This window comes from Nelumbo nucifera, chromosome 1 (genome assembly GCF_055504915.1).
Source record: "Nelumbo nucifera cultivar China Antique chromosome 1, China Antique-T2T, whole genome shotgun sequence".
Taxonomy (NCBI): Eukaryota; Viridiplantae; Streptophyta; class Magnoliopsida; order Proteales; family Nelumbonaceae; genus Nelumbo; species Nelumbo nucifera.
This window is the reverse complement of record NC_142649.1, coordinates 135905718-136049896: the sequence shown is the minus strand read 5'-3', so window position 1 is coordinate 136049896 and position 144179 is coordinate 135905718. Positions and strand designations below refer to the sequence as shown.

The 144179-nt window shown below is 40.5% G+C and overlaps 2 protein-coding genes across 14 annotated transcripts; both read right to left on the bottom strand.

Annotated features, from left to right (window-relative positions):
• Positions 1 to 12398: 12398 nt before the first annotated feature.
• Positions 12399 to 34390, bottom strand: LOC104612581 (secretory carrier-associated membrane protein 1-like). The gene is made up of 14 exons (XM_088894403.1): positions 34358 to 34390; positions 34191 to 34261; positions 32673 to 32738; positions 31027 to 31143; positions 30861 to 30923; positions 17852 to 17885; positions 17574 to 17696; positions 15221 to 15283; positions 15040 to 15133; positions 14352 to 14397; positions 14191 to 14258; positions 13552 to 13600; positions 12938 to 13003; positions 12399 to 12834 (listed from the first exon to the last, which is right to left on the bottom strand). Exons 2-14 carry the CDS (start codon positions 34248 to 34250, stop codon positions 12748 to 12750), a joined length of 936 nt encoding a protein of 311 aa, XP_088750529.1. The 5' UTR covers positions 34251 to 34261; positions 34358 to 34390; the 3' UTR covers positions 12399 to 12747.
• An 8339-nt stretch (positions 34391 to 42729) lies between these two features.
• On the bottom strand, positions 42730 to 116431 carry LOC104612579 (uncharacterized). 13 transcript variants are annotated; one of them, XM_088894395.1, is made up of 15 exons: positions 115848 to 116431; positions 114485 to 114570; positions 112956 to 113063; positions 100459 to 100494; positions 91640 to 91750; positions 74101 to 74184; positions 73919 to 74037; positions 73412 to 73513; positions 67835 to 67951; positions 67673 to 67738; positions 67461 to 67527; positions 63578 to 63631; positions 62827 to 62916; positions 49609 to 49644; positions 42730 to 42904 (listed from the first exon to the last, which is right to left on the bottom strand). In XM_088894395.1, the coding sequence occupies exons 2-15, from the start codon at positions 114518 to 114520 to the stop codon at positions 42860 to 42862; spliced, it is 1071 nt and encodes a 356-aa protein (XP_088750521.1). In that variant the 5' UTR covers positions 114521 to 114570; positions 115848 to 116431; the 3' UTR covers positions 42730 to 42859. The 13 variants fall into 13 exon arrangements, 10 of the variants coding, with proteins under 10 accessions (XP_088750521.1, XP_088750522.1, XP_088750523.1 ...); XM_088894396.1 differs by lacking the exon at positions 115848 to 116431 and adding an exon at positions 115399 to 115764; XR_737830.3 differs by lacking the exon at positions 42730 to 42904 and adding an exon at positions 44721 to 45119 and having other exon boundaries at positions 49505 to 49644.
• Positions 116432 to 144179: the final 27748 nt, after the last annotated feature.

The window sequence follows — 144179 nt, the reverse complement described above, 5'->3', positions numbered from 1 at the left end:
GCCCGTGTGTCATCGTGCCAGACTGGTCCAAATTCGTACTGGACCATAAACAGTATGGCCCAATTTACACCTCTAATTTTAACTGATTAGTAAATGATCTAAATAGTAATACACAATCTCCAAGAAATCAATCATATGCCCTCAATCTTACATGTTTGGTCAACAAAAGGTGGGGTAGTATTTAATGGAAAAAAATAGTGCAAGAGTTCATATAAAAGATCACATAAAGCTATTAGATTTATTTGGAGTAAAAAATCAAAATCCAACTAAAATAGTACAATTTTTATGGAAATTTGAGAAGTGAAAACTGTGAGCTTTGATCACTTGAACATTATTTTTACACTAAATTAAATTGATCAACCAAAACAGAGCATGGACAACTATTTCAAGCAAAAAGAATGATCAACGAAAATAAAACAATGTCATACCTTGAACAATTAGTGTGCACTTCATGTATGTTCTCTTATAGCATATTATGAAATTAGAGAAATTAAATTACACTCGGCAAAATCATAAGCCTAGGAATGGCTTGAATCAACCTAAAAGTTGGACTTGGTCCATCAATGATAGATTTTGTTTCCTTGTAACATCTTGTAACCAATATTGTAAAACTTTTGTGGATTACCATTATTACTGAGCTTTAGGTTGAATCATATCTGAAGGAGTCCCACAAGATGTATGGGAAACTCCTAAAATAATCTTGCTTTCCTATAATAAAAAGGTAAGAGGAAAATTAGATGTTTCTTTTGCTTTTAACATAGATCCTCTTATAGCAACTGCTCTATGTATGTTAACACAGGAATGAGTTCCCAATCCACTCACAAATATCCATCATTTAGATATCCAAGTTGTGAGGGCACATACAAGCATTATAAAAAGAAATGCATAATCTGAGTATGCAAATACAAATAGGTTGTTTATAGTAAAGCTATAGATTACATTCTTTCAACAATAATTAAGCTTTTTAGATGTGGATGGGTCCTATGAGCCACTTACAGATTATGTTACTACAGATCTGATACCAATGCAGGGCAAGGAGCAACATTGAAGCTGAATGGTGGGCAGTTATAGGAGCCATGGAGTTGTTATGAAATAGATCAACCAACCGCAATTGGAAAGCCATTGGGCTGAGAAGATTCTTTTTTTTTTTTCTTGCCAAGTAAAGATGAATAACATTATTTCTGTTTTTGATGCATATAAAATCTTACTTGTCAGTAGGATAGACAATGGTATAGCTCACCATATTTTTACCTGTTTTTGCTTGTAATTATAAGATGGATCCATGTTTCGACATCCCTGAGCAGGGAATTCTTGTAAATGCATTGTCATCTTTACTGAAAAGGTTGATGTTTAAAAAAAAAAAAGAAAAAAGAATTGTTCCTTTAGATGGTGGGACTCTACTGGCGTCGATGCAGACTGCAAAGATATTAATGAGCCCAGAATCAGCTTGTGGAACAGATGCTGATTTCAACATTTGCATTTATCAAATACCACATGATTATTCTTCTTTTTGTTTGATGGAATCCTATGCTCTTATGTTTTAGTTTCTATTTCTCTTAGGCCTTTTGTTTGTTGAGTTTCATTTTTTTTTCATTTAATTTAGATTGCCTATTTGAGTAAATGCTTAAAATTTGTGAAAGATGTATTTGGTTGGATTCCAAACGAAAGCTAAACCATTCAAATGGCTACAAATAATTAATAAAGAGCTCGAAAAAATAAAGCTACTCCTAGGCATTTGGGCTGATTGATCAAATTGTTAATCAAGGTGTTCAATTGTTAACTGATTAATCCATCAAAATATTCAACTTAAATTTAATAGATGAAGGCAGAAAATTCTAAAACTCTAATTTATTTGGGCTCAAAGGATACATCCATTTTGGATTCTAGATAGTGAGAGCAAGTACAGTCATCTATTCCCATTAATCAATGTGTCCATTACTATTTACTAAACATGCTAGGGAAAGATATTTCCTCGTCCAAACATTGGCAACCGCACAATATTTGTTTTTTGAAAAATAAAATGGTTAACAATTCTAACAATAGAAAGTGGATCCTGTGGCAAAGCGGCTGCACACCATTTGCTAGGGAGCTTCCTCAGATAACTTTGTGGTTTTGGCTCTCGATCTCAGTCAGGGTCAAGTTTCCATTCTTTACAAACCTGCAAATCAAGATTAATTAGTCAGCCATATTTGAAACTCCAATCCAGCCAAACTACCTTAGGATCCTTCGTATGGAGCTGAATTAGTGATATTTGAAATTCTTGTCTCCCTGTTACAATTATCCCTGGTGTCAACTGGACACAAACTTAAGCCAAATCACTTGGAGAGAATTCCAAAAGAATTCCAAGTTGGAGAAAAGATCACTCATAAAATTAGTCTTTAGCTGTTAAAAATTCAAATGAAATTTACATACAATGACACAAGGAACCCATAAAACAAAAAATGCTTTGATACTGAATTATCTACGCCATATGTGGAAGACTTACTCTCTACAAGTAATATTTGCAAAAGAGGCTAACTGAGTTTGTGGTAACAATTTCCATTTGTTTTCTTGTTAGAAATTGAAATATCTTATCCTAAAACGAATTTGGATTCCCTTTTTACTGTTAGTAGATTTACATTATTTACAAAAAAAGAAATTAATGGATAGCATAACGATCAAAAAAATTGGATGAGAAGAGAAGAGATGAAAGACTGAATCAAATAAAACCTTAAGATATGTGCCTCATCACTATTTGACATATATCTAAAATCTAACCAAAACTAAAGGGCTTTTACAAAACCTAAAAGAAAAAAGAAGCACTAAACCATTCATTAAAAAAATAATAAAAAGAAGCACTAAACCATTCATAAAAAAAAGCACTAAACCAAAGGACAAATGATCCTAATAATGGAGACAAATTCACACAGTAGAACCTGATCTATTCAAGAGAAACAAAGAACAATTACCAATCATGATTGCCACCAGATATATCCCAATTTGCACTTGGATCTTAAAACCAGACATAAGTAAACTTACTGAAATACTACAATAGTAAATTCCAACTCGGGGATGGACAGGGAACTGAACGGGTTCTGCTCCTCACAAATGGGCGCTTTACATGCACATCCATCATGCATTGGGAACATCTCCCATGAATAATAATTAATAAGTATGGGAGATGTTCCTAATGCATGGTAGGATGTGCATGTGAGGCGCCAGGTGTGAGGAGCAGATACAGTCTCCAGGAACCACCAAAGAAATTAAAACCCTACTTGACATAGGAATAAAGTTTATGCAAATGAGGATATGGTAGAATTGTTACGGAAAAAAAATGATTGAAAAGAATCGATGATGAATCGAAAAGAAATTATTATTATTATTATTATTATTATTATTATTATTATTACCAGAGTCCTGGTCCACCGGAGAAGGAGAAGATGCTTACCAAAGGGTTTTTTACTTGTCGCTAGTTGAATGTTTCACCGCCAGAGGTTGGTGAATCACTGAAGTGTTCTTGAACTAGGGCTTGGGTGAAAATGGGGGGAGAGAGGGAGTTCAAACAAAGGGGAATACTATCAGGTCTCGATTGGTTTTGTTTTCTTCCTGCCCGGTTACTTAAAAATCGAGTGTTAATTCATAAATGTTCCATGTGTTGGTCTCTAACTATATCCGTATACCAACCAAATGCTTTAAGTATATATAGATAGATAGATAGATAGATAGATAGATAGATAGATAGATAGATAGATAGATAGATAGATAGATAGATACAGATATAGATATATATAAATACTTTTTTTTTTATCAAAAGCCCACTTGGGTAAATTACAAAGACCCCCCTTGTACTATGGGGTTAGTGACAAAGTCCCACTTGTACTTTTTTTGCGACAAAGACCCCCTTCTATTAACATTATGTCAGTTAACTTGAAAAAATCTTTATTCGGCTGTTTAAATTTTTTTAAATGTCTAAATTACCCTTTTTATATTGTTCATTGTCTTCTCGATTGAAACCGTTCTCACATTGTCCCAAACCCGACCATCGCTAGTCAATAGTGGTGAGGGCAAGACATTTCCCGCCATTTTGACTGATGCTTGGGAGTTGGGAGAAGATTAGACAGTATGAGAGTGCTCTTTAGTTGGGACAAGCACTCTCATCGGATGGACCTTTACAATCCGATGTGTTGGTTCCGAGAACTCTGCCAAGTCCAATGGATCAGGCATTCAACGATAACCATCCCATGACTCCTAGAGAAACAGAGTGCTTTCTTCGGTAAAGGTCCAAGCTCGGTTTCTCAAGCGCTGTCAGTGTGGAGCAAAAGTCGAAAGTGAACCAAGCAAGACCAACTATGGCGTATAGTTCAGTTAGCATTTCCGGTTCTCCGATCGCCAGCATGACAAAAGACATGCCTAGAGAACATAATAGTCTTCGGCGGTCCTGATGCGACCGGTTCTGGTCACGTACCATTTTTTTTTCCGTGATGTATCAATTTTTGGCTAAGTACTTCGTCATTTGACCTACTTCCAGGTGGCCTGTGACTCAGAGGATGATGGAGCTCCCTGGTGGCGAACTGCCTGGTGGTGAGCTAGTTGGTGACAAACTCCGTGGTGGTGAGCTACCTGGTGACGAGCTCCCTGGTAGTGAGCTACCTGGTGATGAGCTTGTTAGACAATTTTGTATGCCCTTAACTTCAATCAGAATGATGTACTTTATGAGTTTATTGTAAATGAATAAAAGTGCATATTTGATTCATGTTCCCATGGTATGTTTCTGTGCAATACCCTTAAACTGGACACTTAATGAGACTCGTATTAGTTTAGAATGTTCACAGCTAGTGGGTCGGTCTGGGGAGACCTATCCTGACAAGGCTGACACTGTGGTGCCACCAAGTCGGTTGGGGTGGCCTGTCTCAGCTGCCAAGGTGAGACCCTAGGCACATACAGTGTAGGATTAATTGAATCTATGAACTGGACCAGATTTCCAGTATTGCCCTGGACCTTGGAGATTGATGGGCAAAACTGGAAAGTTACACCCGACCCCTAGACTCGATTATGATACTACACTAGGTGTCGGATTGGGCTGTCTTTGATGTACCAATCAGTGAGATCCTTAGCGGGGGTCAAAACCTGGGTATGTTGGGACAGTCTGAGAATTCATCTGAGTGAGTGATTATAGTGACAGGATCAGCCCCTTTGTTGGACAAAGGTAATGATCGGGGATGCACTCACTGATGGAAACCAAGACTGTCGGCAGCCGATTTCAACCGTTGAGATTTGTTTTGCAAAATATATTTTATATGAAATATAAAAGTATATATACTATGGTTTCTAAAATGTTTGCAATAAGGTTTTAATTCCCGGGATCCATATAAGTAGAGAGTGCAATACTGTTCCTTGCAGCCGAGGGAGAGGTCCTCTCTTGTCGGGCAGTGTATGATCATTATGGGCTGAGAGGTTAAGTGTAAGACCATTGAGGATAATACCTGATGGGCTAATCTTGCATCTGCCCACAGTCCCTGGGTGTTACAAGGTGGCTTGGCCCAGGGACCACTTAGGGCAAGTGTTGGGCCCATAGAGCCCATAAGATGGGTTTCAGGGGGTGCACTGTCCATAACAGTGTATTCGGCCAGGCCTTGTAACAAAGGCTGGGCTGAACCCATGTGGTTGATGTGTAGATCAATGTTTGGGTCCCACGCCATACAAGGAAGCTCAACTGGGCAGCAGTTGGGAAGGTTAAGTGAGCACATAAGCTTAATGGGCTTAAAGCCCATTTCGAACAGGGCTATTTAATTAGTCAATTATGGGGTGAATTCTGAGATGGATTAGCAGATAGGATAGGGTCTTGACCCTATCCACTCAGAGAGTCCAGATCTGAATGTGATTCAGATCTAGAAACCTCCTAATGAGATTAGGAGAAAGTTGATCTAATCTTCAGATAAGATAAGGGTTTATCCTTATCACCTAAAGAAAAGGCTGATCCAAATATGATTTGGATAAGCAGCTCCTAATTGGATTAGGAGCTGATCTTTTTAGGTTAACAAAAGAAAGAAGGGGGCGGCAACTTTAAGTAGACACAGATTGAGATCCTCTTGAGTGTTGAAATCACAAGAAGAGAGAATTCTGCACCCTGCGAATACTCTCTTGCCGCCTCCTTACTGCCGTCACCATTACCTTCAGTTCGATCTCCAGTTCTTGGGAGAAATCAAGATCTGATCTTGATACCAATCTTTTGGGAAAAGATTGATTGGAGTTGTACTCACAAGCCATCCAGTTGATTCTTGCGAAGGGTCAAGTTCTTTTGGAAGAACATTGTTGATTCTGCTTCATCATGCACTGCGCCATCTTCAGTGGAAGCAGATTTTGGATCCTTCCTTGGGCGTAAACACCTCCATTGGGAGATACTGTTTCTCCGTATCAGGTACATCCTCCCTCCTACTCCTTTTGGTTCAGATCTGGTTTGGTTCATGGTTCAAGATTGATCCTTGAAAAATATGTTTTTCTAAATAGGGAATGCGATTCCCAGTTGAAGGGAGAGAAAAATTTTTGAAATTCGCCCCCTTATTCCACAAGATCTGGGCGTCCATACGATGGATCTCTCATCCCTTAAGACCCTAGTGGTAAGCTACTTGGTGACGAGCTCCCTGGTGGTGAGCTACCTGGTGACGAGCTCCCTGGTGTAGCGCAACCCGACTGCCCTCTGCATGAGGTGATCTTCTCCTCTTTGTAGACGACAGGAGCTAAGGAACCTGCGAGAACTGAATCAAAGGACCCGGGGGTGTTTACCCGGCGGGGACTCTCCGATGCTTAAGTTAGCACTCTGATTGTAGAGAGCTTGAAGATGATATTAGAGAAATGAGAGAGCTAAAGAGCAGGGGTTACCTCCATTTTTCCATCCCCCTTTCCCTTGGGGGGGGGGGGTGAGGTCTTTATATACTGGTGATCCGACATGTAACCGCCTCTGGTTCTCTGTCGCAGCCGTTATTTGCCAGGACTGAGATGGTGGGCGCAGGTAACCATAGTAGGGTACGGTCCTGTCAAGCAGTAAGCAACCACCAGAGCTGGCAGGTACGGTGCCGTCAAGCGAGAGGCGTGGGTACAGTCTTCTGGTACGGCTGTCAGACAGAATGCTTCTTGTGAAGCCCCGGACGAGCTCCTTGGTGATGAGCTCCGAGCTGCCTGGTGGTGAGCTCCTTGGTGATGAGCTTCGAGCTGCCTGGTGGTGAGCTCCTTGGAGAGTTGCCTAGCTCCTTGGTGGCGAGCTCCTTGGTGAGCTGCCGAGCTCCTTGGTGGCGAGCTCCTTGGTGAGCTCCTTGGAGAGCTGTCGAGCTCCTTGGTGGCGAGCTCCTCGGAGAGCTGCCGAGCTCCTTGGTGGCAAGCTCCTTGGTGAGCTCCTTGGAGAGCTGCCTACCTCCTAGGGCTGTTCATAAGAATGCCCAACCTGACCAAACCGACCAACCCAGACCGACCCAACCCGAGTCGGCCGGGTTTTCATCAGTACCGGTCGGTTTCGGGTTGGGCAAATATATAAACCAATATATCGGGTCGGTTTTGGTTTTCTTGTGTGAAAACCAAAACTAACCTGACCCAAACCGAACTAGTCTTCTACTAGTTCGGTAGTTCCTAGTTTGAGTAGTTTCCTACTTAACTATAACTAGTCTTCTACTAGAACTAGAAGGCCCATTAGGCAATTACAATTAAAATAGGCAATCTATCCTAGTTTCTAACTTTCTATAGTCTTTTACACCAAATAGGAAACCCATTAGGCAATTACAATTAGAATTCAATTAGGTGTCCTTTTGTATAGGAGCAAAACCGAAACCGACCCAACCCAACTCAACTCAAACCGACTAGGTCGGTTTGGCCTATCAGTGGGTCGGTTTCGGTTTCCACCTCAGGTAACCACCAGGTCGGGTTGGTTGGGAAAACCCCAATAAACCGACCCAACCCAACCCGTGAACACCCCTACTAGCTCCTTGGTGAGTTCCTTGGCTGTCATGAGGTGCCAGGTGTCATAATTCCATTGGAGGGCCAAATCTGCCCTCATCATCCATTCCAAAAAAGACCTATGCGACCCATTTGGTGTTCTTTGGGAGTGAACTAAGAGGCCCTGATATGGATGCATTGGCGGTGGGCCATGACTGGGTCTGGGTGTCCTGATGGTTGAAGCAAGTCCTGATGGGTGGGAAGAGGAAGCCTGCATATGAGTTGTTTCTTCCCAAAGTGATACAGAGATTTGGCTCTCAACACATCATTCATTGAGCTTCACCTTATGGGAACCGTTCCCTTGATGCCAAGTTTGCCATGCACGTCCTATTCCTTCATTGCCATTAATCTTGTTTCTAATCCCTTCTTCCTTGCTCACTCTCATTCTTGACATTTCTGGTGGTGCTCTCTGTTACAGACATACGAGCAAACTCATGAGATAGATAGATAGATAGATAGAGCTAGCTTTAATTCTACGTATGTACCTGGATCTTGTGATTCTTCAGAAGAAGATAGTCTAAAGCTAGATGTTTATGTCTGTGAACATAGTCAGCAATGATATCTCCATCTGGGCTTTGAACAAATGAATGAGAAAATGTTGGGACTTCAAAATAAGGTCTACCCAGGAGTCAATAAATCAGAATGAAGGATACCAAAGAACATGAAAGCAATGGAACAGTGATGATGAGAAAACTAACCTCTATGGTTTTAATGGCGGGCTTGTTGATCTTGTCCAAGTGTTTCTAAATTCTTGTGAGTCTTGAAGGTATGGGAGATCCATCGTATGGATAGCCGAACCATGCAGGGTAGTTGGGCAAAATTCAAAAATTTCTTTCTCCCATCCAATAATCCTATTCCCTGATTTAGAAAAATTGCACTTTTCAAGCTTCATTCCTAAAACAAAATGAAGGGATGAGAGATCCATCATATGGATGGCCGAACCCTGCAGGAAGGTAGGGCGAAATTTCAAAAATCTCTCTCTCCCACCTGGGAATCACATTCCCTGTTTTAGAAAAACTGCATTTTTCAATGATCAATCTTGAACTAAGAATCGAACCAGATCTGAACCAAAACAGTAGGAGAGGGATATACCTGATACGAAGAAATAGTATCCTCTAATGAAGGTGTTCATGCCCAAAGAAATCTCCAAAGACTGCTCCCACTGAAGATGACACAGTGTAGGGTGGAGCAGAATCGGTAGTGTTCTTCCCAAGAACCGAATCCTTCAGCAAGAATTCGATGGAGGCTGTGAGCACGACTTCAGATCATCCTTTCTCCAAAGGCTGATATCAATAACTATTCTTGATCACTCCTACAAAACTGGAGATCGAACTGGCAATAGGCGGGAACTGGAGGAGAACACAGGGAGAAGATGGCGTAGTCACACTGTTGCTGTCTTCTCTCTGTGTGATTTGAGATCTGATCTCTAGGATTTTGGGATGGATTAAATGGTTCACCCCCTCCTCCTTTTATAGACTTAAAGATATCAACTCCTAATCCCATTAGGTGTTTCCTTATTCAAATCCTTATTTGAATCTGAACTCTCTTTAAGTGATAAGGATAAATCCTTATCTTATCTACAGATTAGATCAGCTCTCTTCTAATCTCTTTAGGAGGCTTCCAGATCCAAATTCAAATCTGGACTCTCTGAGTGGATAGGGATAACTCCCTATCCTATCTGCTGATCCAATCCCAGTTCCGCCTCTCACTTTAATTAGTCCAACTAAACCAATTCGAAATGGGCTTTAGGCCCAATAAGTCTTATGTGCTCAGTGGCCTTCCAAACTACTGCCCAGTTGGGCTTCTTTGTATGGTGTGGGACCCAAACATTGATCTATACATCAGCCACATGGGTTCAACCCAGCCTCTTTTACAAGGCCTGTCCGAATTCACTGAAAAGACAGTGAACCCCCTGAATCCCATCACATGGGCTCTAAGTCAAACCAGATGTTCCAACTCCTAGAAGCTTACTTAAGTCCATATATGGATCTATTTAATTTACATACCATGTGTTCCTGACCCGCAGCTATGAAACCTTGCGGTTGCTGCATATAGATATCTTCAGTAAGATCTCCATTCAGGAACGCAGTTTTGACATCCATTTGCCAAATCTCATAGTCATGGTATGTTGCTACAGCTAGCAAGATCCTAATGGATTTAAGCATGGCCACAGGCGAAAATGTTTCCTCATAATCGATGCCCTCTTTCTGAGTATACTCTTTCGCCACCAGATGAGCCTTGTAGGTCTCAACCTTACCATCAGGGCCCTTCTTCCTCTTATACATCCATTTGCAACCAATTGCTTTTACCCCGGGGGGCAAATCCACTAGAGTTCAGACTCCATTGGTCTCCATTGAGTCCATCTCAACTCTCATGGCATCTACCAACTTCAAGGAATCTATATCTAACATAGCTTCTGCATAAGTCACGGGATCCTCCTCACTAGTCATAGCTTCCACCAGGTAACTATCCTAGTCATAGCCAAAACGGATTGGAGGCCTGGATACCTGAGTAGATCTTCTAGGTTGGTCAATACTTGGAACCTGTGGGACACCTCCCACTAACCCTGAGCTCTCCTCATCAAGAACAACTTCCTGACGATGATTGTTCAGGATATAGTCATCCTCTAAGAAATGGGCATTCCGACTACAGAACACCTTCTGTTCACCCGGGTCATAGAATAGGTAACCCATAGAGCCCTTGGAGTAGCCTACGAATAGGCAACGGTTGGTCTCGGATTATAATTTATCTGCACTCGTTCTTTTAACGTGCGTAGGACAACCCCAAATGTACAAGTGTCTGACACTTGGTTTCTTTCCAGTCCAAAGTTCATATGGAGTATTCGGAACCGATTTGGTTGGAACCCGATTTTACACGTATATGGCAGTCTCCAATGCGTAACCCCAAAATGATGTAGGTAACTCTGAGTGCACGAGAAGTGATCGAACCATATCCAATAAGGTCCTATTCCTCCTCTCTGAAACACCATTAGCTGTGGTGGAGCAGGAGGAGCTAACTGTAATAATATCCCGTTGACCTTCAAGTAGTCCATGAATTCGTCAGAGAGATATTCGCCACCTCGATCTGATCGAAGGGTCTTAATTTCTCTCCCTAACTGTTTCTCAACCTCTTGTCTGAACTCTTTGAACTTTTCAAATGATTCAGACTTGTCTCATTAGGTACATGTAACCATATCGAGAATAATCATCGATGAATGTAATGAAATACACGTACTGGTTATGAGTCCTAACACTCAGGGGACCACATACATCAATATGTATTAGGTCAAGCGTGCCTGTACATCTTTCAAGCTTATCGTGATTGGAGTTAAGGGTCGTTAAATGGCCGTTTCGTCATCTTACCCTGATTGGAGCTAACGGCATACACTGTCTAACATAAGTGGGCTAGGTTAGGTCGGTTGAAGTCGATCCTAACCCAATCCGAATTATTAAATCCCAACCCTAACCCTAATCTTAACTTCATTTTCAACCTAATTCTACTTTTTATTATATTTATATAATGAAAAATTAACCTCCCCTTGGCTGATAATAATTATTCATCCTCAATACAAAGACTGAAAGACATTCTTCATTATGTCATATTGATAAAAAGATACTAGAATGCACAAACTGAGTAAAGAAACTATATTTTTAGGTAAGAAAGGTCATAAATGTAAAACAAAATTTAAAATGAAATCATATTAAAATGAAAAAATAAATAAATACATGAAATGACTGAAAGAAATAAATTTATCAAAGAATGTATAAAGGAATAGTAAAATAAATTTAATTTGTTTATATACGCAAATTAAGTAGATGGATTATTTTATTGAGGTGAAAAACGTTATAACCATGAAACAAACTATAAAATAAAATTTAAAAACATAAGATTAATTTTAAAAATTCATACAAAAGTAAATATATTTTTTTATGAAATAAAAATAATTGAATTTTTAAATGCATAAAATATTATAAACAATTTTAGTATATATGTATAGCTTATTGAATTTAGAAAGATAATTGACAAACAGAAAACAAAATACAAGCAAAAAAATAAATACAAAATATAAAGTAAAAATTTAAAAACATAAGATTCATATTAAAAAGAATATTTTTGAGGCAAAGACCTTGACTGGACCTTCAGACTTATAAAAACTTTGCTTTCTTTAGCACATCCTGATAATTTACAGTTCAAAAAAAGTAATAAAATTTATTGTTATATACCTTATTTATAATCATTTGAAACTAAGATGCAATTTTATTGATGTATTTTTAGGATAGGTTTGATACATGTGCATCTTAACTTTTCCACCGAATCATGGTGTTTCCAAGGTATATTCCAGTTCACCTTAAAATTGCATTTCTGATGATTCTCTGCATTTCTTTCTGATGCCTTGAACCTCTGGCCTGTCTAAAAGAAAAAAGAGAAAATGGCGGTTGAAAATACAATGATCAGACGAAGATTTCTATAAACAACAAATACAAACCATACAAACATGTCAAGAATGACTGAAGCCGCAATCTGCACTTCCTCCAATATAAATTCAAAGTATACTCTGCTTCCATCAAGTTCCTATCAACCCCCCCGTTTACATCAAAGTCCTTTGATAATACCCTAAGAAACAACATAAAGAATAAAAAACAAAACAAGCTATGTAACATACGAAGAAAACGACCCAGCCAACACATGAAATTTTTCCATCTGCTCCCTTGCGGCTGAGGGCACATCCAATCCATCCATCTGCCATATCTATATCATGCTTTGTTCCAACTATCTCATGCCATGTCATATGGCTGCCCTCATGGCTCCCCTTGCAGCCTGACGCTTCATCTCTGCAGCTTTACCGCTACCTCGGAAATACATGTATACTTGCTGCACACAAGGAGAGAACAAAAAAGTTTGAAGAATTGGAATACAACTCATAAGTCTGTCGGTGTAGGTGGCATTTGGGGTGTAATGAAACAAGAAAGCTGACCTGAATGACCCAGATGCTGATCATCGATTCAACGCAGAACAGTCCAAATCCAATGAAGTAAAAGATCTATAAGCAAAGAAGAAACTACTAATTAGAGTCAAGGATTCAAGACCAGCAAGATTTTATAGATTTGACTCTTGACCGCGGTTCAAACTATAGGTACTTTCCAGAGTTTTCAACAATCAATACTCATTTTTTTTTCAGTTCGATAAATCCACAAATAGATATTTTAGGATGGGTATTAATGTTTAATCGTTTAAACCTATTAGAAGGCCCTAACTCTCAGTATTTAGCATTTCAGCAACCCTGAAAACTGATACGAATCGATAGTTTGACCACTCTTTAAGTTGGATGAAAAAATCTAAAGATTGAAAACAAAGATCATCAAATCATTCATAGTAAGACAATTCCGTTTTTTTCTGAAACACATGCCTATAAATGATAAGAAATAACCAGGATCTCAGAGATGAGAGATCATAAATGTAAGTAATTATTTTATGCATACACTTGAAGACATCAGTGCACCCGCATCATTCAGCTATATGCCATGAGCAGTGTCGGTCTTTCTGAAATAATAGACTACAGTTAAAAATAACACTAAAATTTTAACTTACCCCAACCAAAACATTGCCACTTATGAGATCAACTGCAGGCAGTATACCCCTGTTCCACAGGAATAGAAAAGAAAACCTATTAGTAGCATACAAAAGAAGATGCTGATGAAACATTTTTGTTGTGCACAAAGCAGGGAGAGAGAAGTCAGGATTGTAGACTGTCCTTGCTCTTTATGCCCCAACAACAACCATTATTGCAAGCAAATTTTTATGCTTTGGTTGCAACCATTACTACAAGTGCAGACTAATTGATCTACTTTTCATTGTTCCAGAAATAATGTGACAATAGTTATTACAGTCAATACAACAAAAATGAGACCATGAACTAAAGCCAGTTTATCTTCAAGGTTCTCCCGATTATTGTTTGCCTTGGAGAAATTAACATGTTGAAAATACGAACCCAAAACCAATGTTTTAATTACTCGGACTGTCCATTGACCCAGAAAACCAACAAGTGGAGCTTGGCAGTTTAACCAGGAAGTTAACTCACTGGCCTGGTCAAACCATCAAAAAACCCAGAATCTAGTCAGCTGTCCACATTGCCAGTTCAACCACCAGGTCAATGATGGTCTGAAAACATGGCCCAACACATTTATCTGAGCTAATATCACCCATCTATGTTTATAAGGATAAACTTACGTGAGAGATTTCCCTTTGAAAATAATAGGAGGTGCCACTGCAGCAAAGATGCAAAAACCAATGTGGAGCTGTGACAATCAAGAAATATGAGTTATAAAACCAGTATACATACCAGACATGGATCCAATTGATCTAGAGTAAACACATAAAAATAAATTTACCAAGTAAAACAGGAAGAACCACCCAAACTTCAAAGCACTTTCAGTCCTGAGAGGGACAAAAAGAAAGAGAGGGGTTGTTAGGTACAATGTTGTAATTATGTAAGAAATCATTGTTGAAGCATTTAACCAAAAAATGAATTCTTTTTTTTTTTTTGCGGGGGGGGAGACAAAGGAGAAATTTCATTAACCACAAACATGAGAAACAAAGGCAGAGTTCGACCATAAAATGATGAATAACATATACAACATGTAGGGCAAATCAGATGGGACCATAATGTAGCCAATGAAACAAATAAAAAAAATAAAACTTAGGACTCAAAGCAAAAAATAGGTGTCTGTGTGTGGCCTTTAAGGGCTCTCGTTACAAAGTGCAACATCCCAATTCTTATCTAAAATTGAGAAATGAAATCTTCTAACCTCATTTCCAATATTTTTCTGGACCATCTAAGCCATTTATGAAATTAAAGGTTTATGCAATCACCTAATTAGGTCCATTCTTAGCTAAGAAGATCTATATGGCATATGCCAGATAAATAAAGAATTGGGCTATACCTGCTACATAATTTTACAGCTAGACAGCTAGCCATCTTATGTAGCCTACAGGTTTCAGAATTTTCTTTTGGCATAATGGGCAAACAGGAAAGTAAGTCACCTTTATGTCTCAGTGAAGCATAGAAATGGTATGTACCTCATAGCACGATAAAGAGGGCGGTACCATAGCACATAGCCCCCTGGAACCCCTGATATGAAATAGATAATAGCTAGGAACCAGATTTTTACACCTACAACATCATAGATATACAACAAGGTCACACAATACAAATGAATAAATAAGATCGATAATCAAAAGATGAACACTTCAAACTAACCCTCTCCTTTAATCCAGGCCGTGGTAACTGCTACTATATTCCATAAAAGACAAGCAAACAACCCTGCACAATGTTGAAAGCTCAATCATACAAATTGCCATGTGTTTAGCAGCAAAATCTTTAGAATGATGAGTTAAGATTATGTTGAATATTGAAGGTAATTAGACAAAAGATACAAAGCATGATCTTTTGTTTTATAGGTGAAATTGAATTTTATTGAAGGAAAGCACAACAAAAAAAAGGGCTTCTTACAAAGAGAAAGGAAAATTTTGCGAAAAGGCCAAAATGTAAAACAAAATTAGTCCAGGAGAGAAGTTCCCTGAAATAAACCACTACTCAAACCCCATCAATGAAAAATTGGATATCAAATTGGCAATACTTAAGAACAATGAAATTGAATTTTATTGAAGGAAAGCACAACAAAAAAAAGGGTTTCTTACAAAGAGAAAGAAAGGGAAATTTTGCGAAAAGGCCAAAATGTAAAACAAAATTAGACCAGGAGAGAAGTCCCCTGAAATAAATCACTACTCAAACCCCATCACTGAAAAATTGGATATCAAATTGGCAATACTTACAATCCATCTTAAGAACAATGATAAGACGCACCTAGGAACATTTAAGGGTATGCCCCTCGCCTAGGTCGCAGCACTTTCAAAAGGTGTGCACCTGGTGCAGCTTGTGCTTCAGCCGAGGCACACGCCTTTTGAAAATTTGTGCATTGTTTCTGTTTTTTTATGCATAGCAGCTGGGCCAGGGGCTCTGCCCCCGGACCCCTGTCCAGAGCAGAGAGAACCCCATATTTTCTATTGTTGCTCATTCAATCATTTGGGCTTGCCTCAAGGGGCTTAGTACAAAGGCAGTTCGTAGAATCAGGAATGTATAATGTTTAACATCACATTAGTTATTTGAAGTAATGCAATTGGGAAAAAAAACAAGACTAAGAATTTACATGCTTGAATATGTTTTATTTTATTTTTTTCTTTTTGAGAAGGTAAAGTAAAATTTTATTGATGAGAGAAGATACAACACAACAGCAACCTAGTGGAAAAACACCAGGAGGACTACAATACAACAGCAACCTAGTTTACATGCTTGAATATGTTTAATATGTTATGTTTGATTTATTTTTAAATTTCATTTTAAATATGTTTTACATGTTATGTTTATGTATTTTAATTTGAGACAATAGGTTGTTTTAAGACATTTATTTTAAAATTTATGTTTATATTTTTAATTTATAGTGTTTAATATTTTTAATAGTTTGCAGTTTTTGAATTTTTTGAATTTTTTTTTAATTTTTTTGGCCCTTGTTTTATCATTTTTTGCATTTTGTGCCTTGCTTCAAAAAGGCACACACCTCAGCTGCAAACTGGCCCTTTTGTGTGTGTGTGTGTGTTTTGCGCCTTGTACTTTTAAAAAAACTGCTTAAGAAAAATGTTGAATCTGAAAGCAAAGGCCTTAAGGGTTGAGATTTTGGCTGTATTGGAAGATGTACAAAGGGAAAAGTTGATCATTGAAGGTGATTCCAAATTGGTGGTGGACTGGCTGCAAAAGGAAGAAAGTAGTTTTTCAAGATACAGCAATGAAAGGAAGAAGTTCAAGTGGATAACACAGGGCATGGAAGTAAGACTGCATTAGGTCAAAAGAAGCACTAATTCCTTTGCTAATGTATTAGCAAAACAAGGTGTGGATAGAGACAATCTATTTTGGGCTCAGTTGTAAACTGTAAGAAATGTTGGGAGGGAGTTAAGAGAGCTTATCTCCTCTTTTTTTTTGCATGTTTGTATTCTTGATAAAAAAGATATCTATGTGCATGTAAATAGGAAGCCTTACATTGATATATTTAATAAAGTAAAACTTGCTTAGAACAATGTAAAAGATTGTAAAGTGGGGAATATGTTGAGATATATTCTAGTAATGTTAATCTCAGTACCCGTGAAAATGAAAATATTTCGTGAAAATAATGGAAATATTAGACATTTTAAACCATGTTTATGCAAGGGACATGATTCCAATTCCTGAATAATCATGGTTAAACTCCTTTCTTGTATTTTGGTTTTTACATGGCTGTACTGACAAAGCTTGCAAGCTTGCAAGTTGCATCTTGATCATGACATAGTGGTTTCCAAGAGACTAACTCCTATGATATCCATACAAAGGCACCATATCATGTCAGATACTTAAATTTGTAGTGTAAGTTTCATATCTGATACCGTATCCAGCTGTCCCTTCCATATCTGGGTAAATTGACTAACTCCCATATACACAATTTTTGAAAGCAGATAACATTCTGGCACTATAAGAATGACATACAAAAGTACAAAACATCCACAAAATAAGGGAGTAATAATACCTAAAAGTGTTGTAAATGCAACATACTGCAGCCTTTGTAGATGGATTGGTATTTCATTTGCAATGTCATGATGAATAATGGGAAAGAATGGCGGCCAGTTTTTCTCCTCTATAACAATTCCAGCTGTCAAAGAAAACAGAAAACTCAAAATCTGTGGGTAATAAAAGCAACAAAAAGAAATCTTCTTGAATGCTATAAAAAATATCATTTTGATTATTTTAAGTGTTTTTTGATGAATGATTATTTTAAGTGTTACACATAGAAGAGATGATAAACACCTCGCGCAGCAGCTTCCTCCTTCCTTTTTAGTTCCTGCAAAGCATTTAGAAATTGATTAGAGATCAAAGTAAAGATGCAACACATTGACCAAATCCATTGAATATTATCCATATATTGCATCAAGGAACCAATTTTACATAACAATGAGATAGCATATGCAAGCATGAATGTTTCTTCATATGAATATATAATGTATAAAGAGATGATATATAGATGTGGCATGCCTCCAGCAAGAACAATGCTGAGAATGCTGTCCTCTAATCACCAGTATATTCCCAAAAATAAAACATGAATCAAGTAAGACTCACATGATTAACCAAAAAAGAAGGTAGCTCTCTCAGTCTACACTCAAGAAAACTGGAAAAGAATGTCCAGTATTCTCTTGAAGTGAAACCTTTAATTTTTTTTCTATAGATAACTTCACTTTTTTTTTTATGAATGAATGCATAACTTCACTATTTTATTAAAGCAATCAAAATAAGAGAAACAAAACAGATAAATAAGGGAGGACATGGAAGATTGATGAAGATATGGAAACAAAGAAAGAATTCATGGAGAAGTAGATTGGTTGTCCAATTCCTATACCAATTTCTGAATTTTTGAATGATAGGGATATTGGTATTTGTAGATAGATTGCGTCGAATGGGCCTTAGCCCATTACTATCTTATTGATTAGTTCTTTCTTGTTATTTGTTCTTAATGAGCCTTTTCTTTATAGGCCTTTAATTCTTTTTATGTTTTCTATGTATGCTGATGAGGTGGACACCCACTTAAGGGAAGACTTGTAATTTATGTAATCTTAGTAAGATTAATAAAATACTATAGTGGAGAAAGAGGAGATTATCGAACTCCTTTCTCCCTTCTTCTCCATTCTTCCTTCTTCTCTTCTTCTTCTGCTATAATCTGAAATATGTTTACTAATTTTTATTGGTCTGAATCACATCTTCGTATCATAACAGGTCTTCCTTCTCTTTTATTTTTCTTTTCTTTACCCATACACTCTTCTAATCAAAAGGTGTATAGAGATATAAGTTGCTGATTATTCAGAGAACTTGTATGTCTAGTTGGTAGAGGGTTTGGAGAGTCAGAATCTGGCCGTAGATTGCCAAGAAGTGGGGCTGCTGATTTTTTGCCCAAAGCCCTAGCCGACTAGAGAGTTTTCAGTTACAAGTTAAAGAGACTGTTTGGGGGTGGAACTCGAGGCTTGGAGGGTTTCCTTTTGATCTCCAAAAGTGAGCAGTTGTAGTTGGAAGAGGTTTGGGAAGCTCTGGTTGGAGCGGCTACTTCTTCTCTCTTTTTCCCCAGAGGCTAGGTATAGTGAAACCCTAGTTTTGGGATTTTTAAGTGTTGGACTGACCTCAGTTAGGTCTATAAAGGTTGAAAATCTTGTTTTTTGATTTTCGTTTGATCAATGGAGCAATTTGGAAGTGAGATGAAGCTGATCCCGGTGCCAATGGTTGGTCCCATAGATTCCATTTTGCCAGGAGTGACTACAATCAAACTTGATGGAACAAATCATTTAGCTTGGGCACAATCTATAAAGATTCATGTCTATAGTAGAGGTAAACTAGGGCTTCTCATAGGCAGTAAAGAGAAATCTGAAGAGACTGATCCTACATATGAGAAATGGATGCAGGACTACACAGTTATTGGATGGTTGGTAAATTCTATGCAGCCCCACATACGCCAACATTATCTTTGGATGACTTCAGCCAAGGAGATTTGGGATAATGTTACAGAAACATATTCTTAGAAATTGAATGTTGCAAGGGCCTACAAACTGAAGAATGATGTGAATAATCTGAAACTGGTGGAGAAGAGTGTAGTTGTACTACTACTCAATGTTGAAGTCACTATGACAGGAGATTGATGTTATGGAAGCAGTTGCATGGGAAAGCACCAAGGATGTAGAGACATTCAGGAAATTTGTGGAAAGAAACAGGGTGTTTTAGTTTCTTTTAGGACTTAACCTTGAATTTGATATTACAAGACATAATATTCTAGCCAATGATGAAGTAACACTTGCTCAGGCGTATTCTATGGTGAGCAGTGAAGAAAGCAGGCGACAGGTACAGTTACAGGGTCCACCACCTTTAGAACATTTTTGCACATGCTAAAACAAAACCAAAGAGGTCAACTAAGAAGAAAGAGGTGATAATGTGAATACTACAAGAAACCAAAACATGCTAAGGATACTTGTTGGAAACTTCATCCAGATCTTCTTCCAGATAGGTTTCGGGACAACAACAACAACTTTAAGAAAGATGGTCAATCTAGAAAGCCCAAGAATGCAAATGTTGCTACAGCATTTGAAGGTGGAAATAGAGAAAGTGAAGAAAAATCTGTTGTGGAGAAGCTGGCAATAGTGAAGGCAGAATTTGAGAGATATGGGAGGTTAATTAATCACTTGGAGACTACTGTTGCAACTTCCTCCTCAGGCAACACCTCTTCATCCGCATTTGTCCATTCAGGTATTCGTGCTTCTGCAAATCATGCTATAGCCTTAGGTAATCATAGAATTCCTTGGATTATAGATTTTGGTGCATCAGACCATATGACCAACATATCATGGAGGAGTAAAAAGCAATCTATAGTGGCTAGATCCTCGAATGAAGCAGAGTATGGGGCAATGGCACATGAGTTTCAGAACTTTTGTGGTTGAGATCACTTTTAGAAGAACTAGGTAAAGACTGTGAGAAGCCAATGATGTTATATTGTGACAACCAAGCCACTATCAACATTGCACATAACCCTGTTCAGCATGACATAACTAAGCACATAGAAGCTAACAGGCACTTTATACGGGAGAGTTGTTTCAGGAGAAGTCTGTCTACCATTTATTGCTTCTGAAGAATAATTGGCTAATGTTTTAACAAAAGGTGTTCCTAAAGGAAAGCTAGTTCACTATATAAGCAAGCTGAGCATAAGAGTGCAGAGAGACTGAGCCGAATGGGCCCTAGCTCATTACTATCTTATTGATTAATTATTTCTTGTTATTTGTTCTTAATGGCCCTTTAATTCTTTTTATGTTTTCCAAGTATACTGATGAGGTGGATGCCCATTTAAGGGCAGATTTGTAATTTATGTAATCTTAGTAAGATTAATAAGAGATTAGAGTGGAGAAAGAGCAGATTATCAAACTCCTTTCTCCCTTCTTTTCCATCCTTCTTCTTCTTGCTGTCTTCTTCTTCTTCTCTTCCTCTTCTGCTATAATCTGAAATATTTTTACTATTTTTTATTGGTCTGAATCACATCTTATTTATTTTAAGCTTTTTAATTTATTTTATAGTTCTAGGTGTCTTAAGATGAGGATTGTTTCCATTTGCTGATCTCCTACTCCTTTGCTACAGCCTTATGGAGTTGGAGCCTTAGTTTATTTGGAGGTAGGTGGTCTCTGCCATCTGATGTGAGTTTGTTATTTAACCCATCTATTTTTGTATGGCACACTAGAAGCGGCAAGTTCATGTGGAAATGTATCAGGGCAGCCACCTTATGGACTCTCTAGGAGGAAAGGAATGCAAGAGTCTTCTTAGAGAAGGAAAGAAGCTTGGATGAAGTGAAGGACTATATTCTAACAAGAGCAATACATTGGCTGAAACCTTGGATATATTTGTTGATTTCTCTTTTAATGACCTATGGAGGAATTGGTTAGTAATAGCTAATACTTCTACAAAGAATAATAGAAGTTTGTTAGAATGGGATCCACCTCCTAAAGGTGTCATCAAGTTAAATTTTGATGGGAGCATCCAAGGTAACCCTGGGCCTTCAGGTATAGGGGGTGTCCTAAGGAATAAGGACAACAACATCATCTCCTTATTCTCAGGACCGGTAGGAGTGGGGAACTCTACAAGGGCAGAAATACTAGCTGCCGTACAAGGAATTCAGATCGCTGCCCAGCTTGGGGTGGAACATCTCCTAGTTGAAGGGGACTCTCAAGGTGGTAATAAGGTGGCTTCTAAACCCGAATGTTACCATTTGGGGCTACAAAGATCTCATAAAAAAAGTAAAGTAGTTGACCAGTAATATGAGAGTTGAGATAAAATGGGTAAGCAGGTCAGCTAATACTATGGCTGATTCTTTGGCAAACAAGGGGTTTCCAAGGAGGATCTTTTGTGTCCTACATTGTAACTTGTTCTAATATATTGGAAAGTTGTACTTAACTAGCTTGGAAAGGTTGCATCTCGTGCCTCTCCCTGGGTACATTGTACTATTTATCATTGCTGATTTATAAATTTCGTTCGATTATCAAAAAAAAAGAATAGGGTTCCAAGTTTTCAAGAAATTTACTATAATTTTGAAAATACTTGGATTTGTAATTACTATTTAGAGTAAAATAACAAGTTACTATTTTTAGTTAATTCTAGTGTCTTTACATTATGTTAGTTTTAGTAGGATTTGTAAGGTATCATTGGCGTAGTTTGGGAGTTAGGATCATTATTGAAGTGTTCCTATAGGTTACTTAATACTTTATGGGTTTGTCTTAGCTCTAAAGTAAAAGTTGGGTCAGTTTCTGAGTCCTTAGAAGAATTGATGAAATAAAATTTGGTTTAGTGAACTTTGGTTGTTGTCAGGATTCTCCTACCTATTTCTTCTTCTAAGTGATCCGTCTCCTTGCTGTTTACCTACTTCACACTCAAAGCCCACTACCAGATTTGAAATTTGTAGATGCATCACAGATTGATTACAGACCTTGTGGGTCACAACCTAGTCCTCAATGCAATTTTCCCCCAAAAATCAATTACTCCAACAACTAACAAGCAACATATCCTCAAACCCAACTATCACCATAGAAAGACAGATTCTGTGTATTCCTGACCTTGCACAACTGTTTGTTAGATGATTAGTGGATCTCTGCAACCATCTGAATAACATAGTTGTTAAGGCATATAGGCAATTCTAGGCAATAGTGGAGAACCTAATTGCCTAGGTGATTAGAAAATGGAATTTGAAAGAGAAAAAATCTAAATTATATGTTAATCCCTAGTTGTATACACCAGCAAGCATATAAATAGAAAAATAGCAACATTTTTTTACTAAATGACAATGAATTTTATATAAAAACAAGGTAATCATCATATTGAGAAGAAAATAGCATTTTTAATCTACTAGTACCAATAGCTCAAACACAATGTTGCAAATAAATACATTAATAGGGCAATTGTACATCCAAAAATTACTAGCAACTAAGGGAAGCTACAAGTTTTACAAACAAAAGATCTGAGAGAGAGAAATGAAAGAAAGTAAACTAAATGGAACCCCTGTTCCATCTAATGAGAGAATGAGAATATAATTGCAGAAAAAAGAAGGAAAAACGACAACGTGAACCTTCTCTTTTCTCCTTTCTTTCTCACTCTCAAAACCAGTGTTTTAAAAGCACAAGGGGCAATTTGCGCCTCACGCCTTTTTGAAGCAAGGGCAAAAATACAAAAAATGCCAAAAATCAAAAAAAAAATCAAAAAACAAAAAAAAAATAATAAAATATATATAACATAATATTAATAAAAAATATGAACTTAAATTTTAAAATAAATGTTTTAAAAAACCTATTATCTAAAATTGAAATACATAAGCATAACATGTAAGGCATATTGAAATGAAAATTTAAAAATTAAATCAAACATATAAACATTTTCAAGCATGTAAAACCCAAAATCTCTTTTTTCCTCAATTGCATAGCTAATGTGATGTAAAACATATTGCTTTCTAATTTTATGAGCCGCCTTTGTACCACGCCCCTCGAGGCAATCCCAAACAAGTCTATGTTAGGGTCTTAAATTCTTATTCTCACATAAAAAATAACAATTTTATGATTTAATTGCCTTTTCAGAAGATATTTTATTAGGATGAATGAATGAACAACATTAACAAATAGGGGTTCTCAAAAAGCACGCCTTGGGCGACGCAAGGTGCATCAAGCACACGCCTAGGTGCACCAGGTGTGCACCTTTTGAAAATGTTGTGCCTAGGACCTAGGCAAGGCACATGCCCTACAATGCGCCTTGCATGTGCGCCTAAGCATGCCTGAGGCACGCCTTTTATTTATTTATTTTCTTTGGAAAAGGTAAGATAAATTTATTCAAACAGAAAAGGAGAAATACAACAAAATCCAGGCCAAAAAGATGGCCTGTGAGCAAATCAGATTACAGACTCCACCAAGACTCAGAACAAACAAGAGAGGCACGCCTTTTAAATCACTACTCAAAACCCTTAGGTCCTTTATTTTTTTATCAATAACTAAGAGATAAATTACAAAGGAGGAGAGATAAAATCTCTTAACTCTCAATAAAAACTAAAATAAAGTTGTAGTTGAGCCCAAAACAACTGATTTCTTCCCACCCCTTGTTTAGATAATGCATCAGCAAATCCATTAACAGTTCTCTTAACCCAATTTAATCTCACATTCATTCCTCATGTCAGCCATTTAAATTTCTTTCTTTCACTGTTGTAGATCCAAAGTCCATATTCTTCCTTTTGTAGCCAACCCACCACCAGCTTTCAGTCCTCTCCAATGTTGTAAAACGTGGAGGCGTGACGCGAGGCATTCCACTACCTAGAGGCGTGAAGCGTAGTTCAGAATGCAAGAGGCGTAAACCTCCTGAACACAAGGAGGCGTAAACCTCCTTAAGAGGAGGGGGGTTAGGAGGAGGATGAAGAGGAAGGGGGGATCTCATTTTTTCTTTATTTTTAATAAACGTCTTTTTATATTAAAAAGAATAAAGATGCCTAACATTAGTTCAAAGGTGGGGGGGGCTTGTCGAAGCAGAGGCGAGCGAGCGAAACGGAGCAAGACCCCCCTAACTCAAAAAAAAAAAAAAAATTGGGCTGCATCAAAAATGGGGCAGGGGGGTCTGGGGGGCGAAGCCCCCCAAACAAAGGGGAAAGGGGCAAACCACTTTCTTTCCCCTTATCTTTTCTTCCCTTTTCTTCCCTTTCCTTTCCTTTTCTCTTTTTTTTCTTCTCTTTCTTTTTCTTTCCCTTCCCTTTCTTTTCCTTTCCATTCCTTTCCTTTTTTTTTCTTTTTTCTTTTCTTTTTTGTCTTTTTATATCAGATGTGCATGAGCGCAAGAGGCGTACGCCTCAAAGGTGTCCGCGCCTCTAGCATACGCCTTAGGAAGTTTTGGGAGCGCCTCGCCTGGAGACGCCTTCAGGCGTACGCCTCCCACGCCTTTTAAAACAATGGTCCCCTCCTGTAACCAACTTACTAATGTCCATGTCCTTTGCTATTTGCACACCTTCCAACATGACCAAAATCTCAACCCTCAAATAATCCCCTTCACCTAGTGGCCCTGAACAATAATTCTGCCTTCCTCGTTCCTGAAAACACCACCAATACCTGATGAACATGGATTGCCTGCACTACTCCCATCAAAATTAAGCTTCATGAATTGGTGGGGACCATATGGGGTGTGTAACAAACTTATGTCAGTCTGAACTAGCCACTTCCTTCCAATTTCTCATAATATCACCCGTTAAAAAATCAGTAAATAACTCCAAAGACTTAACCCACTAAACCACCCTAACAATGTTAATCTCAATAATAGCCTCTCTACTTCTTTCCCTATCTGAGAATATCCTTGAATTCCTTTCCTCCCAAATGGTCCAATTCAAAGCAGCTCTTTAACATCTCCACGTCAATCTTCCCCTCTTCTTTGGCCATTAAACCACCCTAACAATGTTAGTCTCAATAATAGCCTCTCTGCTTCTTTCCCTATCTGAGAATATCCTTAAATTCCTTTCCTCCCAAATGGTCCAACTCAAAGTAGCTCTTTAACATCTCCACGTCAATCTTCCCCTCTTCTTTGGCCAACTAAAATATGCAGAGGCAAACAAACTTTGCACATTTGGTGGGAGGATCCACCTACACCCGAACAAGGAGAAAAACCATTCCCAGATGGAAATTACAAAAGGGCAGGAGATTAATAAGTGATAGAAAGATTCTCCATTAGTTTTACAGAGAACGTACCAATGCAGGGATCAGCACCAAACCAGTCTTTTTCTTTGGAGCAAATCGCAAGTATTTATTATTTGCAAGAACACTTCCCAACATAGACCTCCAATTTTGGGAGGGATAGGTTTACACAAAACCTCCTTAACAGGGAAGGAAAGGTTGCCCCAAACTATCTAAGAGTTAAGACCATGAAAAAGGAAGCACAAGAAAAGGTACTAATGGAGGAGTGAGTCCAAATTCAACTATCAAGTTTGGAAGAATCCAAGAAAACCCCTTCAAACATATGAAGCAAATTCAAGACATTGTTTAATTCCAAAGCCCTTAGACCCTTTCTTGGGCCCAAATCCCTATCAAAACATGTGCTTGAACTAGAAGGAACCAGGAAAGTAGAAAGAAGCTCATTTTTGTATCTTGAAAGAACAAAGAAAGAAGGAAATTTATCTTTCAAAGCAAGATCCCCCACTCAGACATATTCCCAAAATCTTATCAAATTACCAGAGCATAGATCATACCTGATACATAGTAAGGAAGAAGGTAGAATAGCATGGATGACCTTCCAAGAAGAAGCTCTTGTGGCCTAGTTAGTACTCCTACATCCCAACCATCCGCCACATGCCCGTGAATGCTCACAATAACCTTTTCCCATAGTCTGTCCCTATTCTCAGGTAGTCTTCAAAACCATTTGCCCAACAAAGCCACACTTCTACAAATTTCCTAACCCTAGACCCTTATATTCCTTACTTCTACCAAGTACTAACTACTTCCCATCAAACTCTATGATCATTTTTCTCCGCACCTAGCTCCCACAAGAAATCCTTCATCATCTTTTCCAATTTCTTCCCCACCCCCTCTAGCATCTTAAAGACAAGCATATTACACAGGCAAGTTTTTCTTTTTGAAGGATCAATAGAAAATTTTCAGTAAACTGAAAAAGAGGTACAATACAAAACATTTGGTTGTCAAGTTGACAAACCAAACAAAGATACACCACTCAAACTGAAAATAAATCTTCACTACAGGGATGCAACTCAAGAGTACTCCAAAAGTTTTCTAACAAATCAGCTTTGTTCACTTTATCGAACTCTGGAAGCTATAGAACCCAATCTGATATCAGATCACACACTACAGTTACCAAAAGATCAATGGTCTTTGACTTGTCTTCATATTACACAGGCAAGTTAGCTAGGGTGGATTTGATCAAAGTAATCCCATCTCCCAAAGAAAGGTAATTTTTCTTCCAACAGGCAAGCATTTTAGCAAACCTTTCTACAATGGGCCCAAAAACTACTACTCTTTGGATTGTCTCCCAAAGATAAATCTAAATATTTCAAAGACCATTGAGACACCACACATCCTAAAATGCATGCACTCTCTACCAATTCCCTTTCCTCCAATGTTAATTTCCACTAAACAACTATGATTATGTCATCTACTAATTTCAAATTCCTACCCCACCTTCTATCCCCTCCCTCATAGAACAAGATTATGTCATCAACAAATTGCAAATGTGTGATTGAAATCCCATCTTGACCAACTTTCCAACCCCTCACTAGGCCTCGTGAATCTACCTAATAATTAGAGTTAAAATGAAGGGGGAGAGAGGAATTTAGATTAGCTGAACGCTTTAGCTGTTCAGCGGGCTGTGGAACCAATGATGAGGTTCCATGCCAGTATTAAATTCATAGGCCCCACTGTAAAAGATGTGGGCCCCATATATTTAATACTGGCATGGAACCTTATCATTGGTTACATAGCCTGCTGAACAGCTAAAGCGTTCAGCTAAACCTTGCTCGGGAGAGAGGATCCCCTTGTCTAATTCTTCTTAAGGCCAGAATGAAGTCCGCCACAGTTTTCCATTCACTAGTATGGAATAATGACAAGTTCTAATGCACCCAATTATCCACTTACACCACCTCTCCTCAAATCCAAAGCTTCTCATCACTTCCAACAAAAAGGACCAATCCACCATATCATAAGCTTTCTCCAAATCCAATTTGAATATTAATCATTTCTCTCCTTTTTTCATCTCCACCACACTTTCACTCGCAATTGAAATTTGATTAGTGATTTGCCTATTCTTCACAAAGGCCCCTTGATTAAAAGAAATGGTAATAGGGAGAGCTACCCTGATCCTTAGAGACAAAACCTTAGCAATTATTTTATATAAGGTATTCACTAGGCTAATGGATCTACTCTCCAGGATGAATTGCATCAGACTTTTTAGACACCAAAGCAATAAAGGTTGAGTTTAAACCTGGATTTATTATCCCTCTCCCAAAGAATTCATTGGAAACGTCCTACAAGTCCTCTTTCAAAATATCCCAACAATCTTGATAAAAAGCCATTATAAACCCATCCGGCCCTGGTGTTTTACATCTGTCCATAGAAAAAACAGCCTCCCTTATTTCCTCCAATTCAAATTTGCTCTTGAACTAGTCTTTTAACTAATGTGATAAATCAGCTATTCAAAACCATCCAACCACACTCTATTTACTCTCCCTCTTCCCTCACAATAGTGGTCTGCACAGTACCAACAGAGGCTTGCAGCTCTGCATTAGGCTGGGAACCTAGAGAAAGACTAACAAACATAGAACAGGAGTTAGTATCTAAAACCGAAATGAAAACAGTACCTGAAACTGTGGGATGAGTAGAGGCAGCAGGCCAGCAGCTAGACCTAAAGGCTCTGTTGTCCTTCCCTATAAATTTGGTTGGATAATACTATCACTGCCATTAAAGTTTTGTTGGAAAGAGCCTCCTGTCTCTGTTAATACTTTTTTATTACTCCCAATAATCTGTCAATGAACCCCTCCTGGAATCCCTCTGAAAGCTCTTGAAGATTCTTCACTAATTCCTTACAGACACCCTGCCCAGAGGTTTGATGTGGTTCAGGTTTACCCTTGTCCAGGCTTTGGTTATCATCCCCATCAACCTCCTTGTACAAAGAATTGTCAATACCTTCTACATGATTAATTGGAATCAAATTAGAAGTTGCATTAAACTTGACCCCTTCATCAACGATGAGCAAACCAGCACTAAGAACCTCCTCCCTGTTGCCTTCATTCTTCTCCTGATCCCCTATACTTCCAAGTTCCAATACAACAGTAATACCCTAAAACAAAATGTAAATACTAAATAGTATTTAGTACATGATAGAGTATATCATCAACAACAACAACAACAATAATAATAATATAATGCAACCATAGTAATAATATCATAATAAAGCACCCACCAAAATTTTGTCGCCCAGGCAGCGTACTTGACACCTAGGTAACATCTTGAAAACAATGCAGAACAAGATGTCGCTGTGGTCTCAAAGACCTATCTTCCTGAATCTGATAATGTAGCTAGCCTCCCCCACCCTCCACCTCTTATATGCCCTATCACTATCTCTTCCTCCACTAAACTATCAACCTCAATACATGAAGAAATACCAATATCTCAGTTCTAACAAAGGGCCCATGGCCAATCAACCCAGAGTATACCAGGAGTACCTCACCCAGAAAAGTTTCTAAAAGCACCTCCATCCCCAATTGCCCTGGATTCCCCCAATGAGCAACCATCAATATTCAGCTTGACTGCACCTAAGATAGGTGGGGCTCAATCTAGTGGATAATTTGTCTGCTAGAAGACTAAACCTTGGCAATCCCAGAGTTTGTCAAGATGCCAGGAGGAAGAGATCAAAAGAAACCAAAATGCCAGGAGAAACCCAACTTGGGCCTCGCCATTCAAGATGCAACAGGAAGCAATCTGAAACAGGATATGGCATAAAGGTTAGGAGAATGGGCACAAAGTGGAGAACCCTCCCAAAAGGTCCACCCAGAATTTCATTTTGACACCACAAAATGGGACATATATGTAACTCGAGGCCCAAGGTGGAGTCCATTGTCCATAATGGAACTCCTAGTAAGCCCCATATTACAATCATTTGAACTCATGCAATCAATGCTTTTCATAATATAATAGGAGAACCCATTGCTTCCAAAGAAAATTTCCACAACCACTTGGCCAATATTGAGGTATTTCTATCTCCAACCTTCCATCGTCTAGCACCGACCTCCTTTATCTTTACAAACTATATTCATTAACTCCCTCTTTTTAGCTCCAAGCTCCCACAAGAAATCTCTAATGATCCTCACACTTTACACCAACATGGAACTGGGAACCTTAAAAACAGAGAAGCAGTACCAGCAAGTTAGATAAAGTCAATTTTATCAAAGAATCCTGCCTTGTAGATAGATGTGGTTCTTCTTCCATGGCAATAGCTTCCTGACGAAGTGGTCAATCACAGGATTCTATTGGTGAATTGGATATCTCACATCCCATAAATCTACCACAATCACCTACCACCTACTCTTCACATGCCAGAAACCCTTAGTTGTTTTATTGTATGAATTTAGAATAATGTTGTATTTGCAGGGAGTCCTTTTTCTTTTAATAAAGTTTCACCTTTCAAAATACTTTAGAATAAATTCCAAATTCTTTGTCATTTATACTTTATGACAATCATAATCAATGTGACAACAAATAATCTAGCTTGCATGTTGGTCTAATTAAGCTTCTCTTCATGCCTTCTAATTATGACTGATGTATCTCTCAATGCTATTGATCATGATTCAGTTCAAGCATGACTCTGAAAGCTTATCATGCATGGTTTGGGCCAACTCTGCTTGGTGCTATACATCACAGTCCTTGCAATATTGTTATTTTGGGGGTTAGTCCTTCAACTCAGCTATCACCACTGTGGGAGGTGGAATGCCCTTATATTTCTTGTATTACTAATATTTCTTTGTCTTCTAATAAGGTTCTGATCTGCTTTATAGATACAAGTATATATAATATGGATTTTCCAATTGCAATAAATGCTCAAAATTGTAATAACACATCATGTATCTCCAGAAACGTCTTAAATAAATGAATGTCCCTCAAAATAGTTCACAAACTCAAATCATAACTTCATACAAACACAGCAAAAAGTGGTGAGAAATCCATCAGCAATTACTAAACATAAATATATCATTACTTCCATGATTTCTATTCACATGAAGTAAGACAAGTACCTGTTCTCTCTTCCTCAATTCAGCCTCCTTAGCTTGAAGCTCCTTCTCCTTCTTTTTTAAATCCTAAATTTATACAAAAGGTAATTAAAGAAAATAAAATTTATTTGACCAACACTAAATAGCATATATGATTTAACCTCTTCACCTTCCTTAAAATTGCACTCACCTTTTCTGTACCAAGAGGAATATCAACTGTTGCACCACGGCCATAGTTAAAATCTGCAGGCTCAGGTGGAAGAGGCGAAAGCCTTGAATTTGTGGCAGAAGGAACACTTCCAGGATTCTAGAAAGTAAATAGAATAAGGTTAAGGCATAGTTTACTTAATAAGCAAAGCATAATTGTAGAAGCATGATAAATACGTTTGCTACTAAAAACACCAAAAACTATTTGTGCATTTTCCACGATCCTACGCTTGAAAACATAGGTGCTTAAAGCAAAGCTGGGAAATTGGATTGGGCTGCCAGTCCAGTCACTCTTTAGTGGTGTAGCAAAGTTTATTGGGGTCCAAGGACTCATTTGAAGGAGAGTGAGATGTTGGGTAGATTTTATTTTTCTGTAAGTTCTAAGATTATAAAAGATGAATGGTTTGCCTTCTTTTACTTATAGGAGTTAAAGTCACTGCCTCGAGATGGTGAACACCTTATGTTCCTCCCCTCCCTACACCTTATGCTGTTATCCCCCCATATTCCTCCCTCCTTTTCTCTCATACTGGTTGTTGATAAGAAAGGTGGTCAGCGAAACAAAAAAAAAAGGAACTCAATATCTACTCTCATGAGGAAGTTCAGGATCCCATTAACAGAAATTAGTTCATCAGTTTTCCTATTAAATTAGCAGATTGACATGGTCTAGTGGTCAATCTCCTTTTTTTTTCTCCTCGTATTTGTAGCAGCAGATAATTTTCTATTATTTAAAATGGAAACAGAGCACTTTCTGGTTGCACTTCAAGAAACATTAGTACCTTCTAGATCTAAGAATATGTCCTTTTAACACCAAGGCTTCTCTAGTTGTATGGAGGAATAGGGGGGACTTTTTTCCTCTGTATGCACCTCTATAATTTTACATCATATATATATATATATATATATATATATATATATAAGAACTGTAAAATGATGATATGGTGGGCCTATAGTCTCATAATAGAACATGCAGTCTTATTCCTCAATTTCCCAAGGGTCAACATATTTAGTATGTGGTTGGTATAGCTTCCATTTAATAAGTAAACGTTTGTACTTGATTTGTCTTCAAAACTGAGAAAAGTACTTGATAAACCGTTTATGGACCACTAGGCACCACATCAGCAGAACAGTTAATAAACGCTCAACCATAGAGGGAAGCGTTAAAATGAAGCTTCCCCCAACGGTTGGTGTGCACATAAATCAAAACCCAACTTTTGTGAATATCAATGTGTACGGATGAATATGATGAGAAAAATGCTGATTTGGCGATGAAATGGTAGCATTTTGATAAACGCCCACGGAACAAAACACACGCTTAATATTTTTCCAAGATACATGATCTGTGCATATTTACAGGCATTCTTTTTGTATATGGTTGAGAGCCCCTCACTCTCCTTTTGATTTTAATACAATACATTACAATGATATCAGTTATCAAAAATAAATAAACCCCTAAGGTCAATCAAACAGCCAAACAATGCAACTCGTAAGCTAAGCATACAATATTTAAATAATATAATTTCCAAGACATATCTCAATGGAGCAAAAAATTAGGACATTCATCAATAATATCAGCTATATTTCTCTATAACCAAAACCAGTACATGTCAGGGCAAATTGAAAGGAACTTACTGTTGTAAAAAATGCACCTCCACCATAGTGTGATTGACCTGATGCTTTACCCCTAGCAGCTGGATCCTGATGTTAAAGATATAAGGGGAGGTTGATTAAAGTTAAAGTTAGCATAGTTCAATATAGAAGGTAAGAAAAAAATGAAGAAGTTCTTTTTCACATAAAAATCAGACATTCTATACCACAATTAAATCCAGAAAGAGATCAAAAAAAGGAAAAAAAAAAGAAAAAGGAGATCAGACAAGAACACCCCATCATCTTGTTCAATGTACAAGTGCACATAAAGGCCTAGCATATGTTTTGTTCAAAAAAAAATGCATTAACCAATTTTGTGTGTACATGAAAACAAAGCATGAAGCCATGAACATAATGATACGAATACGAAGTCCTCGGCTAAGTTTTATCTGGATAAGACCGTCCACATATGTCCCATATGCAAGAACAAAACAGGTATTTGAAAATGTCAAGCTCTTTAAAAAATAATAATTGTCAATGCCCTTGTAACAAAAAATCTGTCTTATATTCACCTACATAGTTGTACAACATTTAATGAATAAATGTTTGTCTGGATGGTCAATCATACAATATTGAGATTTAAAGAAAAAATAACTAAAAAAAAATGTTTGTCTGGATGGTTAATCATGCCTTTAATTTCTCTGTAGACTCCAAAAAGCCCATTAACTACTCCTAGATGGCAAAACCTAATTAAAGCAAATTGCTCTACAATTATGCAGCATTCTTTAGTTCCTAAAGAGTTGTTTCTTTGAAGTTGCTCAAGAAAATATGATAAACCATTTTAGGGCCCCTATAAAGTTCTGCGAACACAATAAGCAGTTAACATACACGGGAAGAAAAACAAGTGTAAGCGAGCACAAAAAAACCTTTGAAGCAATCCTCTGGCTCTGGGTAAACCAGCAGTGACCAAATAATATGGATCCGTAGATATACAAGGACTGAATTTCACAAGCACCTCAAATATGGGAAGAGATTGGCCTCCTAAAACAGAACCTTTCTTGTTCATAACCAAACTCAATAACACAATCAATTTATAAAATCCAAGAGAACTAAAATAACCATCTCACACTCTAAATCTACTAACACAAATAATATCCCATTAACCCACTAATCCACTAACCACTAGACACATAAGACAGAATTATCATCCAAATCAGAAATGCGAAGAAGAGAAAACACAATCCAAATCATAAATGTGGATTTGCAAACCAGATCTCATCATCCAGACAAGCAAACACCAAAATACGGCCTAAATCTCTTTTGTGCTCGAATTTAACAGATAGAAGAAAAAAACTAAATGAAACGGACAGTAAATTGAACATCCAGAAACCTGAAATTTCACATACAGATTAAATAAAGCAAACACACAACAAAATTCCCTCAACTCATATGGTCAAAACATGTCTGGAAAATCAGAAAGAAGCGCATAATAAAGAGAAGAAGATGAAAAAGAGTAGAAAGGACAAAGGATCAATAAGTCAAAGATCATAGAGACAAACTCACTGCGAATGGATTAACTTCTTCTTCCTCCTCGAAAGGATTGGGATCGTACCGACCGGCCATAACAGTAGATCCTCAGAAATCAATCCTCAGTGTTAAAAAACAAAAACCAAAGGATCTGGAGGTGCAAACAAGTAAGAGAAACGATTTCAAGCACCAGATTTACAAACCTAGGGCTTCTTTTGCTCCTCTCGCAGGTAACAACTAACACATGAAACGGCGAGTGAGAGAGAGAGAGAGAGATGAGGAAAAATTTGCTTTCGGTCGTATTACGCTTTGGAAAAACGACGACTTCGCTTTTTTTTAAGTTTGTAAAATATTGACAACAAGAGGTGAAGGAGAAGCAGGCTAGAAAAACCCACCCTCCCACTGTTACTCGTTCAGTTGTTATTACTGAAAGGGAAATTTTCCGATGACTATACTTTGCTCCCCCGACTTTAAAATAGGATAATTCACTACTCGAACTTTTAAAATATACCAATCACTACCATGTACTTTGATTTACCAAATACAGTATTCAAACTTTCAAAATGTGCCCATTAGTGCTTATAATTGTTAAGTAGCATTTGAAAAGATATAAATGCCTTTGAAGTATTATCTAATTTTTTTTAACAATCAATCATTCAAATATTGACAAAAAATGAACAGTCTCAAATCCTTATTTCTTCTATTTAATAAAGTTGGGATTAGGTCTCAATGGTCATTTTGGTGACCCCAACTTTCTTAAATAAAAAATGCAACAATTTTGGACTGTTCATTTTTTTATCAATGCTTGTATTGTTGATAAAGAAAATTAAATGACACTTGAAGGGCATTTGTATCTTTTCAACTACTATTTAACAGCCGGTTAACAGGCAAGTTAATGATAGGAAAAATTCCCGATTAGTACCTTATACTTTAGGCCTAGTATCACTTTGGTCCCCGAACTTTAAAACGCAACAATTCAGTACTCAGACTTTTAGAATGTGCCAATTCAGTACCTACTGTTTAGGGATGTCAACAGGTTGGGTTTAAACCAACCCGACCCCGACCCCCGACACTATATGGTCTAACCTGATACCAACTTGACCAAACCCGTAACATTTCAATTGTATGTTTTAAACATGTTTTCAATACCTAAAATCCATTAATGTAAGTTGTGAAATTGTTTTATAGATTCTAAGGTCACTTTTCCCATTTAAAAAAAGAATAAAACCAAAATCAATATATAAACAAATCTTAACTTTAAGGCTATAGAGTTAGAAGTCAAAAAGTTACAATAATACTTTGTATATATGTGAGATATCATGACACATCAAGGACAGGTCATTCATAAACCAGGTCTAACCCGACACGACTCAAGTTGAAGAATCAAAACCCTAACCCGATCCTAAACCGAATATGCCTTACCCTAACTCGACCCTATAAGGTTGGATCAAGCCAAATTTACCATTTAACCTGACCTATTGACATCACTACTACTATTAACCAATCATTGAGTGGCATTTGAAAAGACAAAAATGTCCTTCGAATGTCATCTACGTTTCTTTATTAACCATCCAAATGTTGACAAAAAATGAATAGTCCCAAATCTTTTTTTTCTTCTATTCAAGAAAGTTGGGACCACATTTCAGTGGGTATTCTAGTGACCCCAACTTTCTTGAATAGAAGAGGTAAAGAATTGGGACTGATCACTTTTTTTCAACATTTGGATGAGTGATAAAAAAATTAGATGACACTCAAAAGCATTTATGTCTTTTCAAATGTCAATTGACGAATGATTTACAATAAATACTAAATTGACATGCATTGAAATTATCGCATTTTAAAATTCAATGACCAAAGTGCCACTTACACAAATTATAGGATATTAATCGAAAATTTTCCCTTGTTATTACCATTGTTACTAGGAGAGGAGAGGCTGCGGGGTCAGTCTCTCCACTTTGGAAACTTCTTTTAATGGAAATTGATGAGAGTAAAAACAATGTCATACTCTCATATAAATCCCATGGGATAAGCCTCGTTAAACCTTTGGAATTGGATTGGGAATTGGGAACATTGAATATCTCTTTTTGCGAAGAATCACATTGATGACAAATCGACAACCCAACCATGTACGACAAAACATTCCAATCCGACGACTCGTAAATAGCCAAGGGCAGTGAGCATTAGAAGTAAAATTCGTAATAGTAGGAAGCAAGCAACTTGCAACTTTGGGTCGAGGCGTCTAAAATTGATCGTTTACCCAGGTCAGGATCCAAGAAGATTGTACTATTTGTAGTTGTGTTGTATATAGAGAGAGACAGACAGACAAACTTCTTGTATTTATTTAATGTGTAAACTAACGACCCAAACGTAAAATTGACTATCTACGAACACGATTTGTTGCGCGAGATGTGATTTGGATTTTGCGGCTGCGGGGCTTTCCGCTTTCTGACTTCTCTTCTCTACATGAAATATTGCGGGTACGGGCCTGATCCGTCGGGGACACCGTGGCCTCCGCCTCTTATTCTCAAATCGACTAGGCGGTACGCACGGCAGGACTGCTCGGCAAATGCATTGATTTTGCACAAGAAAGGTGTGGATCAAGAGCCCAAACCCGAGAATCCAATTCACTTTGCATCCGAAAATGGAGCACCTTGATTGAATTAATAAGATTTTTTGCCATGGGAATGGGAATGGGTTGATTCCAAAAGACGGCTCTGCCTAGTTCAAGATGGCAGGACGCCTCTATGTTTTGCAGCTATTAAAGGCCAAGTGAGTTATCAGACCTCAGGGGGTACATTTTTATTATCCTCCCTACAAATATGTAGAGTTGTAAAATGGGTCGTGCTGGGCCGATATGGCCCAGCCTGCTTGCGGCTCATGCAAAGTGTGGGTCGTGTCATGCTAGACCGTGAGCCATCCTAGGCCATGTCTCCCTCCTATGTGATATTTTGGAGGGTCAATACGGCACAACTCACGGCCCATGCCAGGTTGGTCCATGGGCCGAGCCTTAGGCCAGGTCGGACTGTTGATCGAGCCAAAGCTATGAAAGGTTTATTTAAAAAATTGAAAAAAAAATCTTAAATTTTTTATGAATTTTGATATATACAATTGTTTATTTTATTAATATATTATATACTATATATTATTATATAATTATAATATATAAATAAATTTATATAATAGTGGCGTGCCTTGCCCACGGGCCGTGGGTGGCATGGCTCAATTTACAGTTTTGGAAATATGCAAAAAAAAGTTTAATATAGGGGGTGCAAAATGGATTGGTCCAAAATTTGATCCTATTTTGTTAGATTCGAGTATTCTTCTACCTGATTTTTTTTTATTAAATCGGACTAGATAATAAGATCAGATTGAAAAATCGAATTGCTGTATTTTCTATAAAAAACATGTACATATGTGATGAAAAATAGTTAAAAAAATACTTGTATTTTTTCTGTTTTTATAAGTTGTTGTGTTTTTTCTTTTAATAATTTATTGCTTTTTTCAAAATTAAATCAGACCAAATCATATTCAAATATCCGATACCCTTAGTCGAATTCAGTTTCAAATCAATGTCTGTGAGGTCCAATCATACCTTTGGATTGGATCTAGAATTTATATAACCAAATCGGATTTGGATACATCCCCAATTCGAATCTAATCCGATCCATTTGCATCCCTAGTTTAATATCTAGAAAACTAATATTTGTTTAAATTCATGTGGGTTTCTGGTTTCTTAAAGTTTTTCAAGAATTATAGAAAATGCCAAATTTATATATGCATATTGACCTTGAGCTTTATGCATATCATAAAAGTTAAATCCCCAAATAGCATATATCATATATGGTTAATGGTTACTTGCACATGGATATGTTTACAAACTAAGCTTTGCCTCCTTATTAACACTACATTCAGGCCTAAGCTTGAACATAGCTCAATCATTGGGTCTAGATCTTGAGCTCGAGCCTAACCCTCATATAAAGCTCAAAGCCCAATTTCAAAATTGGGCTTGAAGGGCTGAGCTCAAGTTTAAGCCAAGTTTTTGAGAAAGCTTGAGCCCAACTCGAAAAAAAAAAAAAAAGTCAGGCCTAGTGCTTTTTGGGCCTAAGCTCAAACACAACTCAACCATTAGCTAGATCTTGAGCTCAAGCTTAAGCCAAGTTTTTGAGAAACCTTGAGCTCGACTTGGAAAAAAGTCAAGCCTAGTGCTTTTGGGCCCAAGCTTAAACACAAGTCAACCATTGGCCTAGATCTTGAGCTCGAGTCCAATGCTCATATAAGGCTCAAAGCCCAGTTTCAAAGTTGGGCTTAAAAGGCCGAGCTCAAGCTTAAGCCATGTTTTTGAGAAAGCTTGAGCCTAACTCGGAAAAAAGTCAAGCCTAGTGCTTTTTTGGGCTTGAGTCAAACACAACTCAACCATTAGCCTAGATCTTGAGCTCAAGCCCAACCCTCATATAAGGCTCAAAGCCCAATTCCAAAATTGGACTTGAAGAGTTGAGCTCAAGCTTAAGCCATGTTTTTGAGAAAGCTTGAGCCCAACTTGGAAAAAAGTCAAGCTTAGTGCTTTTGGGCCCGAGATACACAACTCAACCATTGGCCTAGATCATGAGCTCGAGCCCAACCCTCATATAAGGCTCAAAGCCTAGTTTCAAAATTGGGCTTGAAGGGCCGAGCTCAAGCTTAAGCTAGGTTTTTAAGAAAGTTTGAACCCGACTTGAAAAAAAGTCAAGCTTAGTGTTGTTGGGCCCAAGCTTAAACACAACTCAACCATCGGCATAGATCTTGAGCTCGAGCCAAATCCTCATATAAGGCTCAAAGCCCAACTTCAACATTGGGCTTGATGAGCCAAGCTCAAGCTTAAGCCATATTTTTTGAGAAAGCTTGAGCTTGATTACGAAAAAAAAAAGCTAAGCCCGGCATGGGTAAGCTCAAACCGAACTGGGAAGGTTCGTACCGTATAAGACGGGTGTACGGGGAAGGCATGTACGAGCTCGAGACTTTGGAAGGGAAGCTGGTACTTCGAGCATGGAACATCGACAACTTAAGAATGTACTATGTATGAGTTCACAACTCCAAGTATAAGTCACTCATGAAATCACTAAATTGGTCAAATAGACAACGAGCTGGAGAGAGGACCATAAGCCACACCCAAAAGCCTAAGGGCTATGGTGCCAAGCTAATAATAGACTTTGGCACGATAAAAGTCATAGTCGCCTCTTCGGCATAGGTAGTTTAAAACCCAGTCGCTTTGGCATGGGCAAAGCAAAGTGGCCTAGGCACAAACAGGTCAGGTATGTACCCTACAGTGTATGTTCACCCAGGCATACAATGATGATTAGATTATTCCTACTAGTGTCGAGCTTGCCAGCTCATGAGTAATCTATACTTAGAAAAAATTTCACTCCTATTTGGTTTAGCTTGCTAGCTCGAGAGTAATCTATACTTAAAAAAAATTTCACTCCTATTTGGTTTAGCTCGTCAGCTAGGGAGTAATCTATACTTAGAAAAAATTTCACTCATATTTGGTTTAGCTCGCTAATTCGGGAGTAATCTACACTTAGAAAAATTTGCACACAAAGATTGCAAAACACTTGTATTTCATTGATAAAGAACTTCAAGTACAAAAAAAAAAGAGAAAAAGAAGAGAAAGATTACAATTAACCGAGCTCGGAGGCTCGGAACATTGAGCATTACAAAAGAGGGGGGGTTCCAAGAAAAGAGGCTTCAATTTGTTTGGGGCTCTTCATCCTTAGTGGAGACTTCAGCAAGAGGATCTACCTCCATATGGTCATCGACAGCACCGGTCTCCTCTCCCTCGTCATTAAGCTGAAGGGATGGGATATCCATCACATGGACGCCCAAGTCTTGCGGAATGGACTGGGCGAATTTCAAAAAAAAAATTCTCCCATCTGTGCAGGGAATCAAATTCCCTATTTTAGAAAACAAATTTTCAATGATCAATCTTGAACCATGAACCAAATCAGATCTGAACCAAGAGGAGTAGGAGGGAGGATGTACCTGATATGGAGAAACAATATCTCCCAATGGAGGTGTTTACGCCCAAGGAAGGATCCAAAATCTGCTCCCATTGAAAATGGCGCAGTGCAGGATGGAGCAGAATCAACAATGTTCTTCCAAAAGAACTTGACCCTTCGCAAGAATCAACTGGATGGCTTGTGAGTACAGCTCCAACCAATCTTTTCCCAAAAGATTGAAATCAAGATCAGATCTTGATTTCTCCCAAGAACTGGAGATCGAACTGAAGGTGATGGCGGCGGCAGGAAGGAGGCGGCAAGAGAGAATTTGCAGGGTGCAGAAATCTCTCTTCTTGTGATTTTCAGCTCTGAAGAAAATTGAACGTCAATCACTTACTACTGCCGCCCCTTTCTCCTTTCATAATCTTAAAGGGATCAGCTCCTAATCCCATTAGGAGTTGCTAATCCAAATCATATTTGGATTAGAAGTCCCTTTAAGTGATAAGAGATAACCCTTATCTTATCTGCAGATCAGATCAGCCATCTCCTAATCTAATTAGGAGGCTTCCAAATCTAAATCTCATTTAGATCTTGGACTCTCTAAGTAGATAGGGTCTAGGCTCAATCCTATCAGCCGATCCATCTCAGAATTCGCCCCTTTTAATTGACTGATCAAATCAGCCCAGTTCGAAATGGGCTTAAGGCCCATTTAAGGTTATGTACTCACTTAGCCTTCCAAACTGCTACCCAGTTGGGCTTCCTTGTATGGCGTGGGACCCAAACATTGATCTACACATCAGCCACATGGGTTCAGCCCAGCCTTTGTTACAAGGCCTGGCCGAATACACTGTTATGGACAGTGCACCCCCTGAAACCCATCTTGTGGGCTCTATGGGCCCAACACTTACCCTAAGTGGTCCTTGGGCCAAGCCACCTTGTAACACCCAGGGACTGTGGGCAAATGCAAGATTAGCCCATCAGGTATTATCCTCAATGGTCTTACACTTAACCTCTCAGCCCATAATGATCAAACAGTGCCCGACAAGGGATGACCTCTCCCTCGACTGCAAGGAACAGTGTTGCACCCTCCGTTTACATGGATCCCGGGAATTAAAACACTTTGCAAATCATTTCGAAACCATTATATATAAATATCTTTTGTAGAACAAAATCTCAACACTTGAAATCGGCTGCCGACAGTCTTGGTTTCCATCAGAGAGAGTGCATCCCCGATCATTACCTTTGTCCGACAAAGGGGCTGATCCTGTCACTATGATCACCCACTCAGATGAATTCTCGGATTGTCCCAACATACCTAGGTTTTGACCCCCGCTAAGGATCTCACTGATTGGTACGTTAAAGACAACCCAATCCAACACCTAATGTAGTATCATAATCGAGTCTAAGGGTCAAGTGTAACTTTCCAGTTTTGCCCATCTATCTCCAAGGTCCAGGGCAATACTGGAAATCTGGTCCGGTTCAGAGGTTCTATTAATCCTACACTGCATGTGCTTCGGGTCTCACCCTGGTAGCTGAGACAAGCTACCCCAACAGTTGGCCGCACATTAGTGTCAGCCTTGGCAGGATAAATCTCCCCAGACTTACCCAATGGCTGTGAACATTCTAAACTAACATAAGTCTCATTAAGTGTCCAGTTTAAGGGTATTACACAGAAACACACCACAAAAACATGAATCAAATGAGTACTTTATTCATTTACAATAAATTCATAATGTACATAATTCTGATTGAAGCTAAGGGCATACAACTGTCTAACATAAGCAGGTCGTCATCACTAGAGTCCGATCCTTGGCAGCTTCAATGGCCATCTCTTTGGTGATCTTCGACGTGGTGATAGCACTGAGATCGAGGTAGGGAAATTCACGCCGGGTCAACCACCTGTTGAGTTTGAACCCCTTGTAGTAGCCTGCTGTCCCTGCCTCGACCAACCTTTCCCAAAGCTCCACTGATGACTTGTACTCTTCAACCGCCTTAACCTTGGCCTCCTCTATCGCCTGAAGCAGGAGTTCGGTTCATTCCTTCACGTGGGCCTCGAGGTTCTCGATCTCCCTCTTCAATGCTGTTTTACGCTCTTCGAGCTCATTCTTCTCTGACATCAGCAGAGTTAGCAGCTCCTTCTTAGCTCGTGCGTCGTTCTTCAGTTGGTTGATTTCGTTGCGAGCTAAGTTTAGTTCGACGTAGGCATTTCAGGAAGACTCCTTGGCTTCGAGAGCTCACTTTAGGTTCACCTCGGACTGGTAAGCCAAGGCATGGATGGAGGAGTTCACCTGCCAAGAGAAGAAAATGAGTATCAGTATACAAAAAATCTAAGTACAAGACAATTTGAAAGATTAGTTCAAGAACATACCACCATACAGTGTGTGGCTGCTCGGGCCCCGAGCTGAGCAACTGGCAAGTCGGCCCAACGAGCGATCTCCTCAGTAAACACCGCGTCCTTGCTCTTGAGAAGGCCGAACTTCAGAGTTAAAATGCTCCGAACTGGAGCATCGCTGCTCGAAGAAGTGGCGGCCGCTGGAAAAGGCTCTGAAGACGTAGCCTCCTCGGGTATGCGGGGTGGGGTGGCCTTGCCCGAGTCCTCCTCGACCAGATCGATTACGAGAGGCTGCTCGACGATAGGTGGGTGCTCGGGCTTAGGAACGACAACCTCAATTGTGGCTACTTTAGTCTCGACGCGAGCCTTTTTGGAGGCTCTCTTCTTCTTCTTCCCCTTTTTCATGCTTCCGAAGAGCTCATCGACAGGGATGTCGTCCATGGCAGCTGCAACAAGAAACGAGCTAAGTCAGATACAGTACCGAGGTAAAACGAATAGAAAAAGTACAGCAAGTAGCGACCTACCAGGAGGATTTAGGCCGACTTGCACGAGCGTCTCCTTGGTCACGATGTTTTCGAACTTCAAGCCGAGCTCTGCCCAAGATCGGACCTCCTCCCTGTCTTCAGGTCCAGTCTAACGTCGGGGTCTTGGATGGCTGCCATCCAGTGAGTCGGGAAGGGTCACCCATCGGTGTTGCGAACCATAAAGTAACGCCTCTTCTAGGCCGGAACCTTATTAGGGAGCTCATGCAATAGTTTGTACCCGGGACAAGGAGAGTAGTAAGTTCGCCTGTCTTCGGGCAGAACACATGACATGTTTTTCTTAATGAAAATGATCGAAGAGAAGGCGTCGAGGTCAAGGTGATGGTTGTAGTCATGGAAAAGAGAAATGGTCCCTACAATATTACGGATAGAGTTCGGGTGTAGTTGGTCTATGGTAATGTTAAAGAATTTAACAATCTCGATTATAAGAGGGTGAAGTGGGAGACGTAGACCGACTACGAGCTGCTCCTCGAAGACCACGATCTCATTGTGATCATGATCCTAAGGAAAGTTGCCTAAGGGGATGCTATACACAAGGCCGATAGGGAGTCTGTACCGGGCTACTAAGGCTAGAAGCCTATCCGCCGTTATTATTGATGGGCCGAAGTTATCTGGCAGCCAACCTCGGTGGGAGGTGGAAGACAATTTACCAGAAGCTTCTCGCTCCCGCCAAGGTGAGTCCACCTCGGGCGGATTGAGGACCACATCCTATCCTGAAGTGACCACCTTGGTAGGACTAGGATCCACGGTCTGAGTTGAGGTGCCCACCTCAGCCCTAATGGATTCGCCGCTCCCGTCTAAAAGGCTATCTAAGCTAAGGCTAGACATATTAAAGAAAAGGACAACGTAATCAAAAGGAAAAAACAAAGGAATGTGGACTCACCCTCCACATCACCTAGATTCCATGCCAAATCCACCTAAGCTCGTCGTGAACTCCCTACGCTGGGTTAGGACCCCTGCTACGAGGAGTGGGGGCAATTGATGAGGAGTAATTTGGCACGACCTAATAAATAAAAATCATGTGGACGTGATCTGCATGCAGGATGACAACTCATCAAGGGAAGCCTAATCAATGGTATGCGGAGCTCGGCATAAGGTTACCTCGACAACCAATCGAGTTCGAGGCCTGAGAACCGAAGTGACACGTAATAAATACCAGTAACTTCCCAACAGACTTCAAATATTGCGGGATCATTCCGCATAACGGCAAGCCTTATATTCTCCCTGTCCAAATCGAGTGGTGATAATGAGGTTCATTGACTGATACTTACTCCCCAACTAAAGCGGAAACGGATCTCGTCCATTCAGGCTGCAGATCTCGGAACTGTTCCGGGAAACCTGTAATAACTCAATTATATAAAGGCATCAACTCCTCCATGGTCCAGGTACGTGCGATTACTTGCATCCAAGCTCTCTAGCACTCAGATTCTAACTCGCAATCATGACACTGTACTGACTTAAGCATTGAAGCAACCTCGCCAAGTTAACCGCCCTGGGTGCTCTAATCCTCTGTCTTGCAGCTTAATCCAACTCGCTACATGACTAAGGTCCATGTCATCTTCTAACTAGGAGCTTCCAGATCGTGCATCATCAGAGCCAAGGTAGTTCCAAATTTGATTCATTTATATTATTCAAATTAAACTCAAATTGCAATTGTAGTATAAATAAATTAAATTAAAAAGCATCAAAATATTATATATATTTTTATAGAATGAACTTAAGAATGACTTTGCTATTGTATTTCATGAACAAAATGAACTGAAAAGTTTTCGTGTTAATCTCTGTCATTGGAGCTTAAGCGACTCGCTTTAAGTACAAAAATTAAGGTAGGAATTAAACTGGACTTTCAACATTTACAACATGAACAAAAGATCCACAGAATAATAAACAAAAAGGCTAGTAAAAAAATGAATTAATTATAGAAAAGGATAGTTGAACAGATAACGAGGTAATAGAAAAGAAAAATCAACAAGTCTTAAGTCTATTCAGGATAGTCATTCTCACGGTCATGATGCATCTGGCTCCCTTGAAATGGATCAACCCAGTCTTTATCTTCTCTTATAGCTTGGTCCCAGCGCTATCGAAATATTCGAAGGTCCAAGGTTGATTGCCTCCTTATCTGCTCAAACGAATTATCAAACAACTGTTAATTGATAGAAATAAACACTAGCCTCTTACCAGTGTTTTCTGCGTTAAATGAAAGCTAAGGGTTCATTTGGTTTGTAGTCAAAATTAAAATTGGTTTACTATAAATGTTGGGCCCATTAAGAGCCCATGCTGATGGACTTAGGGGTTCACTGTACTTGACAATGAATTCGGCCAAGCCTTTTCACAGAGGCTGGGTCGAACCCATGTGGGCTTATGTAAGGTCATTGTTGGGGTCCCACGCCATACAAATTGAACCTAAATGGGCCAGTAACTACCTAGGGACGTGAACCATTTGCTAAATGGGCCGCCCATGATTAATTGGATTAATCAAGTGGTCACATGACAGTTTAAGCAATCATTTGAGTTGAGCGAATATGGGTTTAGATAAGGGCTTGGAGCATCCATTAGGATAAGAGGATAAGTCTTATCCACTTAGAGAGGCCAAATCCAAATAAAGATTTGGATTAGGAACCTCCTAATTCGATTAGGAGTGGTGCTACTTAAGGCTTATAAAAGGAGAGATCGAACTGCTCTAGTTACACATCTGCTTTCAGTTCTCTCTCTCTACTCTTGCTGCCCCCAAAACCCTAATTCGTTCTCCATCTTGTGACTGATCTTGAACAGTTCTGATTTCTGACTTTTGCAAGAAAATATTATAATTATTTCGTGCTCACCTCCCTTTGTATGATCCAAAGAGTTGGATTGCAGTTTTGCTGAAAACTGCATTGCTGAACTGACTTCATTCCAAGTTGTGCCATCTTCAGTGGAGGCTGGTTTTGGGATTCAGTTTGGGCGTGAATGACCACTTTGGGAGCTACATTTGTGGAATCCATATAAGGTATACTTCTCTCTCTAGTTTGGTTTCAAATCTGGTATGGTTTTGGTGCAAGAACAATCCTTGTAAAATGCAGTTTTTCTAAAACTACGAATGCGATTCTCGAAGGTTGCAAGAAAATTTTTGAAATTTCGCCCAACCATCTAGCATGGTTAGGCCATCCATATGAAGGATCTAACCTTCCTTCAACACTATCTAACAATTTATTTATTTATATAATAACACACACACACACACACACATATATATATGTTATTTATATTGCATTTTTGTAAATTTGTTATATTATTTGTTTTTTTATCAAAACATGTATATATATGATGGAATTCATAAAAAAAATGTATATATATGATGGAAATAGTTGAAAAGATACTTGTATTTTTTGTTTTTCTTTATTTAAATTATTATATTTTATTTTATTTTCTTTTAATAATTTATTAATTCTTTTAAAAATTTAAATCGGATCGGATTAGATCCAAATATCCGACTTCCTCATCGGATTCGAATTCAAATCAATGTTTGTGAGATCCGATCGGATCTATTGTTCATAGAATCGGATCGAATTCGTATATACCATGATTTGAATCCGATCTGATTTGTTTGCATCCCTATTAAAAGGAATCTTACAACTTTAAGAGGAAAATGGGTGTTTGTTTTCTCTTATCTCGTATCTTAAAGATAAATCTTATAAATTTTTGTTTTCCAATAACACTCTCAAAGCACAAACAAAATTTCTCATACATGGGGTCAAAATTGATATTTGACAATTTTTGTTTTCCAATGTAATTATTGTACTTTCAGATGTCACGCCCTTAGTTGAGTAAAGAACTACTGTTGTCAAGCTTGTTTTACAAGCTAATGGTACTAAAAGCTTGGATTAATGCCAAGGACTCCAATGAATCAAAAGGCCCACCTCTATAGGTGGAATTGGATTTTTTCTTTTTTTTTTTTGAAAGGTAAGGTAAGAATTTATTGAAAAAGAGAGAGAAGGGTACAACAACTTCCTGGTACACCTCACCGGAGAAAGAGGGGGAAAAACTCATTCCAGACTCCAAACTGACTGAGAGTGAAGCATCTGAAATAGATTTTGATGCTTAAACTCAGGTCTAACTGACAACCAAGATGTAAGTTTACAAACAGATATCTGTATCAAGTCATTTATATTTTTTGCTCTATTACAGAAAATGTGACTGTTTCCCTCAGACCAAATAGTCACAAGAATAGCCGTAGGTATGGTGCTCCAGATCAGCTTCCCCTTTTTCTTCAGGCCAGTTAGCTTCCAGCAGGAGAACAGGTATGGTGCTCCGGAGCAGGTCCTTTTTCTTCATGCCAATCAGCGTCCACACAACCCACAATTCAGATCAGGGATCTGTAGTCCTCTCCTATCCAGGTTGACTCTTGAAAGACCCTTGTTTACAGTCAGAACCCACACAAGAAAGTTTGCCTTGGAAGGTCAGATTGGGTTCCACACCTGTCTTTTTGGGAAGTCAGCAACCCCAGTCTTACTAAGCTTTGAGGCCAGACTTGATTAAGAATACACCATACGCACTCCACCTCCAGTTCCAATCATCCTCCAAATCAACTACAATGCTTTGCCTCTGTAGAACTTGCATGAACTCCACAAACGGTTCCAGCTCCAGTCAAAAAGATTTCTCCTAAATAGAGGACTCCAGGAGATGGAGCACCACTCATATCATAGGATTCGGCAACTAGATTTCAGGGTTTGCAGCACACTGATATAAAGGAGGGGAAAAGCTTCTGCAAGAGGGATATCCATGCACCATGGGTCCCTTCCAGAACTTCAGTTTGTTTCCTTTACCAATTTTAAAACCTAACCCAGTTGAGAAAACCGAGAGGGATTTAAGAATTCCTTTCCATAGAGAACAAACCCAATTCTACAGAGGGTCCAAAGACCTCCAATCTCCCCAATCCACCCCAAATTTAGCTGCAATTAGACTCCACCAAGCATTCCTCTCAGTTCCAAATTTCCACAACCATTTACTCAGGAGGGCAGTATTAAAAGTTTTTAATTTTTTTAAACGCAGACCTCCTTCCTCTATAGGCAAGCACACCTGGTTCCTACCCAGTGGGAAATTCCTCTGAAAAGCTTCCAATTTTTACCCACCTTGGCAGGGAACAAGTGGGGAGATTTGAGAGAGTACCCATCAAAAGTGTCACTCTACCTCTAGCGGAGAGGTATTTGGCCTTCCAAGAAGCCAACTTCCTTTCCGTCCTTTCAATTACAGATTCCCAGATCGAGACAGAAGTACACAAAGCTCCAAGGGGGAGCCCCAGGCACTTTCCTGGGAGATAATTAACCTGACAGGCCAACACTTCATCGAAGGTTTCCAGGTTATCAACCTGGCCGACAAGGAAGACAACACTCTTCCCTAGATTTACTTTCAGCCCAGTCACAACTTCAAACCAGCATAGAATTCCAAGCATCCCTTCCAACTGATAAGGCGCAACATCAATAAAACAAAGAGTGTCATCAGCAAACTGGAGAATGTGAACCCCCACCCCCCCGGCGTCAGATTTCAAAACCATCCCTGAAGGCAGTTAGCTTACTGAATCGAGTGAGCACTTCCATCAGACAAATGAAAAGTAAAGGGGAGAGAAGGTCCCTTTGTCTAATTCCTCTAGAGCTTTCAAAGAAACCCGCCACATGCCCATTAACGAGGACAGAGAATTTTGGAGAGGTGACACAAACCTTTATCCAGTTCCTCCACCTCTGACCAAAATTCATCTTTGCCAAGACAAAATCCAGACATCTCCAATTGACATGATCATAGGCCTTCTCAATATCCAATTTACAGATCAGACCAGGTTTTCCATCCCTCCTAGAATCAATTAGCCCATTTGCAATCAAGACACTATCCAACATTTGTCTACCAAGGACAAATGCACACAAATTGTCAGAAATTACATTCAATAGAACTTTGTTCATCCTCTCAGCCAACACCTTTGAAAGAATCTTATAGAAGCTATTTAGAAGACTAATGGGCCTGAAGTCTTTTAAGTTTGTAGCTCCAGCAATCTCAGGCTTCTCTGTAGGGATGCCGAACTGTGAAAGTTCTGAAACACACTCAGAAGATCATGCTTGATAAAGTCCCAACATTTTAAATAGAAAAGATTAGTCAAACCATCTAGTCCAGGAGACTTGTCTGACTCTAGATTTCTGATTGCATCCTTAACCATTAACCCTTGACATTCTCAAAATTTTGGAGGACATGGTCATGATTATACTCAGTTGTGCAGACTATTGATGTGGGACATTACTCCTAAAGTTTGTAAATACTAGAGTTGGCTGAACTCATGCTTGTGAGCTGAAGTAGGACCTTCTACTTGAAGACCACACATGCAAAGTTGCAGAGTATGAGAAGGCAACAGTGCATTTCATCAAAGCACACAGGCGACGATTAACTAAACCAATTTTGGCTTGACCAAGTTTGAAAAACTCTTGGACCAGTTAAAGTTCAATGACAGAATAAAACAACACACTATGGGCTCAGTGTCCTAACCTCAGTTCGCAAATCAACTGCTGCAACTCCTCATCTCTAGATTACAAGACAGAAAAACAAAAACAATGCATACTAAAATTAATATCGGGCAGCTATTTTGACACCTGCATGGAGTTGTTGCCACGAATGTCTTTTGACACCTGCAATTGATGGTATGGGATTAATTACAACATAGAATAGAAACATATTATATAAGACAACAGCATAAACAACAAGAGGCAAATTGGTTATTCTTATTAATTGCAAAGCTAGGTGTATTGTATTACCCATTACAGGAAGTTAGGCCATTTGGTCATTCTGCTTAGCTGTACAGTTTGTTATCCAGCTGGACTCCACCTTGTATTCTCTATGTATATTCTCTCAATAATCAAATAGAATATACAGTTTTCTCTCCTCTGTTCAGTTTTAGATGGGCTCTGTATATTCCATCTAAAACTGAACATAGGAGAGAAAACTATATATTCCTTTTGATTATTGAGAGAATATATATATAGAGAGAATACAAGGTGAAGTCCAGCTGGATAACAAACTGTACAGCTAAGCAAAACGAACTAACGACCTAACTTCCGTAATGGGTAATATATTGCCAGGCCCCTCAGTGCCTGGTCTAAAATAATCCAAATATTTCATATAATCATTATCTCTGTATGCGATAAGTGATGCATAAATTCGTCCACAGTGAAGGGATGAGAGATCCATCATATGGATGGCTGAAACCTGCAGGAAGGTTGGGCGAAATTTCAAAAATTTCTCTCTCTCCCATGTGGGAATCACATTCCCTATTTTAGAAAACTGCATTTTCAAAGATCAATCTTGAAACCAAACCGGACCAGATCTGAAACCAAAAGGGAGTGGAGGGTTATACCTAATACGAAGTAATAATAACCTCCAATGAAGGTGTTCACGCCCAAGGAAAAATCCAAAGACTGCTTCCACCGAAGATGACACGGTGCAAGATGAAACAGAATCAACAGGACGGTTCTTCAGCAAGAACCGAATTCTTCAGCAAGAATGTGATGGAGGGCTAGTGAGCACGACTTTAGATTACCTTTTCTACCAAAAGGTAATATCAAGAACCCTTCTTGATCGCTCCCACAGGTGGAGATCGAACTGGTATAGCAACAAAAGCAGGAGAGAAGGAGACAGTGCAGTCAAACTATGTTGTCTCTCTCTGGAATTCAGCAGTCTGTTAGATGATCAAGAGGTTCACCTTGCTCTTCTATTTATAGCCTTAAAAAGAGGTTCTCCTACTCCCATTATGAGTTTCCTAATCCAAATCTTTAATTTAGATCTGGACTCTCTTTAAGAGATAAGAATAATCCCTTATCTTATCTGCAGATAAAGATCAGCCTTCCTAATCTAATTAGGAGTTTCCTGATCCAAATCTTTATTTGGATCTAGACTCTTTGAGTGGATAGGGTTAATCCCTTATCCTATCTGCTGATATAAATCCTAGAACCGCCCTCTTTTAATTAATCTCATTAAGCCAGTTCGAATTGGGCTTTAGGCCCATTAAGCCTATCTGCTCACTAGCCCTTCAATCTACTGTCCAGTTGGTTATCCTTGTATGGCGTGAGACCCAAACATTGATCTACACATCAGCCACATGGGTTCAGCCCAACCTCTGTTACAAGGCCTAGCCGAATTCACTGTAGGAGACATTGAGCCCCTGAGTCCATCACCATGGGCTCTTAATGGGTCTAACATTTACACTAAATGGTCATTGGGTCAAGCCACCATATAAAAACCCATGAACTGTGGGCAGATGCAAGATTAGCCCATCAGGTATTACCCTCAATGGTCTTACACTTAACCTCTCAGCCCATAATGATCAAACACTGCCCGACAAGAGAGGACCTCTCCCTCGGCTGCAAGGTACAGTGCTGCACTTTCTACTCACATGGATCTCGGGAATTAAAACCTTTTGCAAACATTTTGAAACCACAATATATATATATATATATATATATATATAAATATATTTTGCAAAACAAATTTCAACGGTTGAAATCGACTGCCAGTAGTTTTGGGTTCCATCAGAGAGAGTGCATCCCCGATCATTCACTTTGTCCGACAAAGGGACTGATCCTATCACTATGATCACCCACTCAGATGAATTCTCGGACTGTTCCAACATACCCAGATTTTGACCCCCTCTAAGGATCTCACTGATTGGCATATCAAAGATAGTCCAATCCGACACCTAGCGCAATACCATAATCGAGTCTAGGGGTCAGGTGTAACATTCAAGTTTTGCCCATCTATCTCCAAGGTCCAGGGCAATACTGGAATTTGGTTCGGTTCAGTGTTTCAAGAAAACCCACACTGCATGTACCTCAGGTCTCACCCTGGCAGCTGAGACAAGCCACCCCAACCAACTTGGCGACACATCAGTGTCAACCTTGGCAGGATAAATGTCCCCAGATCTATCCAATGACTGTGAAGATTCTAAACTAACACGAGTCTCATATGTGTCCAGTTTAAGGGTATTACACAGAAACACACCACAATAACATGAATCAAATATGTACTTTATTCATTTACATTAAATGTCATAATGTACATTCTGATTGGAGCTAAGGGCATACACTGTCTAACACACAGAGCAAGTACCAAATCTTTACCCAAAAAAAAAGAACAAGTACCAAATCAGTTACAAGCATTCTTAACAAATCTTCGCAACATTGTTACCAGTGTCTCATTAATCCCAATCACATTAACAGTAGCAGAAACCATAAACCTATTGCTTGGGTGACAATTTGGTAAAATGCATAGATATTGGAAATCAATAGCCACTTCAATAGCTGAATTAAGGCTCAAATGATGATGAAGATTAAGGTGAGATTGAGAATAAGGACAACAACGAAAGACACTTCATTCAAGCTAGAAAATTGAGCAAGTTATACACCTACAGAATTCAATCAACTCCCTGACATTGAATATATATATATATATATATATACACACACACTAAGATGGTTTGGTCACACACATAGAAGACCTTTGGCAAGTGATCTGTCGCAAGTTGAAGGGGCTAGGAGTGGTGGGGGAAGACTGTTGGTTGTAGTAAAAAATGTTTTGAATGCTAATAATTTAACAATGGACATGGCATTAAACAGAACGAAATGGCGAAATAGGACTCATGTAGCTGACCCTATATCGTTGGGATAAGGCTTGGATGGTAATGATGAACCACATTTGGTATAAAATCTCATTAACGTCTCCCCCAATGTTGGGGGAGAGCTTCCAATGCAGGACACAATGATAAAAAGGGGAAACTACATCCCTGAATATAAAATCAGTAGGCCTGTAATCAGATCAGATTCATCTAAATCCAAGTTCAATTTGACAAGATGTTAGCTGCATGTGACTCCAATCCGAAATCTGATTGGATTGTGTGCAAAGCATTTGAGTTCAAATCCGATTGGATTTTTTGGATTTCATATTTTAATCCGACTTCGACTGATTTCTCCAACACCAATATAAATGTTTAGCTAAATAAAGGATTAAGGAACTTGCCGCTTTTGTTTAGTTGAGAGAATGAGAAGATTCGACGGTGGTAGCTTGCTTCAATATGCTGGTCTGCCGTTTGTTTGGGAGAACTAGATTCACTCTTGTCGTTTTCGTTTGCTTCAATCTGACAAGATTCACTCTTCAGTCGAATCAGTCCACCGTTTAGCTCAAGTATTGTGTTCGGACTTCAGTTGTAGAGAGGGGAATGGGAGAATAAAAATACTTGCAGGCTACAGCTGAAGAGAGGGGAATGGCAAGAATGAAGAAAAGGGCGGAATAAAGAATGACAACGAGAGTTGAGAGGGGAATGCAGAGTTGTAGACTTGGTTGTTGCAGAGAGTGAGAGTCGAGAGAGGAGAGAAAAGTGGTGACGAGAAAGAAGAAAACCTAGGCAAGAAGAAAATATCGATTAATTCAAGTATTGTGTTTAGAGCTTAGGGCTGGCTGACTGGGAATTTGAGGAACAGATTTCCTCATTTACCCCTAAGAGGTTTTATTTATTACACTAATGTATAAAAGTATATATAAAATATATTCATATATATATATATATCATATCATATTCGGATTTTTATTGGATCGAATGGGGGTGCGTCTGAGTTCAATCCAATTTTTAATCAGATTCTATTCTACTTCCACCATCCGAATCCGATCCGATATGACATCCTACCCCATCCGAATCCAAGATTATCGGATTGGGCCACGGGTTTTCATGTGTTGTTGATAGGTCTAAAAATCAGTGCATTACAAAGCAAAACTATTGTTCCATACAATCTCCTCCCAATGACCACAAAAATCAGCAAATTTAAGGCCACTAAATTTGCCCAATACATAGTGGCGCCGTCTGTGGGAACGTTTTCAAGACTTCCCCCTAAGAAAAAAGTGTAGAGAACACTGATGTGGGCCCCACAGCTGTGGTCCCCACTGTGTTCGTATGACAGCACATGTAACCTTTGATTAGTTTGTCAGTGTTAGTTGGTAGTTATCTTAGACAGCTTGTTATCTCAATTATTTATTTGTTTTATTTTCCATGTAAGCATTAAGGGCAATTATGTCCTTTCCTACATTTAGTGAACATAAACTATAAATATTGAGAGAGTGGCGGCGGCAGATTCATTCGATCTGTCCCTCCTTTCAAAACCCTTGTGTACTTCTGCTTCTTCTCCTTTCTTCTCCCTCTTTCTTTTACTTTTCTCAATCCGAAATCTGTTGGAATTCAAGACTGATTGTAGTCTTGATCGACTACTTGGTATCAGAGCCTATCTAGGGTTTCTCATGTGAGTCTAGTCCAGCCGACCACATGAGAACTGTCTAGGGCTGGAAGCTTACAAAGGACTGTTCGTTGGCTGATTCTTGGAGGTTACTAGAAAAGTTTAGCAGCTGTTCGAAGACTTGTCGAGGCTTGCAGAGTGTTTTGGTAATCAGGAAGAATCAGAGAAGGTTAGGGTTCAGACCACGATTGAAGGTAGCGATCAGAGTTCTCTGGGTAAGTCTTTATTTTTCCCTTGAGATTGCTGTCAGTCAAGATAGTTGGACCTATCTAGGAGGAGCGGTCGAACTCTCCTATTTTCTCTCAGAGGTGATCAGTTTTTTTTAGGGTTTGTCATTAACCCTACGGCTAGACTTGACTGTGAATTCTTTTGGAAAGTGCGGCTGAGCACTGTTTATGTTCTCACAAAGATCTTCCTAACCCTATGATTAAAACCTTAATTCTGCTTCAGCACTACAGATTGCTTTCAAAGTGGGTTTCAGACCTGTTTTTGGCTTCCGAGCCTGTTTTGGGGGTGAGAACTGTTATCGGACTGCATATATTCTGGTTGCCGATTGGTTTCAGATCAGATCTGAACTGATTCCATACAGATTTCTGATTGTGATCGATTGTTTAAGTGCTGTTTTCTATTGTAGTAACCCTGATAGTTCTTAACTACTGATTCTTGACCAAGAATGGAGTTCAAAAATCAGGGAGAAGGTGTTTTTGGGAACAATAGTTCTGGTAGTATGTCTGAGACTGCGTTTCAGATTACAACTGTGAGATTTGACGGATCCAATTACTTGGAATGGGTCCAATCAGCCATGATGGCTATTGGGGGAAAGGGAAAACATAGCTACCTATTGGGAGATGTGAAAGAACCTTCCAAGGAGGACCCGATGTATACACCGTGGGTTCAGGAGAACTACTTGGTTATGACATGGCTGTGCAACTCTATGCAGCCACATATCAGCCAAAATTACTTGTGGGCAAAGACAGCCAAGGAGAAATGGGATGTCATGAAAGAGACCTACTCCCAACCCCTTAATGTTGGTAGAGCCTATGAACTGAAGTGTGAGGTGAATAATCTTAAACAAAGAGAGAAACCAGTCTCTGTTTATTTCTCTATCTTGAAATCCCTGTGGCATGAAACTGACCATCTAGAGACTCTTGAGTGGGAAAGTCCAAAAGATGCACAGACCCATAGAAAGCAAGTCGAGACTAATAGGGTGTTTGAATTTCTGGCTGGCCTGAATTCAGATTATGACATTGTGAGACAGCAGATATTGACAAGAGACAGTGTGACCCTCTCTCAAGCATACTCCCTGGTGCATAGTGAAGAGACCGGGAGGAAGGTTATGATGCAACATCAGCCCTTTCCCCCAGCCCTGGCAGCAGTTAAACCTAAGTCTGGGGGTGATATAGAAAGGCACATGAGAAAGGAAGATAAACGGGATTTGGTATGTGAACATTGCAAGAAACCCAAGCATACGAAAGATACATGTTGGAAGCTCACCCTCATTTAGTCCCAACAAAACTGGAGAATAAAAGAGGTAATGCTCATATCGCTGTGAATACTGATTCTGCATCCTCGTCAGGCACAAAAGGCACGCCCCTAGATACCTTAGCTGCTGTTCGGGCTGCCCTAATACAGTTGGAAAAGGAGGTTGGGAATTCAGCTCAGTCATCTCAGTCACCATCAGCCCCTGCCACATCTGCATTTGCTCATTCAGGTACTCGGGCCTCAGCCTATCATGCTTCAGCTCCAAGTAACACTAAACACTGTTGGGTAATAGACTCAGGTGCATCTGACCATATGACTAGCTTGCCATCATTGTTCACTACTTATCACTTAACTTCTGGTAGAGATAAAGTATCTATTGCTGATGGTTCTCCTGTTCCCATTTCTGACAAGGGTGACATCAAGTTATCTAATACTATCTCTTTATCCTCAGTCTTGCATGTTCCTAAACTTGATACTAATTTGCTTTCAGTCAGTAGTATTACCAAACATCAGAACTGTTCAGTAACCTTTTTCCCTAACCAATGTGTTTTTTAGGACTTGGAGACGAGGAAGGTGATTGGGACTAGCCGTGAGACGAATGGGATCTATCTGCTTGGAGAAAGTTCTCATTGGAAAGAACCAGTGGATAGAAGTCTTTTGTTTCTCAGTTTGTGAGTCCGGTTATGCCTTGGCATAATCGATTAGGTCATTTATCTTTTCGGTCTTTGAAGAGTTTGTTTCCTACTTTATTTGAGTCTATTGAGATGTCAAATTTGAGATGTGAGAGTTGTGATCTTGCCAAACATTGTAGAACATCTTAACTCATCTGAGGTTGTTCCTTTACCAATTCCATTGAGTGATGAAGGCTGTAATGGTGAGGGCTGTCAGAGGGATCAGGAGTTGAAAGTCTATCACAGGCGATGCAGGCAGGTTGATCTCAGTCATCGGCAGTCCAGGCCAGCTCCAGTTCCTTCTGCGGATCCAGATCCAGGTACTACAGTCCTAGGGCCCACTGAGATACCTTCCACTGTTGCTACTTCCTCTCCTTCTTCAGATGACCTTGACCTCCCTATTGCGGTCCGTAAAGGGAAACTGCGTTGCACCACATCCACAACTCACTGCATTTCCCAGTTTCTATCCTATGATCGCCTCCTCTTACAGGTCCTATCTCACTTCCATTGCCGATATCCCTATCCCCAGAACAATGCAAGAAGCCTTATCAGTTCCAGAGTGGAAAGATGCAATGAAAGTTGAGATGAATGCCCTTTTGAAAAATAATACTTGGGAGCTAGTTGACCTACCCAGAGGAAAGAAACCGGTTGGATGTAGATGGGTATTTACTGTGAAACATAATGCTGATGGCTCCATTGGAAGGTACAAAGCCCGGTTGGTTGCAAAAGGGTTTACTCAGACTTATGGTATAGACTACTTGGAGACTTTTGCTCCAAAAGCAAAGATGACCACTATTCGAGTTCTATTAGCCCTTGCAGCAAGTTACTCTTGGCCCTTGTTCCAGATGGACGTTAAAAATGCCTTTCTGAATTGAGACTTACAGGAAGAGGTCTACATGCAGTTGCCCCCTGGATTCTATGATACAGATACAGGTAAGAAGGTTTGCCGACTGAATAAGGCATTGTATGGATTTAAGCAATCCCCTAGAGCTTGGTTTGATAGATTCAGACTAGCCCTTGGAAAATTCGGCTATGTACAGACCCAATCAAATCATACATTGTTCGTTAAAAGAGTAAACTCTTCTTTGACCTTGCTTGCTGTATATGTAGATGATATTGTAGTGACAGGGAATAATAATAGTGAGATTGAGTCCCTCAAACAGCTCCTTCATCAAGAGTTTGAGGTGAAAGATCTTGGTGCACTGCGATATTTTTTGGGTATTGAGGTTGCTAGATCTAAACAGGGGATCTTTATTTCTCAAAGGAAGTATGTTCTGGATCTGTTGGAGGAAACTGGAAAGTTAGGTGTCAAGCCTGCCGATACACCCATTGAACAGAATCACAAGATCAGTGCAGAGGGCGGAGAGCCTCTCGAAGATAGAGTTATGTTCCAATGGTTGGTTGGAAAGCTCCTATATCTCTGTCTCACACGACCAGACATCAGTTATGCAGTCAGTGTTGTCAGCCAGTACATGCATTCCCCTAGAACTACACATCTTCTTGCAGCTGAGAGAATATTAGCATACTTGAAGAGATGCCCAGGTAGAGGTATACTGTTCAAGAACAATAATCACATGAAGGTGGAGGTCTATACAGATGCTGATTGAACTGGGAGTGCTGATGACAGGAGGTCTACCTCTGGATATTGTGCCCTTGTAGGAGGTAACCTTGTCTCTTGGAGGAGTAAGAAACAAAGTGTTGTTTCCCGCTCTAGTGCCGAAGCTGAATACAGGTCAATGGCTAACGGAGTGGCTGAAATCCTATGGCTGAAGTCACTACTTGAAGAGTTGGGTATTGTTTATGAGAAGCCCTTAATGTTGTATTGTGATAATCAGGCGACTATTAATATAGCTCCCAATCCGGTGCAGCATGACAGAACTAAACATATCGAAGTTGATCGACACTTTGTCAGAGAAAGGGTTTCATCACAAGAAGTGTGTCCCCCGTATATTACCTCCAACATGCAACTTGCAGATCTTCTCACCAAGGCCGTTCCAAGGAAGAAGTTAGAGGCAGACCTATTCAAGTTGGGAATGACAAATATCTATTCCCAACTTGAGGGGGAGTGTAGAGAACACTGATGTGGGCTCCACGGCTATGGTCCCCACTGTGTTCGTATTACAACACATGTAACCTTTGATTAGTTTATCAGTGTTAGTTGGTAGTTATCTTAGACAACTTGTTATCTCAGTTATTTATTTGTTTTATTTGCCATGTAAGCATTAAGGGCAATTCTGTCCTTTCCTACATTTAGTGAACATAAACTATAAATATTGAGAGAGTGGCGGCGGCAGATTCATTCGATCTGTCCCTCCTTTCAATACCCTTGTGTACTTCTGCTTCTCCTTTCTTCTCCCTCTTTCTACTTTTCTCAATCCAAAATCTGTTGGAATTCAAGACTGACTGTAGTCTTGATCGACTACTAAAAGAAAAACTCAACTTAATTAATTAAGTATCCGACATGGTTGATAAGCAAGATCACACTTAGAATGCTCAGAACTTGGTTACTATGGACCAATTCAAGCTGGTCCTTGACAAGCTAGACAACTTAGCCCAAAGATTGGACGAGGTGGGGCATCCAACAGGAGGCTGCCTCGTCAGAAGCCAGGGGCAATACAGTGGGTGCTCCGCTCATACACCACTGGGCCAGCGCTTGATTGGCCAAGGAAAGGTTGACCCCTAAACGTCCAACAGCAGCAGTCGGCGGGCCAACAAGCCCCCGTCGAAGACCTCTTAGCTCCCTAGCCGGAGAGGTGATCCATTGGGGTCCCACGATAACCATCGGGACCACGACCGCCATCATCACGACACAAAGAGGAACCGGGACAATGGCAGGCGCTCTAGCCACTACAACCCTCCTCTGAGGACTGGAGGTCGACACTACGCCTCTTCCCCACCAGTGTCAGATCTTCGCGATCTTCTCAATGACCGTCGAGCTCGTAAGGCTCAGGATTTGCCGATATCCAAGCACTCAGGAAATGGGGCCGACCCGTTCCACGTAAGAGAGAACATGGATGAGACCCAGGCCCCCATCGATCGACGCCTTGGCAACGTATAGGCGCAGATAGGCGCCATCCAAGATCAAATCCAGTAGGTGAAGGAAGGCCGAGGTGATGCCTCCACTAGTCAGAATCCCTCGTCCACACGGATGGACGCTTTCACTGACTCTATCACCTCGGAGTTGCTCCCACCTCACTTCAAGGCTCCCACTCTCTGGAGACTTACAATGGGAGCACAGATCCAAATGACCACTTGGAGAGCTTCAAGGCACTTATGCTCCTCTATGGGTACTCCGACACCCTAATGTGCCGAGCCTTCCAAGCCACCTTCAAGGGAGGAAGTACGCAGATGATTCTCCACGCTCCCCCCTCGGTCCATCAACTCCCAAGACTAGTTTGCCAACCTCTTCCTCTTCCTCTCCCACTTCATCAGTAGCCAACGGTGTTAGAAAACTGTCGTATCCCTCATGTCAATCAAGCAAAAATGCGAAGAAAGCCTTCGGACATACATTGACCAATTCAAGTGGGAAGAGCTCAAAGTAAGAGACCTTGATCCCTCGGTGTCCATGCATGCAGCTACCAACGACCTTCGGCCTGAACCCCTAAAATGGTCCATCTCCAAGACCTCACCCAAGAACAAGGCAAAGTTCTTGAAGAAGGCATAGAAGTACATAGTTGCCAAAGGCAACAAGGGAATTCCGCTGTGTCCAAGGCCGACGTGTCCGACCTCTAAGCAGGAGAAGAGTACATGTCAAAGGCCCTAGGTGTTATCCCAGGGGTGGAGACTCCGACGGTCAAGTTAGCCAAGTGCCAAAGAGGGGCCGGACCAGGTTTGAGACAAGGGCTCAGAGCTTAGTCCTTAATAGCTAAAGAGAATTCTCTTGGGATTCTAAATGCAAGAGAGCAAGTGTCTTTACCTTGAGATGAGGACCCCCTTTTATAGCTAGGCTTTCCTTGGAGTGGTTGGAGGTAGTTGGAGACAAGGTTCAAAATATCGATACGGGCGAATCAATACTGTTTTTTTTTTTTTTTACTTTCTTTTATTTTTTTTCTAAAACCGGTTCAGGGGGCCAGTTTAGGGCTCCACCCCCTGAACCGGTTAGACCCCCAATACACCCACTATAGGGGTGTATCAGAGGGGTCCCAGAACGATACGTATCGGCCTTTGAACCTTGGTTGGAGATGTGCGGCCAGGATTCCATCTGGTTGATGCCACATGGCACGATCCGAGGCCTGCCAAGTACACTTACATCACTTCCTCCTACTCTCTTCGACCGAAGCCGAGGTCTCTGCCCAACACACCATCCGACCTCGACCACTACGGCCTCGAGAGTAGGGGGCAAGTGATGTAGGTGTACTTGGAAGGCCTCGGGTCGCACCACATGGCATCAACCAGATGGAATCCTGGTCACACATCTCCAATTGCCTCCAACCACTCCAAGGCAAGCCCAACTATAAAAGGGGGTCCTCATCTCAAGGTAAAGACACTTGCTCTCTTGCATTCAGAATCCCAAGAGAATTCTCTTTAGCCATTAAGGACCAAGCTCTGAGCCCTCGTCTCAAGCCTGGTCTGACCCCTCTTTGCCACTTAGCTAACTTGACCATCGGAGTCTCGGCCCCAGGGATAACACCCGGGGCCTCGGACGTGTACTCCTCTCCTGCTTATAGGTCAGACCCGTCGGCCTCAGACACCAGCAAAAGTCCCTTGTTGCCCTCGACCCCATCTTTGGCAACAACACATAGAATCAAGATTTGCTCCTGGCACCAACCTTACAACACATCTCACTGCACTGGGAACATCTCCCCATTAATAACAACATACAAATACGGCTAGGATGTAATGTGAGGCTGGGATGTTCCCGATGTGCAGTTGGGATGTACTGTTAGGTTGGTGTGAGGAGCAGATCCAGACCAATATAGATGCCCATCGCACCAGAAGCCTTTCCACCTTCCATGGACCTCCTCAATTGAAGTTGATTATCTTGAATGGTTTTGGAAGGTTGATTCAACCCATTGTCTCTCCTCCTTTCTCTTATTCTTCTTTGTTACTTAATTTTCTTTCTATTTCTCTAAAACCACTATCAAAGGCAGTTTTTTGCTTTTGCAAGTCTTGCCATTTATACAGCAAAACTGCCTTGAAGTTCATATCCATGTTACAGCATTGCCTAAGGCTCTTTAGCATCAAGGTCATGGTTTTGAAAACCAGACTGAACCGGGTGTTTGAACTGGGAACCGGTCAGGTCTCCGGGTCCGGTTTTGATTTAGACCGTTAATTCTCAAAAAAACATTGAAATGGTCAAAGAACCACTGATCTGGGCGGTCGAACTGCTAAACCGTTCAACCCAGGCAGCGGTTCATGGTTTTATTTAACTTTTTAAGGAAGTATAAACAGAGGAGATCTCAAATTTGAAATAGAGATATCAGTTCTGAGATCTCAGATCAGAGATCACTGAGATGAGAGAGAGAGAGAGAGATATCAGCGAGATCTGAGATCTGGTAGATTTGAGATGAGATCTGAGGTCAGATCTGCTGTGGCCAGCTCGCCGCTGCTGTCTGATACCATCACCGTGGGTGAACCACCACCACCACCACCACTTCCTCTTCCTCCTCCTCCGTCACCGCGGGTGAACCACCACCACCACCACTTCCTCCTCCTCCTCCTTTCTTTTCTTTCCTTTTCTTTCTTCCCTTTCCTTTCTCTTTTTTCTTTCCTTTCCCAACCGACAGCTACCTCCTCTCTATTTATATTTCTTCCTAATATGCTAATTCAATGGTCAAGGACTCAAGATGCAATAAAGTTGCCTTGACCATTTCAACCCATTTGATCCGAACAACCGAACTGCTGACCCAGAAACCGGTGGCCAAAGCGGTTCAATGTCCAGGTTGGTTCTTAAAACCTTGATCAAGATTGTTGTTTCATCAGGTTCAAGCATGAAACCTTCCTTGTTATTTTCATACTCACTGAAAGGTATTGCTAAGACCCCTTTTTGATTGCCAAACTGGACTAGAGTTCATGAAGATTCTCTTATTCTGAGTTCAACTTATCCTCCAAAGTTTATTAATTCAAAATAGCCATAATTTGAAAGCATTCAACATTTTGACTCTCTTTACAGTTACAAGGGATGATGATTTAGCCATTAATGTTTTAAGAAAACCAATTGAAAAGAAAAATATATACTACAGCAGGGGAAGTATAATTAAGTCCATAAGTAGATATCTTATATATTCTTATAACAAATGGAGAAGGGAAAGGGTGTACAGTCAGGCCCTCTGCATGGAGGAAATGGAATTGCACAGTAACTTGTCTTCATTTTTGCCAGTACCGAAAATTAAAAAAAAAAACAAATTCTAGAAATGTAAAAAAATTATACATGAAAACAATATACCTTTCTTGCTGAGGATCCTCCTAAAGTTTGTATCCCTTTATGGACAATAAATTCACTGTCAATAACTCCTACCTTCTTTGTTCGATCACCCTGTCAACAAATGGTGCATAGCGGTAAATATACAACATATTCTTAATCTGTGACAGGAAAAAAGAAAAGGAATCGGAAAAATAAAAATAAAAAACTAACACAGCACAAAAACAATTTCTGATAAGCATATTAAAACAAATTCCAAACTACTAGAACAAATTTAAAATGGAAAACCAAGACAAAAGGTGTATTAGTAGCATATCTGACTGATGCACGTTTTTGGGTACACAAATGCATGTATGTAAGAAATTGACTCCTGATTCAGAAATATTACAAATGTTTTTTCTATACTAAAATCCAACAAATAGTTCCTAAGGTAAAATTTCATACTGAACCATGTTCACATTCACGCATAAAAAATTAACATGAAAGAACCCAAGTTTTTAGTTCTCATCGTTAAAAGGATTTCAAAGAAGAACTTCAGAAAGTAGTTCTAGGAATAGTAAGGAATATAAGGACCATAATCAAAAAATTAGTGAATTACAATATACAAAACATAATATTGTAAAGTTTTTATTTAATTCAAAAGAACAGAAGATATAAGTAGTGGATACATTAGAGATTATGTCCACAAGATATATCTACACACCAGAAGACATACAAATATCATAACCACGATTTTATTGTGTCTATGCTTCTGCACATATAATGAAAATCTCACCTGTGCACAATAACCAAGTTTCATATCCATTCCCCATCCATGTACAAGATCATTCTGCATAGACCCAGAAACAGCATAAGCATAATAAGCATGTGATGGCAACTCCTTAATGAAGTCTATAGAAGTGACAAGTTGTTAGCATGGCATGCATTACGATGCATGAGTAAGAGAATATTGGCAACAAAGACATCCAAACAACAACAACCATGGTAATGATTGGATTCCAAATGTTAGGTCTCAAAATTTAATGTTTCACTTTCACCACACCCAAAATCGGACTTTGATAAGGAAAGTTGAATGGAGTATCCATTAACACTTTTTTTTTGAAACAGGTAAGCATTGCAATGTATTAAAATATGAGAGAAATCAAGAAACATCAGCCCATGTACAATGAGAGCCTGCACATTGGGAATACAAAAAGATTTAACGAAAGAAAGGTCCAGCTTGCAAAAAAGAGAAAAGCTGGGTACCCATGAACGCCCCTTTGTACACTTAACCAGGAACACAAAAAAGCATGCAACCTTGTTTTTAACTGAAATTACATCAGAATAATTGTTATCAAAGACTCAGCTGTTTCTTTACTTCCAGAGAGCCCATGGGATGGAAGATGGAAAAATTCTCCAAAGCAGTTTGCCCCTAGCATTCAAACCCCTGAGGGACCACCCTTCCAGAAGTTGAAGAACTGATTCAGGTAAGCAGGACTGAACACGAAGCATGACCAAGCCATGTCCCACAGTTGGGAAGAAAAACTGCAATGGATAAAAAGGTGATTGGAGGATTCAAAAGTCTCATTACACAAGGGGCACAAGAAGTTAGAAAGTAGCATTCCCCTTCTGAGCAGTTGATCAGTGGTAAGGCATTTACCAAGCACCAGTCCAAACCAGGAAGGCAACCTTGGATGGGGCATGGGAATTCCAGATCAAAGCCCAATGGAAATCAATGTCCTCGAAAGACACCAAGTTGTTGTAGAAGAGCTGAGAGGAAAACTTGCCTGAGGAGAACCAAGACCAGAACCTTTCATCTTCAGTTCGATAATTAGGCAGGATGTTTGAACAAGGTTAACAGCTCAGCCAGTGGGCTGATTTCCCAATCATTGAGATTTCTTCGAAAAGTGGGGCCCCAAACAACCTCCCCATTCACAGAGTCAAATCAGTCTTCAACCACAGCATCCTTACCAAGTGCAATGTCGAAAAGAGAGAGGAATCTCTCCTGTAGAGCCAGATTCCCACACCACTGATCATGCCAGAATTTGAGGCGATTACCTCTACCAACCTTGCACCTGATGCCCTTCAAGAAATCAAGGAGAATAGAGGCTATATTGCTCCACAGAGCACGCCCCTTCGGGGATAGACCGGGGCCTGAATCCCAACCAAGGTTTGTGAGCCCATATTTGTCTTCAATAATTCTTCTCCATAGGCTGTATCTCTCTTTGCTGAATCTCCAACACCATTTACCCAGAAGAGTCTTATTAACCAATTTAATATTTCTGATGCCAAGGCCTTCAGATTTTCTAGGCTGGCACACAATAAAAGACATGAAAGTCTGTCAAGTCCTTAATTTTGCTGGACTGGGAGCATGTTATTAAGATACTCCTAATCACAGCTTAAAGAAAAAAAAAGAAAAAGGGGCTTTCTTTCCAACCTAACTTTTAAGCCCAGTCAGTCCCATGGATGGGCTGAAATAATTTAGGAAAGAAAGGGGCCTAGTCCAATTTAGTAAACAGCAGGCCCTAAAAAAAGTTTTAATGGGCCTGCAGTAGAGCCCATTTAATGGGACAGCAGGCCCTAAAAAAAGTTTTATTTGTATTAATTAAAATTTTTGTGAGGTGTCCCACTTATTTATTAAGGGGATGCCATTTGTCTTATTTTAACAAGAGGGCTATTTTCCCTCCTTTAACCACTTGAAGTGGGGGGACACATGTCACCCTAGGGGAGAGAGTTATCCCCCAGTGGGAAGTTACTTAACCACCTCCCTCCTCTATATAAACTCCTCTCCTACAAGAGAAGGGGTTAATGCCACTTTTTTGGCTAATGCTATTCAGTTGATAGAATTTACAACAAGAGACAAACCAAAGGAGAAAGAAAAGAAGATTGTGGTGTGGAAGAAAAGGAAGAAGAGGAGAAAGAAGGTAGGGATTGCAGTATTCCTCCACCTCTTCATTATGATACTCCTACAACTCCCTCTATTAGGCCTATGTCTTTCTTTATACTCCTTTCACACCTTCTTTCCTTATTGTTTTCATTTTATTTTTTTCTTTCTCCTTGTTTCATTTTTTTGTGAGGGAGACAACAATCTACAGCCTTGTTCATGCAATTTGGCTTATTATGGTTCCTCGTAGCATATTAACATATGTGTGAGGAGGAAAACCATCTACAACCTTGTTCATGAAACTTGGCTGATTTTTTTTTTTATCAATAACAACAACTTTTATTAAGAAAAAAGATAATAGAAATATACAATAGGAAGGGAGGGGTAAAAACTCTTAACCCTCCCTAACCTTATAGATCAGATTACAACAATGCCCAAAAGAGATTTGCTCTTCCCACCCCTTGTTTGGCCAAAGTGTCTACCAGAGAATTAGAACTCCTCTTGGCCCACTGAACCTGAATTTGCATGTTTTGAGTTAGTTGGTTAATTTTCTTTTTTTCATTTGATAACTTCCAAAGACTAAAATCTTCCTTCTGTAGCCAGCTAACAGCCAGCCTAGTGTCGCCTTCCACCAACAGTTTACTGATTTTCAGCTGTTGGGCTCTTTTAATCCCTTGACTGATTATGGGTTCTTCACACCATAATAATGCACATAACCACAATTTAAAGGCCATTTGTAGCCTTATTGATGAAATATGACTATTTATGACACCTATTTATCTGTTATGTATAAAAAGTTTGTTTATTTATATTTGTTGGTTTTCTCTTAAACAAAGAGGGAATATATACTAGAATTTTCAAAGGAAAATTCTATAGAAATGATACTTAGCTTAGTATATTCATTTGTACTTTTGAATCAAAATCAAAAGGTTTTCTCTACCCCTAGCAAAGATGTAATTAAGGGAACATCTACGTGATTTCCTGAATGGGGCTTACCCAAATAACAAAAAACCTAGTTACTAGCAAGGGTGTCAATGGACCGGTCCATTTATAATGGATGGTCCAGACATTGAATTGGATTGGTCCAAATTGGTACAAAACATTCATTGGATTGGATTGGACCTGGTCCATTTATAATGGATGGTCCAGGCATTGAATTGGATTGGTCCAAATTGGTCCAAAACATTCATTGGATTGGATTGGACCTGGTCCATTTATAATGAACTCACATTGGACTGGATCATTTTGGACCAAATCCAGTCCAATTGACACCCTAGTTATTAGTCTAATTGGGTGAATTATGTTATGTGAGAAATTATACAAAAAAAATTCCCCTAACAAAGTCCAACTCCCTAGCTTCAGAGAAAATCAGAAGCACTTGACAAACAAGCAGAATGCAGATTAATGGCAGGGATAACAGGAGTTATTGGAATTGGAGAGTGGTTGATTGATTTTAATAGTTTGTAAAAATATCCTAGAGTTTCAGTTAATTCCTGTGAGGTTCTGCACCATAGCTTAGAACTCAAGATAACAAAATACAAATGTCTTTTGTATCAGCTAAAACTTGCATTTGTATAATTCATTAGGACTGGAAAAAGGAAGAAAAAGAATGAGTGGTTATTCCCTTTTACTTGTTCCATGTGAAGAAAACTCACAAAGAGCAAAATATCACATTCACAACAATGTTGTCCATCTGGAATAGACTTGAAATGAGTAATTTTCATGGAATGATACTTACAATGAATAAGCTAGTTCTATCTTATACAAGGCATTATGGGACAAAAAAGTAATTTACCTGGATAAGATGCCAAACACAACGCCAAGCAGATCTTGAAAATACTGGAGTCATCCCCTCAACCCATCTATAAATGAAGTATATAAATAATAATTGTTTACAGGCATATTATAATTAGAGAAAATAACTTGAGCACATTAATGGTAATAGATAACAATATCCATTTAACAAATAAAATAGAAACTCTCAACATTTCAATAGAAAAAACAAACCCAGTGCATGGTGGTTCTTGGCTAGCATCTGAACACTTCACACTTCCTCGTCTATCATATACTCTTCTGCATAAAGTAAATGACATTGTTTTGCATTTATGCAACAGATGTTTTAAGAGATGAAATATACATTAGTAATAGTGTAAAAGGTAAGTCATTCACCTATGCAAAATTTTGGATTTTTTGCGGATGGTGATCCTATGATAAATATCCGAAGACTTTGGGTCCAAAGCTGGCTGAGATATCTCCAATCCCTCTGATTTCACAATTTTCAAGTATCTGTAGACAGGAGGCCTCCAAAATGAACCAATAATATACTTCCACACTGAAGGAAGAGATGAAAATTACACCTACAGTAATTCAGATAATGCAAGAAAAGAAGAAAATAGAGAAAGAGAAAGAAGAAGAAAGAAGTTTCAGCAATAGGTTGTGGAAGAAGAAAAGAAGGGAAGGGAGAAAAGACGAATTTGAACCTCTCTCTAATCGTCTTTCATCACTTTTATTAATAATTCTTAGTTTGAGTACAATTACTTGGATGCCCTTAATGGGGCGGCCAGCACTAAAGAAATAATTAAAGAAAATAAAATAAGGCCCATAACTAAGGACCCTAACTAAGAAACATAACTTTTAAATACTACTTAAAAGAAATAAAGAACACTAAGGCCCATTCGACCCATTCTCACTAGACTCCCCCTCAAGCTGAGCATAGATGTCAATCATGCCCAGCATGCTTACATAATGTTGAAGCTTTGCCTTTGCGACTCCCTTAGTTAGAAAATCTACTAGCTGCTCTTCTGATGCAATGAAAGGTAGGCACACCTCTCCTGAAGCCACTCTCTCTCGTATAAAGTGTATGTCTACCTTAATGTGCTTAGTTCTATCATGCTGAACTGGGTTGTGAGCAATGTTAATAGCAGCTTGGTTCGAAAGAATGGTAGGATCCATCTAATGGACGCCATAAAGACTGCGGAATGGGTGGGCGAATTTCAAAAATTTTCCTACCTTCTCTCAACTGGGAATCGTATTCCCTAAATTTAGAATACAATATTCAGGGATCCTACTTGAACCATAATCGAACCAGATCTGAACCAAAAGGGAAGAGAGGAATTATACCTGATCCAGAGATGCAATATCTCCCAAAGTTGGTGTTCACGCCCAAAGAGGATACCAAGATCCGCTTCTGCTGAAGATGACACAGCTGTATGTGGAACGGAATCAGCAGAGTGCGTCCTACACACTGAATCCTTCGCAAGAATCCACTAGAAACTCTAAGCACCAAATCTTTTCAGTCTTTTCTGCAAAACTGATGTCAAGAAACATTTTCTTGATTTCTTTCTTCTTCAAAGATCGAATCTTGTAAGAAAGGATGGCGGCGGCTGGAGGAGAACTCCTGGGACGAAGATGGCTGAATAGCTTCTCTTCTTTCTGGAGTCTGTATGAGATCCAATCTCAATTCGCAGGATGTTTTCTTGCTTTCACAAAACCCTAGGTTCGAAATCTGATATTGATCTCTCTTAGAGTTTCTCCTCTTTTCTTCTTGATTAAGAAACCTCCTAATTAGGAGTTATCCCAATCCAAATCAGTATTTGGATAGGGGATGATCTTAATCCTATCTGCAGATTAAGTTAGCTTACTCCTGATCTTATCAGGAGGTTACCAAATTCAAATCTGATTTGAATTTGGTCTCCCAGAGTGGATAAGGTTAAAAGCCCAATCCTTTTCTAACTTTAATCCCAGACATGCCCCATGGATGGGTGATCATATCAGCCCAGCTCGAAATGGGCTTTTGGCCCATTTAAGTGTACAGTGCTTAACTAGTTTCCAATCTGCTGCCCAATTGGGCTTCTTTGTATGGCGTGGGACGCAAGCATTGATCTACACACCAGCCACATGGGTTTAGCCCAGCCTTTATTACAAGGCCCAGCCAAATTCACTGAAAAGTTCAGTGAATCCCTGAGCCCATCACATGGACCCTATGGGCCCAACACTTACATTAAATGGTCCCTGGGCCAAGCCATCTTATAAAAACCCAGGGGCTGTGGGCAGGTGCAAGATTAGCCCATCAGGTATTATCCTAAATGGTCTTACACTTAACCTTCTCAGCCCTTAATGATCAAGCACTGCCCGACAAGAGAGGACCTCTCCCTCGGCTACAAGGAACAGTGCCGCACTCTCCACTCACATGGATCCCGGGAATTAAAGCCATTTGCAAACATTTTGAAACCGTACAAATATATATATATATATATGTATATTAATTTTGCAAAACAAAATTCCAACGATTGAAATCAACTGCCGGCAGTTTGGTTTCCATCAGAGAGAGTGCATTCCCGATCATTACCTTTGTCCGACAAAGGGGCTGATCCTGTCACTATGATCACCCACTCAGATGAATTCTCAGACTGTCCCAACATACCCAGGTTTTGATCCCCGCTAAGGATCTCACTAATTGGCATATCAAAGACAGCCCGATCCGACACCTAGTGAAGTGTCATAATTGAGTCTAGGGGTCAGGTGTAACTTTCCAGTTTTGCCCATCTGTCTCCAAGGTCCAGGGCAATACTGGAAATCTGGTCCGGTTCAAGGATTCGAGTAATCCCATACTGCATGTGCCTTGGGTCTTACCCTGGTGGCCGAGACAGGCCATCCCAACACTTGGTGGCACACCAGTATCAGCCTTGGCAGGATAAATCTCCCCAGACTTATCCAATGGCTGTGAACATTTAAAACTAACACGAGTCTCTATAAGTGTCCAGTTTTAGAGTTTTACACAGAATTATACCAAACAACATGAATCAAACATGCACTTTATTTATTTACACTAAATGTCAAAAGTACATCAAATCGGATTGAAGCTAAGGGCATACAAAACTGTCTAACATGGTTATCACAACACAATATCAGTGACTCGTCACATGAAACAATCATCTCATTAAGGAGAGATCTAAGCCATAAAAACCACTCAAAAATACCATGGGCCATAACTCTATACTCTGCCTCAGCTGAAGATCTAGCAACCACTGATTGTTTTTTGCTTCTCCAGGAAACAAAATTTCCAGCTACCATAGCACAATATCCTGATGTGGATCTCCTATAATCCACATTTCCTGCCCAATCAGCATCTATATATGCTTCTACCTTCATGTGTCCATTTTTAGCAAATAATATACCCTTCCCGAGGGTTCCCTTAAGGTAACATAACACCCTTTCTACAACAGCCATATGTGTCTCTGGGAGCATGCATGAACTGGCTGATGACTCACAGTATATGAAATGTCTGGACGAGTCATACATTGATAATGAAATTTCCCCAGTAACCTTTGAAACACTCCCTTGTCAGCTAAGATAATGGATTATCCTTATCCCTTAAAGAGAGTCCAGATCCAAATACAAGATTTGGATTAGGAAACTCCTAATGGGATTAGGAGAACCTCTCTTTAAAGCTATAAATAGAGGAGCAGGGTGAACCTCCAGTTCATCCTTCAGTCTACTGATTCAAGAGAGAAGATAGCATACAGTTGGACTGCCTCTATCTTTTGCTCTTGCTCTCTCCTACTATTTCCGCCATAACCAGTTCGATCTTTACTCTGGGAGCGATCAAGAAAGGGTTCTTGATATCATCCTTTGGCAGAAAAAGTGATCTGAAGTCGTGCTCACTCGCCCTCCATCAAATTCTTGCTGAAGAGCCATCCTGCTGATTCTGCTTCATCCTGCACCGTGTCATCTTCGGTAAAAGCAGTCTTTGGATTCATCCTTGGGCGTGAGCACCTTCATTGGAGTTTACTATTACTTCGTATCAGGTATAACGCTCCACTCCCTTTTGGTTTCAGATTTGGTCCGGTTTAGATTCAAGATTGATTATTGAAAATGCAATTTTCTAAAATAGGGAATATGGTTCCTACATGGGAGAGTGAAATTTTTGAAATTTCGCCCTACCTTCCTACAGGGTTCGGCCATCCATATGATGGATCTCTCATCCCTTCACCTGCAATAATGAACCCTTGCGGTTGTTGCATATAGATATCTTTAGTAAGATCTTCATTCAGGAAAGCGGTTTAGTCATCCATTTGCCAAATCTCATAGTTATGGTATGCTACTACAGCTACCAAGATCCTAATAGACTTTAGCATAGCCACCAGCGAAAATGTCTCCTCATAGTCGATTCCCTCTTTCTGAGTGTACCCTTTTGCCACAAGACGAGCTTTATAGGTCTCAATGTTACCATCTGGGCCCTTCGTCCTCTTGTAAATCCACTTGCAACCAATTGCTTTCACCCCAGGGGGTGGGTCTACAAGAGTCCAGACCTTGTTGGTCTCCATCGAGTCCATCTCGACTTTCATGACATCTACCAACTTCAAGGAATCTATGTCCAACATTGCTTCCGCATAAATCGTGGGATCCTCCTCATTTGTCGTGTTTTCCACTAAGTAACTTTCTTGGTCATAGTCTTAACGAACTAGAGGCCTTGATACCCGGGTAGACCTTCTAGGTTGAGTATCTGAAGCTTGTGGGGCATCTCCCACTACTCCTGGGCTCTCCTCATCAAGAACAACTTCTTATTGAAGATTCTCCAATATGTAATCTTCTTCTAAGAAACAGGCATTTCGACTACAAAACACCTTTTGTTCTTTCGGATCATAGAATAGGTAACCTACAGAGCCTTTTGGGAAACCTACAAATAAGCAACGACTGGTCTTAGATTCCAATTTATCTGCACTTGTTCTTTCCTTTTCCCTGCATGCATTAACCAGCCCAAGACCCACTACTCTAATAAACCACCTCAAAATTTCCTATAAGGGAATTGGATAAGGTCTGACTGCTCTAATAAATGAAGACAAAGCTTAGAAAAGAAGAGGGTATAAATTCTTTCTGACATCAAGCTTTTTACATCACAGGACACTTCCTGAGGTTCTAGCTTTCTTTCTTTCTTCCATTTTTGATGGGTAAAGGTGTATGGAAAGATGTAATTCAAACCAATAAAAAATAGTGAAAATATTTCAGATTAAGGTAGAAGAGAAAGAGAAGAAGAAGACAACAAGAGGAAGAAGAAAGAATGGAGAAAAAATGAGGAGTTCAATGATCTCTTCTTTCTCCTCTCTAATCTTTTATTAATCTTACTTAGATTACATAAATTACAAGTCTACCTTTAAGTAGGCGTCCACCTCATCAGCATGCTTAGAAAACATAAAAAAGGATTAAAGGCCAATTAAGAACTAATAATAAGAAAGAACTAATCAAAAAGATAGTAATGGGCTATGGCCCATTCGGCCCAGTCTCTCTACATGGAATAAGTAAACCCTTGGAAGATATATCATCTAACCCAGATTATTAAACACATAATATCTAAGAAGCACAAGACTTTGGAATAAAAAGGAAACCCTTTGATAAAAAATGCAAATATTTTTTGAACATACAGATTTTGAAGACAGAAGGAATCCAACACCTATAATCATGGAGAAAGATGAACCATTTATCTTTCTTTAGTCATAAATACAAAAAATATCCCTGTTTATCAATACATATAACATTTGAATAAATGACTTTAAATACCAGAGATTACAAAACATCAAATGCTGCTGACCAGAAACATAAAATAAACCCTGCCCTGTAATTACTCAAATATAAATGCCCGCACTCCAAACAAAAAGCCTTTAATACTTCACTTACCTACAATTCAGACTTTAAGAAAAGACAACAACGGCAGAACAGACTAACATTATAGAAGACCTTGATAAGTACCTTCCAGGGTGGAAATTGTCTACTCTTAAATCCTCATCCCATAGAAATATATAATCATAAACGGAAACAACATCTGGATGCAGAAAACGTTTCGCAAACCACCTGGGACAAAAAAAATATGCCATAATCATAGTATGTTAAAGAAGTAATGGAGACCCTAGGGAAATGCTAGCCATGATACACTAATCATTGGGGACATGGAATTGGTGGGACAAGACATACAAAAGATCCAACTCAGAGATCTTCTAAGCAAGAAAGTAGGACCAGATAGGAAGATCATAACCATAAGTTCTCAACGGTATCCAAACTCAATTTAATATTATTACACTTCATCCTAAAAAAATCCAAAAAGAATGCGGTAGACTTCCCCACCAAATTTCATTAACAAGGATTTATTCCAAAATATAATGATGGTACTGTGAGTTTTTAACAACAGCCCAAAAACATGCAATCTTCTCTACTCACAAATGACCCAAAATAGAAGTAAAAACACTTCAAAGGTCATACCATTTTGTTTGATTCTGAGCAACTATATGTATGGCGTTGTTACTCCACTCTAGATCCAGCCAACCATCAACATTCCCATCGTAGTGGAAAAGAACAACAGTAAAATTCTCTGAAACAAACTGAAATTTGAAGAAATTAGGCAAGCCTCTTAAGAGATGTAAACCACAAATAAACAATAGTACCTTTTGAACTATAGCATCAACATATCGCTTCTGCTTAATACCAGCTGGAATTGCTAATAAGCTCTTATTATTTGGAATATTGACCTGGAAAAAGTAGGCAAGCCAGCTTAATACAAACCATATGTATGGCCTTGTTACTCTTTGCAGTCTGCATTAGTAGGATACCTCTAGTATAATATTTAGTGATAAAAGATTGCTGAAGTTTAAGAGAGCCTATCAGTAGACTAAAAGGACAACCAACCAATCGACCAGTCCATGAATACTACAGGTGATCATCTGGACCAGAAATTTAATGAATCCATCGAAGGGAAAAGTTAACCAAGTTACATGATAGGGACAACTAACAACTTATTCTGTATTCAGTTTTTTTTGGGTAATAAAACAAAACTTATTAAAAGAAGAAAAAAAAAAGATTACAAGGAAGATGACCAGAATTCACCCTAGAAAAAAGAAAAAACAAAACTATTCCCAACCAACTCCAAACAAAAAAAAAAAAAAAAAAAACAAGAGAAATCAATCCAGACAACAACCTGTATTATTCTGATTTTTTTTTGAAAAAGAAAAGGAAGTTTTATTAATAATCACGGGGGTGGGGGATGTGATCTGACCCCTTGAAGAATATGCTAGAGCAAAAAACACTTAAAAGAAAAACAATGTCCAAAGTAGACTGCATTGTAAAGATATATCTTGATGTACATTATTAAAGGGATGAGAAATCCATCATATGGATGGCCGAACCTTGCAAATAGGTTGGGCGAGATTTCAAAAATTTCTCTCTCCCATGTGGGAATCACATTCCTTATTTTAGAAAACTGCATTTTCAATGATCAATCTTGAAACTAAACCAGACCAGATCTGAAACCAAAAGGGAGTGGAGGGTTATACCTGATACGAAGTAATATTAACCTCCAATGAATCCAAAGACTGCTTCCATCGAAAATGACAAGGTGCAGGAAGAAGCAGAATCAGCAGGATGGCTCTTCAGCAAGAACCTGATTCTTCAGCAAGAATCTGATGGAGGGCGAGTGATCACGACTTCAGATCACCTTTTCTGCCAAAAGATGATATCAAGAACCCTTTCTTGATCGCTCCTAGAGTGGAGATCGAACTGGTTATGGCAGCAATAGCAGGAGAGAGCAAGAGCAGAAGATAGAGGCAGTCCAACTGTATGCTATCTTCTCTCGTGAATCAATACACTGAAGGGTGATCTGGAGGTTCGCCCTGCTCCTCTATTTATAGCTTTAAAGAGAGGTTCTCCTAATCCCATTAGGTATTTCCTAATCCAAATCTTGTATTTGGATCTGGACTCTCTTTAAGAGATAAGAATAATCCATTATCTTATCTGCAGATAAAGATCAGCCCTCCAAATCTAGTTAGGAGTTTCCTGATCCAAATCTCTATTTGGATCTGGACTCTTTGAGTGGATAGGGACAATCCCTTATCCTATCTACTGATCTAAATCCCAGAACCGCCCCTCTTTAATTAATCTCATTAAGCTAGTTCGAATTGGACTTTAGGCCCATTAAGTCTATGTGCTCACTTATCCTCCAAACTGCTGCCCAGTTGGATATCCTTGTATTGCGTGGGACCCAAACATTGATCTACACATCAGCCACATGGGTTCAGCCCAACCTCTGTTACAAGGCCTAGCCGAATTCACTGTAAGAGACATTGAACCCCTGAGTCCATCACCATGGGCTCTTAATAGGCTCAACATTTACACTAAATGGTCATTGGGTCAAGCCACCTTATAAAAACCCATGGACTGTGGGCAGATGCAAGATTAGCCCATCAGGTATTACCCTCAATGGTCTTACACTTAACCTCTCAACCCATAATGATCAAACACTACCCGACAAGAGAGGACCTCTCCCTCGGTTGCAAGGTATAGTGTTGCACTCTCTACTCACATGGATCCCGGGAATTAAAACCTTTTGCAAACATTTTGAAACCACAATATATATATGTATATATCTATATAAATATATTTTGCAAAACAAATTTCAACGGTTGAAATCGACTGCCAGCAGTTTTGGTTTCCATCAGAGAGAGTGCATCCCCGATCATTCACTTTGTCCGACAAAGGGGCTGATCTTGTCACTATGATCACCCACTCAGATGAATTCTCGAATTGTCCCAACATACCCAGGTTTTGACCCCCTCTAAGGATCTCCCTGATTGGCATATCAAAGACAACCCAATCCTACACCTAGTGTAGTATCATAATCGAGTGTAGGGGTCAGGTGTAACATTCCAGTTTTGCCCATCTATCTCCAAGGTCCAAGGCAATAATGGAATTCTGGTCCGGTTCAGAGTTTCAAAAAAATCCACACTACATGTACCTCAGGTCTCACCCTAGCAGCTGAGACAAGCCACCCCAACCAACTTGGTAGCACATCAATGCTAGCCTTGGCAGGATAAATCTCCCCAGATCTATCCAACGGCTGTGAAGATTCTAAACTAACACGAGTCTCATTAAGTGTCCAGTTTAAGGGTATTACACAGAAACACACCACAGGAACATGAATCAAATGTGTACTTTATTCATTTACAATAAATTCATAATGTACATCATTCTGATTGGAGCAAAGGGCATACACTATCTAACAGCTCCCACTTGCACTTAGGTCCAATCTAGTATAAGCTAGAGTCCCATGCTTTCCACGTGTTTCTCAAACACTTTCCTCTGATGCTACCTTCTGAATTAGGATGTCACCTCTTCCAACTATCTTCCACAGTACATGGTACTTCCTCTCGATGTGCTTCGACTTCGAGTGGGCTCGTGGCTCCTTAGCCTGAACAATGGCTCCAGTGTTGTTACACAACAATGGAATGAGTGATGTGCTGGATGGAACTACTCCCAATTCGTGAATGAACTTCTTCATCCATACGGCTTCTCTGGTAGCTTTACTTGTGGCAATGTATTCGGCTTCGGTTGTGGAATCCGCCGTAGAGCCCCTGTTTGCTACTTTTCCAGCAAACAACACACGATCCTATCGTGAAAACATAACCAAATGTAGACTTTCTATCATCTGGATTTGACTGGAATCGGCATCAGTATACCCCTGGATATGTAGTGAACTACCATCGAATACCAGACAAAACTCTTTTGTCCTTCGAAGGTATTTTAGTATGTTTTTCACAACAGTCCAAGGCTCCTGCCCTGGGTTTGACTAGAATCTGCTTACCACACTCACTGCCTGAGAGATGTCAGGACGAGTGCACAGCATAGCATACATGATGCTCCCTACGGTTGAGGCATAGGGAACGTCTTTCATGCCTTCAATCTCTTCGGGAGACTTGGGAGACATACCCTTGGAGAGAGTGACTCCATGATGTATCTCTTGACTATCTTGTCATTGTAAGCAGATTGGGATAATCCTATTATCCTCTTAGATCTATCTCTATAGAGCCGAAGACATAGTATGTAGGAGGCTTCTCCAAGATCTTTCATGGAGAATTGCTGTGAAAGCCATACTTTCACCGTAGTCAACATTCCTACATCATTCCCAATTAGTAGAATGTCATCTACATACAGAACCAGGAACGTAACCTTATCGTAGTCTCTAATGCGTAACCCCAAAAGGATTTGGGTAACTCTGAATGCACGAGAAGTGATCGGACCATATCCAATAAAGTCTGGTTCCTCCTCTCTGACACACCGTTTAGCTGTGGTGTAGCAGGATGAGCTAGTTGTGATACTATCCATTGTCCTTTAAGTAGTCCCTGAATTCGCCAGAGAGATACTCGCCACCTCGATCCGATCGAAGGGTCTTAATTTCTCTCCCTAACTGCTTCTCGACCTCTTGTCTGAACTCTCTAAACATTTCAAATGATTCAGACTTGTGTCTCATTAGATACACGTAACCATACCGTGAGTAATCATCGGTAAATGTTATGAAATAAATGTGCTGCTTACGTGTCCTAACACTCATGGGACCACATACATCAGTATGTATAAGGTCAAGCGTGCATGTACATCTTTCAGGTTTACCGTTAAATGGTCGTTTCGTCATCTTACCCTGAAGGCAAGGTTCACAGGTTGGAAGATCTTCTATAGTTAGAAAATTCACAGATACATGCAGTGTGGGTTTTCTTGAAACCCTGAACCGGACCGAAGATCAAGTATTTCCCTGGACCTTGGAAATAGATGGGCAAAACTAGAATGTTACACCTGACCCCTAGACTCGATTATGGTACTACACTGGGTGTCGGATTGGATTGTCTTTGATATGCCAATCAGTGAGATCCTTAGAGGGGGTCAAAACCTGGGCATGTTAGGACAATCCGAGAATTCATCCGAGTGAGAGATCATAGTGACAGGATCAACCCCTTTGTCGGACAAAGTGAATGATCGGAGATGCACTCTCTCTGATGGAAATCTAAACTGTCGGCAGTTGATTTCAACCATTGAAATTTGTTTATGCAAAATATATTTATATAAAGATATACATATATATATATATATATATTATGGTTTCAAAATGTTTGCAAATGGTTTTAATTCCCGAGATCCATGTGAGTAGAGAGTGCAACACTGTACCTTGTAGCCGAGGAAGAGGTCCTCTCTTGTTGGGCAGTGGTTGATCATTATGGGATGAGATGTTAAGTGTAAGACCATTGAGGGTAATACTTGATGGGCTAATCTTGCATCTACCCACAGTCCTTGGGTTTTCATAAGGTGGCTGGACTCAAGGACCATTTAGTGTAAATGTTGGGCCCAGTAAGAGCCCATGGTGATGGACTCAGGGGTTCACTATCTCCTACAGTGAATTCGGCCAGGGCTTGTAACAAAGGCTGGGCTGAACCCATGTGGCTGATGTGTACATCAATGTTTGGGTCCCACGCCATACAAGGAGAGCCAATTAGGCAATAGGTTAAGAGTTTAAATGAGCACATGAACTTAATGGGCCTAAAGCCCAATTCGAACTGGGTTAATAAAATTAATTAAATATGGGCGGATATGGGATTTGGATCAACAGATAAGATAAGGAGTTATCCTTATCCACTTAAAGAGTTCATATCCAAATAAAGATTTGGATCAAAGGAACTCCTAATTGATTAGGAAGGTTGATTTTTATCTGCAAATAAGATAAGGGATTATCCATATCTGTTAAAGGGAGTCTAAATCCAAATAAAAGATTTGGATTAGGAAACTCCTAATAGGATTGGGAGATTCTCTCTTTAAGGCTATAAATAGGAGAGCAGGGCGGACTTCCAAACAGACAGTTCGCTGAATACAGAGAGAAGACTACACAGTTCGACTGCTTTTGTCTTCTGCTCTTTTCTCTCCTACTCTTGCTGCTCCTACCCAGTTCGATCTCCACTTGTGGGAATGATCACGAACCGTTCTTGATATTGCTTCTTGCTAGAAGATCATTCTGTTCCATTGTGAATGAGAGACGTTTTCGACCAACATCTACTCATATCCAGCTTCGTGTCATTTTTGAACAAAGCGATCAACAAGCTGCTCCAGCACGCTACTCTCGCCCATTGTCCAAGATTCCCCATTGCTGCCCCCCGTGGGAGTCAAGGCCGTGTCTCAGTCTCAGTGTGGCTGATCATCCAAAAAGACTAGCTAAGCATCATTGGCTTGGTCAGCCTTTACCTGACCAACTACCTAATACTACACAAGCTCATCAAATAGCTCTTTTTAGTTTTCTTCAGGATTTGGCCCAAATTGTTAGGCAGATTCCCACGCGTTACGCACCCGTTCACCCGCAATCTAAAGTTGTGCTCACCAGCCCTCCACTACATTCTTGCTGAAGAATTTGGTTCTTGCTAAAGAGCCATCCTGCTGATTCTGCTTCACCTCACACTGTGTCATCTTCAATGGGAGCGATTTTTGGTTTTCTCCTTGGGCGTGAACACCTTCATTGAGAGTTACTGTTACTCTGTATCAAGTATATCCCTCTCCTCCCTTTTGGTTTCAGATCTGGTCCGGTTTCATTCAAGATTGATCATTGAAAATACAGTTTTCTAAAATAGGGAATGCGATTCCCAGATGGGAGAGAGAAATTTTTTGAAATTTCGCCCAACCTTCCTGCAAGGTTCGGCCATCCATATGATGGATCTCTCATCCCTTCAGTAGTATCAGAGCTAGGTTCAAATCTTGAACCGAATTAAACTAGATCTGGATCTGCGCAAATGGGTAGAAGGCGTTCTACCCGATTTGCGCAGTTAGCGTTTTTTTGTAAAATTGTTTCCCAGTTTTTGTGCGAATGATCTGAAATTAAATCTTTGTTAATCTGATTTATATCTAGAATTTTTCTATATATTTTTCTTGGACTTTGGGCTGTTCGTATGGTGGAGATCGAATTCTTTAATGGCGCAAGAACTCTGCGCACCTGCTGATTTGTTCTATTCATTCATGGTTTGTAATTAATTTTATTATTTTTTATTTTTAGACAATGTATAGGAATTCAAATCTGATGTAATATTAAAAAAAAATTAGGTTTTCTATTTTATTTCATTCAAGAATGAAGCAGAAAGCGCAAAGGAGAGAACTTCGCAGATTTGGGTTCAGCCATCTGCGATTTGCAGTTTTGGGAACTGCATACTGCGAACTAATCTTTGTTTTGCAGGGTAGCAGTCTTGCGAACAGCCCTCTTACTGATTCTTGATTGTCTTGTATCAGTTGTTTAATTCCAGATCTTCTTGAATTGAATATTGAATTAAACATCAAACCCTAGACCCATTCAAACCAGATTGGACCAAAATGGTTGGACCGAATCTATGGTTTGATGGGGGTTGTTCTCAGCCCTAAAATTTCCTATATGGGCCGAGGGATTGATGGTTAATTGCAAGATGCAATTCGGCCCACATCTATAAAACCCAGTTTTAATCTGTTAATTGGTAATATTATGAAATTAAATGGGCTTTACATATGGGTTTTATAGTTATTTAATTGATTGGATCAATTATGGTTTTCATGTATGAATATGTGATGTGCTGATTACATGGGCCATAAGTGCTTGGCCCATGTTAATGCAACAATGGCTCTTTCGATCACCATGGCTGAATGCACATCATTGCCATAGTGTCCTTAAGATCATTGGATGATCTTCCTACATGGTGGGCCCCACACCAGCTTCCTCCCCAAGAGGATCTGTGCGGAACCCTAGCCATTTAGGGCCCATCTAAATCTGACTTTATGAAAGCCAGTGGGAGCCACTTTGGTTTGACCTAAATAAGTTCTAGGGAGTTTTTCGATCCCTCCATTTAACATAAGTGCATGTGATAGGGAATTTCATATGATGAATTCTCTAAAGGCCTTCCATCATTAGTATGAAGGTTGACTGTATTGGTGGGTGGGGATGCACCATAAAATTAGGCTATCCATCTGCTAATGCAATTGGCTGGATTGCTTCATGAGATGATAGGGGCGTCATAGATCGATGTGGGAGGGGCCTATCCTAAAATGAAAGACTCTCTCACGGTACCTTGGCGTTCACGAACATGATGGGTGAGCACTTACTGGACAGAAAGGTTTAACCTAAAATGGCTATGAACCTTGTTTGACAGAGGCCAAAGGGAAAACTCATAAGATGAGTGGATGAGATCCATCACAGAAGGTGGTGGGGTTTTGCAACTGAAACAGTTGGCTCCATGTACCCTATGTGGTTTCCCACATTTCCAGAGACATAACTGTCTCTGTCACTGAGATTGGAGGGAATCTCAGAGATGCCCAAAATGGAAATGGAACATAGATTCAAAGCCATATCTATGTGATGACATGAATCAATTAGGTTGTGGACTTACAAATCTGCCTTGCCTTTACCAGAAATGGCAAACAAAAACTTCACCAAACTGTTGGATGACAACAAACTCAAGGGCCTTAATTATGCTGACTGGTTTCGAAACCTTTTGATGGTTCTAACGTCTGAAAAATTGGACAAAATTGCTAAGAACCCTGCTCCAGATCGTCCGGGTGATAGGACTTCTGAGGCCCGACGAAGAGAGTATCAAGAGTGGGAAGAGAAAAACTCTCTTGCCCGGTGTTATATTATAGCCTCTTTAGATAATCCGATACAGCAACAATTCGATAAGATCGAAGTGTCCAAGGATATATTGGATAGTCTGAAGACTATGTATGAAGAGCAGAACCGTTCTACTTGTCAGAAGGTCTTAAAATTGTTTATGACCGCAAAGATGACCGAGAACCAACAGGTTCATGACCATTGTCTAAAGATGATGGGTAATATCAATGAACTAGAGGCTCTCGGGTCAGGGCTAGACCATGACACCAAAATTGATGTTGTCCTCAATTCCTTGCCTTCGTCCTTCAATCAATTCACCATGAACTATAACATGAATAAGCTAAACGTTAGCCTTCAGGAACTCAGCAATATGTTGCAGAGGGCTGAAGAACTGATTAAAAAGGATAAGCCGATTGCCATGCTTGTTGAAGGTGGCAAATCAGGTAAGAAAAAGCGGAAGGCTAAAAGGCAGGCTCAGAAGAAAGGTAGCAAAACTAAAAAGCAGAAGAAGGATAAGGCATCGGATGCCTGTCACTACTGTAAACAGGCCGGCCACTGGAAGAGGAACTGTCCTCAATTTCTAGAGACTAAGAAGAAAGGTAATTTTGAATCTTTTATCATAGAGACCAACTTGTTGGTCACTTCTGCTTCCTGGTATATTGACTCCGGAGCTTCAACTCATGCATGTAACTCACTACAGGGGTTCAAGATAATAAGACGACTAAGTGACGGAGAAGTGACGCTCTACTTGGGGACTTCTGCAACAGTTGCAGCTACAACCATAGGAACTATAGAACTAGTTTTCAGAGAAGGAACAATTGTACTTAAAGATTGTCTTTTCGTACCTAATTTAAGAAGAAATTTGATTTGTCTCAAAATTGTGCATGATGGTTATTCTATCTTATTTAGTAATGTGATTACTATTAAATGGAATAACAAGTTCCTCGCACATGGAGAACTTGAGAATGGTCTCAATGTTCTCCATCCTTCTCTGGAAACAAACATTACCGAAACTACATCAGAAATAATCCCCAAGAAGAGGACTCGTGATACAGTAAGTCCCACGTGCCTGTGGCATTACCGACTTGGCCACATTAATATAGATCATATCACAAGGTTGGTAAAGGATGGTCCTTTGGATTTTCTAACCGTAGATCTTCAAACCTGTGAACCTTGCCTTCAGGGTAAGATGACGAAACCAACATGTTTATTTTATAACCTTAAGCGATGATTACTCGCGGTATGGTTACATGTACCTAATGAGACATAAGTCTGAATCTTTTGAAAAGTTCAAAGAATTCAGACAAGAAGTCGAGAAACAGTTACGGAGAGAAATTAAGACCCTTCGATCAGATCGAGGTGGCGAATATCTCTGACGAATTCAGGGACTACTTAAAGGACAATGGGATAGTATTACAACTAGCTCCTGCTACACCACAGTTAAACGGTGTGTTAGAAAGGAGGAACCAGCCTTTATTGGATATGGTCCGATTACTTCTCGTACACTCGGAACTACCCACATCCTTTTGGGGTTACGCATTAGAGACTGCGATTTACGTGTTGAACCGGGTTCCAACCAAATCCACTTCTAAGACTCCATATGAGCTATGGACCGGTAAGAAACCAAGCGTGAGACACTTGAAAATTTGGGATTGTCTGACACATGTTAAAAGAACGAGTGCTGATAAATTGGAATCCCAAACCAGTCATTGCCTATTCATAGGCTACCCCAAAGGCTCTGTGGGTTACTTATTCTATGATCCAAAAGAGCAAAAGGTGTTTTGCAGTCGAAATGCCCACTTCTTAGAAGAATATTACATCCTAGATAATCATCATCAGGAAGTTGTTCTTGATGAGGAGAGCCCAAGGGTAGTGGGAGATGTCCCACCAGCTCTAGAAAATAATCAACCTAGGAGATTTACCCGGGTTTCCAGGCCTCCAGTTCGTTATGGCTATGACCAAGAAAGTTACTTGGTGGAAGCCACGACCAGTGAGGAGGATCCCGTGACTTATACGGAAGCTATGTTGGACATAGATTACTTGAAGTGGGTGGATGCCATGAGAGCTGAGATGGACTCAATGGAGACCAATGGAGTCTGGACTCTAGTAGATCCGCCCCCTGGGGTAAAGACAATTGGTTGCAAATGGATCTATAAGAGTAAGAAGAGCCCCAATGGTAAAGTTGAGACCTACAAGGCTCATCTAGTGGTGAAATGGTACACTACGAAAGAGGGAATCGATTATAAGGAAACATTTTCACCTGTGGCCATGCTTAAATCCATTAGGATCCTACTAGTTGTAGAAGCTTACCATGACTACGAGATTTGGCAAATGGATGTCAAAACCGAGTTCCTGAATGGAAATCTTACTGAAGATATCTATAATGCAGCAACCGCAAGGTTTCATAACTGCAGGTCAGGAACACATGGTTTGTAAACTCAACCGATCCATATATGGACTTAAGCAAGCTTCTAGGAGTTGGAACATCCGTTTTGACTCTACCATCAAACAGTTTGACTTTGAGCAAAATCTGGATGAGTCTTGTGTTTACGAGAAGACTGTTATGGACACACCGCCCGGCAGCGCAATGCGGTAGAGTCAAAGGCAGCAGCATGCACAGCAGGCCGCACAGCAACACGCACCGCCTAGCAGCACGCAGCACGCACCGCCCGGCAGCGCGCAGCACGCACCGCACGGCAGTAGCACTAGACAGCAGCACGCACCGCACGACAGCAACACGCATCTCACGGCAGCAGCACTGCGAGACGCGCGCACCACCTGACAGCAACAGTAGGGCGGGGCCCACATGACAGCTCATCAGGGTGGGTCCACACTTATCTTACCACATCAGCTCTGCCCGCCAACTCGCCACCAGCTACACCATTCCTCATCCCTTATCCTTATCTTAAGTAAGAGTTGTGTTACCTTTAGGAGTAGGTAATTAGGAGTTTGAGTTTAAGTTGGATTACCCTAGCCAAGCCGAATCCAACAAGGAACCCCCTTTTGTAATCTCCTATTTAAGGAGCTATGGGTTGAAATAAAGACGTTCAGTTTTCCAGTCAAGGGAAGAGTGATGAGAGTTCGGGTGGTCTCTTGGACAAATCACCCATTCGGAGAGTTCGGGTGGTCTCTTGGACAAATCACCCATTCGGTTTTCCACAATAGGTTCTGCACGCAAGGGAAGGCGCAAGGGAAAGCAGAGCTTTCTCTCCATGGACCGACCCGTGACGAGATCTTACGCCCGGGCCCATAACAAAGACCAGTGGAGATAAGGCTACGTTCTTGGTTTTGTATGTAGATAACATTCTACTCATTGGGAATGATGTAGGACTGTTAACTACGGTGAAAGTGTGGCTTTCACAGCAATTCTCCATGAAAGATCTTGGAGAAGCCTCCTACATACTGGGTCTTCGACTCTATAGAGATAGATCGAAGAGGATAATAGGATTATCCCAGTCTGCTTACATAGACAAAATAGTCAAGAGATACAACATGGAGATCTCCAAAAAAGGAAATGTTCCATTCAGGCATGGAGTCACTCTCTCCAAGAGTATGTCTCCCAAGACTCCCGAAGAGATTAAGAGCATGAAAGAGGTTCCCTATGCCTCAACCGTAGGGAGCATCATGTATGCCATGCTGTGCACTCGTCCTGACATTTCTCAGGCAGTGAGTGTGGTAAGCAGATACCGATCTAACCCAGGGCAGGAGCATTGGACCACTGTGAAAAATATACTAAAATACCTTCGAAGGACAAAAGAGTTTTGTCTGGTATTCGATGGTAGTTCACTACAGATCCAAGGGTATACTGATGCTGATTTCCAGTCAGATCTAGATGATAGAAAGTCTAAATCTGGTTATATCTTCACGATAGGATCATGTGTTGTTTGCTAGAAAAGCAACAAACAGGGGTCCACCACAGATTCCACAGCCGAGGCCGAATACATTGCTGCAAGTGAAGCTGCCAAAGAAGCCGTTTAGATGAAGAAGTTCATTCAGGAATTAGGAGTAGTTTCATCCAGCACATCACCCATTCCATTGTTGTGTGACAACACTGGAGCCATTGCTTAGGCTAAGGAGCCACGAGCCCACTCGAAGTCGAAGCACATCGAGAGTAAGTACCATATATTGCGGGAGATAGTTGGAAGAGGGGACGTCCTGATTCAGAAGGTAGCATCAGCAGAAAATGTAACAGACCCATTGACTAAGCCACTGACATAGAAAGTGTTTGAGAAACACGTGGAAAGTATGGGACTCCGGCTTGTACCCAATTATACCTAAGTGCAAGTGGGAGCTGTTAGATAGTTATGCCCTTAGCTCCAATCAGATTGATGTACTTTTTTGACATTTATTGTAAATGAATAAAGTACATAACTGATTCATGTCATTGTGGTGTGTTTCTGTGTAATACCCTTAAACTGGACACTTAATGAGACTCGTGTTAGTTTAGAATCTTCACAACCGTTGGAAAGATCTGGGGAGATTTATCCTGCCAAGGCTGACACTGATGTACCACCAAGTTGGTTGGGGTGGCTTATCTCAGCTGCTAGAGTGAAACCTGAGGCACATGCAGTGTGGGTTTTCTTGAAACCCTAAACCGGACCGAAATTCTAGTATTGCCCTGGACAGTGGAAATAGATAGGCAAAACTGGAATGTTACACCTAACCCCTAGACTCGATTATCGTACTACACTGGGTGTCAGATTGGGTTGCCTTTGATATGCCAATCAGTGAGATCCTTAGAGGGGGTCAAAACCTGGGTATGTTGGGACAGTCCAAGAATTCATCTGAGTGGGTGATCATAGTGACAGGATCAGCCCCTTTGTCGGACAAAGTGAATGATCGGGGATGCACTCTCTCTGATGGAAACCTAAACTGCCGGCAGTTGATTTCAACCGTTGAAATTTGTTTTGCAAAATATATTTATATAGATATAAATATATATATATATATATTGTGGTTTCAAAATGTTTGCAAATGGTTTTAATTCCCGGGATCCATGTGAGTAGAGAGTGCAGCACTATACCTTACAGCCGAGGGAGAGGTCCTCTCTTGTCGGGCAGTGTCTGATCATTATGGGTTGAGAGGTTAAGTGTAAGACCATTGAGGGTAATACTTGATGGGCTAATCTTGCATCTACCCACAGTCCTTGGGTTTTCATAAGGTGGCTGGACTCGAGGACCATTTAGTGTAAATGTTGGGCCCAGTAAGAGCCCATGGTGATGGACTCAGGGGTTCACTATCTCCTACAGTGAATTCGGCCAGGGCTTGTAACAAAGGCTGGGCTGAACCCATGTGGCTGATGTGTACATCAATGTTTGGGTCCCACACCAAGGAGAGCCAACTGGGCAGTAGGTTAAGAGGTTAAATGAGCATATAAACTTAATGGGCCTAAAGCCCAATTCGAACTAGGTTAATAAGATTAATTAAATAGGGGCTGATCTGGAATTTGGATCAACAGATAAGATAAGGAGTTATCCTTATCCACTTAAAGAGTCCAAATCCAAATAAAGATTTGGATCAAAGGAATTCCTAATTGATTAGGAATGTTGATCTTTATCTACAGATAAGATAAGGGATTATCCCTATCTGTTAAAGAGAGTCCAGATCCAAATAAAAAATTTGGATTATGAAACTCGTAATGGGATTAGGAGATTCTCTCTTTAAGGCTATAAATAGGAGAGCAAGGCGAACCTCCAAATAGACAGTTCGTTGAATACAGATAGAAGATTACACAGTTTGACTGCTTTTGTCTTCTACTCTTTTCTCTCTTGCTCTTGCCGCCCCTACCCAGTTCGATCTCCACTTGTGGGAGTGATCAAGAACTGTTTTTCATATTGCTTCTTGCTAGAAGAGGCAATCTGAAGTTGTGCTCACCGGCCCTCCACTACATTCTTGCTGAGGAATTTGGTTCTTGTTGAAGAGCCATCCTGTTGATTCTGTTTCACCTCACACTGTGTCATCTTCAGTGGGAGCAGCTTTTGGTTTTCTCCTTGGGCGTGAACACCTTCATTGGGAGTTACTGTTACTCCGTATCAGGTATATCCCACTCCTCCCTTTTCGTTTCAGATCTGGTCCAGTTTCATTCAAGATTGATCCTTGAAAATGCAGTTTTCCAAAATAGGGAATGCGATTCCCAGATGGGAGAGAGATTTTTTGAAATTTCGCCCAACATTCCTGTAGGGTTCGGCCATCCATATGATGGATCTCTCATCCCTTCACTCTCTTGGATCGATTACAGCCTATTTCACTTGTCTTTGGATCAAGTTTTACTTCAGATTAGTTTCTTTAAACTTCAATTGAACCCTATTTGTGTTATTTTCTTGTTGTAATGGCTTCAGGCAGAGGTGTTATCATCCCTATAAAGATGAACGGACAGAACTATGAGATGTGGAAGTTCCACTTCGACTTCTATGTTGAGGGAAAGGGTTTAGAAGGATACCTGAATGGAACGGTCACCAAACCAGCTGAGACTGAGGCCAAAGCTTTACAACAATGGAAGTTGGACAATAGTAAACTTGTTTCTTGGATTCAGAGTTCTATAGACTATCATATATCTGTACCCATGAGGAGAATGAAAACAACATATGAAATGTACATGTATCTAGAAAAAGTTTATCAATAGTCCAACGTATCTAAGCAATATCAGATAGAATCAGAAATATTCTCTTATAGCCAAGGAGATAGAAGAATACAGGAGTATTAATCTGTTTTTCTTGATTTATGGGCTGAATATGAGATTGTTCACATTGAACCCTCGGATCCAGCAGAGTGAGTGAAATATCTTCAGAAGCACTTTGAGAAGAGAAAGGTGACTTAGTTCTTGATGAGACTTAAACCTGAATATGAGATAATCAGGTCCAACATTCTGAGTAGGGGAACACTTCCATATATGGATTCTGTTTTAGGGGAACTTCTGAGAGAAGAGACTAGACTTCTCACTACAGTCGGGTTTGATGGGAAGATGGCTGAAGTTGGGGCTGAAACAGCCTTTGTTGCTCATGGGGGTAAGAAGCCAACCTCCAAGGACCTCTCCAAAACTCAGTGCTATGAGTGTAAGGGTTGTGGACATATTGCATCTCACTGTAAGAAGAAGAATGTGTGTACCTATTGCAAGCAACAAGGTCACATCATTCCAGACTATCCAATCCAACCAGCTAAGGGCTCTCAGAAAAAGACTCAGCCCCGGGCATATCAGGCAGTAGATGGACCAGCAACAGACACTATACCTACCAAGGGTGAGTCTTCAGTGAAAGGTGAATAACAGGTGTCATGGATGAAGAAAGGGTTCGACAACTGGTGTCTTCTACTATTTCCTCTACTTTCTCTGCTATTGGCTTGTCTGGTAAGTTCTCTACATATTGTTCTTCCCCTTCACATGCTTGGGTTATAGATTCAGATGCCACCAACCATATGACAGGAGCCTACCTCAACCACCCAATCCCTTCCACTAAAACTTACCATAAACACATTATTACTACAAATGGTGAAAAGTTAGACATCATTGGTAGTAATGATCTATGTCACCAACCAGATCCTTTCCTCTCTCCAAAACCCTCTTAATACCCAACCTTACTACTAATCTGATTTCTGTTGGTCAACTTGTTGATGAAGGAAATGTTCTCACATTTTCCCGTGATGGTTGCTTGATACAGGACCGGTACACTGGGAAGGTGAAAGGGAAGGGGCATAGGTTGGGCCGTCTGTTTGCGCTGGAGTTCGAGAAGTTTCAACCGGGGGCATCCTCAACTTTACTTAGTTCTTCTTTGTCTGATTCTATGTTGAGTTATAGAAATAATGTTTGGGATTTATGGCATAAACGATTAGGTCATCCATATTCCCAAAAATTAAAATTTTTGTTTGACTCTGGTTTGATTAATAATAAAATTCCCCCTGTTGATACTTTGGATGTTTCTTCCACTATGTGTTGTTTGAGTAAAAGTCATGTTTTACCATTTCTTCAGAAATCTGAACATGCCACTAAACCTTTCAAGATAATACATAGTGATGTTTGGTCTACTTCTATTACTTCACAATTGGGATACAAATATTTCGTATTATTTATAGATGATTGTACCAGATATACTTGGATTTATTTTCTACGATACAAACCAGAAGTCTTTGGTGCATTTAAATTGTTTCATACTATGGTGCAAAATCGATTCAAGTGCAATGTGACTATCCTCCGCTCAGATTCAAGGGGAGAATATAGAGATAGAGACTTCTTGGCATACTTGAGGAGTCATGGAATTCAGTCTCAGCGCAACTGCCCAGAAACTCCACAACAAAATGGTGTAGCTGAACGGAAGAACCGACACATTATCAATGTTGTGCGGACATTACTACAGGAGTCTCATACTCCAACTTCGTTTTGGGTAGAAGCATTCAGTACAGCCGTGTATTTGATCAATTTTCTTCCATCTTCTATTCTAGGCAACACCTCTCCCTTCCAAAAACTTTTTGGTTATCCCCCAGATTTCTCTAGCCTTCATGTTTTTGGATGTCTTTGTTTTGTTCATCTTCCTGTTCGTGAACGATCTAAATTAACTGCTCAATCTGCTATATGTGCCTTTGTGGGATATAGTCATGACCACAAAGGATTTTTGTGATCTTGCTACTCGTCGCATTCGGATTTCTCGGAATGTTGTGTTCAACCTCTCAGGGACTATTTTCCTCTTCCTCATCATCCATACAGTTGAGGGTTTATGATGATGCTAATTGGGATGGTTGTCCTGACACTCGTTGATCCACTACTGGGTGGTGTGTCTTCATGGATGACTCTCTCATCTCCTAGAAGTGCAAGAAACAACAAACTGTCTCCAAGTCTTCCACTAAAGTCGAGTATAGAGTTGTCTTCTGCATGTAGCGAGATTGTTTGGCTGAAGTCACTTTTCATTGATCTTAGGATTTCTCTTCCTACTCCTATCCCTCTATATGCCAACAACACCAGCGCTATCAAGATCGCATCTAATCCAGTCTTTCATGAGAGGACTAAACATATCGAGGTGGATTGTCACTTTATTAGAGACCTCCTTGTTGCAGTCTCTATATCTCTTCCTCATGTTGCCTCTCACATGCAGATTACCGACATCTTCACCAAGGCCATGACTAAGAGTCGATATCTCATTCTTGTGGGCAAACTGATGCTGATGTCTATGCATCAATTTGAGGGGGAGTGTGAAGATATATCTTAATGTACATTATTAGAGTAGTCCTTGTTGTACAGTATCATAGTTCTTATTATTTTATTTGTTCTTTTTATCTTTAAGCCCTGTAAAGGCATTCTTGTAACTGTACATACTTTTTATCTCTTTAATATAAAAGAGGCTCTTTGGGGTGGGGGTCGACTATTCTTGACACCCCTAGATCTGTTTTCTTCTAGATCTGAATTCAGTTCACATGCATTAATTATTCCAAGGCTTAAAAGCCTAATGGTATATAGGAAAGCATACATAACATAGTTTTATTATTATTGCATAATTAAACCAGCCTACCCAGTGAAGGAATGCCAGCTAAAACAATGAATATTAAGATATTGCACAAAACTAAGATCAGTGTCTAACCTTCAACTTTGACCAACTTGTCAACCATAATGGCCTCATTTCCATATCTGAGCTTGACTGTACAATACCACGAGGTAGATAATCTACTTTCATGGAATCCTCCTGTGATTCCTACAGAACAGTGTGCCTTTTAGAAAATAAATAAAAATATAGATAAAAAGGATATAAATTATAGACAAGAATACAAACCCTACAAATTGAAAGAAATCATAAACACAAAAGCAAGATGCCCAGATGCCATATATATGTACATGCACAGATTTCCCTTTTTAAGATCCAGAATAGAAGTATGAATATCCTCATATCAAGTTTCTGTATGTAGGAGATTCCTAATCCTCTTTTTGCAAATTACATATCAAAAAAATTGGCATGTGTCTACATCTAGAATCTTCTATGGATGAAGTGAATTTAATAGGTACAATGGACATCTTTTACCTTTTGAAGAAAAAAAGCACAAGGGAAAACAATTTTTTTATCAGCAGCGAAGGGAAAACAATTGCCTATAAAAACCAGAATGGCCTTTTCACTTTGCCACATGGATATCATTTATAGCTAGACACCAAGAACTCGAAAAATAATTTTTCCCATTCATTACAGAAAGGACTGAATTTTGGCCCCCCAAAACTATCCCATAACAGAAGCATAAAAGTAGATGAGTTCTTCTATGTTTCTCATCTTACTGGAAATCAAACATGTTATGTGCCTTAGAAGAACTCACCCCTAAAAGCTAGCTATTAGGAGGGAACCCAGACATCTGTTATGTGCCTTAGGATAATTCACCCCTAAAAACTAGCTATTAGAGGGAGGGAACCCAGACACATATACACCCCACAACGGCATCCCATACTATCGATGTGGGACTAATGAATCGTAACATTCCACCACGCTCCGCAGCCCCGGCGCTCATGCACGCTGGCTTTGCATTAGTCCCCCTAGTCCCGGCCGAACACTGCAATACCGACGTCACCACTTGCACCGCATGATTGCAACTGGGAAGTATAGTGTAGGCTCTGATACCATCTGTTATGTGCCTTAGGAGAACTCACCCCTAAAAGCTAGCTATTAGAGGGAGGCATGTTATGTGCCTGCAACTAGCAACACCATGCCGAGTACAAGGTCAGAAACAGTGGATGATCGGATGGATCGCATGGAGATCCATCTGCACAAGACCACAGGAGACTTACAAGAAATCAAGCAAACACTAGCCCTGTTGATGACGCAGATGGAGAAAAATTTGACGAAAGGCAACCACGATGGCAACCAAGAAGGAAACAGCAGAAATCAAGGGGGCAGTCAGCATGGTTGGGCCTCAACTCGTTCAGAAAAACTAGATTTCCCAAAATATTCAGGGGAGGATCCCATACCCTTGATCTTTAGGGCAGAAAGATATTTTGAATGCCATGATACACCTAGCCATCAAAGAGTTCTTGTCGCTTCATTCAACCTGGAAGGAGAAGCGATCTTGTGGTTCCAATGGTTCCGGCGAGCCCACCCACAGGTTTCTTGGTCTGAATTCACAGAGGCTTTGTGCATCCGTTATGGACCCATTGGCTTTGAAAACTATGATGAGAATCTCTCAAAACTCAAACAAATTGTGTGAGAGTAGTTGGGTCAATACAGGGCCGTTTTGGAACCACTGACCTCCGTTTTGGAAGGAGAAGCGATCTTGTGCATCCGTTTTGGACCCACTGACCTCCACCCAGACAATGAAAGTGGTTGGGTCAATACAGGGCTGAGCAATTTCAGTTCTAATTGACAGTGGGTCATCTCTCAACTTTGTGACCCAAATGGCAGCCAAACAATTGGGCCTAATACAAGAACAGGTGTTTCCATTCAATGTACATGTAGCAGATGGCAGCAACATCAGTTGTGATAGCATATGAAGAGGGGTCCACCTGAAGTTACAACAACATTCATTTCTAGTGGACCTCCATCCATTAGAGATGAGCGGAGCTGATGTGGTATTAAGTGTGCAATGGCTACAACAGTTGGGACCGGTTGTATGTGATTGGTCAAAACTAACAATGGATTTCTCCATTAATGGACAGAAGTATCATCTGAACGGGGTGGCTAAGAGTGCTCCACAACAAGGACTAAGAGCCATCCTCAAGACTAGTTGTAGTGAAGGGCAAACCCTCCTATTGCATATGGGACTGAATACCAGACCAGTTTTAACCAGTCCAAAGGAAGCAGCCACACCACTGGAAAACCAACAAGCACTCCAGTGGTTACTCAACACCTATTCAGATGTCTTTCAAGGACCCAATCAGCCTCCTCCTTCCAGACCCATGGACCATAGAATTGAGATCATCCCAGGGTCAGCTCCATCAAATGTTAGACCTTAACGCTACCCCAGATTTCAGAGGGAAGAGATGGAGAAAATTGTTCAAGAATTACTAGAGAAAAAATTCATACAGCCCAGTTCAAGTCCATGTTCAGCACCCGTCCTAGTCAAGAAAAAAAATGGAACATGGAGGTTTTGTGTAGACTATCGGGCTCTAAATCAGATCACAGTAAAGGACAGGTTCCCCATTCCAATCATTGACGAGCTATTGGATAATTTACATGCTGCTACCATATTTTCTAAGCTTGATCTACGAGCCGGTTACCATCAAATTCAGATGCATACAGCAAATGTACCTAAAACAGCCTTCCGTACACATGTCACTATGAGTTTCTTGTCATGCCTTTTGGATTGACAAATGCACCAGCAACCTTTCAAGCCATCATGAATGAGGTATTCCGTCCCCACTTGCACCGCTTTGTTCTAGTCTTCTTTGATGATATTTTGGTATATAGTGTTGATTGGGCTTCTCATCTACAACATTTAACCATCACTTTGGAACTTCTAAGAAAACATCAACTATATGCAAAGGCTTCTAAATGTGTTTTTGGACAAAAACAAGTCCAATACCTAAGCCATGTGGTCAAAAAAGGGAAGGTCATGGCTGATCCGGAGAAAGTTGCTTGCATTCAACAATGAACAACACCTACATCAGTCAAGGCCTTGCGAGCTTTTCTAGGCCTCACAGGCTACTACAAGCACTTTATACCACATTATGCAAGGCTAATAGCACCACTCACCCAATTATTAAGGAAAAATGCATTTCAATGGAGTGAGCAAACCCAGCAAGCCTTCACTAATCTAAACCAAGCAATTTCTACATCACCAATTCTATCATTAGCCAACTTCTCAAAGCAGTTCACACTTGAGTGTGACGCTTCGGGGACAAATCTAGGAGCTGTTTTAATGCAAGAGGGGAAACCATTGGCCTATTTCAGCAAAGTACTCTCACCACAAAATCAAACTAAATCAACATATCAGAAGGAGCTCATGGCTGTTGTACTTGCAGTCCAAAAGTGGCGAGCTTACCTACTGGGCCGCCGATTTGTCATCAAGACAGACCCCAAGAGCCTGAAATTCCTACTTGATCAGAAATTCCATGCACCTGAACAGCAGCAATGGGCCCACAAACTCATGGGCTAAGTAGAAGATCAAGACTGTAATCAGTCTTGAATCCTAATCGGTTTTAGGTTTACAAAACAAAAGAAAAGTGAGAGAAGGGAGAAGGAATAGAAGAGAAACAGGAGAACACAAGCGGTTGAAAGGAGGGACAGATTCTAACAGATCTGCCACCGCCACTCTCTTATTATTTATAGGTTATGTTCAGTACATAATGGAAAGGACAGATCTGCCCTTAGTACTTACATGATAAATAAAGTAAATAAAAACTGAAATAAATAACAACTGAATTAACAAACTGACCCAAACTGACATTACTATAACTGAAACAAATAACTACACATGCTGTCCTACGAACACAGTGGGGACCACTGCTGTGGGGCCCACATCAGTGTTCTCTACACTCCCCCTCAAGTTGGGAGTAGATATCTATCATTCCCAACTTGGATAGGTCTGTCTCTAACTTCTTCCTTGGTACAACCTTGGTGAGGATATCCGCGAGCTGCATATTAGATGTGATATACGGAAGACACTTCCTGTGATGTGACCCTCTCTCGCACAAAATGTCGATCAACTTTGATATGTTTAGTTCTGTCATGCTGCACTGGGTTGTGGGCTATATTAATAGCTGCCTGATTATCACAATACAACATTAAGGGCTTTTCATAGTCAATACCCAACTCTTCAAGTAATGACCTCAGCCATAAGATTTCAACCACTCCGTTAGCCATTGACCTGTATTCCGCTTCAACACTGGAGCGGGAAACAACACTCTGCTTCTTACTCCTCCAAGAGACAAGGTTACCACCCACAAGGGCACAATATCCAGAGGTAGACCTTCTGTCATCAACACTCCCAGCCCAATCGGCATCTGTATAGACCTCCACCCTCATGTGATTATTGTTCTTGAGCAGTATACCTCTACCCGGGCATCTCTTCAAGTATGCTAATATTCTCTCTGCCGCAAGAAGATGAGAAGTTCTAGGGGAGTGCATGTACTGGCTAACAACACTAACTGCATAACTGATATCTGGCCGAGTGAGGTAGAGATAATAGGAGCTTTCCAACCAACCGTTGGAAAATAACTTTGTCTTCAAGAGGCTCCCCCCCCCCCCCCTCTACACTAATCTTGTGATTTTGTTCAATGGGTGTATCAGCAGGCTTAACACCCAACTTTCCAGTTTCCGCCAACAGATCTAGAACATATTTTCTCTGAGAGATAAAAATACCCTGCTTGGATCTAGCAACCTCAATACCCAAAAAGTACCGTAGTGCACCAAGATCTTTCACCTCAAAATCTTGATGAAGGAGCTGTTTGAGGGATTCAATCACATGGCTGTCATTTCCTATCACCACAATATCATCAACATATACTGCAAGTAGTGTCAGAGAGGACTCCACCCTCTTGATGAATAGTGTATGATCTGATTGGGCCTGTACATAACCAAACTTTCCAAGGGCTAATCTGAACCTATCAAACCAGGCTCTAGGTGACTGCTTCAAACCATACAATGCCTTGTTCAGTCGACAAACCTTCTTACCCGTCTCTGTATCATAGAATTCAGGAGGCAACTGCATGTAGACCTCTTCCTGTAAGTCTCCATTCAGAAAGGCATTTTTAACATCCATCTGGAACAAAGGCCAAGAATGATTTGCTGCAAGGGATAATAGAACTCGGATGGTGGTCATCTTGGCTACTGGGGCAAAGGTCTCCAAGTAGTCTATACCATAAGTCTGAGTGAACCCCTTTGCGACCAGCCGGGCTTTGTACCTTTCAATAGAGCCATCAGCATTATATTTCACAGTGAACACCCATCTGCATCCCACCGGTTTCTTTCCTTTTGGTGGGTCAACCAGTGCCCAAGTATTATTCTTCAAAAGGGCATCCATTTCGACTTGCATTGCATCTTTCCATTCTGGAACTGATAAGGCTTCTTGCACTGTTCTTGGAATAGGGACATCGGCAATGGAAGTGAGATAGGACCGATAAGATGGAGATAGACGATCATAAGATAAGAACTGTGAGATGTTGTGAGTTGTAGAAGTGGTGCAATGTCGTTTCCCTTTGCGAATGGCAATAGGGAGATCAAGGTCATCCACAAGAGGGGAAGTGGCAACAGTGGGAGGTGTCTCAGTAGGCTCTGGATCTGGAGCCGCAGAAGGAACTGGAGCTGGCCGGGACTGCCGATGACTAGGATCAACCTGCCTGCATCGCCTGTGATACTCTCAACTCCTGCTCCCTCTGACCACCCTCACCGCTACAGCCTTCATTACCCAGTGGAATAGGTAAAGGAACAACCCCACTTCCACTCTCACTGCTCTCCCCCTGAGGAAAGCAACTCAAAACAGCCCCACTCTCACTGCTCTCCCCCTAAGGAGAAACCCTAGGATAATAGGGTGTCTCCTCAAAGAAGGTGACATCCATGGAGACAAAAGTTTTCCCTGAAACTGGATCATAGCAGCAATAACCCTTTTGAGTTTGTGCATAACCGAGGAAAATGCATTTGGAGGCCTTAGGTTCAAACTTGGAATGATGAGGCCCGAGAAGCTGAACGAAACAGGTACAACCAAAGGTTTTAAGGGGAACAATAAACAACTCCTCGTCTGGGTATAAAAGGGAAAAAGGGGTTTTCATATCAAGAACCCGGGAAGGAACTCGATTAATGAGATAAACTGTCGTGAGGATAGCATCACCCCAGAAGCGAATAGGTATATTGGAGGTAAACATAATGCTTCTAGCCACCTCCAAGATATGCCTATTCTTCCTTTCGGCAACGCCGTTCTGCTGTGGTGTATAAGGGCAAGTGCCCTGGTGAATAACTCCATGGTTAAGAAGGTAGGAGGTCAATGGCTAAGCAAAGTATTCCTTTGCATTATCAGATCTAAGGACTTTGATTTTGGCCCCAAACTGAGTGAGAATCATCTGATGGAAGTTTTGGGTCAGAGCAGGAACCTCATCCCGAGAACGCATAAGATAGACTCAAGAAAAGCGGGTATGGTCATCAACAAACAGTAGAAAATATCTGTACCCACCCATAGAAGAGATATGATATGGCCCCCAAACATCAGTATGCACAATATCAAAAGAGGAATTACTCCTTTTATTACTTAAAGAATAAGAGGTTCTACAATGTTTGGCAAACTCACAACTCTCACACCTCAACTTTGATAACTCAACAAACTCAAATAAAGCAGGAAACAGACTCTTCAAAGACTTAAAAGACAAATGACCTAATCGATTATGCCAAAGCATAACTGGACTCACAGACTGGAAAACAAAAGACTTCTTATCCACTGACTCCTATTGGCCCTCCTTACTCCAGCATACTACCATTGTGTCTAACATCGTTATGCTAAGCACATGTATGGATATCAGGGTGTCATAACTCAGAAGCATATGGACTAAACGCTGAACAGTTACCAACTGATGGGTGGCTAAGTTGGTACAGTTGCTGGCTTGTTCCAGCAGAGACTTGGGATCAAATCCCACTACCACCAAGGGTTGGGGTTATGGGTATGGACCAACGGAGGATGAGGATGGGCTTCCCTCCGTTGTGTAGCCTAATGAACCAAAAAAACACAAAACAGTTGGTTGTCATATAATAGAAGGGTAAGAGGACTAGTAGGTTCTGCCTAGACCTGTTCATGGGCCAGGTGGCCCGACGGGCCGGCCCGGCCCCCGGACGGGCTTGAACACGCATATGGACCCGCATGCTTAACCTTAGGCCAAAAAGCCCGGCCCGCAATAAATTCGAGCCTCGCTCGGGATTTGCCAAAATAGCCCGGCCCAGCCCGACCTATAATTAAACCTAAAAACCCTAGTCGAATACCCCTCTTTTTTTCCACCTCTTTGCCTCTTTCCCTTCTTTTTCCAGTCGAACCTTTCTTCTCCACATCCTCCACAGTTCTCATCCTCACACTCTCAGGCAGCCACACAACCGGCGAGGCGGAAAACGTTCACCGCCACAACAACTCCGGCGGTGAGTACTCTCCTTCTCTCTCTCAGGCAGCCATACAGCTTTGTATGGATTTTACTTGGATTCCTTATAATCAGAATATTTCTGTACTGGCTTATTTTTCATTTATTCATATACTTATTTCAGTTACGATTTGTGATGGATTTTTGTTTTATTGATGTTGTTTACTTTCGTTTTATTGCTTACCGGATTATACTAGAGTCGTAGCGAATGTATGTTTTGTTTGCAGAAGCGGTTTTAGTTGAATTGGATAACATTTGAGGGGAAAATATGTTTAAACCATAATTTGTCCAATCCTGAAATCCAGTTATTTCCCTTTCAGTTGAAATGAATGTCTCTGGTTGATTCGTTACTGCTTTGAAGGGAAATTGTTTAAGGACCTTGTTTTGATTAATCTGTATTTGAGTTTCTAACACGGGTTCTAACTTTTTTTTGGATAATTAATACGGGTTCTAATTTGTCCAAAACCATTCGGAATGATTTTGGTGTTGTTTGAAGGGCTGAAATCTATTTAACATTTTCCCGTCATCATCACTTTTTCTTTTCATTTCTTTTCCTTTTAGGTTGGTCTTGTCGTAAAATCAAGATAAATGTGCAAATTCAAAGGTGTATTCCGGATTGTCATCAGATCAATTTACTAACTAAAAGTCCTTTTGATTGTATCAATTAACATGTTATTTGGATTTTGGTACACAAGGGAATGTGGAAAAAACCTGTTCTAAACATAAGGAAATGGCCACATCCAGGTTTGAAAGCAAACTTGTAAGCCAACAAGTATAATATTACATATCACCATTAACTTAAGCTACTAGCTTAACATCAATTGATTATTCTTCATTACAAACAATGTAGCCACAGCAAATCGGAAAAGTTCATAATAAACAAATACAAAGTTAATCCAATGTTCATTTAAATGGATTATGTGATTATTGTCTATTTGAATAAATTTTTTGATTTAAGAATGTAAAACTGCAGTTTAAAATGTAAAAGAAAGGGAAAAAAAAACCATCTTGTAGGCCCATTGTTCATTTAAATAGGGAAAAAAACCATCTGAACTAAAATAGATAATGTCCATTTGAATAGGGAAAAATTCTAATTTTTTTATTAGGTCGGGCTTTGGGCTCGGGCTCGGGCTTCGGGCTTTTTATCAGGGCCGGGCTTGGGCCCAAGTTGTAGGCCCATTGGTCGGGCTGGGCTCGGGCTCGGGCCTAACAAATTTCCATTAATGAAGAGTAAAAGCCCGGCCTGAGCCTGGCCCGGCCCGACCCGGCCCATGAACAGGTCTAGACTTCTGCCAACAGTCAACAAATGGCAAATGGAAGGGAAAAAAATTAAAATACCATTTGTAACATGGAAGATGCAAGGACTCAACTTATTACCTTCACATCAGCAAAGGGATGTAATCTAGCTTCCATCTGATAGCCAAATAAGAAATTTGTCAGCTATATCACCATTAAAAAAACAAGGAAAATCTAAAAGCTCATAAAAGCTTTCAAAATACAAATAATTGAAGACAAATGACATTTGCATGCCTATTAGTCTATCATGAAGATGGTATATCAACAGATAACATCACATGGCACACAAGTTAGCATATCTGTCGCATGATTTCCATGTAAGAAGTTTTCCATACTAAATATCAATTAAGTTGGGGACAGTGTTTTAAAAGCGCAAGGTGCAAAAAAGGCGCAAGGGTCAATTTACGCCTGAGGCGCAAGGTGCAAGGCAAGGCACGTGCCTTTTTGAAGCAAGGCGCAAAAATTAAAATAAAATACTAAAAAAATAAAAAAAAATGTCAGAAAAATCAAAAAATGCCAAAAAATTCAAATAAAATGCAAAAAAAATAAAAATAGTAAACATAATATTAATAAAAAAATATAAACTTTCAATTTTAAAATAAATGTTTTAAAAAACCTATTATCTAAAATTAAAACACATAAACATAACATGTAAAGCATATTCAAATGTGAATTTTAAAAATAAAATCAAACATATAAAACATTTTCAAGCATGTAAAACCCACAATCTCTTTTTTTCCTCAATTGCATTACTTAAAGTGGCTAATGTGATATAAAACATATTACATTCATGATTCTACGAGCTGCCTTTGTGCCACGCCCCTTGAGGCAAGCCCGAACAAGTCCATGTTAGGGTCTTAAATGCGCCTCACCTGTGTGCCTAGGCACGCCTTTTAAATCACTAGTTGGGGAGTTTTATTTATCCTTTTTTTTGCATATTTTAGCATTTTATTTTTTGGGCTAAAATAGATATTTCTCAGAGATTACAGCATTCAAATTACTGAGTGGCTTCACTTAGAACTGGCAAAAAGTCGACCTGACCTGCAAAACCCTACATGACCCAACCTAGAAAAAGAAGGGGGCTTAAAATCTCATATCTAACTACCCAAATTTGAGAATAACCCGACCCAACCTAGAAATAAACGGTTTGGGTCAGGATGGATCACAAGTCAACCCGTTCACCCGATTACAAGGTCTAATTGGGACTGTTTATGTATTGTTAGAAGTTTTCACTCTCCAATCTTTAGTATTTAGTCTTTACTCTTTATTGTTAGCTCTTTGAATTTTTAAGTTTGGATTTTTTTAGGTTAGTGTAGAGAAGATGGGCCGAATGGCCCATAGGCTGTTTATCCTTTTTTCTCTTTTATGTTCTTTGTTGTAATGGGCCTTAATCTGGGCTTTATTCTTCCTTATGTTATGTCCTTTTAATTTTCTGCCCAACTAGGGGTTTCTCTGTAAATTACTAAAGTTTAACTTAATGAAATAGAATTAAGGGAGTAAGAGAAGAGATTATGTTCGAAAATCTCTCTCTAAACCCAAGTTGCCGTCACCTTCTTCTTCTTCTCTCCTCTTGAACTCTGATTTCTGCTACTTTCTTTTGAATTTTTGCAACTTTCTAAACAGTCCTTTCTTCTCAAAAGGTTGTTCTTTTTCTTCTTGGTATTAGAGTAGGCTTGTTTTTCCCTTTTTTTCACCTTTTTTTCCCATACACAGTGCGTATGGAGAACTGAATCGTATGAATAGTTAAAGAAACCTATTTCAGCCCAATTGTTAGTGGTTTTTAGAGAGAAGGGGACTGGTTTTGTCGTCCTCTTGACAGATTCAAGTGTGTTGCCCAAAACCCTAATTTTCTGGAGAAATCTGATTGCAGGCCCCACAAGGAGTTTGACCTGGGCGCTCAATGACTAAAGGCCTTCTCATTCTTATTCTTGAAGATCGAATAAAGTGGGTTGGTGTTCTATGAAGTCTACAAGGAGCAGCTGAGTTTTCTCTGTTTCTCCCAGCTTTCGGGTGTGACGTAGGTTATTGGTACGGCTGCATAGAGGTTGGCTCACAACACATTTTTGTTCTGTCTTCATTTGTTGTTATTCGAAGTTGTTTGAAGTCATTTTTGAAGTATTCAAGAAGATGAACTCCTCAGACTTTGAAAACAAGCATTTTGTTGAATCCCGACAAGTTCCGAGAGCCTCTGTAGACTCTCTACTGGCTGTGACCACAGTCAAGTTGGATGGAACTAATTATCTGGCTTGGTCACAATCAGTAAAAAATTCATATTTGTAGTAGAGGCAAATGGGGTTTTATCTCCGAGAGCAAAAAGGCTCCTCCAGAAGATGATCCATCATATGAAAAGTGGATGCAAGAAAATTATACTGTTATTGGATGGCTTGTGAACTCAATGCAACCACAGATTAGTCAGCACTATTTGTGGATGAATTCAACAAAGGAAATTTGGGATAGTGTTGCTGAAGCATATTCCCAAAAATTAAATGTGGCCAGGGTTTACAAGTTGAGAAGTGATGTGAAGAAATTGAGACAGGGTGATAAACCATTAGTTGTATACTTCTCAACACTGAAGTCTTTATGGCAAGAAATATATTTGATAGAAGTTGTAGCCTGGGACACCACTAAGGATGCTGAGACCTACAGAAAACTGGTTGAGAAAAACAGGGTGTTTGAGTTCTTGACAGGGCTAAATCCAGAGTACAACATTACAAAGCAAAATATTTTATCCAAGGGTAGTGTCTCACTGTCTCAAGCATATGCCTTAGTAAGTAGTGAAGAAAGCAGAAGACTTGTCCAGGTCCAAGGGGCTGGTCTAAATAATCACTTTGCTTATGAGAGTGAAACCCAAAGGGGTTGCAGGGACTCCTAGTAGCTCAAGGAAGAAAGAGATTATCTGTGCGTATCGTAAAAAGCCAAAACACACTAAAGACAAGTGCTGGAAATTGCATCCTGAGCTCCTACCACTTCGGTTTGAAAAGAAGCCTGATAATATAAAGGCAAGGAATGCCAATGTTGTTGTTGGTCCAGATAGTGACAGATACCAAACTAAAGAGATGACGGCTAGTGAGCAATTAGCAGCTATGAAGGCAGAATATGAGAAGTTTGGGAGGATGATCAATCACCTAGAGGGTGTGACTTCTTCTAACCCTCCAGGAAATTCAACCTCTTCTGCATTTGGTCATTCAGGTATACGGGCTTCTGCCAATCATACAACCATTTTAGGTAATCATAAGTTCCCTTGAATTATTGATTCTGTTGCTTCTAATCATATGACCAGTCTTTCTACTTTGTTTGTTTCATATGATTTACTTCCTGGACGTGACAAAATCACCCTAGCCGATGGCTCTCTTGCCCCTATCTCTGGCAAGGGAACCATCAAGGCTACAGACTCCTTGGTTCTTCCTTCTGCTCTTCATGTATCCAGACTAAATACAAACTTGTTATCTGTAAGTAGCCTAACTAAGTCATTAAACTGTTGTGTAACCTTCTTACCTTCCTATTGTGTTTTTAAGGATTTGGAGTCTCAGAAGGTGATTGGGAGTAGCCGTGAGGCGAATGGAATATATCTACTGGATACTCCTGGACAGTGCCATGAAGAACCTGGAAAAGCTGCTTTTGGGTCTACATCTACAGAGTCCATCAGTCGAGTCATGTTATGTCATTTTCGTTTGGGTCATCTTTCTTTTTCTGCATTAAGTCATTTATTCCCAAAATTGTTTAAGGGAATTAGTTTGTGCAGTCTTCATTGTGAGTCTTGTGAATTGTCAAAACATTGTAGAAACAGTTATCCTCTGAGTAATAAAAGATCTTTTTCTCCTTTTAATATTGTGCACTCTGATGTGTGGGGGCCTTACCACTTACCTTCTATTGGTGGCTACAAATATTTTATCTTGTTCATTGATGACTTTTCTCGATTCACTTGGATATTTTTTACGAAGTACCCAAACGTGAGGCAATTCCATGAATTTGTCCTAACCCAGTTTGATACCAGAATTAAAATTTTCAGATCCGACAATGCAAAAGAATATTTTGATAAAAACCTGACCTGCTATCTCACTGATTTAGAGGTTATTCATCAAAGCTCCTATGTTAGGACCCCAAAACAGAATGAAGTTGCTGAAAGAAAAAATAGACATATTGTTGGAGTTGCAAAAGTATTCTATTTGCCTCACATGTCCCTACAAAATTTTGAGAGGATGTTGTTCTCACTGCTACCTACCTTATAAACCGTATGTTGAGGGCCCAGGAATAGGATCTCGTCATGGGTCGGTCCACGGGGAAAACCTCCTATTTTCCCTTGTTCCTTCCTGCTCGTGATGAACCTATCTTGGCGCCTTCGGTGATTTGTCCAAGAGATCACCAACTCTCCTAACTCACTCTTGACTGAATAATTTGATATCTCATTCAATAATGGGGTCTCCTTAAATAGGAGATTACAAGAGTCCTAATCAAAGAGAGTCTCCTTGCTGAATAGGGAGACTTCCAGTTCTATCTTTCTAAGGATAAGATAAGTTAATCCTAATCTGATAAGCTACTAACAAGATAAGATAAGCTAAGCTAATCCTAATCTGATAAGCTACTAACAAGATAAGAACAATAAGATAAGAACAAGCAAAATGAGCTAATCTAATCTAGATAAGGCTGTTGTTGCCGAACTGGGTAGGATGAGCATCACTGAATCCTTGCTGCTGCTGGCGGTGGGCCCGGGGCCTGTTGCTGCCGGCGACAATGGTACATCTTCCCGAGGAAGGCGTCCATAACATTACTCCCCTCCTGGACTATGAGCTTGTCCTCAAGCTCGAAAGCTGGATATGTGGCTTGGAACTCTGCCAATGGGATCCATGTGGCTTCTGTTGGTGGTAGATCACACCATTCCACCAAGACTTCAAGGATTCCACGATTGAAACGAGAGCGGGTGACAGTTTTAGGCTGGGGGACCATTTTGCCATCTTTCAAGGGTGGTAGGGAGGGAACTTGGTTCGGGGGAACACCCGTAAATGGTTTCAGCAAGGAGATGTGGAAGACATCATGAATTCGGCTAGTCTCTGGCAATTCCAGCTGGTAGGCCACACTGCCAATCCGTCGCAGAACCTTGTAGGGCCCATAGAACTTAGGGGCCAGCTTCGAGGCAGCCTTGTGGCGCAAGGAGCGCTGCCGGTAGGGCTGGAGCTTCAACCAAACGAATTGTCCTGGATCGAACGACAGTTCCCGGTGGTGTTTATCATAGTGCAGCTTCATGCGGAGCTGGACCTGCTGTAAGCGAATGCGGACGTCGGCGAGGAGGGCGCCGCGGTCCTGTAAGGAGTGATCAATTGCGTCCAAGCGAGTAGATCCGGGCTCGTAGGACAGCAAGCGGGGAGGATCCCTACCGTAAACGATGCGAAAGGGAGTCATGCCGAGGGAGGAATGGTAGGCTGTGTTGTAGCAGTACTCGACCCAAGGAAGCCTATCCAACCACCGTCGAGGCTGATCGCCTACGAAACAGCGGAGATACATCTCGATAGTGCAGTTAACCACTTCTGTCTGACCGTCGGTTTGTGGCCGGTAAGCTGATGAGTAGGCCAGGGTGGTGTCGTGTAGTCGAAATAACTCTTTCCAGAAGGCACTAGTGAAGACCGGGTCTCTATCGCTGACGATGGATTCCGGCAACCCATGTAAGCGAAGGATATGTGTAAAAAAGGCGAGGGCAATCGAAGTGGCACTATACGGGTGTGATAGAGGAATGAAGTGCGCATATTTAGACAAGCGATCGACTACCACAAAGAGAACTGATTTGCCCCCTACCTTGGGAAGTCCCTCAATGAAGTCCATGGAGATGTCGTCCCAGATCTGCGATGGGATGGAAAGGGGCTGAAGGAGGCCTGCCAGGTGTAGGTTTTCCCATTTGTGTTGTTGGCATGTGGAGCAATTCTGGACAAAATCTTGAATAGAAGTCTTCATACCTCGCCAATGGAAATCAGTCTGGACGCGGTGTAGTGTTTTTTGAATGCCCTCATGGGCGGAGTTATGGATGCTGGTGATGATGGTGGGAATCAACGGGTAGTCTGCTGGAAGATGGACATGTCCCTTATACAGTACCAACCCGTCGTGAAGTGACCAATCGAGGTCGGCCGTGCCGGTTTGGATCTTCTGCAATAAGAGCGACCATTCCGGGGGATTGTGGTGTTGCCTTCTTAATGTCGTCAAACAGAGAGATCCAAGGTTGGGAAATGCTACATAGAACCATCGCGTCTTCTTCTCGCCTAGACAAGGCATCAGCTACGCGATTAGAGGATCCCGCCTTATATTCCACCCGGAAGTCAAACCCGAGCAGCTTGCTAACCCAATGCTGCTGAGGGAAAGTGGTGAGACGCTGCTCTAACAAGTATTTGAGGCTATAATGATCAGTTTTGACAATGAACAACCGCCCCCACAAATACGGCCTCCAGTGCTGGATGGCTCGGGCAAGGCCGATTAGTTCGCGCTCATAGGCTAGAAGCTTTAGATGCCGGTCGGCCAATCTGCGGCTGAAGAAAGTGATCGGGTGCCCTTGCTGCTGTAGTACGGCCCCGATACCCACTCCGGAAGCATCGCACTCGACTATAAATTCGAGGGCGAAATTAGGTAATTGCAGAACAGGGGTTGAAGACAGTGCATTTCGCAGTGACCAAAAAGCTTCATCAGCTGCATCATCCCACCGAAAGGAGTTTCTCTTCAACAGGTTGGTTAACGGGGCTGCCAACACTCCATAGTTCTGTACAAATTTGCGGATTGAGGTTTGGGGCATTCTGTTATAGCCTGAATTTTGGAACTATCAACTGTTACACCCTGCCCATGGATGATGTGGCTGAGGTAAAGAACCTGTCATTCCCCAAAGGAGCACTTGGACCGTTTCAGGAATAAGCTGTGTTGGCGTAGGAGTACAAAAACGGTCCTCAGATGGTGGACATGCTCTACCCATGATTTGCTGTAAATGAGGATATCATCAAAGAAAACTAAAACAAATTTGCGTAGATGGGGCTGGAATACCTCATTCATTAGTGCCTGAAATGTAGATGATGCATTGGAGAGTCCGAATGGCATGACTAAAAATTCGAAGTGGCCATGGTGGGTGCGAAAAGCAGTCTTCTTCACATCACCAGGAGCCATGCGAACTTGAAAATATCCGGACCTGAGGTCCAACTTAGAGAAATACTGGGCACCATGCAACTCGTCCAGCAGTTCGTCCACAACGGGAATAGGGAACTTATCTTTGATCGTCCGGTCATTGAGTTCTCTATAGTCAACACAGAACCTCCACGTTCCATCCTGCTTCGCCACTAACAGAACCGGCGAAGAGAAGGGGGAGTGACTTTTGCATATGATCCTTTGGTTCAGCATCGCTGTACATTGTTTTTCTATCTCACCCCTCTGTAAGTGAGGGTAGCGATAAGACCTGACAACGACTGGTGCTGAACCCGCCACCAAAGGAATACGATGGTCGCAAGCTCGAGAAGGGGGAAGGCCCTTTGGTTCCTGGAACAGATCTGAAAACTCAGCGAGAAGTTTTTCCATGGCTACCGGTTCTGTCTGGGGTGCATGAACCTGCGGTGTCTTTTCTATAACCCTGCAACCGTGCCATGAAACTTGCTTGCCATTCAGGTGGAAGGTCATGGTGAGTGCGCTGAAGTCCCACAAAATCGGGCCTAGGGTAATTAACCATTTGACCCCGAGAACAATATCGAACCCATCCAATGAGAGTACAAATAAATCAACAAGAATTAGTTCAGAATTGACCTGTACTGGGACGTCCTTACAAATCCCTGGACTGTGAACTTTTTCACCATTTGCGATGGCTACCTGTAGTCACGGCCAGAGTTCCATTGGTAGTTTTAACTGCAGGGCTGCATGTTCACTTATGAAGTGTGTGCTCCCTGAATCAACGAGAATGCGCACCGGCTGACCTGCGATTTGTGCCTGTAACTGCATGATCTGAGAGGTTTTAATACTGGTGATCGCATGGAGAGAGATCTCTGGTTCGAATGTGACGGGTTCCCCTTCCTCCTCCTCTTGCTCATCTATGAGAAGGCAAAAAATCCTCTTGCATCTATGTCCTGCCGAGTAGAGGTCATCACAGTTGAAACATTGACCTCTCGCTCGGCGCTCTGCCATTTCTGCCCTGGTCAAGCGCTTGATGGGAGGAGTGACCATGTTACTGCCTGTACTTGTCACTGATCTAGAAGTGGTGGTCGTGGGAGGCTTCATTTCCCAACTGGTAGCAGAAGAGGGAGCCGTTGCTGCTGGTCTTGGGGGCACCCACGAGTTCGGTGGACGGCCCACATTAAAAATTTTGTGGCTGAGCTGCAGCTTGCGCTCAAATGCACGGGCTAAGTTCATGGTTGTGACCAAATTTGGGGGATTCTGCATCTCGACATCCACTCGCAGGGGTTCTGCTAACCCTGCTGTGAACATATCCACTTGCTGGTCTGGTCGCACGGAGGATGCCCTCGCGAGGAGGGTTTGGAACTGTCATTGGTATTCAGCAACTGTTCCGGTCTGTTTAAGGTTAATTAGCTCACCCAGTGGGTTGCTGGTCAATGGGGGTCCGAACCGAAGAAGGCAATAGGATTTAAACTAGGGTCAACTAAGCCCAGGTTCTTCTTGCTCTAACCGATAAAACCAAAGTTGTGCTTCTTCTGTTAAATGAAAGGCGGCTAGGCTTACCTTGTCCTGGTCATTTGTCTGTTGATTCCGGAAGAACTGCTCCATGGCCGACGGACTGTTGTTCGCCAGAAGACTCTGATAGATCTGGCCGGTGGTCGTTAGCTGTTGTCCCTCCGTTAGAGTTCCTTTCCCTGCTGGAAAGAAACATCTCCATTAGTGGTCGTAGTTCTCGCACTTCACCTTTGATCTCACGAACTTCGGAGCTGGTCTCCACGAGTTGGTGCTCAAGGTCGTGGACCCTGGAAGGTAGCTGCTCCAAATCTCCCATGACGCCTTGCTCTGATACCAAGTTGTTGCGGGCCCGGGAATAGGATCTCGTCACGGGTCGGTCCACGGGGAAAACCTCCTATTTTCCCTTGTTCCTTCCTACTCGTGATGAACCTATCTTGGCACCTTCGATGATTTGTCCAAGAGATCACTAACTCTCCTAACTCACTCTTGACTGAATAATTTGATATCTCATTCAATAATGGGGTCTCCTTAAATAAGAGATTACAAGAGTCCTAATCAAAGGGAGTCTCCTTGCTGAATAGGGAGACTTCTAGTTCTATCTTGCTAAGGATAAGATAAGCTAATCCTAATATGATAAGCTATTAACAAGATAAGATAAGCTAAGCTAATCCTAATCTGATAAGATACTAACAAGATAAGATAAGAGATAAGAACAAGCAAAATGAGCTAATCTAATATAGATAAGGCTGTTGTTGCCGAACTGGGTAGGATGAGCATCACTGAATCCTTATTGCTGCTGGCGATGGGCCTGGGGCCTGTTGCTGCCGGCGGCGATGGTACGTCTTCCCGAGGAAGGCGTCCATAACACCGTATGCCATCCAGGGTTTTAGGTTTTAAGTCTCCCTTCAGTCTTCTTCATCCGGACAATGATCTTTTTCCTATTCCTCTTCATGCCTTTGGCTACACTTGTTATGTACGTATCCCAAGTGTCCAAAGACATAAATTTGGATCAAAAGCCCATAAGTGTATCTTCCTTGGTTATTCCCCCACACAGAAGGGTTACTGTTGTTTTGATCCGAAGACTGGCACTTGGTATGTCTCAATGGATGCCACCTTTGATGAGCTTTCTTCCTTTTATGGTTCTTCTCTAGAAAGACAATGTCCAAAGGGGGAGGATTTGTCACAGGTGTTTGCTCTTCCTCTTCCTGTCCCAGTTGAGTCTTTTGCTGAGTCTCTTCCTCCTTCAAATGAGTCAAGGGAGGATCAGTCACTTCACTCTCATTCCAGTGTTCCTATTCCTCCTCCTTTACCTCTTCGCCCTCTTTTTAATCCCAAGTTGTACCAACAACAGAGAACCAGAAATGAGTAGATTGTTTCCCCTCCAACTCATGAGCCTCATGCACTTCCAATTACAGATGAGACAATAGGTACTGTTACAGCCCCTTTGGAGCCATCCTTCCCAGACCTTGATATCCCCATTGCTATTAGGAAAGGAAAAAGGAAGTGTACTGCACATTGCATTTCCAAACACCTTTCTTATAGTTTGCTCTCTCCTTCATATTTTGCCTACCTTTCTTCTGTTGCTTCTAACCCAGTTCTCAGGTCTGTGTCAGAAACTCTTACTATTCCAGAATGGAGGGATGTTATGATAATAGAAATTGATGCCCTGCACAAGAATGACACTTGGGAAGTAGTTGATTTGCTTGAAGAGAATGATCCAGTAGGCTATAAGTGGGTTTTTACTATCAAATATCATGTTGATGGCACCATTGAAAGGTACAAGGCTAGGCTAGTTGCAAAAGGCTATACACAAACATATGGGATTGATTATTTGGAGACCTTTGCCCCTGTTGCCAAGATGACTTCTGTGAGAGTTCTGCTATCTTTGGCTGCACACTCAAACTGGCCACTTTATTAACTAGATGTAAAGAATGCATTTCTGAATGGATAGTTACATGAGGAGGTCTATATGTCTCTTCCTCCAGGGATGTATGAAATAGATATGAAAGGAAATGTCTGCAAGCTGAAGAAATTTCTTTATGGACTCAAACAGCCCCCTAGAGCATGGTTTGAAAGGTTTAGGTCTGCCCTTGTTAGTTTTGGCTATGTACAGACACAGTCTGATCATACCCTCTTTGTGAAGAGGAGAGGATCCTTAGCCATTTACCTGACTGTGTATGTTGATGATATTGTTGTGACTGGTAATGATGTCTCAAGGATTAATTATCTCAAATCTTTCCTTCATACAGAGTTTGAGATCAAAGATCTGGGGGAATTGAGATAATTTCTTGGCGTAGAAGTTGCTAAATCCAAGGATGGGATTCTTATCTCTCAGAGAAAGTATGTTCTTGATTTGCTCTCTGAAACAAGGAAGATGGGTGTCAGACCAATTGCTACTCCTATCGATATGAGCCATAAACTCTCTACTTCAGATGGAATATTTAGAAGATAAGGGAGTCTTTCAAATACTACTTGGAAAACTTCTTTATCTATGCATGACTCGGTCAGACATTGCATATGTTGTTAGTTGCATCAGTCAGTTCATGCATGCTCCCAGGGATACTCACATGGCAGCAGCAGAGCGGATTCTATGTTATTTGAAGGGCTCCCCTGGAAAGGGAATTCTATTTGCTAAACGTGGCCATATGAAACTTGAAGCCTACACAAATGCTAACTGGGCCGGAAACATTGATGACAGAAGATCTACCTCTGGGTACTGTAGCTTGGTGGCAGATAATATTGTCTCTTGGAAAAGCAAGAAACAATCAGTTGTTGCTTGATCTTCAGCCGAAGCAGAATACAGAGCCATGGCTCATGGAGTCTCTAAACTATTGTGGCTTAGATCCTTGATGTAGAAACTGGGTATTAAGCATGATAAGCCAATGATGTTATACTGTGATAATCAGGCCGCCATCAACATTGCTCACAACCTAGTGCAACATGATAGAACTAAGCATATTAAAGTTAACAGACACTTCATTCGAGAAAGAGTTGCTTCTGGAGAAGTATGTCTACCTTTCATCACCTCTGAAGGCCAGTTAGCTGATTTCCTCACCAAGGGCATTCCCAAGGCTAAACTTCAGAATGATACTAGCAAGTTTGGCATGATTGACATCTATGCTCAACTTGAGCGGGAGTGTAGAGAAGATGGGCCAAATGGCCCATAGGCTGTTTATCGTTTTTTATCTTTTATGTTCTTTGCTATAATGGGCCTTAATCTAGGCTTTATTATTCCTTATGTTATGTCCTTTTAATTTTCTACCCAACTAGGGGCTTCTCTGTAAATTACTAAAGTTTAACTTAATGAAATAGAATTAAGGGAGTAAGAGAAGAAATTATGTTCGAAAATCTATCTCTCTGAACCCAAGTTGCCACCACCTTCTTCTTCTTCTTCTCTCCTCTTGAACTCTGATTTCTGCTTCTTTCTTTTGAATTTTTGCAACTTTCTAAACAGTCATTTCTTCTCAAAAGGTTGTTTTTTTTTCTTCTGTTAGTTCCTTTAATTTTGGCATTTTTCATGTTTTTTCCCTTTTTTTTTTGAAACTTCATTTATTTTATAGTTGATCCAAGGTGACCCCTGGATCAACCCTAACCCAAGCATTTAGGGTTAGGGTATAGCCCTTGCTAACCCAACCTGAACCCAACACAATTGTCAGGAGGTCTAGCTTCACTACATTCAGCGATCAAAAAAGCAAAGAAGCAAATTTTCACAGATCAAGGCTCAGAATTGTTCTCAAAACTTTTTTCCTTTTCAAAGATTAAAATTCAGATTTACTGATGCCACCTAAATGCCCTACACTGAAACAGGAAATGTCATATGGAAATTATAACTTCATAGTGCACAATAAATAAACTACCTTACAATCTATCTAGCCCTAGATTTCCTTAGTCCTCACTTAAAAAAAATTTTTTAAAGGATCAAATCAATCATACATAAGTACCTCTGTATGCTGATACTGATAATTTGTGGTTCTATACACAATGAACAACATAGTTGCACAGACTATTCCCATAAAAGGCAGTTGTTTCATCTTAAAGCCATGCGTTCCCTACACTCCCCAACATGCAATTAGAAATAATAGAAACCAATCAATTCCACATGGTGGGAGAAATATTGATTGATAAAAAATTGAGAAAATTCCACTTTAGTACCCTGAACTTTGGGGTAGTGTCAAATTAGTACCTAAACTTTCAAACGTGTCACTGCAGTATCCAAACTTTCCAAAACTGTCAAATTGGTCCAAAACCGTTAACCGACATTAAGTATCATATAAAAGGACAAAAATGCCCTTCATCTATCATCTAATTTTCTTCTGGTTCGCATCGGATCCCTAACCACCCCCTCCATCTCAGTGATTTTTTAGTTGCAATTATTGGGTCCCATATCGTCATTGACGGTGGCACCTCCAAATTTGAGGATGAGAGAGAGAATCTTCCATCTTTTTTTTGGTGAATAAAGTTGATTTCTAAAAATGTCCAAAATCCAAAAGAAAAAAGTCCAAAAAGAAATAAAAGAAAAGATGAAGAAGAAAAAGAACTTGATTCTCTCATTTACAAAAGAAGAAAAAAATAATAATAAAAAAAGAAGTCATCTAATCAGATATCAATCCGGTCAGAATCGGAAGAGAAATGTAACGCCATATCCTTACAACCTGAAGCACTCCTTTCAAGTCATGGGCCCACAGTTCAAGGCAGCCCCTCAACAATCCCCCTTCCTCCATCTCCCTCTGTACCGTCAACACCATCTCCCTCAATGGACCCAATTGACAGAGCACCTGGATGAACCTGCGAGAGAGGAATTTGGAAACCCTAAATAAACTCTGATAGTTGGCTGCAACCCAGGCCGCCCTATCCTTGTCTGATCCCATCCAAGTCAACTCATTCAGACCCCTCAGCAGTTCGTCCATGTCTGAAACCGCACCCCCATCTCCGACCATATACCTCTCCACAACCCTACCCCCATTCCCCCTTCCAGCTTCTCAACGATCCTTCTCACTCTCATCGACCCCTCGTAATCTCCTCTCGAAGCTCAGAGGTTCAACACTTGGTTCATTAGTGAGTGGGAGAGTGAGATTAGGGTTTCCCATTGCCGCACCGAGAAGGCCTCAGCTGGTAATGGCACCAGCGGGGAGACTGTCAGGAACAGCAGTAGAAACGGCCCAGAATATACAATCCGACGCTGGCGGGGAGACTGACATGAACAGTGTTTTGTTTTTAATGGTATTTTTGACATTTTGAAAAAAATTAAATTGCACATCTCATCACGTGATAAGATAACTGATAGACTATTAACCGTAGGGACTAAATTGACAGTTTTTGAAAGTTCGGATACTAACTTGACACAACCCCCAAAATTTCAGGGTACTAAAGTGGAATTTTAGAAGAGGAGAAATCATTTAAAATCCAACACTTGCTTCGACATAAATTTGCCTGAAAGGAGAAAAAATTAGCTAAAATTCACAACTCTTACCCCATCAAAACATTTCTGCTTTAAAGCCAGTTCCATGGTTTAACTGTCTTCATAGACAAGCAGTGTTCTATTCAATCTCATACATCCTGTGAAAAGGGCATAAAAAGCAGATAGCACTCTAATAAAAATAGGAAAAAATCAATTTGTAGGTTGTAACTCCAACTTTAACTATAAGATTGAAATAACAGAATGTCTTGCGAGAAAAAACAAAACCTATAGTAAGATATTGCTACTGAAAATAAATAAATAAATGCTTTTTTGCACCACAAACAAATATGAAAGGAAGCCGATTCTTCTCCTGTGTGTACAATAACAAAATAACGAAATAGATTTAACAAAACTAGGACTAATTCTGAAGCAAATCCCCATACCAAATCTTATACCCCATCTACGAAATGTATAACTTATAAACATGAAAAAGGGAGAAACCTTAATGAAATAAACCATTTTCTGTAAACCTAGAATTTCACAAATAAGAACATCCCGTTTAAATGTAATGGTTTCCAACCTATATACCCAAAAAGTGATTTCAAAAAATAAAATAAAATAAAATAAGAAGAGTGAAGAGAAAAGGACTGATATGAGAAAGGAAAACCGATCTCCACGCTTAAATTGCATTTGGGAAACCAAATAGTTAGCGATGAAAATCCAACAAATTATTAGAGAAGTTAATCCTGTGATGACCCATGATTCTGTGTGTTAAGAACTAAACCGAAACAACCAAGAGAAAGATGGCGGAAAGTAATCCAAGGTAAGAAAGGGCTCAGATTCTGTACCTCATCTGTCTCTTTGATTTCCAAAAATGAGAGTATGGGGGTAAAAAAGAAGAAAAAGGGTAATAATAATAAAACAAAATCTAACTAAACGAGCTGCCCAAGGACTAATAAGCATAGAAAAATGGATTGAAGTCTTACAAAGTACGCGAGGATTTTAGATCACCATTCAATAGAAAAATGGCGTCAATTTATATAACAAAAACAGCTATATATACAATAGTGTTTTGCTCTTCTCTGTGTACTGTAGCTGTTATTCCTTCCGTCTTCTGCCCTATTTTTCTTCGGCAAAGGAAACAAAAATGGAATGTAACGAAACCAACAAACTGTACAAGCTACAAACAGAAATTTCACGGCCCTATTGACAAGAAAAAAGTGCTGGAATTCCGCTTCTAGCTACTTATTCCTAGTTTCCTACTTCCAGCTTCTTCTTCCTTGCCTCAAAAAAAAATAAAATCCTGCTTCTTAATGAAGTTGTTAACAAATACAACAGTTCTACAGAAAAACAAGATTTGGAAAACTAGAAAACAAATGAAAGCAAGTAGGTGCCCGTTAATGACGGAAGAGGATTTAGTACGATTTGGTTTTACCTGCTCTTCCTCTTGCTTGAATTTCGTCGCGGAACTAAAAAAGGAAAATGCCGACTACAGATTGCAAATTTCCCGCCAGAAAAGAACAAGAGTCTAAAGGGCTTCTTCCCTTCTTTCCCGGGAAATGAGACACGCAAATATTTTCACAGAATTCCAAATTACATCTGGAAGAAATGAGGCTTCAGAGGAAAAATATACTTTGTTGACAAATATTTCCGTCGAAGGAACTTTAGAACCACATTGGAACTTGTTCTTTTCGTTCCTTCAGGTGAATGGTGAAAGAAGTTCACGTCGTTTACGAGGATTCCCGAGAAAGAAGATATGTTACTCGCTGGAAAATGAGCAGCTACTCGGGAAAAAAAAGGAAAAAAGAAAATGCAATGGTTATTTTTACCCCTCCAATACTTGAAACGGAAACGCTAACTTTTCCAGTTGAATACACGAGGAAAGTTAACCGAAAGGAGAGCAAAGAAACGATATGGATTATTCCATATATCTTGTTACGGCGAGAGGAAAATGCTCGAAAATCACGTTGGAACCTTTACGGTGGTGTACGATCTAGATATTCTTACATGAAAAACTATATGAATTTTAGTTGTATGGCAAAATGGATTAATTTGCAACTTAGCGAGGTCGTTCCGATGATTAAGTCACTACTATATTGTGGATGCGAGCTGAATATTTGAGTGTTTGAATGATAGTGAGTAAAATAATCGTGCATACCTTTGCTTTGAGGTTTTATGTCCTTATATAATGGAGTAGTCGTGTGTCTTACGAAAGAGCTCCGAAATCTTCGGGATGTGCGAATAAGATCTATTCTGTTTTTTAAGGAAAGCAATATGTTGATAAGGTTTATGATTTACTTTCGATTCAGGCGGAATTAAGATAAGTCTCATTATGATCTAAGAAATTCGAAGTCCGTTGAGGAGACCTTTCAAGTCAATTACGTGGCATTTCGACTCTTTAGCTCCAAACTGGTACTTCGATTCTTTAATCCCAAACCAGATTGGGTGTCAAAATATCTCTACACCGAGGTGGTTGAACATCCGAACTCCAAATATTGCAGGCTAAGTTCATTTGACTGAATTGTCACTCCTCGAGTAGATCACGTCTACGTATCCCCTTCCTAGTAAGTTGTACCAAATCACCCTTCATCATTTTCCTTACAACTTAAGCGTATCCAGCTAGTTTATCAAGAATTCCGCATCATCTTTACCAAACGATATTTGACTTGTATATTCAACGAAGAGCCCTCACTTCTCAGAACAAGAGAAGAGCTCGTCTCAACAAGTCAAAAGCTCGGAGATCACACGAAACATAAATCACGAGATTAGGTTCTTCGAAAGAACAGAAACGGAGTAATGCGAACTCCCTGACTAGATTCACAAGTCTCTCAACTCCTACCGATGCAAACAAAACCAGGGAAACAAAAAGCAATAATGGCAATGAGAGAGAACAGGAGAGGCAGACGTCACTGTTGAAAGCGCCACGTTTTAAGGGAAACCGGAAAATGCATTTCATGCAAGCTCGCGTTCGTCGACAAGTAAAACTCTGTTTCTGCTTTGGTCGTCGTGACACGAGCTGTCCTCTTACATTCTAACAGACACAGTCTCACTCAGAGGAAATGATCCACAAGGGAACAGAATTATCCTTTTAGTGGGGACCCACTCAGTAGTAGGTCCTGATATTCTATCTGTACGTGTGAAAATGACAGATTAAAAGGAGAACAATCAGCAATCCGTGTCACGGCATGATCAGTCGCCATGCAAGGTAGTATGGTACATCCAATATTTGAAATGCAAACTTCTGTAAAAAATTGAGAAAAAAAAAGATAAATATGCATCTAATCTCATTTTAAAAGCTTGAAGTCAAAGAGCTCGAATCTGTTGGCCACAGATGTTATCACATCATAACATCTCTACATGAGACATGACAACAGCGCATTAGGCTCCCTTATCGACATGTTACTAATTCATGTAGTGGTGATGTATGAGTATGGGTGATATATTTATGAATAGCAGATCCCGAGAAACCGTCAAAGATTTGATATATTTTGTATTTTGTTTTTTATAATATTTTAAAACTAGCATAGGGCCCTCCTAGTGGAATTGTGAAAGTAAGTTCAATAAAATGATAAAACAAAAATTATGTCCTTAAAAAATGTGAGATAAAAAATTAGTAATTTCATTTGATATAATTATAACAAGTCAATTATTATGTTTAATAATTAATAAGTAAATACAAATAAATCATATAAATATCACTATATATTCAGAATATAAAATTATATATAAATAAGATAACATTAGAAACATTTGATGAAACATTAAATTATATGTGATGCAGCACGATCCAAGTATTCCTAACTGGCTGTTGGCTGGCTCCTATCTGGCAACGAACGACACCTGAGAGGAAGAAGATGAAGGATTCTCGGGGGATTGTCCGGCAGAAATACTCTGAATCTTAAGTTAGAACGCTGGGAGAAAAAGCAAAGAGTGTAAAGAGGCTAAGAGTGTAGGTCGCGCTGGCTCACTAAATTCTCAAAATTAACTCGAGAGCAAGTAAGTTTCAAATAGGATCTTTGATGTTCGAGAGAGAGCTTCCCTTCAACTAGGGAGCTCTTATTTACTTGTCAAATCGGACGTAACCGCCACTGGGCTTCTGTCGCAGTCGTTACCAGCCAGGACTGTGCAGGTGACCGTTGCAGGGTACTACCCAATTGGATGGGTGACATGTCCCGGGAGGACAAGCACACCACCATCTGTCAAGAGACGTGGGTACAGTTTGCCGAACGGACAGGGACTGCACCGTCAGTTGAGAGACGTGACGCAGTCTGACGGGTACGGTCTTGTCAAATAGAAGCTTCATTGAGAGCGTCGCATTGCTTAGTTGCGAGCTACCCTGTCATGCAGCGAGCTATCTTGTCACAAGCTATTTCGTAGCGATCTCCCAGGGGTACTTTGAGGTGACCCTCATCGGGATTGCCTTTGGGGCATTCTTTCTGCCTAAGTGTTGGAGCGAGCTGGTAACCCTAGCTCGCGGGTTGGGACAGTCTTGGAGTATTCCCTTTCGGTAGCTCGGGGGAGCTCGAGCTCGCGCTGTAGCGAGCTCCCCCTACAACGAGCTATGACGTAGCAAGTTGTCCTGCATGCTCGTTACTTAGCCGCAGTCAGACTGCGGTGCTGAGTTGTTTGCTCATGCCGAGTCAGGTCCACGTGTCATTGTCTCAAGGGGTCGGGTCAAATCATCCTCCATCAATTGCCCCCCACTCCTCGGGCTAAGAGTGCTACCTTAGCGTGAGGAGTTCATGAAGTGGGACAAGTGGATTTGACCGAAGTCCAAACTTGATTGACTGCTCGCATTAAATGCGTGCGCAGAAGTCAGGAGATTTCTAACGTTTCGAATTCCGAGAAATGTGCCGAAAAAGCTCTTAACTTTGGATGTCGTGCAGTCGTCATTACCTCAATCATGGGAGACGTGCAGACAGTCATATTTCGGTTTCAGAAGACGTGCGGTCAGCTTGACTGTGAACCGTCATATCTGCCTCAATCTGGGCCGTTGGTCTAGGGGCACAGTGGCTATAAATAGGAGGGCCCCCAGGCCACATTTTCTTTCACGCTAATTTGCTATCTTCGGATTCTGAGGTTGCGCATCCATCTAGTTTGCCCGAGCTCTTCTGTTGACACCGTTTCATCTTTCCAATGAGTCATTCGTTCTATCAATCATGTCTGGGTATCCGTACCATGTTTATCCTCGGGACGGTGACCAGGACGATGACGCCCCCTCGAGCTCGGGGGAAGCTTGGGAGCAGGCTCTGGAAGCCTCCGGCAATGTGGCTTCTACCTCTCGGGGCAGAGAATCCGACACCTTCGGTCCCTCCTCTATGACGATGGGGAGACTCAGATCTCTAGTCTGCCATTTTCACCATCCCGGGGAATTTATCTACGGTCTCTGTTAGATAGTTGTATGCCCATAAATCCAATCAGAATGATGTACATTATGAATTTATTGTAAATGAATAAAATACATATTTGATTCATGTTCTTGTGGTGTGTTTCTGTGTAATACTCTTAAACTGGACACTTATGAGACTCGTGTTAGTTTAGAATGTTCACAGCCGTTGGATAAGTCTGGGGAGATTTATCCTGCCAAGGCTGACACTGGTGTGTTGCCAAATGTTGGGGTAACCTGTCTCAGCTGCCAAGGTGAGACCCAAGGCACAAGCAGTGTAGGATTAATTGAATCTTTGAACCGGACCAGATTTTCAGTATTTCCCTGGACCTTGGATATTGATGGGAAAAACTGGAAAGTTACACCTAGACTCGATTATGATATTGCACTAGGTGTCGGATTGGGCTGTCTTTGATATGTCAATCAGTGAGATCATTAGCGAGCTCAAAACATGTGTATGTTGGGATAGTCTGAGAATTCATCTGAGTGGGTGATCATAGTGACAGGATCAGCCCCCTTGTCGGACAAAGGTAATGATCGGGGATGCGCTCTCTCTGATGGAAACCAAGACTGCTGGCATCTGATTTCAATCGTTGAGATTTGTTTTGCAAAATATATTTTATATGAGATATAAAAGTATATATATTACAGTTTCTAAATGTTTGCAAAAGGTTTTAATTCCCGGGATCCATGTGAGCAGAGAATGCAACACTGTTCCTTGTAGTCGAGGGAGAGGTCCTCTCTTGTCGGGCAGTGTTTGATCATTATGGGCTGAGAGGTTAAGTGTAAGACCATTGAGGGTAATGCCTGATGGGCTAATCTTGCATTTGCCCACAATCCCTGGGTGTTACAAGGTGGCTTGGCCCAAGGACCACTTAGGGTAAGTGTTGGGCCCATAGAGCCCATGTGATGGGTTTCAGGGGGTGCACTGCCCATAATAGTGTATTCGGCCAGGCCTTGTAACAAAGGTTGGGATGAACCTATGTGGCTGATGTGTAGATCAATGTTTGGGTCCCACGCCATACAAGGAAGCCCAACTGGGCAGCAGTTTGGAAGGCTAAGTGAGCACATAACCTTATTGGGCCTAAAGCCCATTACGAATTAGGCTGATTTGATCAGTTAAATGAGGGGCGAATTCTGAGATTAGATTAGCAGATAGGATTGGGTCTTAACCCTATCCACTCAGAGAGTCCAGATCTGAATGTGATTCAGATCTGGAAACCTCCTAATAGGATTAGGAGGGGGCTGATCCAATCTGCAGATAAGATAAGGGTTTACCCTTATCACTTAAAGGGAATTCTGATTCAAATATGATTTGGATCAGCAACTCCTAATGGGATTAGGAGTTGATCCCTTTAAGCTTATAAAAGGAGGAGGGGTTGGCAGCCTTTAGAAGATATACATATTCACATCCTCTTTAGAGCTGAAATCACAGAAGAGAGAATTCAGCATTACTGCACTAAATCTCTCTTGCCGCCTCCTTCCTGCCGCCGCAATATCTGCCACTTCGATCTCCTATTCTCAGTGGGAGTGATCAAGATTGGATCTTGATATCAGTTCTTTTTGAAAGGGCTGATTGGAAGTAGTGCTCATGTGTCGTCCAGCCGATTCTTGCGAAGGATCTGGTTCTTTTGAAGAACATTGTTGATTCTGCTCCATCCTGTACTGCGCCATGTTCAGTGGGAGTAGTCTTTGGTTCCTTCCTTGGGCGTGAACACCTTCATTGGGAGATATTGTTTCTCCGTATAAGGTATATCCCTCTCCTACTGCTTTTGTTCAGATCTGGTTTGGTTCTTGGTTCAAGATTGATCCTTGAAAAATATGATTTTTCTAAAATAGGGATTACGATTCCCAATAGGATGGAGAGAAATTTTTGAAATTTGCCCATTCTATTCCGAAAGATTCGGGTGTCCATACGATGGATATCTCATCCCTTTAGTGGTATCAGAGCTAGGTTCAAATCTTGAACCGAATTGGATCAAATCTGAACCTGCGCAAATGGGCAGAAGGCATTCTACCCGATTTGCGCAGATATAAGGTTTTTCTGGAAAATTTGTTTCCAGTTGATGGGCGATTTATCTGAAATTAAATTTTATAAATTTGATTATTATTTAGAACTGTTCTTTATAATTTTCTTGATTTATGGGTTGTTCGTAAACATAGAGATCAAAATCTTGATTGGTGTAGGGAACCTGCGAATTTGCAGTTTCTTGATTATTTTATTACATTTGGTCTGTAAAATATATATATTTTTTATTTTTAGACTGAATGCATAGGCATTCGATCTGATGTAATTATTAATAGAAATTAGGTTTTTATTTTTTTTTATTTTTATTTTGGATCGAAGATGGCGGCGCAAGGAAGGAGATTTCGCAGATGGGAGAATCACTATCTGTGATTTGCAGTTTATGAAACTACAAAGTATGATCTAACCTCTGTTTTGCAGGATGGATTGTGCGAAAAACCCTATCTGACTGATTCTTGATTTTCTTTTATCAGTATTTAATTTCAGATTAATTTCTTGAATTAAATGTTTAATTAAAGATCAAACCCTAGACCCATTCGAATCAGATTGGTCCAAATTGGTTGAACCGAATCTAGGGTTCGATCAAGGCTGAATGTCAACCCTATTTCTCCCACTAATGGGCCTAAGGATTGATAATTAATTGAATGTTTAATTCGGCCCAACCTGTAAAGGCCCAGTTTTAAATTGTTAAAACTACTAAAAGCCCATTACGCAGATAAAGCTATATGGACCAAATTGATAAACCCTAATTTCGGCCCATATACCTAGATAATATTAATGATTAATATAATGGATTAAAATGGGCTTTAAAGTGGGCTTTATAGATATTAATTGATTGGATCAATTCTTCCCTGCATGTGATGTATGGATGTGTGATGTGCTACGTTCATGGGCCATAAGTGCTTGGCCCTGGCTGATTCGATAGTGGCTCTTGCCCACACCATGGCTGAATGCACATCATTGCCATGGTGTCCCTGCTGGTCATTGAATGACCTCCCTCAGTGGTGGGCCCCACACCTCCTGAAGAGAAAATATGAGTGCATGTGATAGAAAGATTCATGTGATGAACTCTTTAAAGGCCTTCCATCATTAGCATGAGGATGTGTCATTCAGTAATGAGGAAACACACCAGAAAATGGGCTATCCATTTGCTATTGGGATTGTCTGAGTGTTTCATAAGATGATAGAGGCGTCATAGACCGATGTGGGAGGGGCTTCACCAGAAAATGGGAACTCTCTTACGGTACCTTGGCGTTCACAAATATGATGGGTGAGCACTCACTGGATAGAAAGCTTTACATGAAAACGACTATGAACCTTGTCTGACAGAGGCCAAAGGGAAAACCCATATGATGAGTGGATTTGATTTTTCACAGAAAGGTGGTGGGGTTTTGCAGCTGAAACAGTTAGCTTCATGCACCCTATGCAGTTTCCACATTTCCAGACACAAGTCATTGTCTTCATCACTGAGATGGGAGGAAAATCTCAGAGATGAACAAATGGAAATGGAACATAGATTAAAAGCCATATCTATGTAATGAACATGAATAAAATTAGGTTGTGGACTAATGTTTGTTGTTTTACTAGAAAATGGCAAACGAACAATTTGCAAAGCTTCTTGACGACAACAAGCTTAAGGGCCCAAACTATGCCGATTGGTACTGTAACCTCATGCTGGTCTTAACATCTGAAAAATTGGATAAGGTAATAAAAAATCCTGCCCTGGAGCATCCGAGTGACTGGGCTTCTGAGGCCAGAAGGAGGGAATTCCAAGATTGGGAGGATAAAAACTCCCTAGCCCGCTACTATGTCATTGCCTCCCTAGACAATCTGATACAGAGGAAGTTCGATCAAATCGAACTAGCCAAGGACATATTGGATAGTTTAAAGACAATGTACGAAGAGCAGAATCTTTCTACTCGGCAGAAGGTCTTGAAACAGTTCATGACTGCTCAAATGTCCAAGGGGCAACAGGTTCAGGACCATTGTCTTTGGATGATGGGTTATATCAACGAGTTTGAAGCCCTTGGATCCAAGCTAGAACTTGGCACGCAAGTGGATGCCATCCTTAACTCTTTGCCTCCTTCCTTCAACCCGTTCATAATGAATTACAATATGAACAAGCTGAATGTCAGCGTCCAGGAACTCAGCAACATGTTGCAGAGGGCCGAGGATTTGATTAAGAAGGATGAGCCTGTGGCTATGCTTTCTGGTGGTTTCCGGGTGCCAGAACCCGGTTTTCAAAAATCTTCTTGGGCGGTTGTGCCCTTTTTTACTTCTTGTTGGACTTTCCCGAGCTTTTTTAGCTTGGTTTTTATTTATTAGTAATGAAAATTTTCTTTTTCTACTAAGTATGGTGTGTTTTTTTTTGCCAAAGCAATCTCATCACTCAAGCTATTAGAGCTACATACCCGAAGTAGGATTTTTCGGTAATTATTAGCCCGAGCTATCCCTTAGTGTTTTGAGGCATTTTTATAATACACCGCGAAGTAGTTACCGTGTATGCCCGAACTGTATGTTTTTAGGTTGTACCTTACTTGGTCCAACTGATGTATTGAGACGGGCTATGCTTCGTATGGTTCAGACCCGAGCTGCTTATGCCTCTGATATTTCATACCTTGCCTTTATCAATGAATTGGCTAAGTCTTTCATAGTGCCGAGATCTTAGTTAGCTCGGTGTTTTAGCCCTTAGGTTGAGAGGGTGACTTATGGCCTGCCCTTGGAGTTCGCCCATGCCATGGAGGCGATTGGGTCTTGTTGCACCGAGGTCGTGTTAGCTCGGCATTTTGGCCCTTAGGCTTTGAGAGTGACTCATGGTCTACTCAGTAGTTTGCCCATGCCGTAGAGGCGACTGGGTCTTATTGTACCGAGGTCGTGTTAGCTCGGCATTTTGGCCCTTAGGCTCTAGGAGTGACTCGTCGTCTACACATTAGTTACAGGTAATACTGCCTTAAGTTGACAATATTCCATGCCCGAGGTACTTGTTTCCCTTCAAGGGTTTCGAGCTCGTATGTTCCTTCCCCGAGCACTCGTTTCACTCGATAGGGTCCTTCCCAATTCGGTCCGAGCTTGCCAACGCCTGGCTCAGGTACCATAACTTTATGAACGACCAGGTCGCCAATGCGAAGGTTCCGCTTCTTGACCATGGCATTATAGTACCGAGCTACTCTTTGCTGGTAAGTTGCGGTCTTGATATATGCGAGGTCCCTTACCTCATCGAGTAGGTCGAGGTTGGTACGTAGCTCATCTTCATTTGCCTTGTCGTCATAAGCTTCCAGTCGTAGTGAGGGAACCTCGATCTCAGCTGTGATGACTGCTTCGGTGCCGTAGGTGAGGTTGAAGGGAGTCTCTCCTATAGCGGTCTTCTCTGTGATTCGGTAGGCCCATAGAACGCTGGGTAGCTCATCTGCCCATAGTCCTTTAGCTCGGTCTAACCGTGCCTTCAGTCCGCAAAGGATAGCTCTGTTCATAACCTCTGCTTGACCGTTTGCTTATGGGTGTACGATCGAAGTGAAATTCTGTCAGATCCCCATGTCTTGGGACCAGTTCTGGAATTTGATGTCCTCGAACTGCTTACCGTTATCAGAAATCAATACCTGAAGTAACCTGAAGCAGCACACTATGTTCTTCTAAAAGAAGTTCTGGACGTTTCGGGTTGTGATCGTTACAAGAGGTTCAAGTTCTACTCACTTGGTGAAATAATCCACTGCTACCACCAGGAACTTCCTCTGGCATGTCGCTGGTGGAAACGGTCCGAGTATATCGATGCCCCATTGTGTGAAAGGCCACGGGCTAGTGAGATACTTGAGATCGGCAGCGGGCTGATGGTGGATGTTGGCATGCTTCTGGCACTTGTCACACTTTCTGACAAGCTCAATAGCGTCTGCTTTCATTGTTGGCCAGTAGTATCCCTGTCGTAGTGCTTTTTGGGCGAGGGCCCTACCCCCCAAGTGTCCTCCGCACAGGCCCTCATGAGTGTCGCAGAGTACGAGCTCAGCTTCAGAAGTTCGCAAGCAATGCAGGTAGGGGAGCATGTAGGATCTCCGGTACAGCCGTTCGTCTATCATGACATATTTGGCCGCCTGACACTCTACCCTTCTGGCGGCATTGCGATCTGCAGGGAGGGTCCCGTGTAGCAGGAAGCTCGCGAGCGGTTCAATCCAGCTCGGCTCTGCTTGAACGACAGGAGCGACCTCCTCTGCCCCCCCGAGAATGCTAGGCCGGGGCACGTTCTCTATGTACCCGGTTCTCATGGTGTTATCACTGGTGCTGGCTAACCGGGATAGGGCATTGGCCTCAGTGTTCTCTGACCTTGGGACTTGCCTGATGAAGTGTGACTGGAAATGGAGCAGAGCCTCTCTTACTTTGGCTAAGTTGGCAATCATAGTCGGTTCGCGAGCTTCGTATTCTCCTGTGACCTGATTGACCACGAGCTGGGAATCGCTATAGATGACGATATGCTTGGCTTTCACTTGTTTGGCTAGTGCTAGCCCGGCTATCAACGCTTCGTACTCCGCTTCATTGTTGGATGCCGCGAACTCGATGCATAGTGCGTACTCCAATTTTGTGCCACTTGGGACGTGCAGAACTATTTCGGCTCCGCTGCCCTACTGGTTCGAGGAGCCATCTACATGAAGGATCCAGGGCTCCTCATCCCAGTTCGCGCTTGGCTTAACTAGGAGAGATGCCTTACTGGCTGCTACCTCACGGTGCTTGGACTCAACTGGCCTAGGAGCTCTGGGCTCGCCCGAACTGGGGGGCCTTGTGCTCAACTGGCTTGGGGACTTCGGAGCTGAAAGTGCACTCCGCGACGAAGTCTGCTAAGGCTTGGGCCTTAATAGCAGTTCGTGGCTTGTATTGGAGGTCGTACTCGCTGAGCTCAATGACCCACTTTGTCAGTCGACTGGAGACCTCGGGCTTGAGTAGGACTTGCCTTAGAGGTTTGTTGGTGAGGATGATAACAGTATGAGCTTGAAAGTACGGACGGAGGTTTCGGGCTGCAATAACCAATGCATAGGCCAATTTTTCTATCTCCGGATATCTTGTCTCTGCTCCCTGCAACACTTTACTAACATAGTAGATATGTCATTGGACCCGATCTACTTCTTTTATTAGTACCGAGCTGACCACTTCGTCACTTGTCGAGAGGTACAGCTCTAAAACATCGCCCTCTTCAGGCCGGGTTAAGATCGATATGCTGGCAAGGTACTTTTTGAGCTCGTCAAACGCGAGCTGACAATCTTGGGTCCATTCAAACCCTTGGCTTTTAATTGCTTTAAAGAAAGGTAGGCAGCGATCTGCCGACTTGGACATGAAGCGGCTCAAAGCGGCTATTCGGTCATTCAGCCTCTGAACCTCCTTCTTTTTTCGGGGTGGTCTCATATCTAGGATGGTCTTTATTTTGTCCGGATTGGCTTCAATGTCGCGCCGGTTAACAATGTATCCTAGGAATTTACCCGAGGTGACGCCAAAGACACACTTTTTTAGGTTTAGCTTCATATTAAATCTATGCAGAATTTCAAAAATTGAATGCAAGTCTTTGAAAGGTCGCCCCGACATTTTTTAGCCCAAAGGGCATGACCTTGTAGCATTACAGGCCAAGCTCGGTTATGAAGGCAGTCTTTTCTTCATCTGTCGGGTCCATCATAATGTGGTTGTAGCCCGAATAGGCGTCTAGAAAGGTCAGCAACTCGTGCCCCGAGGTCGCATCCACCAGACGGTCGATCCTGGGGAGTGGGAAGCAGTCCTTTAGGTAAGCTTAGTTCAGGTCGGTGTAGTCGACGCACATGCGCCATTTACCGTTAGCCTTTTTCACCAGAACAGTGTTGGCCACCTAGCTCGGGTAATGGACTTCCCTGATAAAATCGGCTGCAAGTAGCTTCCCGACCTCCTCATCGATTGCCCTCCATCACTCTGGAGCTAGGTTGCGTTTCTTCTATCTAACGGGCCTAACTACAAGATCAGTATTAAGCTTATGAGTTATGATGTTGGGGTCTATACCGAGCATTTCTGCTGCGAACCAGGCAAAAACATCTAAATTCTCAAGTAAAAAGCGTACCAGTTTAGATCACAGAGGCTCCTCGATGGAAGCACCGATCTGAAGTGCTAGGCTGGGTCCTCCGCCGAGGCTGGGATGGAGACGGTCTCTTCTATGGGCGCAGCTCGCTCCCCGCTCTGCTCCGTAGGTCGCTCCAGTTCGAGGTCATCAGCCACCTTGGCTTTTCCCTTGAGGGCGGCGACGTAGCATTTGCGAGACTCAAGCTGGTCACTTCGCGCTATCCCGATTCCGAAGTCCATGGGAAACTTCATGTCCAAGTAGTAGGTGGACACCACAGCCCGTAACGCATGGGTAATCGGCCGACCTACTATGGCATTATATGGGGAGGGGGTTGCGACTACTAAGAAATCGTGGTTGAGCCTCACTATGCTAGGCCAAGTGCCGACTTCCACAGGTACTGTAATCCTTCCCAGGGGCCTGACTTCCTCTCCGCTGAAGCCTACCAGGGGAGTGTTGCGGGCTTTAGGTTGCAATCCTGGAGCTGTAGTTGGTCGAAGGCTGCTTTGAAAAGGATGTCCGCTGAGCTGCCTGAGTCGACGAGGACACGCCTGACTTCGACGTCGTTGATCTTCACCTCTATGACGAGCGTGTCATCATGGGGGTAGTGGACCCCGTGTGCGTCATCTTCCGTGAAGAAGATGAGATCTTCCAACCTTGGCCGCTTTGGGGGGTTCTGCTCTTCCCTGGCGGATTCGCGAGCTGCAGCTGAGGTACAACCCGCCACAATCGAGCCTCCAACTATGACGTGGATGGTCCCTCGAACTGGTCTCTCTTCGGTGGGCTGCATCTGTGGCTGTTCCGTTTGCCTGCTGGACTCGGGAGCATCTCTACTATGCTTCCATTGCCGACGTGCTTTATTATTATTATTATTATTTTGTACAAAATTTCTCAAATATCTGCGACGGATGAGTTCTTCTATCTCATCGCGGAGGTTTTTAAAACTTTCGATGCTATGACCGTGATTTTTATGAAAGCTACAATACAGATTTTTATTTCTAACATTAGGGTCCGCCTTCAGCCGAGGTGGCCACTTCATGTACATGGCGTCCTTGATCTTCATGAGGATCTCGGCCCGCTTCGCGTTGAGGGGTGTATAGTCCCTTTCTGCTGTTGGAGCTCGGAAAGGCTGATTTGGCTTTGCCCCCCGGGCTTGGTCCTTCTTCTTCCTGCTGTTGCTCTGAGTTGGGGGCTTTGGTTCCCTCTTCCTTTTCTCAAGAGTCTGCTCACCCTTCTGGTTGATTTCCTCCTTCGTCCCTATGAACCGATCCGCGAGCTTGAGGAACTCGGTCACGGTCTTGGGTTGATTGACAACTACGTGCCACTTGAACTCTTTGTGGGTGATACCTCGCTTGGTTGCGATGAGGCAAACTGCGGGATCCAGGTCGGGTATCTATAAATAAGCGTCGTTGAACCACTTGATGTAACTCTGAATGGACTCCCCTTCCTTTTGAACTATGCCGAGGAGGCTTTCCTGAGTTCTCGGATACCTTTTGCTGGTGACGAAGCAAGAGGTGAAAATTTGCATGAACTGTGCCCAACTTCTTATCGAACCAGGCGTGAGGTTACGGTACCATGTGCGGGCTACCCCTTTAAAGGTGGTGGAAAAGGCCACGCACATGCAAGATTCACTGGCTCTTGCTAGGTGCATCTGGGACTAGAAGGCATCTACGTGATCATTTGGATCGAAGGATCCGTCATACTTGTCTAGTAGAGGGAGCTTGAAGTCCCTTGGCATGGGGACAGCATGGAGTTCTGGAGATAATGGGGAAGAAACTGAGAGGAGAGGGGTAGCTTTCACTTCACCTGAGATACCTCCTCTTTTCCTTTGAGCTCGGGAGAGACTTGGGTAGCAGTTCGGCGAGCTCGTCGGCATCTTCGCTGCTGCTTTGCTGGCTCAGCGTTGGTGCTTGATGCTTCAGTGTCGCCAAGTTCAACGGGCTCAGACTGCTGGTGGTGGCTCTGAACCGAAGGGCCCTGCCTATAGTCTGCGGCCAGAACCTCGAACGGATTCTCTGTGATCGGGAGCTCTAACCGCGAAGGCCAAGGCAATACGGGCTTGGTTGGCTGGGAGGCCCCCAACCTGCCCATAGGCTGCGAGATGGGGGTGGCTGGCCTCTCCTTTTGGCTATGAGAAGAGGCTTGGCTCTTGGCGGGGTCCTGGGCCTAGGAGGCCTCTCCTTGGCGAGGTCATTGACTCTGGCAGGAGGGCTTGGTCTGCTTCGTGGCCGGATGCCGAGGGGGAAGCGACGGATGGGCCTGAGGCAAAGAGGGAAACTGCTGCTGATACTGGTACTGGGAAATTTGGTGCAGCACATGCTGTTGATAGAGTTGGAATTGTTGAAATTGTTGCATTTGAGCTTTCATGGCTCACATGCATTGCATTAAATCCTCCAACTGGTTCGGGTTGACCGCTGGGGGTACAACCGAGGGTTCAGCAAATGGTTGCTCCAACTGTGGAAGGGAGTGGAGCGACCGCGTGTGCCACTGTGAGAGGCACGTTCAAACTGGGAACTCCATCCACGGAGAGGGGGACGGTGAACTGCCCAATGCAGACAGTAGGAAGTTGGGGCTGCTCCCCAGAAGCGTTCTGGCTGGCACCATGTCCGGCATTGTTGGAGGAAGCCATGAATGCTAAGTTTTCAGATAAGGAAATTGTAAAAACTTAGAGGAAGGCTTCTTGAAGTGTCTCCCACAGACGGCGCCAAATGATGCGGCATGATCCGGGCACTCCTAACTGGCTGCTGGCTGGCTCTTACCTGGCAACGGACGACACCTGAGAGGAAGAAGATGAAGGATTCCTGAGGGATTTGCCTGGCGGGAATACTCCGAAGCTTAAGTTAGAACGTTGGGGGAGAAAGCAAAAAGTGTAAAGAGGCTAAGAGTGTAGGTCGCGTTGGCTCACTAAGTTCCCAAGATTAGCTCGAGAGAAAGTAAGTTTTAGATAGGATCTCTGATGTTCGAGAGAGAGCTTCCCTTCAACTAGGGAGCTCTTATATAGGCGTTCTTGTCAAATCGGGCGTAACTGCCACTGGGCTTCTGTCGCAGCCATTACCTGCCTGGGCTGTGTAGGTGACCGCTGTAGGGTACTACCCAATTGGATGGGTGACACGTCCCGGGAGGACAGACACGCCACTATCTGTCAAGAGACGTGGGTACAATCTGTCGAACGGACAAGGATTGCGCCGTCAGTCGAGAGATGTGGCGCAGTCTGACGGGTACGGTCTTGTCAGATAGAAGCTTCCTTGAGAGTGTCGCATTGCTTAGTCACGAGCTACCCTGTCACGCAGCGAGCTATCTTGTCACGAGATACTTCATAGCGATCTCTCAGGGGTACTTCGAGGTGACCCTCCTCGGGATTGCCTTTGGGGCAGTCTTTCTGCCTAAGTGTTGGAGCGAGCTGGTTACCCTAGCTCGCGGGTTGGGATAGTCTTGGAGTATTCCCTTTCGGTAGCTCGGGGGAGCTCGAGCTCGCGCTGTAGCGAGCTCCCCCTACAGTGAGCTATGACGTAGCGAACTGTTCTGTAGGCTCGTTACTTAGCCGCAGTCAGGCTGCGGTGCTGAGCTGTTTGCTCGTACCGAGTTAGGTCCACGTGTCATTGTCTCAAGGGGTCGGGTCAAATCATCGTCCATCAATATGTATCGATCTTTTAACAAAATGAGAGGGGGAGTGTACTGAACCTTATACCCCAAATCTTAAGAGAAGTAGCTAGGAGAAAGAAAGAGAGCCCCCTCCCTCTTTTATGATTTCGGGTCCATGGAAAACCGTCTCTTTCCTTTTTCTCTCCCCCCATTCTTTATATGTCTTAGAAATATGTTAAAGTAACTAATTTAATTTAAATAATTACATTAATACTAGTAAACTAATTAGTTAATTCAATTAATTAATCTAAATTTAGTTGATTAAGTAATTTAACTAATTATTTATTTTGACTGAATTGTATAAAATAATTACTTAATTAATGAATGAATTTTAATTTAGAGGGGGAGAGAAAGTGTACCTAAGGGAAGAGGAGATAAAGGGTGTGTAGAGTACCGATGGTTGATGCTTGGGCTGAGAAAGAAAGAGAGAGATGTCTATGGTCTGAAAAGTATTCAATATGAAAAAAAAATGACAAGTTGGGAGTTTATTTGTAATAAAAATCTTAAACAATATATTATAATCAACATCACGTTGGATTCTTTTCTACAATTTTTTAGTATTAATTTAATAAAGTGGATGAACAAATAGGCAAAAATGGCAACGACAAGTTCCATCTATGTGAAAGATATTTTTAATCTTTAAGTGGACTATTTAATGGATCACATTACTTATCAATCATATATAGCATGTCTAGAGTCCCACATTACAGATTTGGCATAAAGCAAGAAACAGTTGTTGCTCAAGAAGTCCATCAGCATCTAAAGAAGCAACGGCAATATTAATTCATAGCATGAATCTCAAGGTGATACCAAGATTTTTAAACACGGGAATAACCTAAACAAAGTAGGACATCATTGACTGGTTCGTGTTGAATCCTGAATTTCGGATACATAAGTCAGTTATTTAGAAACCAGAGGAAGATTAGGAATGGAAGCAGAATGATTTGAGTTTGGATTTCCTGCACTAACCAATCACTGAGTGGCAGGTGTCCAGGACTTGGTGTAAACCTCAGTTACTCTCATATGTATAGGATTTTTACACATATAATGGAATGCCTATCACATTGTGATTGATTAATGCAACAAGTAATATTGTTGCATTTTCCTATTTCAGAAGCCCAATTCTTGATTGCTTAGTCTTATTTCCTATTTCAGATTTCCATTTTCCTCCTCTGGAAAACAAGAGCCCAAGCTCTCTTTCAGCTTCATTGTAGAAAATGAAAACATCAGCTGTGAATAAGATAATATTTGTTCAGGTAAACATAACTCATAAAACCAAATGAGACCTACGGCTTCTTGTTTTCGTTGTGCATAACTAGTTTTCCCTAGGGTCAGCACATATACGGGTTCTGAAGCTTCTCTCCACGGGTTTGCCTCCAATACTAGAAATAAAGATAGCAGGTTATAGATGTTAAAGTAGAAACAAAATAAACACAAATGTTTAAAATGTTTTCAGTTCCTTTATGGATCTGCATGCTAAGAGCCTGAGACATACTAAAATATCACCAAAGAGGAAAAGTGAATCCATACTCTTCACGAGTGGGAGAAATTGATAAAACCAACCATTACAATGAGTCAGATAACATATTAAGCAAATGAATTTATTTATTGTTGGAGTTGTCAACATGCTAAAGAATTGGATTTATTTGAGTGTTGTTTTTAAATGGTCACATATTAAAATTAAATACAGCAAAGCTCATTTGCCAAAGGAAACTACAACATAGTATTGGGAGAAAAGGTAAATACACCAGTTTAACTGATTCGATTACAATGTTGTTAAATTTAATCAGCAATAGAAGATCCAATTGGAATAGAGTACACGATACCAAAGAAGGCAGTGATTGCAGGAATAATTGGTTTCGGGTTTGAATTCGTTCTGGATAGGCAAGAATCTAAACCAACCAAATCATTAATCAAGACAAAATCATAGAATCGGAACTGTTATAATTTGTTCGGTCGATTTGGGTCCATTAGGTTGACCCAACTCATCGATAACCCTAATTTAGTTTCCTTTTTGGTAGTAACAATGGTTTGTTAGTAAATTATTCCTAACTAAATAAATAATTTTAGAAATAAAATATAAAAGAAATAAATAAAAATAAAAAATATATTTAATTTTAATAAATAAATAAATGTTTAGATAACATTTTATTAAATAAAATAAAATAAATAAATGAATAAATAAAAGTTTATTGGATTGTCGAAGTGTCTCCCGTCTCATGCTTTGTGGGCATAAACAATCATAGGATCAACATCTTAATTAAAAATTAATTTAGTATGGTACAGTATTAGCAACATATACTAAAATTAAAAAGTGGAAGAGAAGATATCCCATATACAAATTTTAATCATTGTTTAAGTATGTATGGTGCAGTGCTTTTAAAGTGAAAGGCACAAGAAAATTAAGGTGCAGGTTTTAAAAATACGTAAACCTGAATTTTAAAAGAAATTACAAGTTTTGAAAGACCTATTAGCTCTAAGCAAAAAACTTAGACTCTATTTGTTTGTAGTGCAAATCTGAATTGAATACAAATTTTGAACCCAATTAGGTTTTGCGTTTGTTTATTTGTAACTATGATTTGTTCCACCAACTGGTACAAAATTTGTACTTTGCCCATTTGAACTCACTACAATGTTTATTTTTTTTTTGGGATAATTCTCACTGGCAGTGCAAATTTTGCATCCCAATTCCAAATATTGATACAAAATTTGCACAATCATCGTCATACCTCTATTCTCTCCATAAAGTGTGGACCAAATCATCTTGCTTCCTACAACACCCAAACAAAAAACTCTCCTCCCATCACCATTATCTTTCATATAAAGTGGGGACCACTTCATTTTAATTCCTATTTGTTCCTCACAAACAAATAAGAAAAATTAAAATCTGAAACAAAAAAGTAAACCAGAATTTACACTCAGCCCATTTGCACACCCATGCATTTACACCAGTCCATTTGCACTGCAAACAAACTGAGCCTTAAGCACAAAATATAAAACAAATTCAAATTCAGAGTGAAAACAAACAGATGCAGAATATCAAAGTGCTTCAAGCACTTCATAATCAAGTAGTGTGAAACTCTCAATGTATTTGTATCTCCTACTTACATCACCTCAAGTAGCTAGTGTGATGTTAAATGTCTTGCATTTTCATTTGCACTGTACCATATTTGTGAATCAATTTCAATCAGATTAAAGCAGTAACAGGGATTAGTTTCAATCAGACTAATAGATCTCTAGATTCACAAATATGGCACAATGTGAAATATAGTTAAGACCCAAACATGAAAAATTATTGGAACTGCCAAGTGGAATTTGTGGTACAGACTTCTTAATAGGCAAATAAACATACATGTCGGTATTAAATTTTGAATCTAAATATCTAGGATTTAGACAACTATCAAATGCAACGAGATAATAAAATATGCAAGATTTATTGTGCAAGCAAAAAGAAAAGCAAGAAGGATAGGGAAAAAAATGCTTCCATTGAAAGAAAGCCACACCTTAGATAAAACCACAAAGACTACATATATGAGACCCTTTGACCCTCTGACAACCATACTAGCACTTAAAAGTATGAATATGCAAAATGTCTCCAAGGACAAAATTGCTTTCAGTGGCATCTCCCCAAGGATATTCCACATCTCCCAATGCTCATGTCTTAGCATTTTTCTGAATCACCTTAGACTAATAAAGGTATCACCTTGAAATATATTTAGAACTTATGCATTCAAGGACTCCCACATCCATCCCATAGGATCTCTTAAAATCAAACTGTAGCACAGAGTCACTGCACACCACCACCATCCCAATTAAACAAAAAAAGGTAGAAAAGAAAAGAAGGCAGCCAGGAAATTTCCAATGAGTACCATTTGGCCTTAACTTCCCTACCTCCAGTCTTGTCAATAATCAACATGAAACATGGGTATGGGGTACCAATAGCCATGCACCATTGATTCATGTTACAATTTCTAGGTCTGTAAGTTTTCAATGCATAAAATAAAAACACAATTTATGGGTTTGTTAGGTCTTAAAGCATGAAAATAAAGGCAAATACGAAGAAATGAGGCTGAACACAGTTTGTGGGTATGTTAGTTGTCAAAGTATGAAATAAAAACACCTAATAGCTCAGAATTCCGTAAGAAATGTATAGCTCTAATTATATTTGTCATTCTTAAGAGAATGGAAATAATGTCTACCATGTTTAGATATATAATTCCGTTGCCTAATTAGCAAGCTACTCATGTACAGTGCATAAATTTATATATAGCAAGAAAACTGATACAGCTTTCTTACCTTATGCAAGATTTCAACACACCAACCACGAACCTGCCTCTAAGCCCAAATTCAACACTATTTTAGCTTTCTTTCTTCTCCTAAATGACAGTCACTTAGAGAAGATTTCAGCAGGAGACATGGGGAGTAGGCTTGTCAATGATACCTGAAAATTCGAGGCCCAATCCCACATCTGGTCCAATTATCACATATTTAGATGGCGAGTTTATGTAAACAGAACATATTCGGATTTTGTAATCTGTATCCAATTAATAATCGGATTGGATCAGTTTTGGGTTTGAATCCATGCGATCAGATTAAAATCCGATTTCGATTATATTATAATGATTATTGATTTTAGTATATAAATTTTATATAGTTATATTTAAATTATAAAATATATTTTTATATATTATATTTTATATGAATTTATATATATGATAAATTCAGTATATTGTAATTACATAATTACATTAATTTATTATATATAAAAGTTGAAAAGTAATTAACTTTTTAATGTTTTATATTTTAAAACACTAATGCAGAGTTAGATTAAATCTAAATCCGGTCCGAGTTCATTAGGATTTGAATTCGAATAGAGGTCTTCAAATCTAACCGGATTCGGATGCAAGATTTCAATAATCAGATTGGATTCAGATTTTTTTAGTCCGATTGGAATCCGATCCATTTATAGCCCTACTGGGGAGAAACAATTGCATGCTGAACAGATCTGAATAACATTTTCAGCAAAGTCCAGCCAACTGCCAACCTGCAGGAGAAGAACAAATGGAAAACTGATTCCTCACTCTCCCTGCACATCAGGTAGATATTTGCCATACAAAAGCCTTTGGACTTAAAATGATCTATGGTAAGGACACTATCCATAGCCACCAACCATGTGACTACTTCCACCCTAGGTGGGACTGGATTACCCCACACACCTTCACATCTTTCTTCACCTTTGCTGATTCTCTTGCAAGAGGATGGTTGGGAGATAATATCTATTAGAGGGGGGCACTCCAGGTCTGGAGGCTCAGTCATGAGATAAATCTCTCTTAATAGTCTTCAGTTATGAGGCTATTTGGTACATCTTATTCATTGTTTTGATATTCTATCAGCTAGTTATTGTGGCTTGTGTAGTTGTCCCACACATCCCATTTTTTCAGTATGTGGGAATTTTACCTTTAACCAATTAAGAAGAAAAATATCTTTGATCAGATTCAAGAAAACTCAGGGCTCAATCCCTATTATGGTTAGTTACATGAATTCTGTCTCACTGTTGTGCTCTATCAAGAGCTATGTTTTCTGTCTAATTATATGTCCTAAGATCATTTCTTACTACTTCATTCCATATTTTCTTTGGTCCTCCCCTTGCTCTTTTATAGGCTTTACTTATACCAAAGAATGCCTTTTTGTTGGTGCAATCATTGGCTATCTAAGCACATGAACTAACCATCTCAATTCACTTTCCCTCATCTTGTCACCAGTTGGTTCTACTCCTAAGTCCTCAAATGTGTCTGTTCCCAATTCTAACCTTTGTCTTGTGATTCATCCATCTAAGTTAAGGTTTTTTGGACATGTTTCTTGATTGCCCAACACTCATATCTGTATAATATTTTAATCTTACATCCACCTTATAAAATTTTCTTGTCAGTCTCATTGGCCTATACATGTTACACAGGACAATGGACACACCTCTTAACTTCAACAACCTTATTCTAATTCTAGTATAATATGATAAAAAGATAATATTCAAGCAGAAAAGTGCTTCAAAATGATTAAATGGATATTGAAAGCAGGTACCTAACCATTGAAAGTGATCCATAGCTCAAAAGTGATATTATTCAAGCAGAAGAAACCTGCCATAGAGTGCTCCAATCTGGATATTACAATTACATGGCCTATTGTCTAAGATTGATTAGTACATAGAAAATTGGCTGATTCTTTAGTGAAAATTGGAGTTGAATCACAAGAAAAAGCTAAATGTTTATGTTTTTGTACAAAATTGAGTTTCCATATATTAGAATGAAACATATGGTTTTCAGGGGAAAGCTATATGCACCCTCCCCCCTCCCTACTGGGTACTCTGGATTTCAAGCAGGGTCTGATATTGTTTTTTGTATGGACAGTGCTTTGGATAAGGTGGACCCCCCTCCCCTTTCGAGATGTATTCCCACTTTTCCCACCCCTCTGTCTGGAGTAAAAGTTTGGGATTAAAAAGCTCATTCCATCAATAATACAAATTTTTCAAGAACTAAGAAGGAACAACCAAGAAAAAAATGAGAGGAAAACTAAAAATTAAAATGGAAGTAAATACATTTTTCCCCTTTTTAGTGGTAATATGAATCTCATGACCATTGATTCATGAAACTTCTCCATCAATCCAAGCCAATACAAGATCTTCAACCCATACATGAGAACCAAGTGTAAAAAGAATGAGTACTCAAGTTTAGTGATGAGAATAAAAATTATTATGTTTTTAACCCTTAATATTCAGTCTTTTACACTTATTTAGTATTTAATTGGACTCACTATTCTTGTATTTCGATTTAGGGCACGAAAGAAGGCGTTAGGTAAAAAACAAGGTTAATCGGGTAATTTTGTACAGTTTCGGCGCCGTACGATAATCTGGGCATAACTCCACCATCCGGACTCTGATTGAGATGATTCAAGTTGCATTGGAAAGATAAGGAAAAAGTATAAAACTTTCATGTTTTGAGTTTTGATAGATTCAGACTGTATCAAGGTCAAAATCGAGCCCAAAGTCTAAGTCAATTCGTAGAGAAGCCCAGTTCGCAACAGAAACCCAGTTCACAGAGAAGCCCAATTCACAAAGAAGCCTTGCAGCGGCCCAATTCGTTGAGAAAGCCCAATATGAATTTAGCATGCATGAATAAGAATCATCAAAGAGTCCTATCAAATTCAATTTTCTTTTGCATTTCTAGAAAGATAAAAGAGATTAAGATTACCAATTAAGAGATAGGAGTAGATTAGATCTAATCTAGGCATTATCTATTAGAGAACTAAACTCCCAATGAAGAAAGAACTCCTTAGAGGAGCTGGAGACAGCTCCCTCCTAAGTCTATATAAAGGGAGTGGACTAGCACCCAAGGGCATCATCAAATCCTCCAAGAGAGCTTCAGCCTTGAGAGAGAACAATCAGCAACCAAGGAGGAAGAAGCAGAGTTCGCCCCCTCTCATCTGGAAGTTGCGATTTCATCATGAAGTATCTATAAGGTTTTATTTTCTGGTTAAAGGGTTAGGGAAGCTTTGGTTCTATAACATTGTGAGATCTAATTGATTTTATTTTGGTTCACTATTTATGGGTATTCATATGTTTTCTGCGATTTCCTGTTAAGATTACTTTTATTGATTAAGCAACAAGAGCCCTTTGCTCATTCAATGAGAATAATTTATGGCCGATTGAACTTCCAATTTCGTATATGATTGGTAGGTTTAATCATGGCGGCAACTAACATAAATTGATTGCAAAAAAGTTTTCGATCTATGTTAGGAAAATATATGATCTGGTTTAAACGGTCCGAGCTTGTGAGATCGCTGACCAGAATTGGGTCACTTCCCTCTTAATGCTATTAATAGATTAAATCCTAAGAGCTTGTTTAGGACTGTCTATTAATAAGAGAAGCAATCAAAGAGCTTGTTTTGGTTGTCGAATAACACGAGTAGAGGCTGGCTGTTAGAGCTTGTTAATGGTTATAACCAATTTATTTATATCCTATGAATTCATCTTTGCATCGAGGATCAATAATAAGAATCAAAGCTGAACTTGTTCCTTTAACCAAAAGCTATCTCCCATCGTTTTGATTCTTGCTTTCTGTTATTTTTTTTATTTCATCTTATTTTCCTTAATTCAACAACCCCCTACTTCGTATACATGGAAATAAATCCACCCAATCCCTGTGGAGACGACCTTGCTCATCACTATATATAAATTATTCACTTCGAGCAAGACTTTTTATCTTTGGTTGGATTCAACACCCACCATTTAGATTGATAATGATAATGTCAAAGCAGTTATGAAAACACACAACTAGCTCAAAAAAAATGATGTTCCATCTATGTTTCAGAGTTTCTACATCTCCAATGAAACTCCTACCACGTTTTCATTGTGCAAGACTTATCCAAATTACTTTGTATTCTTTAAGCTATTGCACCTTTTAATGCTTCACAATGTGAAGTCAATGTTGAAAAATATCCGCATAACAGGAAATTATCAAATATGAATAGATTTATGTTGGATGAGAACCTCATGTTTTCAAAAACAGGGGTAATAAAGTAACGGATTATTTACTCCAGTAATAGCTAAAAATTTAAAACTTGGATAAGAGTACTTCTAAATTTACTCAATGTTTGAAGGGTCTTTTGAAAAATCAAAGCAAGAGAAAATTGTCATTAACATTCAAAAATACAAACCCAAACTCTAAGATTCTAAATGGAAATTGAACTCATATTCAACAATCTAAAAGTAACAATAAATAAGAAAATAAAAATTAAACAATAGCAGTTACCTTTTTGGCAGGAAAACCGGTTGAAGCTACAACCGTATGGGTTCCTCAAACATCTTCTCGATTCCGATAGACATTTGTTCATCCAGCATGTCCCTTTCTCCAGTTCTTGCTTATCACAGCAAGGGGCTCTTCCCGTGTTCTTCTATCCCTCTTAAACGAAGCATGAAAACAAGGAATTCAAAGTTTTAAGCTCAAAGATTTTAATAAATAAGAAAATAAAAATTAACAATAGTTGTTACCTTTTTGGCAGGAAAACCGATTGGAGCTACAAGCGTATGATAGGGCTACAAGTCTGTCCAGGTTAGGTTGGGTTGAGGCCAACCCTAGCCCAACCCTAAGTTTTAAACCCCAACCCTATACCCTACCCCAACGCGACCAACCCAACCCTAACCCTAACCCTAACTAAATTCCTTCAACCCTAACCCAACCCAACCTTCTTCCCATCCCTTAAAACCTCATAGAATTTCTCGACTCTAGATCTTAACTCAATTTTCACTACATATATTAATGCAATGTTTCACTAGTATTTGTTTGTTGATATTAAATTCAAAAAAACAAGTGTTAGAAATGACTATAGTTTATTGATAGTGTGCGTAATTTCCATATTATTTGTATTTCTTCTTATTTAATTAGTAAGTTAATTAATGGATTTTATTGTGTTTTAATTAGAAAATAGCAATTTGGAAAGAGAGCTGAAAGGAGCCTGCAACATAGCCCCAGCACGATGGGCGAAGACCAATCCGAATTCAGCATACAAGAAGTGGGCCCCATCAACCCTAGTAGTACGATTTCAGCATGCAAGAAGTGGGTCCCATCAATCCTAGTCGGGTTCGGCTGAGGTGGAGGCATGAGTCACCAAGAGTTCTTGATAGGAGTTTCTATTTCTTGTTGTACTCCTAAAAAGAAAGAGAGTCAAAGTCTATCTTAGTTAGGATTTCTAATTAGAAAGAAAATGATAAGATTAGATCTGAATTAAGCCTTATCCCATTAGGAGATAAGACTTTCTATTTTTGAGAAGGAACTCCTAAGAGGTGTTGGAAACAACCCCTCCCCCTAAGGCTATATAAAGGGGGTTCGACTAGCACTCAAGGCACTCAATCTTGGAGACAAGAGTTCAACAAGCAAGGGAGGAAGAAATCAAAATACACCCTCCTCATCTGGAAGCTGCGATTTCCCCATGAAGTGTGTGTAAGCTTTTATTTTCTGGTTGAAGGTTAGTAAGCTTTTATTTTCTGGTTGAAGGTTAGGGAAGCTTGATTCTATAAACATTGTGAGATTTAATTGATTTTTATTTCAGTTCATTGTTTATGAGTATTCATATGTTTTTTGCGATTTCCTATGAGGATTATTTTTATTGATTAAGCAAGAAGGATCCCTTGCTCAGTCAGTGAAAATAATCTATGGTCGATTAAACCATCAATTTCGTATATGATTGTTTGGTTTAATCATTGTGGCAACTAACATAAATTAATTATGAACAAATTTTCGATTTATGTTAGGAGGATATATGATTTGGTTTAAACGATCCGAGCTTGTGTGTTCGCTGACCAAAATTGGGTCTCTCCCCTCTTAATGCTATTAATAGATTAAATCGTAAGAGCTTGTTTAGGACTGTCTATTAATAAGATAAGCAATCAAAGAGCTTGCTTTGGTTGCCGAGAAATCGAGTAGAGATTGGCTGTTAGAGCTTGTTAATGGCTATAACCAATTTATTCATAACCAGATGAATTCACCCTTGCATCGATGATCAATGGTAAGAATCAAAGCTGAACTTATCTCTTCAACCAGAAGTTGCCTCCCATTGATTTAATCTTTATTTTATTTCGTTTTATTTTCCTTATCTTTACAACAACCCCCTATTTCATTTTCTTGAAAATAAATCAACCCAATCCTTGTGGAGATGACCTTGCTCATCACTATATACAAAAGTATTTAATCCGAGCAGGACTTATTTTTGGTTGGATTCGACACCCACCATTTATTATGATTTTTGAGTTATGGCTTACACTAAATCTTTCTTGGGCAGAAGACAACATAAAGGAGATGAAGAATGAAATTTTCAAAAAAACATAAGATAATGATATTAAAGTTTTAGTCTTTATGATTAGGATTAAGTGAAGTGATTATCTTAAAAGAAATACATGATACTATGTGGTGGGGGCTATGTAAATATCATGCATCTAAACGAATTAATGTATGTTATATATTACATATAACATATATTTATATATGACATGTACTATAGAGTCGGGTTCGGGTTGGCTAAGGGGTCAACCCAAACCCAATCCGAAGTAAAGATGGGTTCATGAATTTCAACCCTAACCCTAACTTGAACATCATCCCAACCCAACTTTTTCGGGTTGGGTTAGGGCCAACCCGGCCCAAGTTGCAGCTAGCCTTAGCATATGGGTTCCTCAAACATCTTCTCGATTCCAATAGCCATTCATTCATCCAGCATGTCCCTTTCTCCAGTTCTTGCTTATCATAACAAGGGGCTCTTCCCGTGTTCTTCTATCCCTCTTGAACAAAGCATGAAAACAAGGGAATCAATGTTTGTTAGACATTCGTTCATCCAGCATGTCCCTTTCTCCAGTTCTTGCTTAACACAACAAGGGGTTATTCCCGTGTTCTTCTATCCCCTCTTAAACGAAGCATGAAAACAAGAAAATCAATGTTTGTTAGACATTCGTTCATCCAGCATGTCCCTTTCTCCAGTTCTTGCTTATCACAACAAGGGGCTATTCCTGTGTTCTTCTATCCCTCTTAAACAAAGCATGAAAACAAGGAAATCAAAGTTTTAATCTCCAAGATTTTAATAAATAAGAAAATAAAAATTAACAATAGCAATTACCTTTTTGGCAGGAAAACCGATTGAAGCTACAAGCGTATGGGTTCCTCAAACATCTTCTCGATTCCAATAGCCTTTCTCCAATTCTTGCTTATCACAACAAAGGGCTCTTCCCATGTTCTTCTATCCCTATTAAACGAAGCATGAAAACAAGGAAATCAAAGTTTGTGAAGCCTTGGCCAAGAAAACGCTAATGCTTGCATAAAATGTTTGCACGTGAAAATGTTAATCTACTCGCACGAGTAGATTCAAAAGAAGAATAGAGGGAGGGAGGGAGGGAGAGAGAGTAATGGGAGGCCAATGGTAAGAGCATATTGGTCGTTCAATGGACCACATATCTTCTTATGCCGCAAACCCCTACCGGAAGAGACCAATGAAGAAGAAGAAGAAGAGAGAGAGAGGGAGGGAGAGAGTAATGGGAGGTCGGTGGTTTCCGCGTTGCTCAAGTTCTTCGGCGAGAAGGAGGAGAGGAAAAAAGGAAGCCTCCACTGCAAGAAAAAGAAGCCTCGAGAAGAGAAATCTCTCCCCACAAATCTCGAAATGTTTAGATCCTTCGCAGATGTTTATATTCATCCACACGCACAAAATGTTGGTACGTGAGAGTGCTAATCTATTTGCACGAGTAGATTCCATTTAGCACAAAGAGAAAGCACCCATTCCATAATAATATATATATTAAATATATATTTAGAATTTTTTCATTCTAAACTGTGTATTTAATGTCATAAATCATTTAATTTTTATTATTTTTTTTCGAAAAATATATATAACACCCATCAGAGACTCCACAAACGCCCTATAGCGTACATTAGAAATATCTCTCGAAGTTGTCAGTAAAAAATATTCCTAATACATGGTTGAAATATGCTTTGTGGGGTGCAGGTGTGAATCCGTCAAACAAGCCAAAAAACCGTGAATGTCGACTTCACATCTGCACCCAGAGCAGAAGGGGGCGCCACAATGTGGGGCACAGATCTGAACTCGAAAGTGACATAAGACAAGTGGT

Excerpts from the sequence above, each read along its gene's own strand:
- LOC104612579 (XM_088894395.1), bottom strand. The coding sequence starts at position 114,520 with ATGGAACTGGCTTTAAAGCAGAAATGTTTTGATGGG. Across the intron at positions 74,185-91,639 it reads CAAGTTGGTCAAAGTTGAAG|GTCAATATTCCAAATAATAA; the intron begins GTTAGACACTGA and ends TACTTTTTCCAG. Across the intron at positions 67,528-67,672 it reads CAAGAACCACCATGCACTGG|ATGGGTTGAGGGGATGACTC; the intron begins GTTTGTTTTTTC and ends CTTCATTTATAG.
- LOC104612581 (XM_088894403.1), bottom strand. The coding sequence starts at position 34,250 with ATGGCCGGTCGGTACGATCCCAATCCTTTCGAGGAGGAAGAAGAAGTT. Across the intron at positions 17,886-30,860 it reads AATTGAGGAAGAGAGAACAG|GAACTAAAAAGGAAGGAGGA; the intron begins GTACTTGTCTTA and ends AATGCTTTGCAG. Across the intron at positions 12,835-12,937 it reads TCAGCATCTGGGTCATTCAG|CAAGTATACATGTATTTCCG; the intron begins GTCAGCTTTCTT and ends CCTTGTGTGCAG.